The sequence below is a fragment of the Podarcis vaucheri genome (genome assembly GCF_965113315.1).
Source record: "Podarcis vaucheri genome assembly, chromosome: 11".
NCBI classification, from domain to species: domain Eukaryota; kingdom Metazoa; phylum Chordata; class Lepidosauria; order Squamata; family Lacertidae; genus Podarcis; species Podarcis vaucheri.
This window is the reverse complement of record NC_138749.1, coordinates 28,380,237-28,502,132: the sequence shown is the minus strand read 5'-3', so window position 1 is coordinate 28,502,132 and position 121,896 is coordinate 28,380,237. Positions and strand designations below refer to the sequence as shown.

General features: G+C 41.9%; 4 protein-coding genes across 6 annotated transcripts in view; 1 reads left to right on the top strand and 3 right to left on the bottom strand.

Annotated features, from left to right (window-relative positions):
* Positions 1–1,459: 1,459 nt before the first annotated feature.
* MTX3 (metaxin 3) lies at positions 1,460–17,445 on the bottom strand. The gene is made up of 9 exons (XM_082191766.1): positions 17,301–17,445; positions 15,234–15,303; positions 14,328–14,404; positions 12,770–12,862; positions 10,739–10,921; positions 9,564–9,640; positions 7,714–7,871; positions 7,277–7,365; positions 1,460–3,673 (listed from the first exon to the last, which is right to left on the bottom strand). The coding sequence occupies exons 1-9, from the start codon at positions 17,379–17,381 to the stop codon at positions 3,563–3,565; spliced, it is 939 nt and encodes a 312-aa protein (XP_082047892.1). The 5' UTR covers positions 17,382–17,445; the 3' UTR covers positions 1,460–3,562.
* Positions 17,446–24,010: 6,565 nt separating this feature from the next.
* On the top strand, positions 24,011–63,952 carry THBS4 (thrombospondin 4). Its single transcript, XM_082191739.1, has 22 exons — positions 24,011–24,310; positions 32,928–33,131; positions 40,340–40,587; positions 42,610–42,715; positions 45,200–45,294; positions 46,406–46,457; positions 47,927–48,099; positions 48,707–48,844; positions 49,454–49,531; positions 50,727–50,879; positions 51,218–51,322; positions 51,684–51,791; positions 52,990–53,149; positions 55,300–55,418; positions 56,316–56,368; positions 57,556–57,749; positions 59,454–59,632; positions 59,945–59,993; positions 60,306–60,502; positions 60,745–60,917; positions 62,410–62,549; positions 63,847–63,952. Exons 1-22 carry the CDS (start codon positions 24,217–24,219, stop codon positions 63,906–63,908), a joined length of 2,880 nt encoding a protein of 959 aa, XP_082047865.1. The 5' UTR covers positions 24,011–24,216; the 3' UTR covers positions 63,909–63,952.
* Positions 63,953–72,448: 8,496 nt separating this feature from the next.
* On the bottom strand, positions 72,449–115,279 carry SERINC5 (serine incorporator 5). Of its 2 annotated transcripts, none has more exons than XM_082191969.1 (12): positions 114,750–115,279; positions 98,033–98,200; positions 93,853–94,031; positions 91,937–92,019; positions 88,222–88,315; positions 87,049–87,260; positions 85,671–85,766; positions 84,665–84,791; positions 83,091–83,157; positions 80,203–80,242; positions 77,336–77,483; positions 72,449–76,510 (listed from the first exon to the last, which is right to left on the bottom strand). In XM_082191969.1, the coding sequence occupies exons 1-12, from the start codon at positions 114,774–114,776 to the stop codon at positions 76,363–76,365; spliced, it is 1,389 nt and encodes a 462-aa protein (XP_082048095.1). In that variant the 5' UTR covers positions 114,777–115,279; the 3' UTR covers positions 72,449–76,362. The 2 variants fall into 2 exon arrangements, with proteins under 2 accessions (XP_082048095.1, XP_082048096.1); XM_082191970.1 differs by having other exon boundaries at positions 77,336–77,480.
* Positions 115,280–116,534: 1,255 nt separating this feature from the next.
* CDK7 (cyclin dependent kinase 7) overlaps positions 116,535–121,896 on the bottom strand; it is a 23,020-nt gene continuing 17,658 nt past the window's right edge. For both annotated transcript variants that reach the window (XM_082192014.1, XM_082192013.1), the window contains 2 exons: positions 118,151–118,298; positions 116,535–116,762 (listed from right to left, as the gene is read on the bottom strand). In XM_082192014.1, coding sequence (XP_082048140.1) covers positions 116,737–116,762; positions 118,151–118,298 — 174 coding nt within the window. In that variant the 3' untranslated portion in view covers positions 116,535–116,736. The remainder of the gene's footprint in view (positions 116,763–118,150; positions 118,299–121,896) is intronic.

The following is a 121,896-nucleotide window of genomic DNA, read 5'->3' as shown; positions in this document are numbered from 1 at the left end:
TAAAATCTACATGTCTCTTCCTTGGTGATCATCCACAGATTTTGCTCTTTCAACCAGGACACCCCAAAAATAGAAACAATACTTCACAATGCATTTCCCTCATAACTGAACTTCCTGTCTTCTCCCACAAATGAGTTTACTTTTTCTAAAAAGAAATGCAGCACATATTTCTATAGTATTTGTCAGGGGTTCAGAGACAGAGGCAGAGATGAGGGGGGAGACGGAGAGCGATGGGGAAGAATCCCAGGACAGTGAGGAAGAGAATGACAATGACTTGAGGTCTTCCATGAGTCTGTCAAGTGAATCAGAGGATTCCCAAAAGGGGGCGCCCCTAGTCAGGCAAAGGGGGGTCACAGGGGGAACCTGCCAGGAGCAGGGAAGCAGCAGGGAAACCCCGAGTGGGAGTGGGAGATCGGGATCGGCTTCCCAGCAGGAACGAAGTGAAGAGAGAGGAGTTCCCAGTGTGACACACGGAGCGGAGCAGGATGGAGACGGGGGAAGGAGATCAGGGCAGGACGTCCTGCCGGAAGAGGAGGAGAGTAGTACAGGGAGTTGTGTAAGTGTCAAGAGGAAGGTCAGGGGTAGCGAACGCGCGCCAAGTTCAAATGTGGAGGCGCGCGGAAATGGAGAGAGCCCGGAGGAGGAGCCTGGCCCCAAAGCACGAAGGAGGGGGGAACAGGCATCTGAGGGATCCGCTTCAGGAGAGAGCAGGAGGGGAGCAACCCAGGGGGGCAGGAAGACCCTGCGGAAAAGAAAGGACAGGAAGAGGTGGTCTAGCACAAGCCCCTTACACTGGTGTAGGGGCGGGACCGATTTAGAGGGGACTTCGAATGTCTAGCCTAAGAGACGCGGGGCTGCGCGCTCCGGCTGTGGAACTGATAATGAACTGCAATAAACATCCTTGTATATAAGAAGAGCTCGGCGTTGGTCTTTTGTGAGCTGAGACCTGAGGCAGCCCTGACAGTATTAGACTAGAACAATACTTTGCAGTAAAATGTTATGTACTAGGGAATCTGAGCAATCATTTTACTTTTCTCTCCATCACAGTCTTTAAGGGCCAGCTCTCCTATGGGAAACACTGCTCCAAATATGAAACATATAAAATGGTGTGGTGACTTTTTCATTGGCACAAAAGAGTGCACCATTTATGCAGTCTGATCCTATGTGTGTTTAACTTGGAAGCAAATCACACTTTCAAGTCACTTGCCCTGCAGGTAAATATTCCTAGGACTGAAATACAAATACACAATTTTCTTGGTCAGTCACAAATGCTTACAAAGCAAACAAAACCATGTTTGTGTTATGAAAGTTTTGTATAAACCAAGTAATATTATCTCATTTGATGTCCCCTGCAAGATCAGACACAAATAGTTTTTGCTTTAACATATATCCTTATGATTATCATGATTTGGTGTGTGACATCTCCAGCTTTAAATAACCAAAGCAAACATTCAGGAAGTAACATGAAACTTAAATTTATTCTTGTTAGACATCCAAAATTATTGTTATAAACAACAAGATACATTAAGGATCTTTACATTCCTTAGGTTTATAAATAGTCTGCAAATACATGTATATACATTATTTACAGGTTTGTTTGTACAGCTATTTGTCTACATATACAGAATACTGGAGGTAATTTAGAGAAAAATATCAGATTTGTTTGACTTGGCAAAATAAAGTCAGATGAAAAGAAAACGATCTTACATCCATATGAAAACTGTTTCTTGGGAATCAGATACCATAAGATACATTGGTTAATGGCAGTTGCCGTTTTGGCCAAGTAGCTTTTCAAAAATATTGTTGATATATTGGAAATTTCGAGTCAGTCCTTAGAATAGGGGACGGCAACTGATGGCCCATGGTCCTTAACCCAGTTTTGCACAGCCTATATTTCATCTAGCGTGTTGAGACCTCAAACAGGCTTCTGCGGTGTGTTGCCACTTTGTGGCACCTGGAAGCAGTGCATAAAGGGCTGCTTCGAACCTGGCAGGTACCCCACACCACGGAGGCCTCTGCAATAGCACAGAGGTCAACGCTGTTTTCAGAATGCACACCTTGCTGTAAAATACTCCCAAAGCACCTGTTTTTTTAGGCACTCACCCCCAGTCCAATAGTTGCAAACCTTGATTTATTAATGGAACTTTTGGACCAGTTGATAGCAGCTAATAATTTGAAATTACAATTACCATCACCATAAAAAATTGCCAGCATGATCTACTAACAATTGGTGTAGTGGGGCACCATTGCTCACCTGGCTTCCCAGCATAGCAGGTCTCTGGTGCTTTCCAAGAGGGAGAGGGGAGGGGTGAATTGCAGGTAGCTTGGTCCAGTGCAGCATGTGATAGTGGAATCAATATGACATTCCCCCTCCCACGTACTGGGCCAGGCTCCCTGTGCCTCCCCCTCTCTTCTCAGCAAGCCAGTGGCCTGCTGTGTTGGGTAGCTAGAAAAGCAACATTGCCCCACAAGTGCCACCTCTGCTGCTACTAGCCTGATCTAGGGCTTCCCCACGCATGTAGAAATTCCAGTGTATGTACAGTGTATGTGCTTGCTTGCTTACTTACTACAGTGTCAGTATGCATCAGTAAGAAATGGTGGGGTGTCCTTGTTGTTTCAGTGCACTGGGCAGTTTAGTTTGAGCTTTATGCCAGGGCAATATCTCTTTATACCCAACAATGAAAGTTACTAATCTAGGGAAAAATCTAGATTATTTGAGGGTTTGATATTGGATAAATATATAAAAACAAGAAGCTAATGAATCTGCAGGGGCAGACAAAGTAAAGTGAGACAATGTTCATACTACATATTCAGTCTTGGCCTGCAACAGGTTTTCTAACTTGACCTCTTACATGCATTGATTGATACTGTCAATCCGTGTACTGACATTTTGAACGTAGGCATACTATCACAGAAGCTGGTCAAGCTTATCCTTTTCCTGATTAAGACCAAATCTGAAAAAAAATTCTAATTAATGTTCCCAAGTGATCAGTTTAGTTTTTAAACTCTATAGTCATTTAAAAATGGCCAACATACACTGATCATTACTGAAAAAACAAAACAAAATGGCAAATACCTTCTAACTGCTTGTCAGCTTACCTGTCACAAAAGACCGACATTTTAATTTTCTCTCTGTATTTGAACCACATTGGAAATCTATACAAATGCTTAAGTAGCTACTCCACATGCAACAACCAAGTTGAGCTATAACATGATTGCAGCCAAAATCAAAAGCATCTAGCAGAAAATGGTGATGCATTTGCATATTCCAAAGTGGAATCTTAGCTTTTGGTCAACTAACCCTAAAAGACAAGCATTATGCAGCACTTATGGTGACCTCATACGGCATTGTACAATTACTCAACAATTCTGTCTGTGCTTAACTTAGACTTTTACTGGTTCCTTATGTGACTATAGATAGCATTGGTTAAATTAATGTGCTTGTGCCTATTTGCCAATTCACATTTTTACCTCGCTTCATGTACCTACAGAATTAGTGCAAAGATTGTTCAGATTTGATGTCAGCTTCTAATCACACACATAGATATGACAACTAAAACTCTCAGGGTGATAAGCGGTTTGGTGAGCTATTTCCTTCCCCACCTGTAGAAAGTTTGAGAGTTGTCAGCTTACGCGGAGGGTGCTGAGGACTCTTACGAAGGTTATCATCCATCTGCAGAAACAACATAAATAGCAATTCATATATCTAAAGAAGATATCTATAACAAAATCTTCACAAAGATTCAGAAATGTGCTCTACAAAGCAGTTTTCTAGATATGCACTAGTGCAGTCTAACTGAGATCAAGGAGACCAGACCAATGTGAATGTTCAATAGAACTCCTCATGGATGTGATTCATCATTCCTTGATATTTAGCTTTCATACTGCACTTAGCAAGCCTAATTCTCACTTATCCATAAATGTATTTATCATATTGTGTACTACTTGACCTATCATACGTACATAAACAAGAGTCAGGACCCCTTAAATGTTACTGTGGATATGTAGGAGATGCTTTTTTGTAAAGGCGGAGACACAACTGGCATGATGTTTAACTGACTTAATCACATGGGAAGGGTCCAGTGCATGGGTCTTTCTCATAGGAACTGCCTTCCCCTCTTTCAACACAATGCCACTTCCATGGGTGAGACGCACAAAATTGGCCCCCACCTGTATGAGTGGAACATTTAAATGCTACTGAAGCTGCACAGAAGCCACTCATTGAAAAGAAGATCTCACATGACTCTAGGAGAACTCTTCAAAATAACTTCTTCAACACTCCCGGCAAAATCTAGCAAGGATGTTTGTTAAGGTTATCCAGCTTTAGAAAAGGAGTTTAATATGAACACAGATTAAAAGTAAAATTACAGCAATAATGAGTTGCCAGTATTTTCCAATATTATGTGAAGATGGCAACCATCTAAAAAGAGTCCATTAGGCAAGGACTGGTAAGACAGTAGTGGCTGGTGGAGCAGGATGGAAAAGCCCTCCTGACTCTGGTGTCACTGCATTTACTTGAACAGGGCTGGGGTAGCGCAGAGCAGAGGGAGAGTCGAGCCTGTGCAGACGCACAAGTGGAACCAATCCAGCACTCTTTCTGATGCGTCACTCAGAGGAGAAGATGGTGAAATGCAAACAGGGGACACAGAAAGGGCTGAACTACTCAATGCCTTCTTTGCCTCAGTCTTCTCCGATAAAGAAAACAATGCCCGACCTGAAGAATTTGGAGCAAATGATTCAGCAAAGGAAACACAGCCCAGAATAACTAAGGAGATAGTACAAGAATATTTGGCTAGTTTAGATGTATTCAAGTCTCCAGGGCCAGATGAACTGCATCCAAGAGTATTAAAAGAACTGGCAGATGTGATCTCAGAACCACTGGCAGTCATCTTTGAGAATTCCTGGAGAACAGGCGAAGTCCCGGCAGACTGGAGGAGGGCAAATGTTGTCCCTATTTTCAAAAAGGGGAAAAGAGAGGACCCAAATAATTACCGCCCAGTCAGTCTGACATCAATAGCAGGGAAGATTCTGGAGCAGATCATTAAGCAAACAGTCTGTGAGCACCTAGAAAGGAATGCTGTGATCACCAATAGTCAGCATGGATTTCTGAAAAATAAGTCATGTCAGACTAACCTGATCTCGTTTTTTGACAGAATTACAAGCCTGGTAGATGAAGGGAACGCAGTGGATGTAGCCTACCTTGATTTCAGCAAGGCATTTGACAAGGTGCCCCATGATATTCTTGTAAAGAAGCTGGTAAAATGCGGTCTTGACTATGCTACCACTCAGTGGATTTGTAACTGGCTGACTGACCGAACCCAAAGGGTGCTCATCAATGGTTCCTCTTCATCCTGGAGAAGAGTGACTAGTGGGGTGCCACAGGGTTCTGTCTTGGGCCCGGTCTTATTCAACATCTTTATCAACGACTTGGATGATGGACTCAAGGGCATCCTGATCAAATTTGCAGATGACACCAAACTGGGAGGGGTGGCTAACACCCCAGAGGACAGGATCACACTTCAAAACGACCTTGACAGATTAGAGAACTGGGCAAAAATAAACAAGATGAATTTTAACAGGGAGAAATGTAAAGTATTGCACTTGGGCAAAAAAAATGAGAGGCACAAATACAAGATGGGTGACACCTGGCTTGAGAGCAGTACATGTGAAAAGGATCTAGGAGTCTTGGTTGACCACAAACTTGACATGAGCCAACAGTGTGACGCGGCAGCTAAAAAAGCCAATGCAATTCTGGGCTGCATCAATAGGAGTATAGCATCTAGATCAAGGGAAGTAATAGTGCCACTGTATTCTGCTCTGGTCAGACCACACCTGGAGTACTGTGTCCAGTTCTGGGCACCACAATTCAAGAAGGACACTGACAAACTGGAACGTGTCCAGAGGAGGGCAACCAAAATGGTCAAAGGCCTGGAAACGATGCCTTATGAGGAACGGCTAAGGGAGCTGGGCATGTTTAGCCTGGAGAAGAGGAGGTTAAGGGGTGATATGATAGCCATGTTCAAATATATAAAAGGATGTCACATAGAGGAGGGAGAAAGGTTGTTTTCTGCTGCTCCGGAGAAGCGGACACGGAGCAATGGATCCAAACTACAAGAAAGAAGATTCCACCTAAACATTAGGAAGAACTTCCTGACAGTAAGAGCTGTTCGACAGTGGAATTTGCTGCCAAGGAGTGTGGTGGAGTCTCCTACTTTGGAGGTCTTTAAGCAGAGGCTTGACAACCATATGTCAGGAGTGCTCTGATGGTGTTTCCTGCTTGGCAGGGGGTTGGACTCGATGGCCCTTGTGGTCTCTTCCAACTCTATGATTCTATGATTCTATGATTCTATGATACACTTGCTCAGTCCTGACCTCACTGCCACAATGCCACACCCCAGCCCATCCAGGTAAGCTGCAGCAACACCATGCCCCACCACACTAGTTGTTATAGCTGAGAAAAATGCATTCAAGAAAACAAGGCACTTCAGATGCAATTGATGTAGGAATGCAAATGAATTAATTTCTGATGGAAGCAATAGAACTTGTATCAATCAAAACAAAATGCAGCCATATTATTTTAATTTGCAAGATTTTGTCAGATTATTGTAGGTGGTCATATTCAAAAAGCATGTTGTGAACTGATGTGATGAGTGCCAATGTCCTTAAGTATCTTTTGCGCCTGGTAATAGATTCCATGTTCCAACTCTGTACATGAGTGTTGAAATCCAGGGTTCATTCTTGATACTCCTACTGAAGTAAATATAAGTGACTTGTGTACTGCTGTCTAGCTCACTTTTGAAGAAAATGAATTTTCTAAGGTATGCAATATAATATGCATACCCTGAAACAAGTATTTCACAGCATGTAATTGCTAAAATTAATCTGAAGATTACATGACAGTGACTAGGAAGAGGGGCCCTGATTTTAAAGCAAATGGAACCTAATGGGGAGAAATGCAGAATTATCCTTCATCCAATGCTTACCCTGTCTGCAACCCTGCTCCTCAAATGCTTTCCTTCAAGCTAAGCCAAGGGCAACTTCAGCATCACAGCTTGGCAGAGGGAGAAAACACTTGGGTTGACAAGCTATCGGAAAGCTGGACAGGTTTTATTCTCTTCACTCATGTGTCCCTTTTCTGACTTCCATCCTCTCTTTCAATTTGATTAGACACAAATGGCCCAAACACATTGAACTGCCATGGTCATGCCTAATTTGGTCCCTAGTTATCAACAAGAAGAAGATCAGAAAAATACAAAAAGACAGAAACAAAAATGACCTTTTCAATTAAGTTGGATTCTTTGTTTACAAGCTGTGTGAGTTTCTGTAGATTTGCATCAACTGTGTCTTGACCTGCTGGAGTGGCACCTAAATAAGCAATGCACACAGAAACAGAGAGTTAGGAGGGACAGAAACTACATTTAGAAAGCATTTCCTTATTTTCATCAGGGAACAGAACATAAGAAGATGCTGGGTCAGGTCAATTTCCCATCTAGTCCAGCAACCTGTTCTTACACTGGCCAACCAAGTGCCTAGGGGTAAGCCTGAAAAATCAACTTCACCTCCCCACCACAAACCCAATCCTCTGCTACCTCCATTCCACAACAGAGAAAATTTAAAATGGTAAGACTTCCAGAGCCGTGCAGATTCAGTGCAAATGTAGGTATACCTCTTATGAAAATATAACACATGCTGAAAGAGAAGCATATGGCTTACCTGATAAGTTTGATCTGAAGTAACAAATCAGAATGTCATCACAGAAGTGACATAAATTGGGAAGCTGCTTCAAATGATCTTGTAGCTGGGTTTTGGGGAACGGTACTTTATAAAGAGGAGCAAGAAAACCAAACACAAAGGCATCAAGAGTTGTAGGCCTAGGGGTAACAAACATGGGATACGGATATCTCAAACCCTGTAAGTCACTTTCTAAACAGAGAAAAATATCAAGCAAAGTGTTGCTGTTTGAAGACACTCGTATTTATCAAAATAATGTGAGTGCTAATGTGGAATTAAACCCATGATGGAAGATTAAAAATATGTTTGACTCAACATATGGTATAGTCTCTTATTTTCACAGCAGTTTAATAAGATTGTGTTTTGTCATAAAATATCTCCATTAATGGGATAAAAGAGACAGATATTCATGGCATGCCATTTTACTAGACAATGAGCAAGATTCAACTGCCTGCAGGCTGCACATATAATTACAAAACAGCAGCTGCTGTCATGTCCCAAGTCTGTTTAGAGACATTAATGTTGAACACTGTCATAGTTTCAGCTGCTCCCTTGCTACAGATATACAAGAGCTGATAAATGGAATATTTGGTGATCACATGCCATCAACAAAACTCAGATTTGGTTCACAGATTACTCCAACATCTGCATTGGGATAGATTTTTATTTATTTTTTGCTTATTTGGAGCATTTGTACCCCATTCTTCTGCCAAATAGTTCCATGCTGTTCCAGCAACATTTTGATGCAAAAACTACACAGGCAGGTCAAATCACATAATTATTTCCTGTGCCAGCATTACTGACTGAGCCTCACTTGAAGTGGCTTCCATGACCACCACTGTGGTAATTTTTAAAAAAGTATATAAGACGAGTTCTTAGAAGGAAAACAGTGTTTGGCATGAAAGGTCAGAATCGCAACAACAACTGAGGTGATTGACTCCTCTCTTCTGTCTGAAGTGCAGGTGGTACACAGACTGACACAATTCGAAAATTGGCATCCTGTGGAACAGGAAGGTTTGCTGCAGTACAGTATATCCAATGAGGATAAGACTCCCCCCAAAACAATGTGCCAATGTGCTCTTAGAAATAAAAATCTGTAAATAGGGCAGCCATGGTCTGGTTTTCATTGTCCAAGTTTTTTATAAAAAAACCAACAGTCACCAACTGTGCAGGGAACAGATCAAATGGAACGAAGACATACCATGTATAGGGAAGTTAAGTTAGGTTGTTCAGCTGCAACCTATCTATTCCTCTGTAGGGTCAAGCTGCAAAAAGTCCTGATTCTTCAAGGCTGCAACAGTGGCAAGCTTTGCACAGGACTGATTGGCTGGCACCTGCGAATCTGCCACTATACCACCCGCAACATGGGGGGAGGGAATGCACTTCAAACGGATTTTTAAAAAAAAATAAATAAAGCAACAAATGATAAATAGACAAACAAACAGGGATGTGCTTTTAATTAAAAAGAAAAGAGAACAGAAATCACACTGCCTGCCTGAGGCACAAGGGAAGACTGATGGCTGATGGCTGAGCCAGCAATCAATTCCCTAGCATGCAAATGTGTCATTTCACTTGCAAAGCCAGAAGCAAGCCAAGTTCACTGCTGGTGAGCTCTTGCTCATATTTTTATTTGCCTCTAGTACATTTAATTGGTCACCCTGTGGTTTGACAAGCACTAGAAGAATGACATCTGATTTTAAAACTTGAATACATACCAAAAATCTATGTTTTGTTCACAAGGGAAAAGAAAACCGGAAAGCATACACAAGTATTTTGGCATTAATAGTACCACACCACATATGTTGCAAACACTGTAAACATTCTGTACTCACATGTTTCCAAAGAAAAATGGAGACGTCCCCAGTCTGTTTGATAGAAGATTCAGGCATTCCTTGGCATCTCTGTAGATCTAAAACAAACAAACGCCGCAAAGCCAAAAGTTATTGTTCCAGTTTGCGAACGTTTTTTTGAAACCCGAATGTCCGGTGGGGCTTCTGCAGCTTCTGATTGGCTGCAGGAGCTTCCTACAGCCAATCAGAGGCCACAATTTGGTTTCTGGACGTTTTGGAAGTCGAACGGATTCCATATGACTTCCAAGGTACAACTGTAATTTCAATGGGAGTACTCTGAGTAAAATGTAGTGGCTACAACCCAATATTTGAGAAATTGTTATGTGTCCTTGGCCACACATATACATAACCTGCCTGTGGCCACTCCTTTGTATGCTGGCTTATTTTTTTACTTGTTTGCAAGAGTGTCTCCCTCCAAACATCAGCATGTTCGCTATGTGACCATGTTATTCCTGTACCCTGCTGGAATATGAGGGTCTTATGCTTGCTATCCATGCCTTGATCATCTTGTGGATTAGTTACTGCAATCTGCAATATGTGAGCTTGTCTTTGAAAACTGTTCAAAAGCTTCAGCTAGTAACAAAATGTCTTCCTTCCTTCCTTCCTTCCTTCCTTCCTTCCTTTCCTTATTATGCCACCCTTCATCGGTTAAGATCCAGAGTAGTTTACAAAATACAATTAAAACAATGTATTCAATTTTTTTAAAAAAACTTCATTATAACATAAAACTAATATTCAATCCATCAGAGCACTACAGCTGAAGAGGGCAGAATCAGTCCACCTGGCATAAAACACACCAGTCCCTCCCCAAAACATGAGTGAAGAGATGCCAGGCAGAAAGAATGTAAAACACTAGTTCTTTCCATCTGCATGGGTTGACAAATTTGTTAACCAGAACAATAACATAAGGCATGGAAAATTTCAGGTGGCCACTAAAATGAAGTAGAATCAGGAAAGCCCTCTCCCGAACCTTCTTTTGAATCACTGGTTGATCAAGGAAGTTGTTGGACCAGTAAACTTCACTGATCCTTCCAACATTACCTTGAAGAAATCTATTGTCTCAATAAGTATTAAAACAAGCACCATCATATCTAGCGCCCAATTCTAGTACATCTGCATCGATTATAGGCCTAAATTACTCATAAAGCAAAATATACCTGTGCTTCCACTTCAGTGAGACTGTAGAGCGGAGGCCCTCCCTTTGTCAGCAAGATCCTATTAAGGGCTTCCCCAGACATCTTTCTAGGCAGATACCAACTCAATGGAAATGGGATCCTTGAAGCAAACCATGGTTTTGTCACATTGTAGTAGTTATCAGCTTCAACCCAGAAAGTGTGCAGCTATATCATGATAACAAAGAATGTTAACATTCGATAATGAACATCAGCCTCCCTGTTACTATAAAAACCAAACCTGTTTTTGTTTACCAATAGATTTTGGGGGATCTAACAAGCCTGTCTCAGTGTTCAAGAACCAAGTTATTTTCTCAGCAGAGTGGAAATAAAGTTAAGACTATTACAGATATGCAAACACATTTTTAATAATTAATTAATAATACGAATAGGACAGATCTCAATAAGAGTGCATGTCTCTACACTTTTACATGAAAATAAGTCCCAATGAACTCAATGGGGCCTTCTGAGTAGACATGAATAGGGCTGCACTATAGAGGTAATTAGAAAAGTCAAAGTATACCAAGCATATTATATTTAAAGAAGCAATTTATATTCAATTTAAATTATTCCTACCATGTCAGCAGTGTTTCAGAACAGTGAAAAGTAGCTAGTTTAAATAGCACACATACTTGCTATGAGTTGCAAGTCTCCTCTATCCATTACCTGAACTTCTGTGACATTACTGGCCTAGTCTTTACATATAGCAGACTGAAAACTTCGCATAAAAACCTAGCACATTATGGATAAGTCAAGGTCTAAGAAAGTCTGTGGCTGTTCTTCTCCTGCCATTTTGTATCTAGTGCAAGATCTACCCAGAAATGGTAATGAGCTATTGTATACTGCATCTGCTCGATTAGATTAACTTTGTTTTCAGGTTGTTGTGCTTTTTATATGAGCAACAGAAGCCTATCACATACAACTTTCATTAAAACCACACTAGAACTCATCTTATCTATTTCTAGTTTTCTTTGTGGAAAGAATTTCTGTATAGGAAAAATTTAGTTATGTAAGTCTTCATCTACAGAGTGAAGAAATAAAACCCAGACAGATGTTTACCACCGTGTCTACTGTTTGTGATAACAAAGCCACAGAGCAGGGGTGGGGAATCTGTGGCCTTCCTGATGATGTTGCACTCCAACTCCTCTCAGTCCCAGCCAGCATAGCCAATAGTCAGGGATGATGGGACCATAGGCGCCGACTCCATGGGGCCTGAGGGGGCTCGAGCCCCCTCAAAAAAATTTTTGGGGGGGCTCAGCCCCCCCAATAATCTCGGGCGCCCTTCCAGCAGAGCGCCGCCGCCGCCCCCCGCCTCCTCCCCACCTGCGCCCTCGCCAGCCAGCCAGCCAGCCGCGCGCCCTAGTCGGAGAGCCCCGGCCGTCCCCCGCAAGATTAGGGAATCCCCGGGGGCGGGGGCTCCTGCATCGTTGCTTCGCAGCACCACCGCCACGGCCAAGGCACTGCCGGGGGGAATTTCCTTCCTCCTGGCGGTTTCAGCGGTTTAGGGCCGGAGCGGAGGGGGCTCACCCTCTCTTCTCCGGCTAGCCCCACGTTTCCCGCATATCAGCTGTTCCGGAGCTGATTAATAGGCGCAGCACGCTCTCCCCTATTTGCTCACGAGGGGGCGGCGCCACTTTATTTGCATATTCATGAGCTTATTTGCATATTCATGAGCTTATTTACATTTCACGAGCTTTCCCGGGCCCCCCCAATATTTTTTATAAGTCCGCGTCCCTGGATGGGACTGGGAGTCCAACAATGTCTGGAAGGCCCACACAGCTGTCCAAACTCTTGCTTTCAGATTACTGAACTAACCCTATTGTCACTGAGCTCTTTAATATGAATGCTGATTTTAAAGATATCTGATTTTAATGGTGATTACTGACTCCTAAGACATCTCATGGGAACACACAAGAAGTTCAGGACACATTAATTTCAATGAGCTGAATAAGCATGTTATTGACTTTGGTGGGTGGCACTGCAAAACTTTGGTCACAAACAACAACTGTATCTTACCACAGCAGGAAGTAATTTTTCTTCGAGTAGTGCAATGTACGCCAGTGTGTCTGCTCCTTCTTTTGTAGACAACTCATAATCAGCATTATATTTCTGCCAGTGAAAAAGGCAATACATTAATGCAGCAAGCAGTCATATGAAACTTTCCAAAGAGAAAATGAAGCCAACAATTGAAGGTTCCTGTAAAAAGTGAATTATATATTGTTTCAAAAAACAGAAAAGCAATAAACAATAAAATTAAACTCTTAACTTTTCCTCCAAGTTAATGGTTTCAATGTTTAACAATAGTGTTGACTGCTGAAGTTACAGAGGCACTTAATTCTAAGATCAATCTGCATGAAGTCAAACTAATGGGGATATTTTAACAAAATCAACTTGCACTTTAGTTAAGGTGTGCATGACCTTTATATTTAAACTGCTTTTAGTCATGGTGAATCCTGAAAAATGGAATTTAAGAATGCATCTATATTCCCCTAAAATATAAAATTTACTTGTGCTCCTGTTTGGCTCTTTTATTGTACAAACAGAATCTGAAAGAGTTGGGAATTTATGAGCTACAATCCTGATCTCCTAGTGAACATATAGACAAGAGATCTTGTGGAATAGCACTCTGTAGGATCCAAGGAGAACCATTTCCTCCCTGTCCCTGATGTTGGAGCATCAGTCAAGATGCAGCAATGCCTGAAAGCTCTATCAGCCAAGCATTTCACCTTACATAGAAGCCTTTCTGTGCATTGCATAGGGCGCTCCATAGGACAATCCAGCAGTCAGTTTATCTCCTGATCTTGCCTATGCAGGGTGCTGCCAACAGAAGCTGAAATTTTGCCATATTCAGGGCGACAGGACAAGTAGCCTGTGGGATTGTTTTGTAAAAAGCATTAGCTCCCGCCTGGCTATGATAGAGGGTATGGGCACTGCTGTGGCTTGTGTGGCACAGCAAAGTTCTGCTTCGCTGAGGTGGGGATCCACTTTACAGGTTGATTTCCATGCACTCACATATGCTAGAAGAGAATGATTGCAGTGAGTTTTATTTATTATTTTATTTCACACTATTTATATACTGCTCGATTGTAAAAAAACAAACAAACCCTCAAAGAGTTCAAGTAGTATTGAGTCTGGCTGGCGGAGTCAATTGACTATAGATTTCTTGGGACACATTTTGTTTGTTCTCATACCTTAACAGGAGAGGGAGAGGTGGCAGTCAAACCCTAGCAAAGGTGTCCTCTCTCCAGAATGTTCCTTAGTCTTTGGAAACAGTTTTAAGAATTCTGCCTCAATATCCTGATTTTTCAGCTGTCATTTCCTTGATTTTCCAGTCTTCAATGAAACTTCCAGGCTAGCCAGCAACTGAATTTCTAATGTTAAAATTAAGGAAGGGAAAAAAATTCCTTAATCAAGTGAAAGACACATTTTATTCCCTTTTTGTAAATAAAGAAGCAAACAAAAGCACAAGTAATTTGCTTTCAAATCTCACAAAGCTTTTGAAATGAAAGTTAGAGATAGCTAATCTTTAAAGATTTAACTTACCAGATATGAGATACTATTTATGGAAACTCACCTGCTTTCTTAAGAAGTTTAGTATTTTTGCTGGCTGAGAAATAACGGTGTCATTCAATATCAGTACTGGTACGCTCCCTAAAAATAAATGATCAATCAAGATAATGCAATCAAAACAACCCTATTAGTGCTAACATAACAGGTGGTTAAATTTGCTCATGTAAGAATTCTGATCAGCTCAATACCAAGGATTGCTGCATATAGAATCATAGAATCATAGAGTTGGAAGAGACCACAAGGGCCATCGAGTCCAACCCCCTGCCAAGCTTTCACTTTTGCCACTCATTTTTTTTAATTGCCTTATTTTGTAGCTTCAACATAAGAAGGCTAGGGGTGATCCTTCATCCTGCTGACATAGATCAGATGACGCTAAGCAATGTTACTTCATCATCCAGAATCATTCTGCTACACCCACATTTGATTCATAAAAGGCCTTTCACAATGCAACTGCACCCCCTTAAGTTGTTCCCTGTTCAAACATCCTAGGTCTTTCACTGCACTAGTGCAACAAATAGCTTGGAATGTAATGCTCACTTTGAACTGACTTTCATCTGATATGATCCACTCTTGGCTTTGCACAACAGAAGGAAAGACTGGGTTCTAAGCCAGGGCTGAGGATCTTCCTATTTGTACATAGTTATGTATGTATGTAACCCAGAATTGCTATGCAGGGAGGTAGGGCTGCTGCATCCCCAGATGGTGTGACTGTGGGGCAGGGTTGGTTTGGGAACACTGGCAGGAGCACTGGACTGGAACAGTCACTGTGCCCACACCACCCTGGCCACTGTCCCTTTTCCATCCCAGTACATAGCAGTGAAGCCAGATCTGTGGCACCACCCATTCCCAGTAGCTGCTTCTGATGTAACCTAAAATGCAAATATATACACGTAAAATGTTAAAGCAATACCTCTTGGTGCTCTCCACAAATGATCTATAACATTCACTTTCAATGGTGCACCACAAAACCTGGCATAAGCCTGCAATGAAAGTTACAAAATAATTAAACTCAATGTTTTATTCTTCAGAATTTTGACAACCTAAATGTTTGGTAAAGAAGCTACTTATTTGATTTATAACCTGACTCATCTCAAAAGCTCAGGGTGCAGTCATATTATGCCACTACCATAATCAACATTAAATGTAACACTCAACTGTCAAAATTAATGGACAATTTACTACGGACTTCAATGGGATGTCAGTTGGCTATGGGGCCAAGAGGAGCGAAGACAGTGGAAAAAAATTGTGGCTCTCCTGGGCTTGTTGGATTTCAACTTATGTTATCTATGATGAATAGGCAATGTTGGCTGGGGCTGAAGGGAACTGGAATCCAACAACATCTTGAAGGTCACAGGTTTCTCAGCATGAATTATGGGAAAGCATTACTAGTTTTAAAATACACTGACCTAGTTCCACCCAAGGAAATCCTTTCCACCCCCCGCAGCTCATGGGTAAGGTTGTTGTTGTTTAGTCGTTTCCGACTCTTTGTGACCCCATGGACCAGAGCACGCCAGGCTCTGTACATGCAGCTATTTATCTGTAAAACTCTCTTTGTTTTAGCTGGATGTGACCACTAGCTGTTACATTCCACTACATGCACACAAATAGAGCTGGAATTGGGCTAAGATCAACCTATATTGTTAATATATGCCATAAGCCCAAGTTCACACTTCATACTCAGCAAAACTGATTTCACTCTAGGTAGTGTGACGGCAGAAGGACCCAGTGAGGTGCAAATACAGTGATACCTCAGGTTAAGTACTTAATTCGTTCCGGAGGTCTGTACTTAACCTGAAACTGTTCTTAACCTGAAGCACCACTTTAGCTAATGGGGCCACCTGCTGCTGCTGTGCCGCCGGAGCTTGATTTCTGTTCTCATACTGAAGCAAAGTTCTTAACCTGAAGCACTATTTCTGGGTTAGCGAAGTCTGTAACCTGAAGCGTATGTAACCTGAAGTGTATGTAACCTGAGGTACTGTACTACTGTACTTAGTACTACATGCAAACTGAGCCATTGCATATTTTTTTTAAGACGTACAGTTTAGAAAACTTTAAAGCAATCGGAGATATCCATGGACCATTCTCAAACTACCATTTTTAATACATATCAGCTTGCTTTCTCTTTTAAAAAGATGTGGATGAAGATTAAGTCTGTGACAATATGCACAAGTGACTAGTTAACATCTCAGTAGTCACAAATGCTGAACTTTACTTTTTAAAACACATATGCCTATCTTGAAGTGTTGCTGTAAGAGTGGACTCTGAAAGGAGACGCAGCCTATATTCATTTTCTATTCATCCTACTCTTGAAGATATGTGAAACCCAAGTGCTTAAAGAAAGATTTTAAGGATTTAAATGAAATTGTCCTTTTAGACAATAAAGGTTTTCTGATGGCACCTTTCTGCATTATGTTTTTGGTGCTTGATTGCACACTGTAGTGCGTCCTACTTTCAAATTCCAGAGACAGCTGCCTTCCAGCACAATCCTATGCATTTTCACTCAGAAGTTAAGCCTCACTCTGCCCAATGGGGTGACTCGCGGGTAAATGCGCAACACTGCTGCAGCCACAGTCCGCTACAGAAAGCCCATACACCTCCAGGATTAATTTTTTTTACTGTGACATTAACTTTCGTGTGCTAGCACCCACACCATATCGGATCCACCCCATGAAGTGGGCGCTCTGATCCACAACATTTCATACCACAGTTAAGTGCCGGATATTGCTTATTTCCAGAATGTATACAACACTTTTGAAGGGCTCTTTAAAAAGCAGGATGGAGACTCCTTTGGATATTAAAATAAAAATGCATATATATATAGTTTCCCCCTTCAACACTGGAAATGTCTGAGGCTTTCCTCCCTAGGTGCAATCCATTGTGGCGGCTCCTCACAAGCATCTCTCCGTCGTCCCCCGTCCCCTCACACCCGAATCTGGGCCTTCCCCCGCCCGCGCAAACCCGTCAAACCCGCCGTTACCATGACAACGAGGCACTCCGCGTGCACGGACGGCAACCCCCAATCACCGCCCCAGCAGCTCAGCTCCATGGCGGGCGCCATATTGGACGCGGCAAACCCTTTGCCCTCACGAAGCTCCGCCCACGGCCCCGCCCTTCCCCACCTCGCGGAGTGTCCGCCCTTCGGCATGGGCGGGGCGAAGAAGAGGCCCGAGCGGGATGCTCCGCCCTTTTTACGTTTTCTACGTGTTCCAGCGGCTACACCGAGCGCCTCTCGCTGACTGCGCGGCCTCGGGGCTAGAGCAGCTGCGCATATACCCAGCCCTACAACGGCTTTGATATACTTTCTTGTGGTGGTTGTGGGGCAAAGGTTCGAGAGTGCAGCTACAGTACTCATATTTATTTATAATTTATTAGGGCAAAGCATTGGCGTTGAAAAACGAAGGTTTGGTAGTGCAAAACCAAAACCCGAAAAAGCCTACCTTCATGAACTTCCTAGCTATTGTTTGACCAAAGGGTTAATTTCAGATTAAATAAATAAAAATAGCTGCCTTCTTACTTGCTCCATTAATGGATCCGCACCTTGCCTTACAAATCCGTTGCAAGCAGAAAAACGCAGCATAATCCCGACAAAGACAAATTTGGAATCCTAACCTTGTTTATTCAAAACTAAACCTTGATCTCAGCGGGGCTTATTCTCAAATAGTTATGCAAAATTGTTATGCTACCTACACCTGACGTTAAAAAAAAAAGCACATTACAACTATTAAGGAACTGTGGTCTCTTGTGTCTTGTCTACCCTAGTAGGAGTGTGGATAATAGCAGCCGGGGCCTATGCCTGTTTACTTTGGAGTAAGACCCACGGAGTTCAGTAGGGCTTCCAAATAAGGTACATAGGATTGTGGCTTTCACTGCAACTAAGGATGCAATCCTTGGTAAGGCTAGTACAAAGAGACGCTATGTTCTTAGCTCCCCCACCTCCAGTCCATAAATACATTTTTTTCTCTTGTATTTATGCTATGTGACACAGTTACTGAGAGCACCTGAGATGTGCCATGGTTTAGGGTTGCCACCTGTCCTGTATAATACAGGATTGCTCCGTATTTTAATGTAAAATGTTATGTCCTGTATTGATAGTTTTGTCCTGTATTTCAGGTCTCTCTCTGCCAAGTTAGGGACCCTCTCCAAATGCATGTTCATGTATTTAAGTTCTAGGTAGCCAAAAACAGACAGATTTTATTTATATTTATTTTTTATTTATTGAATTTATATACCACCCTATACCTGGAGGTCTCGGGGTAGTTCCCCCTGAGATTTACAAATTCATGTGTATGTGTGCGTGTGCATGTGACAAATTTAAGAGGGTCATCCTGATAGGCTGCAGTAGATTGTAATGGATTGTTCTGAAGTCACTTCAGCACCAGATGAAGAAAAAAAATCATCCACCCTACCCTGTCCTGTATTTTGCCAGAACAAAGGTGGCAACCCTTCATGGTTTCTATGTTAAAATACACACCTGCGCCATTCTAAAATTTGCCCAATTGCAGCTCCCTGTAGTTTGCTAACAAAAGAAGCATTTTAAGTGTTCATGCACCATTCCCACCTGCTGCCAGGCGTATGTATTTTGTCCCTGTATTTTGTGGTATTCATTTCTGCAAGTACAATACAACCTCATTTGTAAAGTACTTTCACACATCCCAGAATTAGCTCAATTGGGCTACTATAGAAACAGCAATGCACTCATCTCGAAAGCACTTTACTGGATAGGCATTCTGAGATAACAGGTGGTGTAAACTTTATTTACATGTTCTTAAAGCTGCGAAGCTTTTAATTTCATTCAAGTCTCATTATTTCATCTTTAAGAATCTAATATTCAAAAAGGTTTTGGAAACCTTTTTGAGGCACTTTGTAAGCAGATGCAAAGTTCTTTGCTGCACAACTAATTTTCAAGTCCTCTTTGTTTTCACAATGGATAGTTCACTCAGAATGAAAACTGCTATTTTTAAGAGAGAATATTTGGACAAATTAATGTTTATTGCACCTGGAGGCAGAAGGGAAAGTATTTCAGAAGCACAAATATTCCTTGTACCATATTGTATTGAGTCAGTGTTACCAACAGTTAAGGATTTTTATGGAGAGTTTATAGACTTTACAGAGAGACTTGAAATATTTTGTGGTTTCAGTAAAACCCCTTTTCCTGGAGTTGGAGATTTAGTAAGATTTATTTTTCACCTAAACCCTTGCCCACCATGGATATAGAAACTTCAGGGCTTCAGAAGTGAGACAACCAAAGAACACCCAAAAATATCCAGCTGTTTTTCACATTTCTGTTGAATTAAATAAACACATGCTTGACAATTACAAGCTAAACTTTGCATGTATCTTTGTGGATTGTTTCCAAACACAGAACTTCATATACATGTCAGGAAAAGTAACAGAAGCAACCTAAAAGACTATGGGGATTAAAAAGCAGGGGAGTCCTGTTGATCTAGTATGTCAAAACACAGGAAAGCTCAACAACAATTGATGTGATGCTACAGCAATAACAGGATAAAAAATAAGACAAATTGTTAGATGGCATTGGCCATGGTACGGGCTGAAAAATGACATATAAATACAAAATGACAACACAAAATACATAATAAAACAAGAACAAAAGCCAATAACCTCACTCCCACAAACATGTTTAATGTTCAATGTTCAATGAGCCAAAGGCCTGGTTTTAGAGATTATGTTCCCACAACATTGAAATCAAAGTACTTTCATTGAATTTTTGCAGCATTAATACTCATATAGGAAAAAGTGATGTAGAAGCAGTAAAGAATGCCTCTGCTAAAATCATCTTTTCCAAAACTCTGCCATGCCACTTCTCTTCCTAAGCCTCTCTGCACTGTCTCTTTGATATATTACACACCAAACTGGTACTCTGCATATGCGGACTTCTTAGCTTTTTATGCCTGCCTAAGGCTGAAGTCCTATACACAGTTACCTAGGAGTAAGTCTCACTGAACTCTGTGTAGATATGTATATGGTTGCTCTGTAAATTTCTGCTTTCATGTCTGCCACACTCTTGTCCTTTATATTCTGTCTCTCCAGTAAGGCTCGTCTGCTGCCTTTCTTCCAGTTCTTCCATTGTAACTATGCTCATTTGGTAACCAAGCCACCCTACTTTTTTCAAAAAATTGAATACAATAAGCCTTTGCCCTTGAAGATTTTAGTCACCCAACACTTTTCTGACACAAGTATTAATGTTTCCTAGTGTAGTCCAATTAGAAATTTTTAAATATATTTATGAACATATTACAAGTATTAATGCTTACATCAGAAAAATTACAATGTGAATTAAGCTGTAGTTAGGCCTGCCTAAGGAGGAACTCCATTGCTGCTAAATTCAGTGCAACAACATCTAGCACCTTGTTTGCACAGTTACAGAACCAAGAAACGGGTAAATAGCTTGTAAATATCTATCAAGAACAGTAAAGACATCCTATGTGAGTGCCTGGAGGCAGTTGGAGGGTGGATGGTTGTTAATGGATTGAGGTGGAATCCCAACAAGACAGAAGTACTGTTTCTGGGGGCCAGGCAGGTGTGGGGGACACCCTGGACCTGAATGGGGTAACTGTGCCACTAAAGGACTACGTGTTCAACCTTGGAGTCATTTAGGACTCACAGCTGTCCATGGAAGCACAGGTCAATTCTGCGTACAAGACAGCTGTACAAGCTGTACACCTTGTACAATAGCTAAGACCCTACCTACCTGAGCCTGTCTCGCCAAAGTAATACATGCTCTGGTTTTCTCCCACTTGGACTATTGCAATGTGTTCTACCTTTGAAAGTGACAACTAATCCAGAATGCACCAACTGGACTGGAGACTGGGAGTGGTTGCCAGAACCATACAACAGCAGTCCTAAAATATCTACATTGGCTCCCAGTACGTTTCCAAGCATAATTCAAAGTATTGGCACTGACCTAGAAAGCCCTAAACGGTCTTGGCCCTGTATACCTGAAGGAGTGTCTCAACCCCAGACACTGAGGTCCAGCTCCCAGGGCCTTCTGGCAGTTCCATCACTACAATAAATGAAGTAACAAGGAATCAGGCAGAGGGCTTTCTCAGAAGTTGCATCCACCCTGTTGAATGCCCTCTCATCAGATGTCAAACAGATAAACAACTATATGACATTTGAAGGCATCTGAAGGCAGCCCTGTACAGGGAAGTTTTTCATGTTTGAGGTTTTATTGTCTTTTTAATATTTTGTTGAGAGCTGCCTAAAGTGGCTGGGGCAACCTAGTCAGATGGGCAGCACACAAATAAAATAATAATTAATAATAATAATAACATGGTAGCAGTAGAAAAGCACTGGTAAGCATGTGAATGTCGGCTCACAGGCCATAGGTTTTGCAAACACTAAGAAATAAGCAACATTTGTAGTGCTTTGCAAAACTCTTTGAGCATGAAGTCAGAAGTGATTTTAGGGTAATGTGACTGGTTTGGCCACTGGGTGTGCCAAATTTTAGAGTTGCACAGGGCACCGCTCAAATTTGAGAGCCCAAAGTGTGCCATTGGCATGGTGGATGTATACAACAATCAGCTCACTAGAAGCTATCAGCCAATATGCAACAGTTACCACATAACCAAATAGTAATGTGATTAGGCTGTTAGTTGCTTATTTAAAATGGTGCAGGTCTCTTGCATTCAGAGTCGTAGATTCAATTCCTGGTATCTCTAGCTGAATGCTATATATGGTAATCAGTAGGGGGCTAAATGAACCAATGGCCTGACTCAATGCAAAGTAGTTTCTTGTGCTGTGACTTCCAACAGGATGATGTGAGTGTAAATGTTCAGGGATTGCTGCTGCATAGCTGTGATCTTCATCTCACTTGATTCACTGAAGTCATAGAGGGGGTTTGATCCAGAGTAAGTTATTTGAGAATGGCAGATTTGGTTCCTTCCTAAAAATACTGACTCAGAACTGTTTTTGAAATACAGTGGGTCTTCTGTGCTGTTTATGAACAAATGGTAAAACCTGACTGAATCAGTGAGTCAGTTTTTCGTAGCTTGGAATATGAATGAGCCACTGACATTTTCTTAAGTAAAAATCAACAGCAATGGACAATTTTTCTATAGGCTAAGCATGCAGAAGTCTGTTGATTAAATAAAAAGGAGGAAAAACTAATATTTTAAGAGTTGAGCTGAAACTCAAATACATATTTTTTTAACCTTACAGTTATATGTGGCTTAAAAACATTTTACAAAAGAAAATAGCTAAAGTCTCAGAAATTATCTATATGTACTTTAGACACAGGCAGACTACGACTTTGTGTTAATGGATGGTTATTAATAATAATAATTGAGAGAACTTCATAGTAAGAGAACTTCAGGGGTGCCAACTTGAATAAAATATTGGGGGGCAAGTAAGCCCCTCCCCGCATAATTGACCACAAGATGTGGCACACACATACCATGTGAGTGACAATGCTCATCAACTTTGGGGGGCAGCCCTCTCAAATATTTTATGGGGGATGAAGTCTCTTAGGAGTTGGCTCATATGTCAGCACCACATAATAATCAAGATGGCACCATTTTTAGCATGAAAACTTCTATGTTTCGAAAACAAACAATGAAATTCAAGGCACTAGAACAAAACATGAGAAAAGCAACCAGGGCACATCCAGAATGCTTGTTTATTAGGCATTAGTAGACTTCATACTTGCAAGTTTTTTACAGTATCCACGTGAGATCATTCCAGCAACAACATTTCCCCATTTAATCCTGATTTTGCATTTCTGAAGGGAAGGCCAATGTGTAAAGAAAAAGCCTGTTAACAACAACTTTGCAGATTAAGCTTCCATCTGTAAGCCTGCATAGTGACCACAACAAAAATCAAACTTGGTAACCAAATCAGAACAAAAATGTAGAAAATTTGATTTGAAAGAAAGTAGAGCCAATCCAGTGCAGTGGTGAGAGTGCTGGACTAGGACACCAGGGTTCAAATCCCCACTCAACTACCTTGGCCCCATTGCCATCTTGCTGCCTCAACTACCTCATAGGGCTGTGGCGATGCTAAAATATTATTATTATTAATAATAATAAATTTATACTCCGCCCATCTGGCTGGATACCCCCAGCCACTCTGGGCGGCTTCCAACAAAATATTAAAATACAATAGTCTGTCAACCATTAAAAGCTTCACTAAACAGGGCTGCTTTCAGATGTCTTCTAAAAGTCTGGTAGTTGTTTCTCTCTTTGACATCTGGTGGGAGGGCGTTCCACAAGGGAGAACCACCTGCGCCACCTGGAGCACCTCACAGGGAAGGTGGGAATGATGGACGTGTAATAAAAACAAATATAAATAAAGCAAAGCAATTTCATTTTATAACCGCAACCTTTTACGCACAACCCTGTTGGTGCCCTATTTTTTCCCCCATTTACAATGATCACAGCATCAAGATCGATAGATAGGTACGAGATCTGGAGAAGGACTTTGCGTCCAGGCTTCTCCCTTTTATTTGGCACAAACTTATTGGGACTGGATGGAAGTTGGGAGAGCTTGGAGGCTTCTTCGTGCGTTTTTTGCCCTTTGCAAGATTCCTAAGCGCCTCCTCCCGGTCCTGAGGCAGCGCGAGCCTCGCCCGTGGCAGCCAATGGCTCGCGGCCCCGGTCCCTTTCGCTCCGCCCCTCGCAGCCCGGGCTTAGGGTCTGCCTGCTCCCGCATTTAAACAGCTCCGGTCGGGGCTGCTGCAGTTCAGTGAGCCGGTGTCCGAGCAACAGGTAGGAGCCTCCAGAGTGCCGCGCGCCTCCATGCCTTTCTCCTAAAGAACAGATCCCGCGCGCATCCCTCTCTCTATCCGAGGCGAGCCTCGAGTCAACAGCAGCAGCAGCAGCTCCTCAGCCACAGGTTTTGGGCATCTCTCTCCCTTCGCTGGACTGCTGGGCAGGATGAACAAGCGCAAAGCCGCCTTCCTCCTCTTGCAGATTGCCCTGCAGCTTTGCCCCGGCGGGGCCACTCACGCTCAGCCGCCTTCTCCTCAAGGTAAGAAGCAACAGTCCCAACTTGGAGGCGTCCAAAAAGCGGGGGTGTGGGTGTGGGGTGGGGAGCCTCTCGTTTCCCTCGATGGAGCTGAACTTTACAGAAGGCTGGGACAGGGAATAGGTGGCCGACGGTGGAGTTCCCACCAGGATTAAGGGAGCGTTTCTTGTCCAGAAACGGGAGATTTGATGGGAAACATATGGCAGCAACTTGCAGCCTCTGATGGGGTGCCCCAAATCCATCTCTTGAGGCAAAAGAAAAGGAGCACCTGGAGTTTAAGCAGACTTGACAAAAGAGGTTAGTTTTTAAAGCCACCTTTGTAATGGGTGATGGTAACTGCGCTGTTATGAAACCGTAAGTTTAAGGAGTTCCTTTAGAACTGAATTTTTGATAAAGCAAAATCGGAATCATTGGATGCTTTTCTTTTGAAGGGATTTGTTTAGAATAAGGATAGTAAAGCCCTTTTTTTTTTTTAAAAAAAGGTTTGATTCTTGTATATGTGGAGACACATTCCACAGATTCTTGAGACTCTCAAACCTTCAAAAAGATCTGTAGGAGCACAAGGGGGTACTTTTATCTTGATTTACCTCTGCTCTTTTCCTACTCTCTTGCCTAGGAATGGAAACATCTGTTGCTTCAATATTTACAGTATGTTCTAGCCTGTTTGAGTAGCAATGATGTGAATACAGTATCAGATATTATTTTCATATATATATATATATATATATATATATATATATATATATATGCTTTCGTAGATTTTCACGGGTACAGGAATGCAGGTTTTGGTATCTTCGGGTGTCTTCCCGTGTAAGAGTAGGGGTGTCTGGGCGACGTTTCGACGAGGTCTCACTCGTCATCTTCAGGCTGGTGCTTTCGGCTTCTTGTTACTGGAACAGAGCAGAATCTGGTGTTTGAGTTCCTATAAATACTGTTGAGGGGTGTGGTGTATAGCCTCCAACGTTCTGGGCAGAGAGGAAGTTCCTAGATTAGTGTGCCTTTTCTTCTTTTGTTCCTTAATTACTTGAGGGATATCTTGAGTGATTTCATGAGTGATATTCTGAATACCCCCAATGGCATGGCCCTCCTTCCTTATATCAAGGGCACTACAGACAAAATTAGCAAAATCCTCCATAAACACAATATCAAAACAGCCTTCTGCACCAACCAAAAAATAGCCAATATCCTCAGAAACCCAAAAGACAAAATCCAGCTGGAAAACCAAGGGGTCTATGAAATACCCTGCAAAGTCTGCCCAGCCACGTACACTGGACAAACAAACAGACGAATAAATGCACGTATCGCAGAACACAAGAATGCCGTCAAAAAAGAAGAAAAAACTTCCTCTCTTTTCCAACACATGAAAGAAACAGGACACGAAATTAATTTTGCAGATTCCAAATTGCTCTTTAACATGGAACATCACCACAAGAGAATAATCATGGAAGCCATCGAGATAGAGAAACACCCTCACAACATGAACAAGCGTGACGACACGTCCCGCCTGCCAGACATCTGGAAATTAGCCCTCCCCACAAAAACCGACACCAGAACCAGAGGCACACAGAACGCCGTCACCAATCAACCACACCAGACCCAAACCCAGACCCTCTCCACAGACATATTACAGACTCCATCCAGTAGCCAAACTATAGTGGCACCTCCGGATGCTGCACCCCCCTGCAATCCCTACACAGATCTGGCGGGCACAAGGCACAAAATCACAGCTCGCCCCTATACACGAAGCCAAGCCAGAGCACAACTAAATGCAGCACAGCCATCTTCTCAGAAAAACTCTTCACAAGCTCAAGAGGTCAAGACACGAAAGCTTTAGCAACTAATCTACACTTAATGACCCACCCAGGGGTATTCAGAATATCACTCATGAAATCACTCAAGATATCCCTCAAGTAATTAAGGAACAAAAGAAGAAAAGGCACACTAATCTAGGAACTTCCTCTCTGCCCAGAACGTTGGAGGCTATACACCACACCCCTCAACAGTATTTATAGGAACTCAAACACCAGATTCTGCTCTGTTCCAGTAACAAGAAGCCGAAAGCACCAGCCTGAAGATGACGAGTGAGACCTCGTCGAAACGTCGCCCAGACACCCCTACTCTTACACGGGAAGACACCCGAAGATACCAAAACCTGCATATATATATATATATATATATATATATATATATATATATGCGACCACTTTACCTTGTAAAGACAAAACAACAAATCAAATCAAAAATTGAACAAACTAGCAATGAAAAACAGTGCAGCACAAGCAAAACAACAACAAAAGTTGCAATAATAACAACCGGGGTCAACGAAAACAAAAGCCTGACCAGGATCAAATAAATCAACTTCAATTTAGCTTAAATGCTACTTGAAAAAGCCAGGGTTATATGAAATTATATATTTGTTGCATCGACACATCATAATAAACTATGTTCTTTGTAAGAGAAAGAAGCCTAGTTGAGCCATGAACTCTCATTCTTCACCCCCTCCTTCTCCTCTCCTGATGCAACTGTAAGGAGATCAGAATCTTGTGCTTCTTATTTTGTTTCACCACAGTTAAGTCTTGTGCTGTAACCTTAAACTGTGGTTAATCTCAACTATTGTTTGTTGATACAAGGTAGTTTTATAACTTTTAAGGTTTGAAATTAATTTGTTTCAGACAAATCGGCTAAGTCAGTTTGTCATATTCAGATAGCAAGACAAACTGCAGATAATCAAAAATGGAAGTGAAAGCTTCTGAACTCCTTGTGAAGTGTGTGTGTGTGTGTGTGTGTGTGTGTGCAAGCCAAATGCTCACCTGAATTCAGCCAAATGTCTGAATTCAGCCAGAGCCTGATCCTAGTGGGCTTCATTGGGGTGGCAATTCCACATAAAGTCAGCACCACACCTGTAAAATCCTTGCTAGACATATTATGAACCTCATTCAGTAAGAATATCTGCAGCCTCTAAACTATAGCTATCAGGATTCTTTGGGGTGTGTGCACTAATTTAAATGTGCTTCACAAATTTGGTGTGTACACAGCCCTAAACATGCTAGTGATTAAATTCCATTAAACTTGGGATTTTATCTAGTGACAGAAGACAGCTTAATGCATCAGAGGCTTCTGCTAGCAGAAAAGGTAAGGAATGTGATTTTTACGTATTCACCCTCAACAGCTGCAGCCCTCATCTGTTCCCAATCTGCTCCCAGGGGTTGGGAGACTCACTGGAACAGTATAAGGAGCTACCAGGGAAGGGTGAATTAGTGAAAATAGTTTGCCTCCCCATTCCAGTGACAAAACCCCACTGTTGGGTCAAAGAGCCTTTAATAAGCAGAGGGACAGCCTTAGATACATCCAATGGAATTTACCTCTGATTAGGATGGTGTTCCTGAAGATATTTTAATATTGATTCCAGATGGGGATAATTAATCAGCTTTGAATTGGCATTCATGATTTAAACAGTAGTGTCTCATACGTTGCTGTGTTGTTAATATTACAAGGACAATAGCATAGTACTGTTGTTGAAAATGGGGGTGAACAGTTTTTGTAGCTGATACCTGTTTGCAGATCACATTTCTATGGTTTTGATTTTCCCATGTAGGCACAATGCACCGCTGGTGCTAATTAACTTTGCAGAAAGGGCATGTTTTTAAATTCAAGCTGTTTAGTGGGCTGTGTGATGATAGATTGTGAAGACACTAAAGAATCATTCGTTCGAGATTAATCAGTTAATCAGCTGAACCACCTTGACTCCTTTCATGCATTACCCAAAGGCTGTAGGTATGAGTAAGAATGAAATCTAAAGTAAATGGAATGCAATGGAAAAGAATCTCTTTCATGCTTCCCAAGCGGAATTATTTCAATGAGTAGAATGTTGAATATGTTGTGATGATGCATGTAGGTTAATTTTTTTGAGCTGTATTATCGTATCTATTAACCTAATGTATGCCTCCCTAGAACCATAGAACTGTAGAGTTGGAAGGGACCCCAAGGGTCATCTAGTCCAACCCCCTGCAATGCAAGAACCTTAGCTAAAGCATTCATGATGGGTGGCTATCTGAACTCTGTTTCAAAACATCCAAGGAAGGAGAGGCTCTCATGGGAGCCTGCAGAACAGCTCTTATTGTCAGAAAGTTTTTCTGAATGTTTAGTCGGAATCTCCTTTCTTATAACTCGAAGCCATTGGTACGAGTCCTACCCTCCAGAGCAGGAGAAAACAAGCATGCTCCTCCCCCCATGTGACAGTTCTTAAAATATTTAAAGATGGCTATCATATCTCCTCTCAGTCTCCTCTTTTCCAGGCTAAACATACCCAGCTCCTTCAAGTGCTCCTCATAAGGCTTAGTTTCCAGACCCTTTATCATCTTGGTTGCTCTTTGCACATTTTCGAGCTTGTCAGCATCCTTCTTAAATCATAGTGTCCAGAATTGGACACAGTAGTCCAAGTGTGGTCTGACTAAGGCAGAATAGGTAAAGAGACCCCTGACCGTTAGGTTCAGTCATGGACGACTCTGGGGTTGTGGTGCTCATCTCGCTTTACTGGCTGAGGGAGCCGGCGTACAGCTTCCGGGTCATGTGGCCAGTATGACTAAGCCACTTCTGGCAAGCCAGAGCAGCACATGGAAACACCGTTTACCTTCCTGCCGGAGCAGTACCCATTTATCTACTTGCACTTTGACATGCTTTCGAACTGCTAGGTTGGCAGGAGCAGGGACGGAGCAACGGGAGCCCACCCTGTCGCAGGGATTCGAACCACCAACCTTCTGATCAGAAAGCCCTAGGCTCTATGGTTTAGACTAAGGCAGAATAGAGTGGTACTATTACTTCCCTTGATGCAGCCTAGAAAAGCATTAGCTTTTTTTGCTGCTGCATCACACTGTTGACTCACGTTAAGCTTGTGGTCACCCACTCGCTGGATTAAGGATGATTCATAAATATTGCAGAGCAATTTTAAGCCCCTAATCCACTGGCTGGAGGGGGTTAGTATGGAGCAGAGATTTTGGGGGGGATATCAGAGGAAAACAATATGCCTATGACCAAAGAGAATAATGAATGAATTGAGGGAAACACTTCAAAAGTTTGGTTATAAAATTACATTGTTTTATTATAAAGTTAACTTTTGAAGCCTATTATGATACTATTTTTTTTCAAGAAATTTAGGGTAGCAAATATGTACAAGACTTGAAACAACAGTATTACACACCTTAACATCTATCTAAAAATGTGTGCAGTCAGGGTTTTCCCATTGATTTTCCTGAACTGTAGCTGCCTTCTCACCATTTTGGGGCTGCATTGCTTTAACTTCCCTTGAATTGGGGGGGGGGGAATATGGTGTTCTAACAGAACAGATATGGGAAAGAGCATTTTGTTTTGATTCAGGAGACTTAGACCTCCCCCCTCCCCAATAGGAATCTGAAAAAGCTATCATTGGCCATATTGTGAGTTTGCCCACAGTCCCCAAAGAAGTTAGCAACAGTAATATTGTCCACTGTGAAGGGTTTTTAGTTTTGTCTTAATTGCTTCATTATGGTTTCCTAAATTTAAGTACAGGCGGTTGCTAGTGAAACAGAAGATAATGAGACTGCAGTCCCTACATATCTGGGAGTAACCTCCCTTAATTAAACTCAATAGGATTTACTTCTAAGTAGACAGGTAGAGACCTGCACTGTTAATAGAGCAGAAACAGAAGGTGGAAATGGGACAGGAAAATATTTAAAGACAAAGTACAAAGTCTAAAAGGACTCGATTTTGAAGGCACTGGAATGACATAAACTGTCAGGAGCATTATTCCAAAGGAATCTGTACCTTTTATTTAACAAAAGCTCCTTAAAATCATAAAGAACCTTTGGAAAAATATACTTTGTTAGAGAATAGTGATCCAATGAAATGACATTATTTCATAAAGGGGTAATCCTACTATAGTGAAGCAGTGCAATCCTATACATGCCTACCCAGAAGTTAGTCCCATTGAGTCTGCTGGGGCTTACTCCCATGTAAGTGAGTAAAGAGTTGCAGTTTGAGGTCCTTTGTTATTTTCCTTTGAAATCAATGAGCATTAAAAGTTGTGTGGGTTGTGCTTTTAAGTTTCCAATGCATCATGGTCCCATCATAAACTACACTTGGAAAAGCTAGCCACCCCACACCCCTCCTATTTTGAGTTGGAGGCTCATCATTCTGGAAAAGTTTGAGAATCTGTTTCTAAAGCTACCAATCTGTGTCCAGGTGGCTGTTGGAGTGCATGAACAATTGGTTTAATTCACTCTGGGAAGTCATGCATTCTGTGTACACTTGCAGGCTAATAAGCTTTTGTAGATGTTCAGCCCTTCTGTGATAATTAACCTCTGTGAATGTCAGCAGTTAGTTCTTCAATTAAGCACTGCTAAGTGTGTGGCTTCAGAAGACCCTTTACCTAAAGGCAATTTAACATGGCGTCCATTTAAATCCACTTGGTTATCTGTAACAAGCTACCAACTGATGGAAATAATTTTACCACTTCTCAGATTTTCAGTCAGGTGTAGATATGTTAAATAATCCACACCACATGGCAGGATTATTACATTGTGATAATTTAGCACTCTGCTATTGGATAAATCTGGGCAACAATTTACCATCTTCATAGGCCTGAAACCAGAAGCCTGGTCTCACACATCCTGATGAAGATACAGCATAGTTAAGGAATAAGCACACTCTATCACACACATAAACATAGTGTGTGCAACAGGTGCTCTATTTCAGGTATGAGGAACACATGACCATCCAGATACCTTTGGATGACAACACCCATCATCCCTGACTGTTCTGGCTGAGGCTGATGGGAGCTGGAGTCCCATCTGAAAAGCATCTGAAAAGCTACAGGTTCTCCACCCTTGCCCTAAATGGAAGCCAATGAAAGCTCAATTTGTATCAATTTTCTCCTGCTTTTGGAGAAGGAATCCCAGAAATCTTTCAACAATGTGCAGACTTCCATGTGAAGCGCTTGTATTTCATTGTGTTATAATATGTGTGATGTAAGAGAGGGGAATGTGCAAGCCAGCAGCACAAAGACTTGCTTGCATAAATCTGCAAATAGTATCTAACCATTTGCTTGTATCCCAGGGCCCTTTGCCTCTTCTCAACTTTTCCTCTTCTTTCTCTCTAGTTGAATCAAAAAGCCAAGACCTAGTTTTTGCTTCTAAATGTGTGTGCTGTGCTGTTTTATCATTCTTGACAAATATCTGGCCTTTGTTCACTACTGTCTCTTTATATGGCACTTTTAATAAGCAAATAGTTTTATAACCTTGTATATTCAGTGATCACTCACTTCAGCAAAATACCATCCGGCAGAACTGTGCTCTTTAGCTAAATCCAGAGTGTCTCCACCCAGAGCCAGAAATAAGTCCTGTCTGCTGTGAAAAATGTACCACCTACAGGGTAAGCTTGCAGGCAACAGTATCCACACTGTGTCTTATATATGAGTACAGTTTGGTCAGGGAGCTAGCACCATGTTAATTCCTGAAAAAACAAAGTTTAATTTGATTCTTGGCATCTATGAAGTCACATGAGTTTAATTCAAAGAGCTGTATATCCAGAAGGAACGCATTTTAATTTGACTACAATTAGTAAGGTCATTAGACTTAAACTTTTTTTCAGATCAGACGTGAAGCAATCTAACAAATAAATTATTGCAATCAAATAAGCAACAAGCATAAAATAAGCATAGCCGCTTATGATGTATAAATGTTTCCCATCTTCCTGATGTACTTTCCACCAGGAGATTGGTGATATGTCTCTTAACACTCTTTATTCTTTCAACACAGTTGGGTTAGTGAAGGGCGATTTTAAGTAACACTAATAATCATTGGAAATTTATTGATTTATTTGTATCTGTAGCCACCTCCATCTCAAATACTCAGACCAAGAAAAAGAAAAAGCTTTCCTTTTAGCGAAACAGAATAAAATCTCACCTCTTTAAAAGCCAGCCCAAGGAGGAATTTCTTGTAAGTTCTTCCGAAAGAACAGATGACTCTGATTTGTGGTGAGTCAGACCATAAATCTTTCTTGTTTGGTACTACAGGTGAAACTGTCCACAGCTTCAAGGTGTTCCCAAACAGGCCACCTGAAAGATACTGTACTGTACTTGTAACAGAAGATGCCTGGGATTTAATCTGTGACCTTCCACAAGCAAACCATGTGGTTACCACTCACTGAGCTATGACTCACACCAACTAAGGTGGCTTGAGGCAGTTTGAATCTGCAGCTGCAGAGCTCCATTTCTCTCACTGAACTAAATCAGCCCTTAAATGCTCAGCTTGGCATTTGGGCAAGGGGAAATGCAAAGTTGGGGGTGATACTGGAGGTGAAATGGAATTTCCTGGAGGAGGACATAGCTGATTGGCCAGAAACTGAAACAGGAGCATTCCTGGTTTTGTTTGTTTTTATTTATTTTTCATGATACAGAAAATACATTTTGAGAAAACAATTGTTACAGCAGCAAACAACAAACAACTTATCCTGATAAAATTACAGGCTTCTGTCATGCTACAGGAGTGTTCCTGTTGCAAGGATGAACTGCACCATTTTACTGAAGTCCCACTTGTATATTATTTATAATAACCAACTTAGTGAAATCCTTCTTATCTCTTTATAGTTTTTGATCTTCTTTCTACACCCAACCAGAAGCTAGTAAAAACCTTCTTGCAACAGACACTGGCCGATCCTACACTGAATGAAATTTACGTGCTGTCGACATTCAGACTGCAACCCAAAAGCACAGCTGTTGTATTTGGGCTATATTCTTCCACTGAAAACAGAAAATATTTTGAATTCACAGTTATGGGACGGGTGAATAAAGGTAAGTCCTACAAAAGTCGGGTGGATGGGTGTGAAAGCAATGAATAGATGTGATTTTATTGGGCATATTCTAAAGAAGGTCTTTCACACAAATCTTCTACAATTAGCTTACATTTTTTGGTGAAGTTTTAATTCATTTAATTAATGTTTACTCCTGGAATTGTTTTTACCATCCTCTTAAACACCTCCTGAATACTTCTGTGCTGCTTAATATCCTTCTTAAATTCTGGTGCTCAGAGTTTATCGCAGTATTGGAGTCTTATCAGTACTGAGACTAGGAATGAAAGCTAATGTAAATACAATTCCAACACTTTGCTACTGCTTTTTATTGCCTGCTTGCATACTCATTGCATTCCACGCTTCAGAGAGGTACGAGAATTAGCTTATGGCAACATCCTGTCTCTGTGTTCTTGAACAGCCTTGATTCCCCATGTTGGGAGATGGGGGCTGGCATCTTTCTGCCAGCAAACTTCCCACTGGCAGTGATGAATGGTTCTCAAAGAACCAAGTCAAAGGTTTTTCTTTCTTCCTTTTTCCCCTTTGGGAAATCACTGTTTCAAATTACTGAGGAATTTGATAGATACACGCACATGCTGCATTCAGCATATGAAAGATGGGAACTTAATTTAGTTGATCCCAAAGTTTAGCTTTGACTGTGCAAGATAAACATTCCTGTTGCAAAGGCCTTATAAAATCAGCCACATGACAGAAAATGCTCTTGGCTGAGTGGAATGCGCTTGTTTAGAGCCATAGCACTGACTTGTGTGGAACTCTGCCATGCTATGGTAAATTCATGAATGTACAGCATGAAAAATGTGTGGTGTTATCTACAAAGGGAGAAATGGTTGTGCAATTAGAATAAACCTACTAACTAAAATTGCATGCTAACCAATTACAGAAACGTTTAGTTAAATTGCCTTTAAATTGGGGCTGCAACTCGTTAGTGATTGGTTAGACTAACAGATTTAAAAACTTTTGATTGACTAAAAGGTGAGCCTTTAAAAATGCATTTGGTTGGATCAAGTGCAGTTCTATACAAGTAAACCCCACTGAGTTAAATGGAACTTAATCCCAAGTAAGCATGCACAGGATTGCAGGCTAACATTGCAATCCTGTATATATCTGCTCAGAGTGAGCCCCACTGAAGCCAATGGGGCTTACTCCCAGCCAAGTTGGTGTAGGATTGCTGCCTAAAGGGATAGTCTGGGGTTGCTTCTAGAACCAATATTGTCATTTGAAGCCCAAGTGACCTCAGTAGCAAGAGTGCCTATTTCCAATTCATTCACTACCCACAACTGCATCTGGACTGCAGTACTCCAGCCACAGTACTACATGCTCTAGTAACCTCATAGGTAGCTCTACATGGGACTGCCCTTGAAGATGTTCCAGAAGTTGCAGCAGCTGCAGAATGTAGCTGCTAGATTAATAAATGCCACAACAAAATAGGATAATATTACACAGATCCTTAAAGAGCTGCACAGGATCCTGATTTGCTACAAGGACTACTTCCGAAGAATAAATCCCTATATTTGAAGCCCAAATATTTGAAGGAGTGTCTCCCATTATCTGCTGTCCCATGCAATAAGGTCTGTAGGAGAGGCCCTGCTAGTGTTTCTATTGGTGCGCATGGTCCCTTCTACAGTCAAGCAATTCATGGCTTTCTATCTGTTGTGGCATCCTATTTATGGAACTCAGTTCCACTGAAGATACATTTCCCCCACTCCACTGGCATCCTTACTATGTCAAGTGAAGACTCATTTGCTTCTTCAAGCTGTGGGGGATTGGAAAAGTATGTAAGGTAGTCTGACTTCTGTTGTAATTATATTCTACTGAAATTCCCTTTTCTCCTTTTAATTTTGATGTTTTGATATGTTTTGTTTTATTGGAATAGTTGTATATCACCCTGGTAACCTTCAGATTGAAGGGTGGTTTAGAAATGTGATGATGATGATGATGATAATAATAATAATTAATAAATTGTTATAAAGAAGTTTGTTATAAATCAGCAAATAAAGAACATGCGTTTTGCTTTAGAACAAAATGTTAGTCATATAAAAATTAATGCAAATATAATCTGAGAGCTAATGAACTGAGCTTGAACCCTGTGAATACGGAGGCACTGGGTTGGTGATTCCCATGTCCAGAAGATTGGCCAGTTGCCTATTCTCAACCGGGTTGCACCTACTCTGGAAAAACACATTCAGGGTTTGTGGGGGGCCCTGGATCCATCTTTGTTGCTGGAAGCTCAGGTAGCCTCAGTTGCTAGAAGTTGCCTTTTACCAGCTCTAGCTGTTACGTCAACTGTGGTGATTCTTGGACAGAGATAGTCTGGCCATGATAATGCCCCAAGCCAGGTGCAGGCCAGCAGTAATTTATAGAAATCTTCTAAATCTCTGAAAGTCAGATTATGCACTCTTGATGGGATTCTCTTGAAAACATAGAACCAAATAAACATAAGTCTTATAGGTCTCTGAAAGTCTTTGTGGGCTATGCAAGTCTCTGAAAGAAGCAATGGGTCAGAGTCTTATCTGGTGGAAACAAGCCGTAAAGCTTTGTTTTATGACGTCCAACGTTGCCAAAGTGGTCCATGAACAGACGTAGTGAACAGTGATTCCGGATATACCCACTGTTTCATGGAATTCTTCTTCAGCACAGCAGAAGGACATAGAAATGTTTCATAGACCCATCTATATGGTGAATGGAATTGTATAACAACAATTGCTATGGTTACTTACAGCAGTAATTTATGGCAGCTCAGCAGGGACATGACCATCTGAGTTGTGTGGTCTGACTGCCAATGCCTGTTGCCATTGCCAGGAGCAATATTTTAAAAATTCATGTTTGCTTGTTTTTAGTATGGCAGAACAGTTTTATACCAATATATCCACATATGCACTCAAGGAACCCTTTAAAAATACAAGAGTTTGGTACCTTTTTTCCTCTGTGTGATGTTTTGCTATTCCAGAACATTTCTCTCCCCGCCATCTCTCTCTTCACTTGTTTCCCTTAGGATTGTAACATATTAAAGCAGAATCCGCTTGCAATCTGGCCTTCTCGGTTTCATAACTGCATTGTCCTTCATGATGATTTCACTCTCGCTCTCCTAAAAGAGAAGAAGAATTCTCTTAGAACATGGGTTTCCAAACTGGTTGTGGACCACCAGTGGTCCATCAGTTTCTCTTTAATATTATTTATTTTCAATTGTATTTTATTGCGTCTTTTCTTTCTGTTGTATTTTACTGTATTATAAAAAATAAACTATAAAAATAAAGTTACAAATCATACAGCATATAACACAGTGCACTGTAATTGCTACAACAGGTGATCCACCAAAACCAGTAGCAATTTTCAAGTGGTCCTTCCTAGGGTAGGTGGGTGAGGAGCTTGGGAACCACTGGCTTAGAAGGCAGGCTAAAAGCTGCTTGTAATAAGGTTAATTTCATTGTCTCCATTGCCACATAACGTCTAAAGGAAGTACAGTGGTACCTCGGGTTACAAACACTTTGGGTTACAGACTCTGCTAGCCCGGAAGTAGTACCTTGGGTTAAGAACTTTACCTCAGGATAACAGAAATCTTATGCTGGCAGCACGGCAGCAGCGTGAGGCCCCATTAGCTAAAGTGGTACCTCAGGTTAAGAACGGACTTCTGGAATGAATTAAGTGCATAACCAGAGGTACCACAGTAGCTGCAATTTAGGGATTAGGAATTTAGGGATTATTCTGCAACCAGCCTTCACCACTACATTTGTACAAGTATAAACAATTGATGGTGGTTCAGGGCTAATGCTATAGTTCTGTTAATAAGGAACAAATAAATTCTTGGCTATTGCATTGAAGGCCTTCACTAAAATGCTGCTCTGCGATTCTGTGATTTATCAATTGACTACTGAATTTGTAATTTACTATTGAATTTAATGCATTAAAATACTAAAACTGCATCCTTTTCATTCTTCTCAAACCATAAGGACTTGTTTTTTTTAAAAAAGTGAAGAAATGAAAGTATTTTTTAACCAAGTCAGTAGTGTTCCAGAAGTGGACAGTGATCACAAAAACATATGCTAATCCATCAAAATATATGCTGCAGACTCCCCAGATACATCCATGTCTACTTTCCCCCCTCTCCTGACCTTCTCACCTGGATATACACTCAGAGAAAAGACTGCCCATCTTTTAAAAATAGCATTTTCTTTAAAAGTTGTGTGTGCTCACTTAACAACAGCTCTTTGAAGCCTAATCAAATATCCAACAGGATTTCTGGTATCCTAAATTGAAACCTTTTTTTACTGCCTTTCATAAGCAAAGCAGCAGGGACTCTGGTTTTCTCCACAGTGAAAACGACTGAAGTCTTCATTGTCCATTGGCACCATTAAATTCAAACTTTTGCTGCAGTGGAAGAGTGCAGCAACACAGATGGTTTAAATATAATAATGTCTTTGGTCCTTCCTAGCAAGCATTTCCCCCTCTGCTCTCTCCCAAAAAAGTATTCCACCCCCTCAAATGAACCTTGATCTTCCATCCAATCCAGCTGCCCTCCGGCAATCCTGTCTCGTGGCCATTGGCCAATTGTGAGCTCTTCCACCCCTTTCCTTTATCTATCTTTCTCTCATTCTGGATGAGATTTATCCAGTCTTGCTCCAGATGCAGGATCTTTCTTATAGGGCTTGCCAGATTCAAAGCTGGAGAATGCTCACATATCTTGAAATCTGCAGTAGAGATTCCTCTTGTCTGTTGCATCCCAGGTCCTGACAACACATGGCTGCACAGGAGATCACTGGTAGCTTTGTTCCTGGGGCAAATAATGCAAGGGGGAGGGTTTATTTTTACAAGGATTACAGTACACAGAGAAAGGGCTAAATCCCTCCACCACACCCCCTTATCATGGTCCTGTTTCTTCCCTCAGTTGCTTTTATTTTCGAAGGGGGGAAAAACCCAAGGCATGTTCAGTGTTCTAATGTGGTTGCCACTTACCGTATTTTTTGCACCATAACACTCACTTTTTTCCTCCTAGAAAGTAAGGGGAAATGTCTGTGCGTGTTATGGAGCGAATGCCTACGGGTGGTGGGTGGGATCTGCTGCAGTCATGAGCAGATGATCCATGGTTCCCCTTCCTTTCCTCCTTCGTGGTTACAAAGCATGGATCCACATGGATCCTCAGGATTTTTGCATTGGGCTACTCCAAACTCACTGCCAGATCACATGTCTGTGGCCACAGCATGAACCACAAAAATCATATATCCACTATTTCGTTTAGAATATTTTTTTTCTTGTTTTTCTCCTCTAAAAACTACGTGCGTGTTATGGTCTGGTGCGTGTTATAGAGCGAAAAATACGGTACATAGCAGCTTTTAGTAGATAAAATGCTCTGTGGTCTTAACTTTTGTACCTTTGCTTAACAAACCAGCAGGGCAGATCTAATCCATGAGATAGTGGGGCCAGTTCCTAAAAAGCAAACTGATATCTCACAAGTTACTTCTAGTTTGGTCCTTAGGGAGCAAATATGCAGCTACATTAAAGGGCAAGAAATTATAAGTTGTTCAGTTACTGCATATAATTTAGCATGGGGAGAGGTACTTTCTGGAGTTTTCTTTCCAGATGTCTTTAGCCAACCCTGCTGCAGTCCTTACTATTTCTGCTTTAATAATATGAAACGGAATCTGAGAACCAGAAACTAATTCAGGGCCAGATACAAAACAGAACTGAGCTCCTACACCTTCATGATTTATAGAAGATCATTTCTATATCACTTAATATATAGTGGTACCTCGGGTTAAGAACTTCGTTCTGGAGGTCCGTTCTTAACCTGAAACTGATCTTAACCTGAGGTACCACTTTTGCTAATGGGGCTTCCCGCTGTTGCCGTTCGATTTCTGTTCTCATCCTGAAGCAAAGTTCTTAACCTGAGGTACTATTTCTGGGTTAGCGGGGTCTGTAACCTGAATCGTCTGTAACCCAAGGAACCACTGTATAAGAATAGATCTAAATGGTTTTTTAACATACTAGGAAACACAAAATTGCTTCTTTTAATCATCATCACCATCATTAAAATTTCTATCTTGCCCTTCCTCTCAAAGGACCCCAGGGTTGCAAACACTAAAGTGGTAAAAGAGTACAATTAAAATGAAAACCCATTGATAAAATGTAAAAATACACAATGAAACAAAAAATTACCGTATTTTTCTCTCTATAACACTCACATTTTTTTCTCCTAAAAAGTAAGGGGAAATGTCTGTGCGTGTTATTGAGCGAATGTGTGGTCCTTGGAGCCGACTGGCCCGAGTGCAGAGGCAAAAATCAGATCGCGCACTGCAGAGGGGAGGCTACTGCTTTCCTGCATTCTGCCTCAGGGTCTTATTGCCCACCCTCTTCTGTTTTCGGTTGCTTTGTTTACAAAGTTGTAAAAGCTGTTTTCGGTTGCTGTGGTTACAAAGCACAGATCCACATGGATTCTCAGAATTTTTGCATTGGCCTACCCCAAACTCACCGTCAAATCACATGTCTGTGGCCACAGCATGAAGCACCAAAATGATACATCCACTGTTTCATTCAGAATTTTTTTTCTTGTTTTCCTCCTCTAAAAACTATGTGCGTGTTATGGTCAGGTGCGTGTTATAGAGCAAAAAATACGGTAAACAGTGACTAAAAGTACAGAAATGCCTGGAACTGTAGAGCTGGAAGGGACCATGAGGATAATCTAGTCCAACCCTCTGTTATGCAGAAATTTTTCGCCCAATGTTGTAGCATGCATAAAAGGACCAGTTTCATGGATCGGGCAAAGGCATGGGCAAAAGATGTCTTCAAAAGATGTCTCAAGCAGATGACTGATAGATAAAAGTTGTGTAGAAGAAGGAACCCTGTTGAAATTCCTTCTTCCACATAACTTCTAAAGCTGCAGGAGGCCCTTCCTCTTTTTGCGTTTGGCCACCACCCAACCTGTGCGTCTGTGATCCTGGAGAGAGCTGGAGCTGACGGGTGCCCCCCTCCCTTTGTTAGCTATTTTATTTTTATCTGCATCTAGGACAATACTCCACATGGTATATGCATTTGCAAGTGATTTGTTAACTAGAGCTGTCGCAACAGACACGATCAAACCAAGAAAAGCTGAGCTGGCTTTCCTTAACTTTCCGCAAACTTCCTGCTCCATTGGCAGAGGTTTCACTGTGTACCAAGTATACTGTGTTCTTGCCTTACAATAATGTTATTTTGTTCTAGTTTCCCTTCGATATTTGAGGAGCGATGGGAAGTTAAATGCTGTGATCTTCAGCAACGTGCCACTGGCAGATGGGAAGCGCCGCTCAGTCCTCCTCAGGCTAAGCGGCCTGCAACGTGGCTCCAGCAAAGCCGAATTGTACGTGGACTGTGTGCAGATGGATTCCGTTCAAGATCTGCCTAAAGCCTTTTCGGGACTGTCACAAAGTTCAGAGGCAGTGGAGTTACGAACACTGCAGAAAAAAGCACAGGTGATCAGCTGTAGAGGAGTGATGGAGTCTTCATGCAGAAGCTCCTCTCATGTCAGGGTGCTTGCTGATTGGGTGGAGACACATGCACTTCATTTGTCAGGCCCAGGGTGGAGAGGGAGCAGGGGAGATTCACGAGTTCATCAGTCAAGTTCTTCCCCTCAGTCCTCTTGATTCGTGAGTATAACCTTCCCTTGCAACTGAAGAGCTCTGTGGCTCTACCAGAGAACTTATTATATATATGAAAGGAGACCAATTAGGGTTGCTAATGCGGGTGGTGCTGTGGTCTAAACCACTGAGCCCCTTGGGCTTGCCAATCAGAAGGTCAGCGGTTCGAATCCCTGCAATGGAGTGAGCTCCTGTTGCTCTGTCCCAGCTCCTGCCAACCTAGCAGTTCGAAAGCACGCCAGTGCAAGTAGACAAATAGGTACTGCTGCGGTGGGAAGGTAAATGGCGTTTCCATGCACTCTGGTTTCTGTCAAGGTGTTTGGTAGCGCCAGAAGCGGTTTAGTCATGCTGGCCACATGATCTGAAAAGCTTTCTGTGGACAAATGCTGGCTCCCTCAGCCTGAAAGCGAGATGAGCGCCGCAACCCCATAGTCGCCTTTGACTGGACTTAACTGTCCAGGCGTCCTTTACTTTTACCTAACTTTTTTTTACCAGAGAACCTCTTACGTATATGAAAGGAGACCAATTAGGGTTGCTAACTTTTATTTTCAACAACTCTGGCATCTCAAACTGAGCCTGTCTCTCTGTGTACTTTTATGAGGAAAACCAACTTCTTTTTTAGTTAATTGACTTAAAGTTACGCTAACATCTAGGCATGCACAGTATTCCTTTTGCCTCTGGCACAAAGCAACTTTAATTTATTTTTGATAAAAATCAGTGACTCCCATGAAAGAAAGCGAACTCTCCTTCCTTTTTAAGCAGAGGTTGGATGGCCACCTGCCATGTATGATCTAGTTGAGATTCCTGCACTGCAGGGGGTTGGACTAGATGACCCTTGGGGTCCCTTCCAACTCTACAGTTCTATGATTCTATGTGCAAAGTACCCCATTCTGCTTTAAAAAAGATGCAATGGATAGAAAGGGGGGGGGGAGGATACCAGTGGCACATAGATTCCCCCCCCCCCCCGGTTTGACACTTACTATATCCTGCCTTTGATCAAGTGATCATCATTGTAATTGAAGAATGCATATAGAGACATGCCCCTAAACCTGCACAACCCAGCAGCCCTTCATTCTCTGGCTGATGGATGGGATCATAATGTTCATGTCTGCATTCTTTTAGCTCTGCAGTCCCAAGAGGAGCCAAGTGTTCCTTCTGGCAGGAAGTGAAGAATCAATTTCTTTGCAGTTGCTTATTTTATGGCTGATGGGTGGTGCAAGGTTGGTCACAACCTGAGATTCAGGAATAACCTTCTAGTGTCTCAAGGTCCTGATGGCAGAGGCCAAAGCTCTATAGCCCCATTCTATCCCGACAACAAGCCAGCCAGATGAAATTCCGTCTTGGACAATAATCTGGCTGGCCTGTGCCTTTTAAGGCAGCCTTCTTTAACCTTGGGCCTCCAGATATTGGATTACAAGTCCCCTGACCATTGGGCTAAGCTGGTTGATGGGAGTTCTAGTCCATCAATACCTGGAGACACAAGGTCAAAGAACTCTGCCCTACGGGCAGCTACCTAATCTCTGCTTGGTAAAGATACCAATATTTTAAGATACAGGGCACATGTAAGTTTTCTTAGCTGGTCATAACCAAAATGCATATCCTTCAGGTTCTTGGGAAGCAACTTTTCCTATGACTGTTACAGCAAGAACATTTTCATTCATACAACATATAGATGTACATATTACTGACTGCTGTGTTAGTAGCATTTGTACGTCATCCCCTTAAAAATGTTCTTGCAGCTGCCTGTTGTGTTTGTGAAGGTCATGAAAGGCATTTGAACTGTTGTGAGCTTTCGAAAGGAGAAGCTGGGATACCTCTTCCTAATGTTATGCCTCCAAATCTCTTTTGTCATTGCAGGACACTTTGGAGGAACTGAAGCTAGTAGTAAAAGGGTCATTGTCCCAAGTAGCTGGCCTCCAGGACTGTTTTCTTCCACAGATTGAGCCAGCAGTTCAATATCCAGGTAGTTTTTATATTACAAAATAAATGTGCTTGGCCATATGTAATATTGTATTCAGAACATAACCAGGTTTCCTAGTGACTATTTTTATCCTAGCTGTACTGCAAGAGGAAGCAAAGATATACCATCCTTCCAAGAAAGTCTCCTGTAACTAAGCAGTGGAGTTGCCACGTCTTGCCCTCAACACCAGATGTTGTACTTTAATTCTCCAATTGACGTATGAGAAAAAGGCAAGGAATTGCAACTACAGCACACATGGCAGGTAGCCATCCAACCTCTGCTTAAAAAGGAAGGAGAGTCCATCATCTTTCATGGAAGTCTGTTCCAGTGTTGAGCAGTTCTTACTGTCAGACAGTTCTTCTTGATGTTTAGTCGGGATCTCCTTTCTTGTAACTTGAATCCATTGGTTCGGATCCTAGCCTCCAGACCAGGCGAAAACAAGCTCACTCCATCTGCCTTGTGACAGCTCTTGAGAGATTTGAAGATGTCTATCGTATCTCCTCTGTACCAGGCAAAACATAAACAGTGCCTTCGACTTGTTGTTCCTTAGGCAACTGCCTTAGGAAATATATTAATTTTATAATGAATGATTTTAGAGAGTTGTGTTGTGTTGTACTTTTGTACTGTTTTATTGTTGTTAGCTGCCCTGAGCCCGGCTTCGGCTGGGGAGGGCGGGATATAAATAAAATTTATTATTATTATTATTATTATTATTATTATTATTATTATTATTATTATTATATTATTAAATCCAAACCAGAAACATTAAACAAACAGGAAAACACAAACCCGCATGGATAGTCAGTAGAGTTTCACCCAAGTTTCAGGAGGCGGAAATTTATCAGAAGAGAGTTATCTGAGGAAAACCTGTTATTGGAATTTCACTTAACTCCATTTTATGAATAGTTTTAGGAGGCTATTTTTGCTCAGTCCCATAACGCTGGCAAGGTGTTCATCTTTTTCAAAAGTTTTGAAGCTCAGCATGAACTCCCCACCTGCATTTAAGCATTTTTTGCTGCTTTTGTTTATTTTATTTTATTTTAAAGAGGGAAATTAATGCAAAAAGAGCTGGAAAACTGCACCAAGGATGTTGGGGGAGTTGGATTTGTGACATTGCATCCACCAGCCAATCAGGCCTGTGCAAAGATAGACCTTTGACAGCACTGCTTCCCCCTGAGTTTAATCTTGGACAGGTCTGCATAACGTGGCAAATGCCACTTCATAGCAGCTCGATCTCTGTGTCCTCCTTTTCTGAGGACAGACAGCATGGCAGCAGGGGCTTGTAATAATCACCACTGGATAAGGATGGGGAGTGACTTGAAGGAGGGGCACCAGAGTCTTTTGCCTCTATGCCAACAAGGTATGAAGTCATGCAAAGAAGCTCATCCTCCTTTCAGGGTAGATGCGTATGTTCTTAGAAAAGCATTGACTTGGCTCGCATTGTTCTATGGGCATGTTTTCTAGCCTTTTTCTAGTAAACCTGTTCAGCAGATATCAAAGTGGTGGCCAGAAACAATTTAAACTAGATTGCTTTAGCATATGTTGGGGAGAAAAGAATCATATCATCAGTGCATGGGCGTTTTTGTGTATTAGCTGAAATGAAGTCATCGGTGGTTGATCTTGGGAGAGCTGGTGTGTCTTGGATTTTAATGCACAGAATTCTGTAGCAGCTGCTTCTGTTTAGGAGAGCTCTGCACTTTAAGACTGCTGCATCAAACACCAATGCCACACAGGGGCCTCATGTGCATGTGCCCATGTGTGTACGATGCCCACTCTTTACATGCTTGCTGTGAGGAATGTCAGTACAACACTGGTGTTTCTTTCAACAACTTTAATTGTGTGCATGTGGAGGGGGGAGGATGACATGTCAGTGTTCCCACCATTGCCATGTGTTGAGAGTTCCCTCCATGCATGTATTCATTTGTTTATTTGGGTATTTCTACACCGCCTTTCAGGGCCACACAGTCCCCAAGGCGGGCCACATTTTATTATACAGAGTGTCATTGATGAGTGGCATTGTCATTGGTGGATGGTGACATCATTTCCAGTTTTGCTGCCATCTGCATGTGCAAGGATGGTGTTGGTAATGCTTGATCCATGAATGGCTTGCTAAGACATTTAAGTGATCACTTGATTCTGTAGAGGTTGAGCTGGCCCTTAAGCTGCAATGCAGTCCTTGAACTACTAGACCAATGCTGCTTGGGAGTAAGCCTCAGTCGAACAGTGGGACTTATTTCCAAATAAGCATGCATAAGATAGGGCTGCATGGCTGCAAAACTAATAATAAACTAGCTGGAAATAAGTCTTATTGAAACTAGTGGAATCTCAGAGTAAACATGCGTAGAGACAGATGGTAAGTTTGCTGAGGTCCAAATTCTAGGCAATTGTGAACTTTTATGAAGTACTTTGGAGGTTAGATAAGTGTCAGTACTGTTGAGTTTCTGAACTTCTGCATTACACTTTTTCATAACTTTCATTTTATTATAGGTGTCTCTACAAGTGACTTTAACAGGCAGTTATTAGGTCACATGATGCAAATGAACCAAATACTGGGTGATGTGAAAGATCTTCTCCGACAGCAGGTATAAGACACATGTTTATATAACACTTACTTTGCTGACCACTAGCTAAATGGGTATCTTATTATTTCTGCCGAAGTTTCACCCATAATTATTATTATTTTCCCCCCAATTTATATACCAGCCTTTATCCAAAGATCCCAGAGCGGTGTACAACATTAAAAACACACTACAAGTGAGACTTCTGGGCAAACTTCTTTCCTTTACATTAAGAAATAGGTAATGAAATAGTCCACTGCAATTTAAGAGAGAGACTTGGTTGTTTTTGGATGTGCATGGCATAGTTCATTCCTGAATCATACCACTGGCCTCCATGGATTAAATTCTAAGAAAGATCGTGGCTGAGAGCATGAAGGATATGCTTAACTTTATAAAGTTATTTATGAATGGTGATGGCCTGAGCTTGCACACTTCTCCAGACTTGGGGAAATCATGAAGACTCCTGGAGCTGATTTAGTGATATGTGAAGGCAATTACCGTATTTTTTGTTCTGTAAGACTCACTTTTTCCCTCCTAAAAAGTAAGGGGAAATGTGTGTGCATCTTATGGAACGAATGCAGGCTGCACAGCTATCCCAGAAGCCAGAACAGCAAGAGGGATTGCTGCTTTCACTGCGCAGTGATCCCTCTTGCTGTTCTGGCTTCTGAGATTCAGATATTTTTTTCTTGTTTTCCTCCTCCAAAAACTAGGTGCGTCTTGTGGTCTAGTGCGTCTTATAGAGTGAAAAATACGGCAAATGAGGCAAGGCTGAGCTCAGGCATGTGTCTACAGTTCACTCCAAAAACATTTAAAGCCCAATTAAAGTTTAAGCCTTGTATTATTATTTTTGTTTGAAGGCCGATGGGATTTTTGAGCTGCAGTGAGCACTATCTGCTCTAAGTAGTTCAGCTAAAGATAGCAGGAGGTTAAAATATGAAATCATAACTGTTTACATGGAGATGACTTGTCATAAGTTCCAGTATGGACAATTATGCCAAAAACAGTACCAAGTAACTGTTTTGAAAAATTAGGCAGTATTATTGGTTAGGTTGTATAATGTGCATTGTCTGGTTTTTCTGGTGGCAATTCAAGAAAAACAAGCCTGATGATTGTATTTATTTTATATAATTCAAAGGTTAAAGAAACAACATTTTTGAGGAACACAATAGCTGAATGTCAAGCATGTGGTAAGCACTTTTGTATTTCCTGATTTAAGATATGATGGTATAAACCAAATCATCAAACCGAAAAAGCAATATTTGATGTCCTTAGCCATACCAATTGCGAACACTTCCTTTGAAGTAAGGTCTACTGAATTTCGTAGGAGTTCCAAGTAGAGATAGGGGGAAATTCAACATGCTTAGGTGTTTGTTCCATCAGGGCTAGCATTTTGGCTCCCCCCCACTTTTCCAGGGGTCCTCCTTATTCCCCCCCTGAGCTAATATCATGGTATCATGGGGGGGAAAGCCTTGCTGAACAAGTGGAAGTCCTTGTGCAGAGCTTCTGCTGGTGGGACTCAATAGTTGAGTTTTTAACTGACTGATTGGCAGATTAAAACAATATACCATCCTGTTCTATGCATGCTTACTCAGAAATAGTTGCCACAGTAGCACTCCTCCATTGTCTCCCGAGACAGACATATTTGTCAACCAACCATTCAGTGAGGCTTACCCCCCAGGTAATTGTGCATAGAACTGGAGCTTAAATGATTGAGAGTATTCTTCATATTCATATTCATATTCTTCATATTCTTTTGAATATACTGATTGCCTGAACACCAAACAGAAAATAACCCAGTTCTAGGTAGTTTTGTTTTCTGCATGTCTCAACAGAGAACATACCTGTCAGCACAAACAACAAATAGTATTTCGGCACCTTTGAACATTAAAATTTATTACGGCATAAGATTTCATGGAATTTATTCCACAGGAATGGAATAATGCCATAGTAAATTTGTTAGCCTTTCATACTTTTTTTTTGGTTTTGGGGTGCTGCAAAACTACCAGCCCATTGCTCTTAAACAGAAAACAAGAGAAGTCATGAAGACAACCTTCAAATGATTTGTCCCATGCAGAATTCAGAGCCACACTTTTCAGATTCCTTACACAGTTATTACTTTCATGTAGAATGTGCCTTGATTTTTTGTGCATTGTTGTGAGAAAAACACACATGTATACCCCCACCCCTGGACAGGCAGTGGGAGGCAGGGCTGGCATCAAAAGTCAGTATTGTTGAGCGCCTGATGGGGCCAGCACCACAGATGGTGTGACCCCCCAGATCCCTATAGCCCTTTTCCTCATTCCCTTGCTATTGCAGCTTGCTTATCTGGCCTCTCTAAACTTTCACTTGGTTTGCAGGCTCCTTCCGGTCAGATTGCACTTGGAGGGAGTTGGGCACTGGTGACACACTCACTGCACACAGCCTGCACCAAGGTCTTCACCAAATCTGGAGCCAACAATGGTAGCTGGTCTTGGTGGTTACTGTAGTGTGTGCTAGAAGCAAAATAGATACACAATTATCTCAGAAGATATCCAACCCAACCGGAGGACTGATCCACTGCTATGCATGGTGCAAATGTTCAACATTTACCTCAGGATTTACTGATCAGCAGCTGATTACTAAAAAAATAAATAAATTGCTCTACCTCCAATCACAGGTTTGGGAGCTGGAAATTTCCCCACACCATCCCCACCGCCCCCTAAGCCCAAATGTGAAGCCAACACTTGTTTCCGAGGGGTGCGATGCATGGACACGGCAGATGGATTTCAGTGTGGGCCTTGTCCTGAAGGCTTCACTGGAAATGGAGTTATATGCACAGATGTTGATGAGGTAAAATGTTGTTTAAAAGCACCCATGTGAGAAAGGAGAGGTTCAGCCTATGGATTCTGGATCTAGAAAAATCCAAAATGTCTCATCAATTGATGATCAAGGGTAAATAAATTCCTGGTGCTCAGAGTGAGTCCCCTTTCTCCTGCTATTACATTAGAAAACGAATGGGCAACCTGTGGTGCAGGGACCACATGCAGCCCTCAGGCTGGTTTAACATGGCCTGGGGGGCTATTTGACTTATGTCCCTTTCCTTCCTCATTCTATCTCCATTGCAAGAGTAAGAGAGAGACAAGGGTGTGGGGGCAGGAGAAAAAGATGATAAAGAAGTAGGGAAAAAGGTAGAGGAAATACACCATGTTTACTAAAGCCATGACTGCTCTTACTATAAACTACTATTATTATAACTCCTACCCACTGCTAGTTCTGTCCCATGCCCATTTCTTGTGAGGTTACGTTAACCCTCTAGAGAAAAAAGCTTGCCTACTCCAGTGTAAGAAGTATTTGTTGGAACATAGGCTTCCAGCAAATGTCCAAATGGACTCTTAACTTTGCTGGCTGAAACCTATATAATTAATATATTGAATCACTTTGCTGTTTTGCCTTTTAGTGCCGGTATAATCCATGCTTCCCAGGGGTGAGATGTGTGAATACAGCTCCAGGTTTCAGATGTGAGGCCTGCCCATCAGGATACAGCGGGCAAATCATTCAAGGAGTGGGAATCAACTCTGCCAAAAATAACAAACAGGTGTGTGATCTCATTGCAATCCATCAAAAGCTAGTAAAAGTCTCGCTCTGTATCTGTCTATGGGTGCACTGCACAGCTGAATGTATTTCTCTTAAAGAGCTTAACAGATATGTCTGTAAAAAAATGTCTGCGCTGCTTCCGAATGTATGGCAAAATAATGCTGGCCTAACTAAAGGCAGTATTAATAGGTTTATTCGTGGACAGAGCTGTGGCTTTTCTGGAAAAAGATTCCCATGATTTGCACTGGAAATTTTTCAGTTTGCATTAGAAAACTTGCCATAGAGCAGGACCTACTTTAGCACACTTATTTTACTTGAAACTTTCAAACATGCCAAATATTGTCTTTGCAACTGGCATCCATTCATTGTTACTATTGAACTTATGAAATGGAATGTTTTCCATTACACCAGCTCAGCAGCTACAGCAGAGATTAGTTGACCTATCTACTACTCAAAGGACCTTTTGCTGTTCTTTTTAGACTATTTCACAATTGCATTAACACCATATTAAAAAAACAAACCAATAAATTTTAACAGATTTATGCTAGTTATTTTATACTTTAATAACTGACTCACTGTACCTAACTTGTTTTTGTTTTTATTGTGTTAGATCTGCTTGGACGTAGATGAATGTCAGAACAATGGAAACGGGGGCTGTGTTCCCAATTCCCAGTGTGTAAACACTGTGGTAAGCACATGGTTATGCCAGATTGTCATTCTGCATGTTTGAGGAGCTGTCCCAAAACAAGGGGACAGTTCACACAAACCACCGTCAAGTGATTATAAACTCAGTGGCACAACATTCACTTAAATGCCAACCACATAACGATTGTGTGAAGCCAGCAGATAGTTATGCAATCCCGTTCTGGTCCCCTTCCACTTAATGACATTATCCAGTGTGTTCCTCTTCTGCCATCTGTGAAAAAGGGAATTCCATCCATGTGGTTGCAACAAGAAAGATATATTATATGAACCAGATACATTAACAAGAAAAACAGTTTCCCTGTGCAAACCAAGGGAGACATAGGAAACTGCCTTATATGAGGTCAGATTCCTTGTCCATCCAGCCTGATATTGGTTATTCTGACAGCTAGTAGCTCCTCAGCATTTCCGGCACCTGATACTGGGTCTTTTTCCCTGGGAGATGCTAGGGATTGACCCCAGCACCTTCCGGCGGCAAACAATGTGCTCTGCCACATGTCTTTCAAGTGCCCAAGGATGTGCCTTGGTGGGTGTAATACTAGGTCTGAGTTTACCTTTTTTACATAAAGTTCTCAGTAAGAGATCTGTGCAGACTTTAATGAAGTGCCTTTTGGAACCACAAGAAACTCAAAGTGGGCCATGGGTATTACATAGTCCCTCCCCCCCTGCCCCATTGTAAATTTCTCCCTCTCTTCTTAACCACAGGTTTATTTATTTATTCATTAAGTTTTTATAACCCACACATTTATAAAAATATATCAAGGCAGTATACAGCATATTGGAATAGACTCCCTGTGCTTGGCTTCCAAAGTTAAATCAGTAACACTACTGTTGTGAGAAAGTTTTCTTATCTTGAAGCAGCAAACAGAAAGACACTTTAATCAATTAATTGTTTAGATCCACCAATTTACATTTTGCGGAAGGATTAAAAAGTTACCTTCAATTAATCAGGCGGCGAATCTTTTAAAATATGCATTATTTTTAATACTTTTTTTTTAAAGGGGGTCTACTAAAACTCTACATTTTTTTAAAAAAGGAAAATAAAGAAGTGTAGATGTGTTAAAACATTCTCTCTCTGAGGAAAGAATACCTCTTTTTAAATTGTTCCTCCTACAATACGTGCACGGACCATTCACAAACAGTGCCTGGCTGGCTTATATGCTTGTTTGCTTTCATCAAAGGGCTCATTCCGCTGTGGGACATGCAAACCAGGTTTTACTGGAGACCAGGTCAGGGGATGCAGGCCTGAAAGGAGCTGCAGGAATCAAGCTCTGAACCCTTGCAGTATCCATGCACAGTGTGCTGAAGTGCGGCAAGGAGACATCTCATGTATTGTAAGTTGATGATCTCACAGATTTGTTTTAACTTGATCCCTGTTTTGACATTCTTCAGTAAAATCTGTAATTCATTTTTTAAAAAAAATGTATTATGTTATCCTTTGGGGGTGAGTCATATTTCTCAAAATCAAAAAAATTGCAATTAATTTGACAATATGCTCTAAGCAGGACATCATAACTTCATACAAATTATTTACATTTTTAGTAGTACGTAATTACACTGCCCTGCTTAGAGCATATTGTGAGTCTTCTAATTCCATATCCGACAGCACTTGTGTATGTTTGTAGAATTACTTCCTCAGCCTGGCTTTATTTTGTAACACTTTTGCTAACAGTGTGGTATTGGCTGGGCTGGCGATGGCTTTGTGTGCGGAAAAGATATCGATATTGATGGTTATCCTGATGAAGAACTTCCATGCTCAGCTGAGAGTTGCAGAAAGGTAAGATCTAAGAGGGCAGACACCTTATCCCTCATGTCTTCTTCATTTTAAATCGCAGCACAGGGAAGTGCACAGGAGGGTGAGAAACGGAGCAAACATGAGTCAGCAACATATTGCCCATGGACCCACATGGTCTTCCCTGACACCAGCACTCCTTTGCTTATGAAATTAGACTTGGAGAAATTAATTCTTCCCTCCCCAGCTGCTCTCTCCAGGATGGTCACTTGTCAACTAGGTTTTTCAAAAAGCAAAAACACTTCTTCAAGCTTTAAATGCTGGTGGGGAGGGGTTAAATGAATGTGCATGCACATGTATGGCTTCATCATGGGTTCTAGATTACCACCTTGTTTCCCCCCCATAGGACAATTGCAAGGTGGTTCCAAACTCTGGACAAGAAGATGCTGATGGAGATGGAATAGGAGATGCCTGTGATGATGATGCTGATGGGGATGGTATTCCGAATGAGCAGGTACTGGTTACAGATATTATTTATCTGTGTAATTTACATCCCTCCCGTACTCAAGCAGCAGGATTGTAAGCATCAGCCTTTATATCAAGCACCTGCACAGCCTCTAGTGCATCAATGGCCTTTTGCCATTTACTTAGATCAACACAACAACAACAAACCTATGGTTACGTGTAACATACTCAATAAACACACAAGACGTAACTGGCTGTACTTTTGAATAAATAAGGTATACTATTCATTGTATCAAATTGTAGATTTCAATGGAAGTCTCATAACGTTCAACGAAAAAAGCAAAAGACCCAGTGGATCAGTTCATTCTCTAGTCAGTTCATGCATAACTGTACATGTACAGTGGTAGCTTGGGTTATATACGCTGCAGGTTACAGACTCCACTAACCCAGAAATAGTGCTTCAGGTTAAGAACTTTGCTTCAGGATGAGAACAGAAATCGTGCTTCGGCGGCACGGCAGCAGCAGGAGGCCCCATTAGCTAAAGTGGTGCTTCAGGTTAAGAACTGTTTCAGGTTAAGTACGGACCTCCAGAACGAATTAAGTACTTAACCTGAGGTACCACTGTAATAGTATCTATTCCACTGTTCTGTTCAAAGAGTCCAATAATCCACATGAAGGGTTGTTACAGTTCCACAGAATCCTTTCACAGAGTCTAAGACAAGGATTTCTGGAATATTAGCCTTGTTTCGCCATCCTAGGCTTCATCTGTAGAACAGGCTCATATGTAATATTACAGGATAGTGGATCTTATAGCATAGTAGTGGTCTTCTGCTTTTTTCGTTGAACTTTATGAGACTTCCGTTGAAATCTACAGTTTGATACAATGAATAGTATACCTTATTTATTCAAAAGTACAGCCGGTTACGTCTTGTGTGTTTATTGATTATTTACTTAGATCAAACAGGTCTATCTGTATGCAGGACTCGATTAGACATATAGAACGGTAACAGATATTAGTGGGGGAGCATTTCAGTCTCCCAGGACATGGTACAGCAGACCTTGTAAGAGTTGCCAGGCATCATCATCAACAACAGAGTTTCAAAAGGAGATTCCCTGTGTGAACCCACTGAGCTGAATTCATCTGCAAATTCATCACTTGCAAAAGCCAGCAGAGAGTGATGATGATGATGAGTGATCCTGCACCAGAGAGACTCTAGCCCAGAGCACTTTGCCTTTCTCTGTTCCAGGACAACTGTGTACTGGCTTCTAATGTTAACCAGAGAAACAGCGACCAAGATATCTTTGGTGATGCATGTGACAATTGCCGTATGGTCTTAAACAATGACCAGCGAGACACGGACGGAGATGGCAAAGGTGATGCCTGTGATGATGACATGGATGGAGATGGTGAGTACATCTTCGCCTGTTAGATACCCTCTCTGTTCTGCGCTTGAAACTGGCACAGGAGGCACTTAGCTTCAAAGCTTGCATTTTCAACATTGACTTTTTAAACAGCTGTAGCACATTTTCAGGCCCCATTTACTCAACACAGCTCTCAGAGCCCCAAAGAGCTGCTTCTGAAGACTAGGCGGCAGCAATGACATAATGAGGTCCCTTAGTCACAAATGACAATTAACAAAGCCCTCTTCGGCTCCTGGCCTATTTATTGTCATTGTGAAAATTGTGATCTTTGTGGTGAGTTCATCTTTTCTTTTTATATGTGGAGAGTGAGCTTTTATTTACCACAGCCGATTCACCTTTTAACCACTGCAACCAAATATCTGTACTATACTGTTTACTAGGTTTTGCTATAGCTCGTAACTATATAACCCAGTAGCTGTGGTATTTTAGATGTGGTACAAAAGCAGCCAGACACACTTGTATCATTAAATAAAAGTAGCAAGATATACCGTATTTTTCGCCCTATAGGACGCACTTTTTCCCCTCCAAAAATGAAGGGGAAATCTGTGTGCGTCCTATGGGGCGAATACAAGCTTTCGCCGAAGCTTGGAGAGCGAGAGGGGTCGGTGCGCACCGACCCCTCTCGCTCTCCAGGCTTCAGGAAGCTATCAGCAAGCCTGGGGAGGCCGCAGGAGTTCCCCGCAGGGCTCCCTGCGCTGCGGATAGCAGCCTGCCGTCCGGCACGTGGGGCGCCATGAAGCAGAGCGCCCTTGCGCCGGGCAAACATCGGCCAGCCCCACAAGCTCGGGGGACAGCGGGGAGGCGCAGCGCCGCCATCCCGCTGTTCCCTGACCTGGTTTTGGGGGGGAAATAAAGGAAAGAAATTTTTCCCTCCCCCCCCCAAAAAAAACTAGGTGCGTCCTAGGGGACAGAGTGTCCTGTGGGACAAAAAATACAGTAATTTGTATTTTTTTTAATTAAAAAACCCCCTATACATGTAAAGTTAGGTAAACAATAACAATAGCTGGTTACTGTTTAAGACTGGCTTACGTTTTCTGTTGTAAGGTTGCTGTATCTTTAACTGACAGTTACAGAGGTTTACATAAGGCTGGCTGGTAAAGAGAAGTTCCTAGCACTATTTAACCTATATGGTAATTACTCAGTTGATCCCACCGCCAGGTACTGTGGACTTCACCTGGTTTCCTTCAAGCCAGGCTAGCAGGCAGTTCTCATTCTGATCATTTTCAGAAGTGCCTTGCTGAATTCTCCTTACTGTTCAATGCCCTCATGGCCAATCTTTGGCTTAAGCCAATGATTCAGCTCTTTGGGGGCAAATTATACTACCAGGTTTTTCTTTCACCTCGATAACCTCGTTTCCATCTTGCTTCAGCTCCAGAGTCTAGACTTCAGCCTTCTCCCTCAGCTTATTCTTAGCTTGTCTCATCCTAAATCATCATCTTCATTCTTGTCTTCCTCTTCTTCATCTCTTTGCTCTTCTTTCTCTCTCTCAACAGTAGTAGAATAGGCCTATTTATCTTCCAGCCACCCTGTCTTTCAACACATCAGATTTGAGTGCCATATAAGTCTCCCCCTCATCAGGCCATTTTTGCCATTCAATGATTTACCAAGAATTTCTACCTAGCCACTCAGAACTGCAATTTTACAATCTTCTCCTTAAGAATCTAGTCTCATCGCCCCCAGTCTTATGTAAGTAAATAAAAGCCAACTGTCAGTCACCAACAGATATCTAGGACATCAAATTTAACCCTTTACACGACCCCATATACATAGACATTGTATCTAAACCCAACCCTGTTCTAGTAAACAATTTTTTACAAAAAACACTACTTCTCCACAATCCTCGTTACTACTGTTGTTTTGTATCCTTCCTCTTTTCCAAAGAGCTCAGAATTATATGTGGGACTATCCCTTTTCCTCCTCAGGCAAGACCTTTGAGGCAGATTAGGCACAGAGATCCTAACGAGCCCAAAATTTCCCAGTGAATCTAATGGCCAAGTAGCAATTTGCAACAAGGTCTTCCTTGGTCCACATCTCATCTGCTATCCATTATGCCATGCTGACTCTTTGTTTCTGGCCTTATGAGTTGCTAGAGCGATGCAAAGCCAACACTGATTTTGTGTCATCGTTTCATTCAGGTATTAAGAACGTTTTGGACAACTGTCAGAGGGTCCCCAACCGGGAACAGAAAGACAGAGATAATGATGGTGTGGGTGATGCTTGTGACAGCTGCCCAGATATTAGCAACCCAAATCAGGTGAGCAACAGCAGGAAAAAAAGCCATAGGCCAAGTGACCAGATAATTTTAGACTATAATTCCCATCATCCTTGGCTACTGGCCATGCTGACTGGGGCGAATGGGAGTTGGGGTCCAACAACCTCTGCATGGCACCAGGATGTGGAATCAAAGTCTTTGGTTCTTAGTGGAAGCAAAAATGGGACTGTCAATTTAAGATTATGAAAATTTCAAGTGTGGTGTTCCAGTTCCATTGTGGCAATAATTATTTAGAAAGAATGAAAAGTACAGCTCTGTTAAACTTTAGTATGAACTATGATAACTACAGTAACGCTGCAGTTATTGTTTTCCTGTATGACACAAGTCTTGATCTGACATTTAATCAATCCATGCATAAAGGTGTCCAGAAAACCCAAAAGGTTTGGTACCTCAGCCTGACTGGTAGCAGGTGTCTAAGAAGCTCTGGAAGTGGCTTTTCCCCAGTTCTGTTACCTGACAGCCATTATTTGAAGGTGTCAGATTGAACATGGGACTTCCTCCTTTCAAAACATGTTCTCTACTCCTGAGCCCTCATTTGTGCAAATCACTGAGATAAAGCCCAATGCCAATAAATGTTCTCACTGAATAAATAGCCATAGGGATTAAATGTCAATCTTCTTTAATTGCAAAAGCAAGCAAACAAAGAAACTGAAAAGGATTTTATGCAGGGGGAGATCTCTCTAAGGATAAATAATCTGTGCCTATAGAATACAGAATTGTATGCACAGCTGGGGTCCAATCCATCTTTCCACCTTTTCAGATATTAATCCCCTGCTAATACAGATTATTGTGTTGAATTTTAATGACTTCCAGCAATGTAATTTTATATTTTCCCCTCTTCAATTTAGTAATTTAATCTTGTTCTATTTCTGTTTACAGTCAGATATTGATAATGATCTGGTAGGAGATTCCTGTGACACCAATCAAGACAGGTAGGGTAAATCTTAATCAGAATCAAATTCATCCTTGTTATGATGCTGCTGGGAGGTATTTAACTAACCTGCCCCATCACTGCAAATATTTATGCTTCTGTAATGGGACATGCCTGCACCCTCCCTCAATCTGCTCCTGATGTAGGGGCCATGTGTCAGGGGGGAAACATTCCCCTGCACAAGCAGATATCCTTGAAATGATGAAACATTCACTTTGCTGGATTCCATCCACTAATTTCACTGAAATTGCACCTATGTCTCTACCGTGGTAAAAGGTTAGCTTAAATTATTTTCAATACACTGTACTCATTATTGGAACCAATGCAGATTTACAATCTATTTCCACAAATCGTCTCTCTTCATATATGTTAAAAGCACCCTCACAGGCTGAGGCAGATAGCGATTAAACTGTCTCATAACCAGTTCCCCTCCCCAAGTTACTATTTGCCCAGCTATGGACTAGAGAGGTGTGGGGATGACCTTTGAGAAAATAGCATAGGAGAAAGAGTTAACCACACCCCAGCACTGCCAGGCTCACCCCTAGCTATTCCTTTTTAAATTAATGTCGTTATTTAAAGCAGAAGAGCAATAAAGCTCATTTCAATAACAACTGCATGATGGTGTATAGAAAACAGGTTTTCGTGTGCCAAAAGTGCATGGAAACAAATACAGCAAAAGACCATTTGGGCTTTACTTCATACAAGTAAAATAAGCAAATATTGTCAGAAGGGTTGAAATCATTTGCTGGATCCCTCCATTCTCAGTAATACATCAAGGATGGTAGTCATTATAAACCTAACTTCCCTTATGGCTAAAGACCTCAATTCAGGCTGCAGAGTGTTTACCATTCTTAGGACAGGAATAAACATCAGTGTTTCCCTTCATGTCTAGTTCCAGCTTGTAGTAACCTCAGATATATTCTGGTTAGAGAAGATTGAAGAAGTTCCCTGAGCTCACGTGGATATCTCAAATTGTTTCCTCAAATAGGGTGGTTTTGTCTCCTAGTACTAACTGTCACAACATACCTTCATTAGAGGCCTTCCCGTGTAACAATGGATACAGGAAAACAAACAAGCATTCCTTGTCGGTAGTACAAGAAGTAGTAGCCAACATTCCTATTACTTAGAAAGACAGAAATAGGAACTAATACAGGGTGTTTTTGCTTTTACCTCCTTCTTTACTCCCAGCGATGGGGATGGACACCAAGACAGCACCGACAACTGTCCCACAGTCATTAACAGTTCCCAGCTAGACACCGATAAGGATGGGCTGGGAGATGAGTGTGATGATGACGACGACAATGATGGAATTCCAGACCTTGTTCCTCCAGGCCCAGATAACTGCCGGCTTGTTCCTAATCCAGGACAAGAAGATGACAACAGTATGGCAGACATTTCTTCTTCTTTCTCTTTTTACCTCAGTTTTCTTTTTAATGCACAACATATGGGGATGATATGGTGCCTTCTAATCCTCAAAGGAAGCTGATGATTTCCTTTGATCATAAGGAACCTATATTTTCCAGAACTGAGCTTTGCTTTGACCTTGAATAAGTGTCAACCAAGGGACTGGCTCTTCTGGATCGAATCCAGAAGGGACCTACAGCTAATTAGAAGCACCACATTTCCCCCTTGGTATCCACTCTTGAAAACAGAGCATTTCAGAGCTAGTTATGTGACCAGGCTCTTACCAGCTTCCTTAAGAAATGCCTTTATTGAGCTTTATTGACTGGAACAATAAATTTGTATTGAATAGAATTGAATATAATGGATGATTATAAGGCGCAAGGGCCATTTTATCCATAGTAGGAGCAGCAAGTTTTCCCCTTGTGCAGACTGTCCTGTGTATCTCAGCTTCTTTTGCAGAGCAGAGGTCTGTCTGTCAAACCAGACTCTACCACAAGTGTGAAAAATTTCATGCAGGTTACAAAAGGCCATGAGAGGGCAGTGGTGGTAAGGTTTGGTATGAAGCACATTAAGTCAAGGCTACATGCTCTTAATGAAGCCCAATAAAATTAAGATGTAAAGACCAAACAAAACTTGTAATTGTATAAAGGTAAAGGGACCCCTGACCATTAGGTCCAGTCATGACCAACTCTGGGGTTGCGGCACTCATCTCGCTTTATTGGCTGAGGGAGCCAGGGTACAGCTTCTGGGTCATGTGGCCAGCATGACTAAGCTGCTTCTGGCAAACCAGAGCAGCGCACAGAAACACTGTTTACCTTCCCGCCAGAGCGGTACCTATTTATCTACTTGCACTTTGATGTGCTTTCGAACTGCTAGGTGGGCAGCAGCAGGGACCGAGCAACGGGAGCTCACCCCATCGCAGGGATTTGAACCACCGACCTTCTAATCAGCAAGCCCTAGGCTCTGGTTTAACCCACAGCGCCACCCGCATCCCCTTGTAATTGTATAAATGGGTATAAATTGCACCCGTTTATTTTTGGGTGATTCATTCAGAATCATTCAGAATCATTCAGATTCATTCAGAATCATTCACACAGTTCCCCGATTTTATCCACAAACATGGTTAGAACCCACATTTTATACATCAGTATGCACTTCAAGTGTTACCCACTGGGAACATGGGCTCTTCCCATGCTTCTTGTCTGAAGTACCAGGGCAGTGATTCACCAGCTGCTACACCTTTGCTTTGTTCACTTCATAGCAAGGCAGCTGCTTCTTCTCACCTATTTTCACCAGGTGGTGTCCAAATGGCTGCCCTACCTGCTTTATAGTAGTTAATGAAACCTGAAATGGATTCAGTTCATAATCTGACTTCAACCAGAGTCTCCTAACGTGATGTACAACTCTGTTTAATTCAGTCCTCAGGATTGCTTACACATCACTCAAATGCTTCTCTTTGGTTTTATCTCTTGGTACCTGGCCATTACTAGGGTTGCTCCACCCCTCCTCCCTTTCACTGTTAAAGGCAATTAGAAATTGGGCCTGATGCAATTCCTGCATATCTATGAGCTTGGCAAATGAACATAAGTATTTGTTTCCCCCTGTTAACTGCTGCTGAAACAGCTGTTTTGTGAAAACAGCTATCAAATCACATCCTTTGGGTGTTGTGTTCATGTGTCCAGGTGATGGAGTTGGTGATATCTGTGAATCAGATTTTGATCAAGACACAGTGATAGATAGGATTGACGTTTGTCCCGAGAATGCAGAGATCACCCTGACAGATTTCAGGGCTTATCAGACTGTCGTCCTGGATCCAGAAGGGGATGCTCAGATTGACCCTAATTGGATGGTTCTGAACCAGGTAAAACATTTTTTAATATCTAAAAGCATCCAGGAATGATAGGCAGGAAAAAGCAACAAAGATTTCTCTCAAAACTTGGAAGAATAAGGGTGTTAATGTTGAAATGTGGTGGTGGTGGGGTTTGCGGGGGTGGTACTTATTGGAGGAAAACAATCTGGATATTTTTGGCAAAGAACATAAATGTGCTGGACTCACAAGGTGACACATGGATGAGCATTGATAATGAAAGTGGTCTTTATCCATCATCTTGGGCATGACTTAATAAAACATCCTTAGACTAGCTTCATGAATTATATTGCTTATGTTTCATAGGGCATGGAGATTGTGCAGACCATGAATAGTGATCCTGGACTTGCTGTAGGTATGTGAGTTATTTTTTTTGTAGACACTCACACAGCAGCTCACAAGCAGAAATTGATTAAAACTATTTGCTCAAAAGATGCCTATAGTGATCCCCAGTGTGCAGCCTTCATCCAGCTTCAGGATGCTTTGGTCTATAGCCTAGTGCTAGAAGCATTAAATCCCAGATAAAATCTCCAGCATTTCTGGCTAACTGTAGGCCTGGGGTCTGAAGCAGTGGATTGGACCTTTTGCATCTAAAGGAAGAACAAGTATTGAATTTTACACTTATAATTGGTTTGGACTTGATGTGTATACCTATACATTCGAACAGGTTACACAGCTTTCAACGGAGTTGATTTTGAAGGCACTTTCTTTGTCAACACGGCAACGGATGATGACTACGCCGGCTTCATTTTTGGTTATCAAGACAGCTCCAGCTTTTATGTGGTGATGTGGAAACAGACTGAGCAGACCTATTGGCAGGCAACTCCGTTTAGAGCTGTTGCAGAACCTGGGATTCAGCTGAAGGTACAGGCTTGAGCCAAAATGACCCAAATCTCATTAATGCTGTCATCTAGCGTTGCACCAAGATGGAACTGGCAGGGCGTTTGTATGATGTGGTTTCTAACATTCGTTTATTTGGATGTTCCATTACAGAATGGGAAAAGAATTAAAACTTCTGGTTTTTCTCATAATACTTGGAGAAATGTTATTGTTATTAAAGGAGATTTCTTATTTTTTACTTGTCTTTGTACTTGTGTTCTGTGTAGGCTGTTAAATCAAAAACTGGGCCGGGAGAACACCTCAGGAATTCACTTTGGCACACAGGGGACACTAATGATCAAGTCAGACTGCTTTGGAAAGACCCTCGAAATGTAGGCTGGAAGGATAAAGTTTCCTATCGCTGGTTCTTGCAGCACAGACCTCAGGTTGGGTATATTAGGTAAGGCGATGGGCAAAGCAGGATGCAATGCAATTCTTAGTGAACATCTATTGTTGTCTATGTGTATACTTAAAAATGCAATACTGTCGTACCTTGGTTTTCGAACAGCTTAGTTCTCGAACGCCACAAACCCAGAGGTTCTGTTCTGGTTTGTGTACTATTTTTGGCAGCCGAACGTCCAACTGGGCTTCTGATTGGCTGCAGGAGCTTCCCGCAGCCAATTAGAAGCAGTGCTTTGGTTTCCTAACGTTTTGGTAGTTGAACGGACTTCCGGAACGGATTCCGTTCGACTTCTAAGGTACGACTGTACAGTATGTGAAAGCAAAAAACAAACTTCTGTTTCACGATACACACTACCATACGTTTGTGTATACAGTGGTACCTCGGGTTAAGTACTTAATTCGTTCTGGAGGTCCGTTCTTAACCTGAAACTGTTCTTAACCTGAGGTTAAGCTAATGGGGCCTCCTGCTGCCGCTGCACTGCCAGAGCATGATTTCTGTTCTCATCCTGAAGCAAAGTTCTTAACCTGAAGCACTATTTCTGGGTTAGCGGAGTCTGTAACCTGAAGCGTATGTAACCTGAAGCGTATGTAACCCGAGGTACCACTGTAAATGTAGTTCTAATGATGGTAATGGGTTTGCTTTTTATTTTATTTTATTGGTTTCCAGTTTTTGCCCAGTACCTGAATAGTCTGTTGCAACTATTAAATATTGTATGTAGAACATGCTATCCACCCCAAGCCTTCATTCGGGATATACACTTAATTAAAGTTCTTCTTACTTTGCTTTAAGCAACAGTGCCCTTCTGCTGCCTGAAATATGTAAATGTGAATTATACTCACAGACAAGGAGACGAGTTGTAAAAGATCTGGCATGTTGTCTTCCTGCTGTCAGAAATTATTACCAGGCAAGACTCTCAGCAAGCTCATTCCCCCATCAAACTAAGGCTGAGTTCACACATATTGGTAACCACAACATACAGCTTTTCACCCCAATCACGGTGCTTTTCACTAGGAACTTATTAACACATCCAGCTGCAAGTCTTCCATGTTTGTTTCACGAGATCATAACATGAATCAGCTCCAGGTTCTTATCTTTTTAAAAAAGAAAGATGTTTCCATATTTTTGCAATTTATATGCTTAGTTATTTTCACCTCTAAGCGGTGTATAAGTAACTCTACAATAAAGATAAAAACCAGTAAAACTGCAAAATGAGAATTCATAGGGGGGTGTGTGCTTGTAACAATACTCAAAAATACAAAGTACCTTTTCTCTTTTTCTGCCCATGGCAGCCATTTTGTGCTGCCACTCACAACACTTTTATCTATATCATCTATATCTATATCATCTATATCTATATCTATATCTATACCTATATCGATATCGATATATGAGTACCAGCACCTCACTTTAAAAAAGAAATGAAAACAACCCACTGTGTGTAGAGAATCAGGATACTGTACATCTATCTTTATTTGTTCCACTTTCAAAGGGCAAGGTTTTATGAAGGTTCTGAACTGGTGGCGGATTCTGGAGTGACCATAGACACTACCATGCGTGGAGGAAGGCTTGGTGTTTTCTGCTTCTCTCAGGAAAACATTATTTGGTCCAATCTGAAGTATCGCTGCAATGGTAACATTTCCCCCACATCCTCCTCCTGCCTAATCAAATGAGCAACTGTAAAGAGGAAAGCTGTTTTAGGGAGGTTGCATGAATGACTTCCCAGATATGGCATTACGTATGCTTTCCAAATCTGCAATGTGACTTAGCAGGTCTCTGGGCTGCTCAGATGTGAGTACAGCTGATAACTCAACTGCTGTGTAAATGTCAGTTGCTTGCAGAAGACCCTTTGGAGATCTAAAAAGCGTGCAATTAATCATGTTAAAAACACCAGTAATCTTTGCACAATACTGAGCATTTTGGAAATATTGAAATAAGAATCTGGGGGGGGGGGGGAGGGAAACATCATCAAGAAGTAACAGGTGCATCCATTGACTGACATTTCCTTTAGGTAGTCATATTCCCACTGTTACTTGGGCCACAAAATAGGGAACAATTGATAAATGGAGAAGCCCTCAGTTGTAGGCTTTGCTGTTCAGATCTTAGTCATAGAAACTGTTCAGCTGATTACTAACAAAAGTGTACAGCCATGGACAGTTAAAGTTGCAATCTTAATATGCAGTCTTACTTGGCAGGAAGGCCATTGAATTCAGTGGGATGTAAATCCTTTCTTACTTCTGTGGCTTCTTGCATGAGACAAGTCCAGCTTTAAGCAGAGAGACATGTAGACTTGAGCAGTTCTGCTTGCCTTGGCGAGTGTGATGCCACATTCTGGCACCTATGATGAGTGACTTGCCTTCTTTCTAACTTCGAAATTGCAGAGGTCAGGTAAGATTTTTGTCCTGGCAGTTTGCATGCGAAGGTGCCTGGGATATGCTTGGCAGAGGCACAGCCAAGGTGCCTAGAAATCTTGGCCATGCAGAATCATACTGGCAAAAAGCTACAAGCTTGTCCTGTTGAGGGACAGGGAAGGTGGGTGAATGAGATAAGGATGAACACTGCTGCCTGAAGGCACCCAGGGCACTTTAGGAAAGGAATGGAGGATAGCCAAAGTTTGCACATTTTCCTGCTTAGGACTGGACTTGTGCCATGTAAGAAGCTGAACCATTTTGACCCCTGCAGATGCAACATGGGTAATAATAGCCGAGGAGTTCACGATGCTGGCCTTACGGTGTGCTTTCCCCCCCCCTGTAGAGACCATACTCATATTTAATTAATCCATCTGTAAAACAGAACTTCTAAAAAAAAAGTTACAGCTGTGTGTAATAAGCAGGCACCAGCTCCTAACCTGAACTTCGAAAATAAAATGCTCATGAGTTTCATACCAAGAGTAAAGACTAATCACGTGTCTTCTGTTTCTTGTTTTTAGATACTATCCCAGAGGACTTCCAAGAATTTCAGGCTCAGCAATATGGAGTTGGAGATATTTAAGAATACAAGCTGCTTTGGCAAACAATAAAGCAATGTATATTAAATTCTTATACGGCTTTTTTTTGGTGCAAGTCCACACTACGCTTGTCATTATTGGTGTAAAGATAGCACACCATAGACAGAATAGGGTGGGGGGTCATTTAGGGTTGAATTTCTTTTTTAAAGTTAAAACATTTAGGGTCCAGCTGATTGGTTTGTTCCTGTAAATCAGGGGTGGGGAATCTTCTTTATCAGACGGGGCCACATTCCCTCATGGGATGTCTTCTGGGGACCATATGCTGGACGCAAAAGTGGATGGAGCAACACATGTGCTTCTTTCTTCACAGTAGGGCAGCCTTCCAGCCACAGCAGTTTCAACAAGCAGCCACCTACTGTCATCTCATTCCATCCAGGTAAGCTGGAGGCATTGTAGCAGTTCAGGGACACAATCCAGCCAGGCAGAAGCACAGAGCGGGGCTGGTGTGAAGTGTGGCGTTGTGAGAGGTCATGTGGTCTTGTGAAAGTCTTGAGGAGCAAATAGGGAAGCTGGGGGGGCTGCATTTGGGTCTGAGGTTCCCCCCTCCTGCTGTAAATAAACAGAAATAAATAGGCTAATTACATGTCACACAAAAACATGTGCTGAAAGCTTTCTCATTGCCTTCTTTATAACAAACAAACAAGCTGCTTATAAAACAGAAGTATAGAACAGAGCACGTACTTAACCCATTTTCCCCACTCCAAATTTACTCTCATGGTTTCCTTCCTCCTCCTTCCCCTCAACAGCATCTTAGTCATGTGTTGCAAGCCCATAATTGAAGTTGAGCTGGGGGCAGGGAATTGTTGAAAGCAAGGGGGGAAAGGAGGCAGGAAAGGGTTAAGCGCCTCTTCCCTCCCCCAGTCCATTCTCCATTCCAAATTTCCCTCTGCCACAGTAGCTTCTCATTTAAAACAATAACATGGAGTGGAGGCTGTGTACGTAACAGGCAAGCCCTATTTCGGTGTTCTGTCCGAACAGGAAATGTAAGCACGTGCAGGGGGTGTTGGGGGCCTACAGGTCAGCCCTGCCCTCAACATTCCTGCATACACCAGCCCCCACTTACCAAGGCCAGCTTCTAAGTGCATTTCACTGAATGTGCTTAGAGGCCTCCATAGGACCAGAAACCCTTATAAGGCAAGGTCCCCAACTGCGTGGAGTATGTCGGGACTGATACACGTGGCAATGGTGCATAGCTGTCAACCGTCCCTTATTTGGCAGGAAAGTTCCGCATCCCAGCGCTGTGTCCCGCTGCTCTCCCTTATTGATGATGTCCCTTAAATTTCCCGGGTTTCAAAGGAAGCAGCTCCTCTCCCTCCCAGCCTGCCGGCCAGGGAGGAAGGAGGCTCCAACTGTGTTGCTTGGCTGCGTTGTTCACCCAATAATGAGCCTAAGAACAACTGGGGGGGTGGAGCTTGCATGCCTTGTGCCGATCAAATCGGCCACGTTGCCTGGGGACTCTCCTTTGCTCAGCGCTTCCCAGTGGAGAGGTGACGGTGGTTTTCCTTGCCCTTTGCCAGGTTGCTGTGCTGTGGTAACCACCGCTTGAGGCTTTGTTTGGCTGCTGGCTAGGCTTTCTGCCTTTGGCTTGGAGGGGCTCAGAAGTTGAACATACCTGTGCTGGAAAAATCCCTTATTTTGGCTGCTGATCCCTTATTTTCGAGGCTGCTGCTCCCTTATTTTCGAGGCTGCTGCTCCCTTATTTTCAAATCTGTAAGTTGACAGCTATGCAATGGGGGTGTGTGGAGCTTTCATGCACTCTTGAAGCATTCCCTGCTCATGTTTTACATTACATAATGCCTGAACAGGCCTGTGCTTTTCACCCCATGTCTTCCTCTGCGGAGACCTCAGTGCTGCCTTATTCACACAAGCAACTGGAAGCCAGGGTCCATATCGCATGCTTGCAGGGCTAACTACCAGTAGACAGGAATTAAATGGCTGCTTCAGGTATCTAATGATGGCTTTCATGAAAAGGGCAGTCAGTTGCTATTTTAGTTTATGGTTTTTGGATTCCTTTTTCCTGCTAGGGAGAGAGGGGGGTATTTGTGGTATTTTCAGCCTCAGGTTCCCAAATTATTGCACTGACCTCAGGTAGTGTGTTATCTTGGAGGTGGTGGGTGAGAAGCACCATGTGCTGCTCTGTCTCACAGCAAATTGTCTTAGGCTTGTCCCGGATACTGGATAAAGTACCGGTAGCTATACATACAAACTGCTGCTCTGATCACAATTCCCCAGCCAGATTCAACAGCTAGGGCTGCAGACCTTTAAAGAAACTAAATTCCCACCCGTCAGCTGTTTGGGAGGAGGAGCAAGCTGGAGCAAAATTGTTGGCTGATGCAATTCTGATGTACCACTTAAATGTACTTGAGGTTTTTGCACTATTGGGTGAGCAACATATCAGGCAAGCAATTCTGCTAATAATTGGGTTTGTCTTGTGGCTGCTGCCTAAACCCCATTACCTTTTACCTAAACCTTGCTTCCATGCCGAGAGCCATCTGGCCCCCATTGGCTTCAAAGGCATGAACTGTAGCCAACATTATTTTCACATGAAGTCAGCCAGCTTGCTGAGTGCTGAAACAGCTGCTAAGTGCAGACTTTTGATAGCCATGTACCGCAGGAGGAAAGGCCTAAGACCCACAAGGGTATCTGTGCAGGATGTTTTGCATATGCCCTGGACAGCTACAAGCTTTGCACCACAGCTTGAAAAGATATTTACTTGTTCAACTTCCACTTCACTATGCAGCATAGTGGAGTCTTTCACTGGTCATCATCTTCTCGTGGCTTGAATAGCCGTGGGCAGATGCTCCCATTTGGCTGTGGAAGAGTCTGATTACAGGGGGGAAATTGACTCGTGAAACTTAGTGCTATCCTATGCATGTCTACCCGGAAGTAAGCCCGGCAGCAATATGAGTAGATCCATTAAAAGAGTATATCACTTAAAATGAACAAACATGATTCAGGTAGTTGTACTAATTTCAATTTCTACTCTGGGTAGAACTTAGTTGAATATTACCCATTAGCTTAAAAACAAACCTGACTAAAATAACGAGAAACTAGTTTTTTTAAAAAAAATACATCGTTTAAGTATGTCCAATAAATAAAACAGAAGAGAGCACAAGAATATATAGAACAAATATCTATTATATTGTTATTTTGCTTGCTAGGTATAACAATTTACTTACAATGACCATGTAGCATAAGTAGCACATGTTTGTAAGTCTGATTCTCTAAAAACTTTTTTTAAAAACTCTCCAGGGTAGTATCACATTCAGTTGTTTGTAAAAGCAGCAGTGATTAGAAGTCAGTACTTTAAATGGAAAACATGATGCTTGTTTATTTTAGGTTGCTAACCACTGTGGGCAAATTCATACCTCATTTGTGGCTTGTAAAGACTTCCTGATGCATTTTTGCCATAACAAATGGTTAAAAACTAGTGTTTCCTGTGATGTGGTTTTAAGTTTTGCACATGGAGGCTACTGCACATGAGCGACTGCCCTAGTGAAAAAGGGCAGAAATCATCACGTTAATAGAATGTCTCCATTTTTATGTGGAATTCTGGAGGGTAGTCAGTGGCCATTGGCAGGGTTTTTTTCCAGCCAAAACTCAGTTCTGGCACTTCTCAGGTGGGCGCATTGCTATTATAAGAGTACAAGGGAAGCACGCATGATGAGTTCCGACACCTCTTTTTCTAGAAAAATGGCACTGGCCATAGGATATATTAAATGACCTCTCGCATCAGAGACAGAGCTCTGATGTCAAAGAGAACTACCTAATGCTGGAGCCAACCTCCACCACTGAAATATACTCAGATTCAGGAGAGTGGATTTCATGCTCTTTATTCAGTTCATAGTGGTGAGGAGGAATGAGAAGTTCCCCCAGAATGTCTGCCTTATATACATTATTTACACAATGGGCCCCACGTGATTGGCTAATTCCAGGATTCTGTAGACCAATCAGGTTGCGGATTCCCTTCCACCTGGAGCTGGATTGGGTGGCTCCTTTGGACCAATCAAACTGCTGCATTCTGAATCCTATTGTTCTAGGACCAATCAGACTGCTGCCTTTTGGATCCTATTCAACTCAGTACATAACAACCACAATAACAAGACCCGTTCCTCTGAATCACCAGCCAACCTACTTACGACGTCCAAATGGGGGTGTGCTGGGGAGTGTTCCAGGAAGCAGTCGGGATCCCAAGCCTACCTTACCCCCAGCACTCCCTCTGCCCCAAACTAGAATAAAACATACACATGCTTTTGAGTGCCACTGATCCTCTTCAATGAGTGAGGAAGTAGGTAGGTGGGTGGGAAATAGTGTTATTATTTTAGGCCGGAAACAGATGGAGGAAAGCAGAGCCCTCCATTTTTTCACCCTGCCTGTGAGAGGCCAGCAGGATGTTGGGATGAGGCAGCTAAAACTGCCTTTGTTAAGTCCTCCCCTGCCCTAAAGGCTTGTAGTTTTAAGGCAGTGTACACATCACTAGCTTAAACAATGCGGTTATTCTTTTTCCTCAGTTTTGAATGAAGCTGGCTGGGGGACGGGGAAGTGCATCAAAAAGCAGTATTTCTTAAGAAACAACTGAATAGGTATGGATTGTGACTAATGTGTGTACAGTGCTTCTCAAACTAGCAGTGAGAGTTCACTGAATGCAGAGCAAACAGAAGCGTGTACACAGCCTGTGTTTGTCAAATTAACAAATTAGTACAGTGGAATCTCGGGTTGCGAACATGATCCATGTGGGAGGCATGTTCGCAACCCGCAGCGTCGTGCCTGTGCATGCACGGGTTGCGATTCGGCACTTCTGTGCTTGCGCAAAGCACAATTTAGTGCGTCTGCACATGTGTGCACGCCGAAACCTGGAAATAACCTGTTCTGGCTTCTTCTGGGTTCGGTGTGGTGCGAAACCTGAAATCACGCAACCTGAAGCATTTGTAACCCGAGGTACCACTGTATGTAAAGCATTCCTATGGCTCTCACTGCGGCACAAATCACTTTAGAAGGCTGAGTCAGACATCAGGATGTATGTAGGTGCTGACCAAAGAAGAATGTGAAAACCTTAGCCAAATGATTTAATAAAATAAATCTGTAGGGTGAGCAGGGGGTCTATGAACAGATTATGGGTTGCTCTGAGGCAACTCTGGATGGCTTGGCTGAAGGAGAAATGGTCTTGAGTAGGCCTTGAGTAGACAGAGGTTCTATTGAGCTGAGGAAAGTCTGCAGACAAAAGCCCCTTCTGTAGGGCTACCAGCTGGACAGTTTTAAATTGACTCCCCCATCTAAAAGTTCAGTTGCAATTCTTCAGTTCAAATTGATGTTTAACTTTATTTGCCTATGCCAAAGAGAAGTGGTTCCCCTCACTTCTTCTTGACCTTCAGGACTTATCAAAACACCTTTTATTTTTCAGGTTCATTTTTGTCTTTTCTTATTTTAAAGTAATAACTGGATTAAAATTTCCATTCCGATACATTGATAACACCATAGTTTCAGCCAAATACTTGAGATTCAGACTCCAGCTACCATATTTTATACATTAAAGTGTAAAAGGTCCAAGCACCAAAGAAACAAATATCCTGTTCTTCCTAATGGCAGTTTAGGTGGTAAAACTGGATTGTTAATGTGGTCTCATGTGACAGCCTTCTAGGTGTTTGTACTGAGGAGCAAACCATGTGAAGGAGTTCTAGGCTACCCTAGCCATCTTTTCTGTGGCAGGCTAGATTTCTATGTACGAGAGACTTCCGTTCCTTTACTTGAGGAACATTCAAGCCTGTAAACTGCCCCCTGCCTCTGAAGAGGTACAGTCCAACACAGGACCATAGGAAGCTGTCTTTTACCAAAATACGACCATTTGTCTTATCAAGCTTAGTACTGCCTGCACTGACTGGAAGTGTCTCTGAGGGGCTTCAGTCAGCAATCTCTTCCTGTCCTGCTTGGGACAGGAATGCCAGGGACGTCACAGGGAACTTTCTTCATGCAAACCTATACTATTGAGCTATGGTTAATTAACCACCTCATCTGCTGCTAATGGAAATTAGTCCAAGATTTATTGTAATATCTCTTCGACTCTCCAACGATTTGAAGGGGATGGATTTCTGAGCATATGGGGTTTAGTTGTCCACTAGGTGGCAATCTCTGCTTTGAGATTCAGCATGTATAGCTGAATACATATTTTTTCCCCATAATTTAGTATACTTCTGAAGATTTTATCAATGCTTTATCAATTAAAATAAAAATAAAAATTCTGCTTTCCTTTTTACTACAGGACTTTAAATAATTATGTGAGGAAAGCACTTTTGCTCCCCCACCCTTTTCAGCCAAAAGACTCCTGTACTTAAAAGTAGAGTTGCGCTTGTTGAGGAAACCACTAAAATTGTTGAGGTTCTTTTTAGGAGAACCCAAAAGTTGTTGTGCCAAAATGATGTGATTTCTTGGTTTACTTGCTGAAGATCTAGGCCAAGCCACCGCCTTCTGGATGTCACTTCCGCCTTTGAAATCTTGGATGTGTGGAAGCTCCACCTTAAAGTTCCATCTCTGATAGCAACGAGGTGGGGTAGCAGCTGCATGGTTGGCAGCTGGGGGAATGACTGTGGCTGGGCTGTAGGAGGGCCAAAGGCAACAGACCCCTTGGGCAGAGCTCTCCATTTTCTCTCCCTCTGCTCTGCGGCCTGGTGGAATAGTTGTAGCCCTACTGAAATCCATGGAGCTAACTTAGCTATGTCCACTATTTTCAATGGGTCTGCTCTTAAAAGAATATTGCCTTTTGGCAGGTGGGTGTGCATTATTACATTTCCCTAAGGAGTGCAGGGTGGCAGTGTTTTCCCATCCATAGAATCCCCCACAACAGCTGAAACAGGGATGGGGAACCTGTAATTAACTATCTCTGAAGGACGACGACTTCATCTACCAGCCATGCTACATCTGGAAGGCCCTAAGATCTGCCCTCATCCTTGTGAGCAGAGGTGCAGGTATGTAGGTACAACATTTAATGCATCCTAAATTGTAGCTCGCTGACATTTACTCATTCATATAATTTTTTAAAAAAATATGCAAAAATTATAGGCCATCCATCGTTTACTACTATAAAGAGAGTCAGAAAGCTAAGTATCTAATTATCTAAAGCATCTTAAAAAGCAGAGAAATCAACTTGCCAACAAAGGTCCATATAGTTAAAGCTATGGTTTTCGGCTGATTGCCGAAGAATTGATGCTTTTGAATTATGGTGCTGGAGGAGACTCTTGAGAGTCCCATAGATTGCAAGAAGATCAAACCAATCCATTCTGAAGGAAATCAGCCCTGAGTGCTCACTGCAAGGACAGATCCTGAAGCTGAGGCTCCAATACTTTGGCCACCTCATGAGAAGAGAAGACTCCCTGGAAAAGACCCTGATGTTGGGAAAGATGGAGGGCACAAGGAGAAGGGGACGACAGAGGACGAGATGGTTGGACAGTGTTCTCGAAGCTACCGACCAGCATGAGTTTGATCAAACTGCGGGAGGCAGTGGAAGACAGAAGTGCCTGGCGTGCTCTGGTCCATGGGGTCACGAAGAGTCGGACACGACTAAACAACAACAACGATGCTATTCAAGGAACACAAGGAACATAGGAAAAAATAAATGTATTATATATGCTTTTGAAAAACCAGGCATCGAATCATGGGAATATTTTTTTTAAAAAAATTGGCACAGTATAGAATCAACATATTGTCTCAACCTGGGTTTCAGCATTATTATTTTTGCCAGTGTAAGGCTGACTGGTTGCTCTGGGAATGCATTGTTATGTATTTGGAATGGAATTGAACAGCACATGAATATAATCATTTAGGCAGCAAGTGTTTCTCCTCCCACCCACTCAATGCTGTTCTGAGGATCTTCCTGACCTTCCAGAGCCAACTGAGAAGGCAGATGGGGGAGGGGGGTAGCAGGGAACAGTCTTGTTGCACTAGCTTCTCCTGCTAGCACAACCATTGCTATTTAATTTTGAACGTACCCAAGAGCAGGCTTTGGAATCTTGTTCCCCATCCACTCACCCTGTAAGTCCCCTAAGACACAGCATCAATGCGGTGATACACACCTGGAAGAAATATTTGATGGAACACAGCACCTAGATATTGGACTGAACAAGGAACAATGGTTAATGAGTGAGGGACATTCTCAGTGAGTCAGGTCTTCTGGGCACCATCAGTACCATTTGGGGCAACTTATTGGTTTCGTTATTATGTTTTTCTGCACTTATGTTATAAACTGCTTTGTGAACTTCAGATGAAGGGCAGTATAGAAATGTAATAAATTAATTCATTGACCATTTAATGAAAGCTGAAATGGTATAGCAGCTTTAAACTAACTGATCAAAATGGATTTCTAGGTATCAGGACATTCCAACCTGCAAAAAGTCAGGTTTTGTGGGGGGTTTTAAAGCGGATTTGTTATGCCAGGGTAAGAGCATTCTCACCTACTTCATTTGCTCAAACCTAAATTTCCAGTATGAGTCCCATAAAATACAGTCTGGAGGAGACGTTAAAGGGAAAAAAACCATTGCAATTTTAAACAAAGGATACTTTATTGGCCAGTTAAACAATTACATCTATAATACTTTTTCAATATTCCTAGAAAACCCAACAAAATGCTTTAAAAACCATACACAATGCTTGTTTTACACTTAAGATTTCTCTCAAACAACTAAAAAACCAACAAATCCATATAGTCTTAAAACTGCTACAAGTTACATGACTCAGACGGTAACCTCTTTGAGCTACAATTCTGAACTCCCTCCTCCCCGAAACTGAAAAAAGAACAAGATTGTATAAAAAAAACTTTAAAAATTGAAAATCTTTAAAAAACCCATTATGAATTATGTTCTATTCTTAATTCATTCCTTAAAACTGACATGAAAAAACATTGCAGATAAAAATATATAAAAGGAACACTTAGAGAGTTAGAATATTAAAAGTTGGTGGTACATTTGGAGAGAGCATGGGCTGCTTGGTTACAACTCCACCAGGAAGTTTTGTGTGGAAGCCTTATTGAAATGAATGGGTACAGACTGGAATCTGAGCTCCTGCATAGCTGCCATTCATATCAACAGCTTGTACAAGAGATCTTCCCAACAGATTGTGCCCCACACTTTCTTTGCTTTCAAACACTGCCAAGAAACATTTAATAGTTTATTTCACACACAGTGAAATAAAGCATAAGGTTTATTGTGGACATTTAATGGATTTTCCTCTACCTTTTCACAATATTCTTAATTTCTGTAGGAGAATTCTTTGGCAAAAGCAGGTGGTCTGAGTGCTGCTGTAGCCCAAACTAAACAGTTCTTTAAAGTGGGCATTTCAATGCTAGAAAGATTTCAAATTTGACAATGTAGTTTTTGCAAATCTAGTTTAAATGACTTGTGAATTATGAGAATTATCACACACTGATTTTACAGGAAAAGTCAACTGAATAGGTTTTAAGAGAATCCAGGAGATATATATATATATATAACATTTTTTTCTCAGTTATAATTTCGTGATAAAGCACTTAGTAGCACAAATAGATGCTGGATAGTGTGAGCTGCATTGTTAGCCATGGTTATTAGTAAGGTCAGTGGATTTAAGGCCTTTAAAAGCCACGTGGAAAAACAAATAACCCAACATGCCAACTCTGTTATCGCACAATAAAAGGGTTGTAAACAATTGGACATAATTCTGTCCCCTCATCTTTATGCATGAAGCATTCTTATTTTGAGTGCTGTTCTTCAGATTATAAAGTACAAAGACACATTAAGTAAGGAAAGGAGTCAGTAGTGTAAGAAATTCAGTACATTTTTAAATGGTCCCTGGGGTTCCCTTTCGCAGGGTCATATTTGAGCACCAGCATTTTACATCTCTTTACCATTTGCAGTTTACATTTGCTATTGTTTCATTAAAGGGTTCATTTCTCTCTCTCTCCAAACATCAGAATACAGAGGCTAGTGAAGTCTCCAAGGAATTATTCTAGCAAGTCCTGGAGATGATAAAGGTCACTTTTAAACAGTAGCACCATTTCATCTTCCTGAGCTTATCCCAGCTGCCCTTTTAAGCACACTCAAAAGGCAAGACACTATGCTGTCTAATAAGCCTTAAAACTCTTCCATTGTGTGTACCACTCTCAAAGGTTTGAGAGAATGAAAGCCCCATAATTTTTTTCAAGAACATTTAATATAAAGAGACTGATGACATCTAGGGGTTCACAGTGGTCCAATAGCCAGAACTTAATTAAAGTAGCATCAATTAGAAAAGGCTTGCTTGAAAAAGCAAAGGCTGTTCTGTTTGATTAGAGAAAAACAAATTCTCAAGTAATCTGAGGAAACATGGAGACTGGTGTTCCAAAGCATGTTATCACTCTCTTTAAACCAAGGGTTGCTACCCTTTGGCCCTCCAGATCCTGCAAGACCACAACTCCAATCATCCCTGCCTGTGGGCCAGGCCAGCTGGTCCCCATGGGAGGTAGAGTCCAACAGGTTAGCCACCCTAGCTTTAAACACAGAAGCTGAATTCATTACAGTAAAAACAGGTGCCTCAAGGATCTGGCTGGTGAAAACTGAGCTTCCCCCGATTGGATCAATTTCTCCTATTAAGCTGCTTTAGGATTTTGCTGATGCTTTCTGCTTCAGAATGCTCAATCAACAAAGCCCTGGTAACGTGCAGCTCCTCTATATATGCATGCCAACCAGCCCTATAGAACTCACTAAGCCCTGCATAAACTAGTAGGGGAAAAATAAGTAACTAATTAAGCAAGATAAAACAGGAAAAGTGACCATATCTGTTGGTTCAAACCTTGGAACTGAAGTTTAAGGAGTCTTCATTACTCTGAAAAGCAACACTCCTCTGTCAATGACAGATGGCTGCCATCTCCAATTATCAGGAAATATTAAACAAAAGCAGCTGTTGCAGTTAATACAATAGCCAAAGCATTTCCTAGGTGGACCACACAACCACTACTCATGCACCTTTTGTTTTAACAATTGAACTACATTGATTTGCTTTTTTAAACAAAACAACTTACTGGAACGTGGCAGTTGAGATACCACAGCTAGCTTCACAGTTAGCACAATGTTACTACTTAAATTATTGCCATTAATTTTCATCGGAGACACTGGCATGCATTAACATTAAAATGAATCTAAAAAGCAATATGCTAATATGTGAAGCACACATGCCCTTTCATTATTGATTAAAATAGTACATAGCGCAATTTGAGGCATGGTTACTCAGAATCTAGACCTATTTTATTATATGGCTCTTACTTCCAGGTAAGTGTGTATAGGATTGCAGGCTTTGTGCACTAAATAGTTATGACCTCCTTGTAATCATTATCGTTTCTCTTGCAACATTACTCCACTCACATATAAGGGCTTGCAAAAAGTTAGTTCTGATCCTAGTAAAGAAAAACTCACTAAGCGGACTTTGGTAGGCATGGGAAATAGAAGATATTACAGTGAGTTAAATTTGCTTTGTCTCCTTGTAATCCTCTATCCATAATTGATATAAAATAATCACATCAAAACGTATTTAGGGATGAAATCTGGGATCAAAAAAGTGATGGATTGTTTTTTTAAAAAAGAAACTGCTGTAAACAAATTCTGAACATTCCCGATTATTTTTCAGGGTACGGATACTTTACAATATAAGTATTTACCTGATTTCTTAAACTCTATTAGATCACAATTTTAAATAAGTTTACACATTGTAGACTCTTAACAACCCCTGCAATAAAAGGGAAACTCTCCATACTTACTAGGCTAGCTATAGGCAGATTTGTATTTTGTTGCTCACTGCTTCTGTTCTGAATATTTTATTAGATGCATTCACTCCCAGAGTGACTCATAACAACTTTCAATTGCACCAACCTTTACAGTGTCTTGCATCCCAGTCAGGTTTTCAGATACTACATCATGTCACCCAGTGATCCATAAAGGTGCCTTTCATTAATAGCATAAATAAATATTTCTATACCCACAAATCCTTTTCACCCACAACCTACATTTCCAATAATTTACTAAGAGCATCTAATAGAGGGGGGAAAAAACCTCAAGCTGATGTCGTTCCCGCCCATGACAACATCTTCATCCCAGTGAAGTTTTAAGTTCCATTTTGTAATTTTATCTACGGGTTTGGTTTCTTTGTCAACAAAAAAAGTGGGGATCAATGTCTGCGAGGACTGTAACATGTCAGCATCAGTCTTATCACCAATTATCTTTAAGAGAATCCATAACTTTTGACTTCCAGACTGAGGTGCCACTTTTAACTAAACTTGTTCTCCAGGCTCTCTTAATTCACGTAATGTAAATAAGCTTTCAAAACCAGACTCTACATGTGTGATTTCATAAGAGTTAATGTAGTATCCTAAACATCAAGGTTAGGATAGCTAGTACACAGATTTATTTTGCCATTCCCTAAGCTGATGGACTTGTACTAGAAACAGCTTCACACTGAGAATCCTCTAGTTGGGCAGCAGAAAGGAGCCAGAAGAGTCCAAACGTAGAGGAGGACACACACCCAACAGGAAGCCATCTTAATCCAGAATATTGACCAGGTTCCAGCAAAGAATTTTTCAATTGCAGCACTTTCATAACTAGAAAGATAAAAATAAGAGATGGGTGTAAATGAGTTGGCTAATCCATTTGTTGATATTATAAAAGGCTGATAAGGCAGGACTTCGTTTTGCAGAAGCCATGCTGAGAAAAGTGAGGTGGAATTTCAATAAATAATTTCATCTTCTGCAAGGTTCATTTCATTATTCTTTGTTTAATCATTCTAGCTACAGTGCAACCCTATGCATATTTGCTCAGAAATGTTCTGAATTCAATGGGGCTTACTTCAGGAAAAGGTTCTTGGATCGCACTCTTACTCATGCTTAATCATTTAACCAATTTAGCAGGGCCAGAAATTAGACTGGTGGGTCATGCAATTTACTTATTTCCTGCCCCTTAATATATTTTTAATTTGTATCACATTGGCTAATCTTCAGTCTTCTGGAAATGAAACTGATGTTAATAAGTTGCATATTTTTGTTAGACGTTCTACAGTTTCATTCACGTGTTGCAGTGCTTTGACATGTTCAAATGTAAGCTAAGTTTATCACCATTCAAATCAAGACAAGCTAACTTCAGCAAGGACAGGATATTAAATACACATAACACAAAACAATGGTTATAATTTATATTGCACATTTCAAGTGCTGCATATATATTAATTACATATTAATCTTCACATCAGCCTTGCAAGACAGGCCAGTATTATTAGCCCCATACTGCAGGGAAGCAGAGGAGTGAGACTAAGACAAAGTAGGTTTGTGGGTAAACTGAGATTTAGCCAGGAATATCCTGTTGAGCACCAAGCCACTATGGTAGCATATCCACTCAGTGCTATAACCCTTTACTCCAAGAATGTGACTTACTGAAACCAGTGGGTGACCGTCATCATCACATAGAGAGAAGCCAGGAAGAACACAAAGTGGAAATAAGCATAGCTGTATACAGTCCCTTTCTTTTCATCATAAATTACTCTCTGGCCACTCTTTCTGCCAATAGGCTCTTCAACATCTGCTGTGAAACCAAACACATATAAGAAAAATGTTAAGATTTGGTTCAGGCCTAAATCTTCAACACCACTCATTTACTTTGAAAAACAAGCAGATTTTAGGAAGAGCACTCATCTTTCAGGTCATACAAAAGCACAAGCGAACACACTTATTATAGTCTTTGGGAAATTAATTATATTTAAAATGGACTTTCGTAAGGAAGACACTGGCCTTGTTATTCTGGGCCAAGAAAAATCAAGGTACTGAATGTAACCAAGGGAAAAAGTTGCATTTTAATTTAATGTTTTGACTGAGGATGTTTGTTTGGCTCCTTCTTGATATGAAAAGATATAAAACTAAAGCTCTTTCTATTATGGCAGGGCTTTGGGTTCAAATGAACTCAAAGGTGTGAGTTTATTACTGTTGACTCAGTTTTCCTGTCTGAGAGTAACTGGTTTATTTTGTCTGCTTTGTCTTCTGCAATATTCATTGTTGTACAATGTAATTGAAGATTACATTGGCTTGTATCCAACAGTGTCATTCAGCTAATGGTAAAACTCCTATTAGTGGATTTTCCAAAGCAACTTGCAGTTGTGTGACATGCACTTCTCATGGAGGTAAAAGCTCCCTACTGAAGGTGGAATGTAGGAACTTCAAACTTCTGGACAGGTGAAGTAAGCACAACCCAGGCTGAGGAGGAGACATAAGGTGTGGGGGAGCAAAAATAAAAGAGAACCAAGTCTATAGCTTGATGTGAAGGCTAGGCAGGCACACTGCTGTCAGGCTGGAGATCAAATGATTTTGAGGTAATGTCATATTCTGAGAATAATGGAAACCTGCAGTTGTAAGCAGAGGGATCTAGGATCCAAGGGAGGCTTCCACTAGAATGGGGAAGCCTTTGCCAGTCTGACTGGGGGGCTACAATAACTGAACCTGGGAACTTTTGCATGCAAATGCTATGCTCTATCACTGTGCTATTGCCTTTCTCTGCTTGAAGCATTTATTTGTCAATTTATGGTGACAAGAGCTCCTAGCCTGGTGCTCAGTTCATCTTCCCAGATTCAACACAGCATTGTAAGTTACTGTTTGTATTCGGGAATAGATTTCAGAGAAGAGAATGCATGCAAACAGCACAGTTAATGAATAGAATATGTATGAAATACAGTTTTTGCCAGAAAAAAATATTTCTGATCTGTGGCCCAATATGAGTAAGGGTCTGCCCTGCCAGCAAAACCTGCAACTGATTCAAGTGCAATCCCTTTGGAAAATGATGCTCTTCACACATTTTGTACTCTAGTATCTGGACTTCTGGAAACCATTGCCTGGAGCTGTAGGAAGAGGGGCTTGTTGCTACTTGAGTGTCTATCAGGGACTCTCAAAAGCTATGAGTCACAGCCTTTTCTTACAAACTTACATGCTCCTCAGAAAGGCAAGGTTGGGAATTTCCCAAACAATTAAATTACTGCAGCTGTCATGAAACTTTACGCAATCACATGCTATATATAGTTCCCCATTCAGGAGAGCTTGCGCACTATGAGTATTGCAGAACAAAAAAGTGACGCTTGCAACAAAACTGGATGGGGCAGCTGTAATGTGCTCATCCTCTTCCCACTCTCTGGCATGAATCACTGGGAGATAGAACTATTTGGGAGCAGAGCAAGCGATGTTAGAATGGGTATGGTTTGAACAGAACAAGTCAAAACAGGAGTTCAATCTCTTACTATATGCACCACACCAACACATAAGCAAGAAAAGAACTATGCCATTTTCCATCCACAGATGTTCTCTCTCTTTGAAAAGCAGTGCCTGTAATTAACATCCCTGTGGTTGCAACTGTTATTTTAAGTTGCACGACTCTCTTCCCTGTAGTTATACATATCTACTCTCCCCACACACCACAGTGAAATCTAAAAAGTAAAATAAAAATAGCCCACCCTTTGAGAAGATGGAATGCGTTTCGATAGAAAGTGTTCCATAATACCTATGTGTCTTTGGTTTTACATGCATTTAAGGTTTCTTACAGTGTTGCCCTACGCCAACATTTGGAGTATACAGCCTTTAGCTCTGAGCAGAATATGTCACACAGCTATTTGTATCGCCGGCATTCTTGGGTTTACTGGGCAAATCGCACACAACCACTCTCTTCCTAGTCCAAGGATCGTTTGGCTGTTGCCATTTACTAAGTGCAGAAAGTTCTCAGAATGCATCAGGGAAAACACTTTGACTACCTCTTACTGAACTGTCTCTATGCATCAAAGGGGGCGGAGAAATGGATGCCCTGCCCCCACAGCTTTCCTATCTATTCTTGCATCCCTCACCTCACAAGAGAAAGCAAGCACTAGTTAGGGAGAAATGTCCATTCCAATGCAAAAACAAAACAAAACAAAAACACTACACAAAAAGGTAAGAAGTTGTCTACAAACACAAGCAGCCCACTCCCTTTTTCAAGGTAGTACAGTGGTACCACAGGTTACATATGCTTCAGGTTGCATACGCTTCAGGTTACAGACTCCGCTAACCCAGAAATAGTACCTCGGGTTAAGAACTTTGCTTCAGGATGAGAACAAAAATTGTGCTCCTGTGGTGCGGCGGTAGCAGGAGGCCCCATTAGCTAAAGTGGTGCTTCAGATTAAGAACAGTTTCAGGTTAAGAACAGACCTCCAGAACAAATTAAGTACTTAACCCGAGGTACCACTGTATGTATCACTATGGAAGTAGAGTTGCATGAAAGAATGAATTCCTACCATCTTCAGCAGGAGTACAGCAGAAACAGCAGCGAGCCACCTATACCATAAATACAGAAAACAAGAGAAGGCTTCATTTACCAGGACAGAAACAATTAAACATGCAGAAACATGAGGGGCTTTCAATCAAAACAACAAAAAATAAATTTAGACTACTTGACTTCATTACATCATAGATTACTTGACTTCATTACTTCATAGATTACTTGACTTCATTACTTCATTAGCAAGTAATGAAGTCAAATAGCAAGACTTCAGTAATGGTGATGGCAGGAAACCAAGAATTCATATAGAAAAAACATCACACATACAAATGTTATGATAAATGCACAAATTTTTGAAAGCAACACAGTATAATGAAATAGTTTAAAAGTGAGAGAGTATTTTGGATTTCTCCTGAGATTGGGTAAAAGAGGTACACTGAGAAACACAATTCTTAAAAAATGCAAAAAGCACCACATTGTGATATTCTAAACAAATTATTATTTTTCCAGGCAGCACAGGAATGTTGCTTTATTTGCCATTAACCTACATAAAAAAAATATTTTCCTTTGACCACATGGTTGAATGCTTAAGTCTGACACAGGCACAGGCAAAATACTTTCAATGAATGCTATTGAGGTAGGAATTCAATTCTGTGCATTGCTTCCATAACTGTTTGAGTTTTAAATTTAAAACACTTTTGATAATTGCTCTAGTTTTTGCCTTCCAGTTGTCTAAGACGGCAACATAGATGGTTAGATTTATCAGACATTCAAGCCTTGCAAATTCTTGAGAGATCCAATTAGCAATGTTGCCATGCATGCCAAGAGCTCTCCATAATGTGGGTAACAGTCTATAGTTTAGATGCAAGAAAGGCTTCCTATTTAACAGATGCAGCTGAAGAATTATGTTTACATTTCTAATCAGGAGACAAAAGCCCTTCTGTCACGGGGAAGAATGAAGCTCACAATAAGCTGCCTGCTGCTACCCTTTTCTTTATGTTACTATGCAATGGTTCTTGTAGCATTCTTTAAGAGCAAATGATCTCAAAGTAATTCTATTATGCTCCACTTTAGTACAACGGTTCAGGGCTCTCTCACGCAGCTTGGACTCTCGTCCCAGACAGAATCCATCTGTGTTGTCTCTCACTCAGCAAAAGGAGAATCAACACACTTAAGAGCACTCCCTGACAGTGCTGCTTGCAAGTGACAGGCGTGCTAAATCACATGGCCAACATTTCAGGCTGCTGCTAGGCCAAATGAACTAGCTAGAACAAAACTGGCAGCATAGCGATGGCAAGAACTAAGCCAGCTTACATTTTTGCCAAAGCCCCACACAAGGAGCTGTCATTTCTTTGAAGCACTGTATTTTGGCTGCCATCTGAAACTATTCTAACTTTAAATGCTTTCAGAACTTCTATTAGCACAACAAACCTGAGATTTTTGCACTAAATGTTTAATAAGGATCAGAGGAAGTTGGTCACTCCAAACATATTTGATCTACACTGGGAACATCTGGCATGCTGAACTGGTTCACAAGTCACATTAAACCACAGTTTATGTTAAAGCGAACCTCAGCTTTCCAATCATAGCTTGTTTGAGGGAAACAAACCCTAAGTGCTAGTTCACATGTAACCAGCCTCCCCAGTGCAGGGAAGGGTTAGTAGGGGAGGAGTAACTCAGGAACATTTGAGCAATGTGCACCAGTACACTACTTGTGTTAAAAACTATGGTATAATGTGACGTTGTGGACCAGATACTGTATAGACTTGACATCGCCACAATGAACACTGGACCAGTTTTGTCACTTCAGATTATTCCATTTTAAAAAATACATTAATTGCTGCTCCACAGGTGGTTCCAGTGCAACATGCCACACATTAAAAATTCACTAGTGCATAAATTCTATGAACTATGTAATGCATCAAGTTTCTGTAGACAGATCCTGCTATAAAACAATTTTCACTCACTCCCCCTACCACACTACTGAGTGTGTGTATGGGGGAGCAAGGACTAGGCAGCTCCCATACTTTGAAGCACACAGTTTATACTTTCTGAAGGTATGTTTATTTGCTAGATGAGCCTCAGTTGTTTGAATTGCACAACAAACTTTTTAAAAAGAAGGTGCAATTACAACAATGCAAATATGCAATTTTGTGTGTAGATGACTCTCCTTAAGCCTGTGCATAACCACTTGAATTCAGGTTCCTGCCTCCAACTGGAGATCAGCACTGCCTGAACATATTTTCAGCTAAGTACCACAAACTCCTAGAAACTTACACCACTGGTTATACACTGGCATAAGAACTAAACACAAAATCCAGTCAAACCACATGACTGACATTTGCATACATGCGTTACCACTGTAATGTGGAAGTTTGGCTATGCAGAAGGTTTTTCTTTTGTGGGAGGGACATCACACCACCAAGGTAGCAGCTCTAAAGGTAAGAACAGTAAGTCTGAGCAAGTGAGACTTTTCCAGCGAGATCCAGGCAAAGAAACCTGGGAGCTTTTAGCCACATCAGAGAACTTGGGGAGCAGGTTGTAGCTGCTTTGTGGGGGCTACAGTTCTTAAAAGATAACAGGAGCTTGATATCAGTGACTTATGAGGAGAAAGCTCAAGTACCAAAGCTTAAAAACATCTTGCAAAACAAAGACAGGTATAGTTTGTAGTTATTTCAATGTGACCACCACAATGCCAACATTCGATCGTGTTCTACAATAATACTGAAACAGCCCTGAGTTTTTGTGCAGAACAAGTATGTGTTATGCTTGTACCTAGTATCTTTTAAATGCTAATGAGGAAACTGCAAATGTGTGTGTGGAGCATATCGAACTTTCCATGAAAGAGTGCATGGACTTGGCAGAAAGAGACATACTGCAGAACAAAGAAAAATGTTAACTCACTTCAGTTTCTGGTGTGGCATATATTCCTCTCAGGGCTTCAGAGCTTGCACGCGTTGTTGAGGTCAAGCTAGACACAAACAGGAAAGCAGAAATTAATCAGTGGGAATGCGTCATTCTTAGAAGCAGCCTTGCTGAAGAGACATCTTTTCTAACAATAGGTTGAATAATTTCTGGAAGGCACTAGTCCCAAATGAATTCAGTGGAACAGAGGAGGCCCGATAGCTCCAAAAGCATTGTTTAATAGAAGTTGACCCTTTGGGGAAGACAGACTCCTGCTGCAACCAGAAACCTCTGCAGAAATGGTGTTTCCTAATAGTTTGCCAGACATAAGAGAAAACAAGGAACACACTGGCAAAACAGCAAAACAGACCCCTTCAGTCTTTGTACCCAATGCTTCGCCTCCTGATAGCTCTGCATTGCTCCAGGTGGTCCAACCCAAAACCAGATACCCCAAAATTGGTCTAATTTGGTTTGGACCAGCTGAAACTGGTGCACAGCCCCAGTAAAAACCTGTATCTGTATATGAATGAGCATGGCAGACATACTCTTCCCACAGGAACTTGGGTTTAATCAATCTTCCACTAGAGGTTTCGAGATGAAGGGGGCAGATATTTAGCCAGTTTAGTGTTTCTTCAAAATCAACATACTACACACCAAAAAGACATACCATTCAGATTTTGTGAAGACCACTCTAGTGGGAGGAAACTTCAGTTTTACAGGTTTTGTACTACTTTAGAGCCATATTTCACTCATTCATGTTCTTTGAGAGAAACAGTATGTAAATGCCCTCTTACACCAAGGCAAGGAAAAATGTGCATGTTGTACTAGAGAAACACTATTAGGAAGATTACATAATACTGGTATGATGGATCTCTATGCACTGTGTAAACATTTTTACTCTAGTAATTTCTATTAGAATACCAGCAATAATATGGCCTCTTAATGGACTCTAATTAAACTACAAAGATTGTATCATCATCTCTTTAGGATGGTACCTCTGTACTGACCCAAGCATATAGATGGGGACTCCCTGCCTTACTGTTCACTTATATGGTGGCTTCATAATTTACACACTCCAATTTACATTTAGCATACATCAAACTGTATGTTGAAATGGTGCCAAATAATAACTACTACCTCCCTCAAAAGTATTTATTAGTTAAATTTCTGCCCCCTCAATCCTCCCATATAGGAAACGTGATAGGAAACAACAAAGCAAAACAAGACAATTAGATAAAAACAACTAAAACCATTAAGAACATTTAAAAGCATTTAAAAGCAGCTAAGATTGCCAGGAACAATCAACTATCAGATGCCTGGGTGAACAGGAATGTTTTAATGTTGACCACAATGGAAAGATGCATTTCACAGTGGGGAAGGGGAATATTCAACAAATGGGGATCCATCACCAGGAAGGCCCTGCTATGGGTCAGCACAAACTGGGCAGCACCCAGTGACAGCACCACCAGTAAGACTTTTCCTGCCAATTGTAGGGCCAAATACAGTAGACTGATGCAAGTTTTCTAATTCTATTTTACTTGAATACTTCATTACAACTGCAACTCAAGACATACCAAGAATATAAAATGCAGCAGAACAGGATGGCAGTACCCAGTCCAGTCACCAAGTTTTCATCCGTTTGTAGCCCCTGGCTAAATTCAGGTACACAGATCGTGATGTTCTTCTGATTCTCATCTAGGACTTAAAAAAAATATATTCACAATTAGCATGGCTCATTTTATGTTTCAGTTAGATGATTTGATACATCCTAATACTGTATTTTTAAATTAATAAAATCTATATGATCCATAATGAAACACAGTGTACTACTGAAAAGGCTAAACTTGCTGTTGTTCTTTTCTATTTTACAGTTTGCTTCATTCATTCATTCATTCATTCTTCACTTTTATTCATGCCATTATGACTAAATGGCAAGGTCTGAAAAGCATCACTTTCCCCCACTCACCCCAATAACCAGCTATTACACTTGCACCAAGGGTGGGAAACTGCAGCGTTCCAGATGTTGCTGGACTACAATTCCCATCATCCCTAACCAATGGCCATGCTGATTGGGGCTGATGGCAGTTGGAGTCCAACAACACCTAGAAGGTCATAGGTTTCCCATCCCTGCTCTACACCCCCCAAAACACACTTTCTCATTTTTTTCAGTTAGTGACACATCATATTCTAAAAATAAACCCCCCAATAGTAATCATATAACATTTTCCAAACAAAACATTAAAGTATTTCATATTTTTTTTGTAATTGCTAGAAATAAAACAGAAGAAAACTCTACATTCTATGTGTCAGCTGAAGCTAATATATATATATTAATCTTCCCCTGCTGGTGCCTTCCAGATAGTTAAGCCTACAGTTTCCTTCAGCCTCAACCAACAGGGCCAATTATCAGAGATGATGAGAGTTATAGGGGACCAGGCTAAGCAAGGCTGGCATAGCCTGAACTATATAGGATAGATTCATATCCTGATATGAATACTACAACGGTATACAGTACTAACAAGTGAAGTAGAGACCATTGGTGTAAATGCACATATAATTCCTGATCCAAACTAAACTTACTAGTTTCTGGTGGTTTGCTTGAAAGAGATGAAAAGGTGAGATACATGACATAGCAGCTGATAATGCCTGACTGCAGCAAGCCAGAATGTGGCTGACCTAAAGTTAAAAAAAGGAATATTATTAATAATCATTGTTTTAATACATTTTTGAAAAGCTTTGAGAGAATGAAAATGTATCTTCTCTTTTTTAACAAAAAAGATCTAACCCACTATTTCCTACTACGATTTTTATTTTATTTTTAGAATTAGATTTTTCCAAAAGTGACAAGTAAGAGACACGTTACAATTTGCTCTCATAGCTGGTCTATCAAAAGGGAAGGGGGATTTAGAGTTACCCTAACTCATTTACATCTCTGAATGTTTTCTGTCACCAAAGGCTTGATATTAAAGGCTCAAGTAGATAAACAAGTCTTAGAAGACATAAATGGCCAAGAGGAGCATTGAACTTAAAACCTCTGTGAAACTATCACTAACTTAAGTCTCACTGATTTCAATGAGTCTATTATAAGCATGACTAATAAAGTAATTCTAAGAACAGGAAGCTGGCAAAATTTATCCTGGCTTAAATTAAGATGGTGTAAGTTATCCCTATTCCAAATTTTGTTCAGAAGCAGAGCTACTATCAGCTGAGGCAGCCTAAGTCTGGTAAAAGGAAAACAAACCTTTAAAATTGAGTTTGATTTACACCAACCTTTTTGGTGCTCTAAGTTCTGCTGACAGAGGTTGGCTTAAGTCTCTCCTTGCTTCACCCCAAGAATGAATTTTTCTGCCAGCTGAGTCAGATTAGCTCCAGTTCAGCTGGGTTGAGTTACTCCCATCACTCCAAGATCTGCCTACTCTAAGCTTGCACATCCTGGTAGATCTTGGGTTTGGATTGTGTTGTTAGTCTGGCTCCAACCCGTAAGTTAGTAATAATAATGCAAAGATTCCTCTAGACGCTGCCTATTCATTCCTCTAGTCTAGCATGGCAGTGGTTCTCAGAAATATGCATTTAACAGCATCTGCTATCCGATCCCTTTTTAACTGGAGATGCCAGGAATTGATCTAGGGACCCTCTGCACACCAAGGATGTGCTCTGCAACTAAGCTACAGTCCTTCCTCTCAATACATATGACAAATTGATGCATGCAGGTAAGCCACAGCAGTGCTGTGACCTGATGGGGCTATGCAGCAGGCTTACACAGATGGGCTGTCAGAATTGACAGTGGGTGCTGGCAGATTATTTTACACAACAGAAATTCAGCTGTTGGGTCAGAGACAGTGACAAACAGACAAGTCCCAAAACGCAGGCATAATTCTACTATTGAGGTTCAGTTACGGCCAAGGAAATCAACAGTAGTTCCAGTTAAAGTAATACCAGACCAAAAGAGCTTGCTTACGGTTTTGGACACAGGGCGAGATGGCTATCATTGAAATAAGCAAGCACAAGCCGCCATTGACTCCAAGCAGGATCTTGTTAAAATTGCAGCCATCGGCACGTGTGTAAAAGACAGCCATCACAATCAGAGCTCCAACAGCGACGGAGTACAAAATGAGAGTCACGAGAGCTAAGGAGCCATACCAGAGCTTATTGTGCCTTGTGCCAGATGTCCTGTTGGGGAAAGGAAAGGGCAGCATGTATTTAGCTGAAGGGAAAGCAAATGAATTCTATGGATTCATTGTAAAGGTATCCTCATGAGGATAGTTCATTATGGGGCAAATTTGCTGTATTTATATTGTTTAATACAATGGATATTTCTAAAAAAGAACAAGCCATGTCTTAATTATTTGAAGTGAGCATGGCCTACTACATACAGGATTCACAAACTGATATGGTCTATGCATGTCTGGAGGGATTAAAATACAGTAAATTGTGACCAGCTATAGGATGAACCTTCAAGGCTAGAAAAGTCAGTGCTTGGTTCCATGAAAATGAATTTGGGTCCAGCAGAATGAAACAGAACAGGATCTATCAGGAAGCATAAAAACTACCATATCTCTCCGTGTATAAGATGCCCCCTCTTTTTGGGGGACTCCAAATTGAGAAAATGGGGGGGAAATTGCCCAGAGTTGTTGAGCTTTTTTTGTAGGGGAAGTGAAAATCACTCACCCGCAGGACCAACAAACCCAATCGCACATCAACGAAGCAACCAATCATCAGCACATACAAGGGCTGAGGGCTCCTCAGAGAGGCAAATACTGCCCCCCCCAGCATTTGAGTATCATGCAGAAATCTCAAGAGGTTTCTTTCTCTTCCGAAGTTCATGCACTTCTAACATTTGTGGAATGAAAAAGACTAATGAAGGCACTGTTGCACCATGCATGTGAAAGTTTTCTGCAGCGATAAAAACTGTGATAGTCACTCAAAGAAGCAGCTTGTAATAAATAGTAAGTGAAAGACCAAAAAAACCCAAACCCCAAAGTCAGGAATAAAGGAAGCAGCATGGATAAGAAAGAAGCACTCTAAAAGATATAATATGAGAATGCCTGATACAAACGCTAAATTTGATCACAGTTGCTATTCAAGGCAACATAAAAACTCAGACAAATGCATGCATGTGCAAGATACATACCAGTTCTTATTCCATTTGTGGGCAAATTCTACAAGCAGGATGAGTTGAATGAGGATAAAGAGGAACCCTCCTGCAGCACCTACATAACGCCATGCTGTAGGACAGTAAAGAGTTGCATTGTCAGTTTTGACTCAGATAAATGAATTATTTTATTCACTATACAGGTTCTTTTTTTTAAGCAATGAATTCATGGCAAAAGTCCGAAAGAAAGTGGTTCACAAAAAGTGCACTCCAAAATTGTATCTGGCAGATTTCTGATGGTCCAAGATTCTGTCAACTAGCCTAAGAATGGGAAAACTGTGGTCTGATGTTGCTGGACTCCAGCTCCTACCCGTTTCAGGCAGCCTGGCCAATTGCAAGAGATTATGGGAGTTGGAGTCCAGCAGTCCCAGGCTCCCCGATCCATGTTCCTTCCCATTTTACATTTTCAACACTGGAATATGACTGCAATCACTACTTCATGAAGAGGAGAATGTGCATCGTTTGGTTGGATAAAGCAGTATCAGATCTAAAATTCTGAGGATTTAAAAACATTTTGCAACTACCATAATTCTCAAAACTGAGATTACAAAGCGTGCATTTAAAAACAATGTAGCAAAGTAGGAAACAAGTACTGTTTTATTTTTATTTTTTTAATGTTACAACTGTTTTTATAATTTGTTTTTATGTTGGATTTTTGTATACCGTTTAGAGATTTTTTTACCATTAAGTCATTTGGAAATGCGTTTTAAATAAATATTTCATTTTAAAAGTTTTATTTAAAAGACATATAAGCACAAAGGAGGATATAAATATTACTCAAAATAAGGCAACTCAACAGCAAAATATTTCTCTTGCAGAGCTACCCAGAATTAAAACTATATTGGGTAGTACATACAAAACTGTATACTTAAGAATCTTTATTTAGACTTTCTATACTTAGAACCGAAAGAAAGTGGAGCATAAGAGTCCCAAAGGGCCTTTATAAGACAACCCCAAACAGTAGTTTGTGGTTGAAACCAGATGTTTACCCCCAGATTCAAATTTAGATGCGTTTACTGTATTCCCACCAAAAGGGCAGATTCATAATTGTATTCACACTGTTCCTTAGCACTCCAAAACCACGCACAGCATATTTTTAATGAAAGAAAAGTGCAAACCAACATTAACATTTTGTTCAATATATAAATTATATGTGGGGACAATCTAATCAGCAACTGTTTTCTGTACAAACCACGCACAAAATCTCAGCAATGCAGCTTAGGTCCTCACATTTTAAAAAGTATTCAAATCAAAGAGCCAATTAAATTATAGGCACATACAAAAGCATGCAAAAGTGGCTGCAAGACTTTTGGTGTTACTCCATTGAGAATGCTCAGTGCAGCTAAGCTTCATTACAAGGCCTGGTAACATGTGCTCTGCCAACATGATCAGTCTCTCTCCAGTTAGTGGACTGAAAAAGCAAGGAAGTGAATGGGAATGGAGCTGCAGACTTCAAAGTTGTCCTTCTTCATGTCTTGATTTTTCAAAAAAGTGTCTCATTCTTTGGACAATTAATTAGATATCCCGCAATTGCATGTGTGAGTGCTTACAGCCTAAACTAGTTAATAAAAGCACCTTCTTAACTCTAAAGCCTTGGGATATTCTACATCATGCATTTTTCTCCTCCTAGACTTAGAGGATTTGGAGATTGCCATCTGCCAGCATTTCTGACAAACAACAAATAATCTTAATTGATAAGAACTGCTGTTCAGAGACAGGATCTTACAATAATGAAATGAAAGCTCTGCAAGAAATCTAATTTTGCACTACTAGACATTGTCAATTTGGAAACTAATGAAATTGTGGGAGACTTTAACTGAAATTGCTGCTGACTTTTAGCAGCGCTAGATCAGATGCAGTTTGGTTTAATTGTTCCACATGAAGAACAGAACAAATCACTGACTACTGCAAGCAATGTAGTCCAGCTGTACTAATATGCTTAGACTGAGCTAATCATATCAGGCTTGACATACCAACAAGGTCTTTCACATTCCATAGTGAGTCATTGCTCCTGCATTCACTGGGAGTTTTGCTGCTTGAAAATAAGCACCTAACACATTGGGGGGGGGGGGGAATCAACCATATTTTCAAACAGCAATAAAGTGATGAAAGGTTTTCTGCCTCTTATAATAAACAACCACCCACACATTATGAATGAAGTGGATAAATGCTGTATTTGTGTAGCCCTCATGTATGGCACTTTAAGTTAATGAGAGAAGGAGCATCCTGCAGCTGCAAGTGCTCAACAGGGTATTTTTCTGAAGGGGGGAGGGATAAGCAAAACTTATTTGCTATGTTAAACATGCAGTTTGCACTTGCAGTTTCTAGAGAGCTATGGGAAGGATGGCTGGGGTTAGAGAGAGGTTAACCTTATTCCTCTTTGCTGCATTCACAATTCAAAGTTCCAACTCAACTGCCCTGAGAGGAAAGATGTTATCGGCATCAATTGCAGCTTCCCTACTGTGACAAACTGCAGCTTTATTTTGGTGTGGGAGAGTCTATTATTATTATTATTATTATTATTATTATTACCCCAGCCACTCTGGGTGACTTTCAACAAAATATTAAAAATACATTAAAATACATTAGTCAAATTCTCCTCCACTGGGTTCTAGCATGAATCAGGTGGTCTCCCCACTCCTGCTGCCATACATCATTTTAAAAAATGCAGATGTGTTTAATGAATTATTGTATAAACTTTAAAGTTTGGCTTTTTTCTGTTGCACAGTTGCTGGTAGGCTTGCAGGCCTGTTTCTCAGGCACAACCTTGAAAGGGATTCTGGTCACAGCCACATCATACATTTAATGGACTCTCGTACCACTTTAACAGTCATTGCTTTCCTCCAAAGAATTCTAGGACAGGGGGAGCCATGACTGTTAAAGTGGTATAATAGTGCATGAGCCTAACTTCATATGCTCCTGTCCAAACTCTTACATTTCACACAAACACTCTCCTTGTCTGTCTTGCATCTGCAGCGTGGACATCCAGTCCCTACTCCTGTCACTCTGCTCCTGCTTATCTCTTCCAAAAGTCAAGCAGATGAGAAAACACAGCTCCATGCTTTAGCTGTTTCTCCCTCTCCCTCAAAAGGGCTGTGACAGATGTCATCCATAACCAATTTAGCATCTCTGGTTAAAGGTAAAGGGACCCCTGACCATTAGGTCCAGTCGCGGACAACTCTGGGGTTGCGGCGCTCATCTCGCTTTATTGACCGAGGGAGCTGGTGTACAGCTTCCGGGTCATGAGGCCAGCATGACTAAACCGCTTCTGGCAAACCAGAGCAGCGCACGGAAACGCCGTTTACCTTCCCGCCAGAGCGGTACCTATTTATCTACTTGCACTTTGATGTGCTTTCAAACTGCTAGGTTGGCAGGAGCAGGGACCAAGCAACGGGAGCTCACCCGGTCGCGGGGATTTGAACCACTGACCTTCTGATTGGCAAGCCCTAGGCCCTGTGGTTTAACCCAGCATCTCTGGTTATCTGCTATCAGTTGATACTCAGCAGATCAGAGATAGAGGACCAGTACCTACTAGAAGAAGCTCCCTAGACTCCAACCATCACCATCCCGAAACACTGGCCATGCTTGCTGGTGGTCATGGAAGCTGGAGTCCAGTAACACCAAGAAGGCCAGAGGTTCACCATCCTTGTAATAGATGAAGAGAAAACACACACCATTCTTCTAAAGTTAGTACCTTTAAGAAAGGTATCCTGGTCGGGAATGAAAAAGGCTCCTGAGCACATGGCGGCCAAGACTAGAAGTTTAATGAACCAAAATCTGAAGAGGAAAAAACAAACACAGAGAATTTAATTTACTTAAGCTGTGAAAATCAGATAACCATTCTAGGTTCATTGTTTATTAACCTGTACGAAGAGGGGCGGAGGTAACTTAAGCAATATCACCTCTCCTTATAAATACAAGGAAATGAAAAAGATATCGGCTGGTTTCTCACTTATTCTTGTGTTTCTTCTGCTACGCTCCCCAGTTCAAAGGATTTAAGAAGAGCCCTACTGGATCAGGCCAATGGCTCACTGGTCCAGCATCCTGTTCTCACAGTGGCCAGCCAACTATGGGAAGCCCCACAGCAGGACTTGAGTGCAGGAACACTCTACCAACTTGTGCTTCCCAGCAACTGGTATTCAGGGACATATTAGTATGACAGTGGAAGATGGAACGTAGCCATTGTGGCTGTGTCTGAAGAGAGAACATATATGAGTTCCATCAAGATGGGGTTTAGAAAGAGACAGTGCAAACAGTGTATTCCCTATTAGCTGTGTGGCTGCTATTTTTTGCAATGTACCATAGGATCCGAAATAAGCACAAACAAACCAAAAGACACCACAGCTATTGCACTGTAAAAGGTGGCACACAATTGCACAGGAAAGCAAAATAAAATAAGGAAAGAGTCCTCATCACTATGAACACTGTCATTCAGACTTAAGTATCCATCCTGAATGAGACACACCTTGTGTGCACTTTAAATACGTTTAGGTTTGTTATTTTTATAAATGCTTTACGAATGGTGCGTGTGTGATCTAATGAAAATGACAGGAAGTCAGTAAAGAAATCCATGCAAACATAGGAGGAGGAGAGGTGGGTATATATAGCACTGGAAAAGGAACTTCTGCTAGTATTGTTTATTCAGTGCTATGAATATGCTCAGGGTTTCTTTAAGAAATGGCAAAGCTGCAAAGAGCTTTCAGCAGGAGAGGAGCGGTAGCTGGGTAAAGTGCAAAGCACATAAAACATTTCTAACCATCTTCCTGCTTTGCTCTGCTCCCCCTGAAGGAAGAGGAGACACTGGGCCATCCAGGGAGGATACTGGACCCACCCACCCCTAACTTGTAATAGCTGGCCTTGACACCAGACTTCTGGGTGGGGAGGTTAAATGGGGGGAAATGTTGGCTCGACGTGAATGATTTTTGGACTAGGGGGAGGTTGAGATTAGCCCATTCAGCCCAGACACTGAGGTCCAGCTCCGAGGGCCTTCTGGTGGTTCCCTCACTGTGAGAATTGAGGTTGAAGGGAAGCAGGCAGAGGGCCTTCTCAGTAGTGGCACCCACCTTGTGGAACACCCTCCCATCAGATGTCAAGGAAAGAAACAACTATCTGACTTTTAGTAGACATCTGAAGGCAGCCCTGTTTAGGGAAGTTTGATGTTTTATCATGTTTTTAATATTCTATTAGGAGTCACCCAGAGAGCCCAGATGGGTGGGGTATTAAATTATTATTATTAATAATAATAATCTAAATTAGTGGGTAAGATTATTTCTTTGCTTATTAACTGCACATCATTAAGCCATATATATAGTAGCATATCGCTGGTATATTTATTTCCCCATGGATGTTATGTTATATGAAATATTATAGTATTATATTATTCCCACCCCCTTCCTCCCTATGGTATTAATACACTGCATGTAAGTTGCTTAGAGACCTTTGAGTGACAAGCAGTTAATAAGTTTAATAAATAAAATAAAATAATAATAATAAACACAGATGGCAAAGAAGCACTAAGCACTACATATTTAGATTGTGAAGAAATCCAGCGGCTTAGAATAGTGAGTGTTTAAATTAGTGCAAAGCAAAAAAGACAGCCATTTGGCTTACCCATTGTGCATGTATGCACGGCAACTTTTGCTACTGTTGATTTTGATGGTGAGTAAGAAGAAGATGAAGAAGAAGCAAGCCATTCCAAAGCTCACTCGATAAACGGCAGAGTACCCCACCAGCTTCTCACATGAGTCACCTGCCTGGATATGTTGGCATAGTGTGCCATAAAAGGGAATCTGAAACAGGACAATAAAACAAATTTAGATATATGTGGTATGAAAACAACGACACCTAGTTCAAGAGACTTTCAGCTCATTAGGCGATGTGACCAGAGTTGCTAACCCAGAGTTCTGCTTAAATTTACCTTCAGACATTTGCCAGAGGATCAGAATTTCAAACAAAACTCCAATCTGTGCATTATAGCAGTGCTATAAGATGTTTTGGGAGAGAAATATTGAGATATGCCAATTCTTTATTTAGAAATTAAGTTACATGTTCTTTTGTGGAATAATTGTATTTTCCAAAAAAGGTATTCATTAACAACATGCCAGAAAGATTGACCATGACCACTTGTAACACTAAACCATATTTTAGTGCTACATGATCCTGAACAAATCCAGGTAGGAAACTTGTGACCTTTCAGATATTGCTAGATTCAGCTCCTGTCATCTCTCACCATTCTTCATGCTGGTTTAGGCTGATGGAATTCAGTGGCATTTGGAGGGTCACAGACAGCTCACTCGTAATTTAGTGTTGTTTAGTTTATTTGTTTGAAACATTTCTGTATCACCTTTAATTGATAATACCAAGCTAACAACAACACACAGTAGTAAGAATAAAATATTTTTAAAAATTATTTTACAACAGAAAAAGTATCCCCACCCCAAAAAATCCAACAACTCCCAACAGCGTGAAATGCTTATTAGTTACAAAACTGTTACAGAAATAAAATACCAGAAAGGTGGGGAAAATTCCAGCTCTCGTTTACTCAATATTTGCTTTTGTGGCCGTGCTTTCGCTCATGGAAAAAGAACAGCCAGCTACGCATTCTGGTCTCAAGCTCACCACACGAATGTGGAGTTGTGCTCAGAAAACACATCTTACAAAGCAAGCTTCTGATCTGAAGCTCTATACTTCAGCTGGTTCCCACCCCTTCACAACCAAGGCAGCCTGAAAATAGAAGCACTGATATACAAATACAAGCATTTATAATAAAATAAAGGCCTCTCTATATCCTCATGTGTGTGGACTAACTGAACTTTTTATCACAGCTGAACAGAACACCATTAACACTCCCTTTTTCCTCTGAACAGAGCCAACTCTCCAAGAACCTCTTCCAAGGCTAAACCCAGCTTGCAGAGTTGGAAGAAAACAACGTATAGAAAAATATTTTAAATTAAACGGTCTCTGGATAAGGGAAAATATGCAAGATGTAGACTATGCCTGGTAGGAACATAATATAATTATTCTGAGATATAGGAAATACTTCCATTTGCTTATGCCAATAGCTCCAAACCTTGTCCATGATCCAAAGAGCCATTAAATAAGCTCCGAATTCAGAATCACAGTGGTGTAATATGTAGGCTCATCCAGACTTGCTTTTGTGCCACATTTCTAGACACAGGTCCACACTTTGTCATTCCCTGTCGGAGTGCACTTTCTTTATGCCCAAACACTTTCCCCATGAAATACCACTCTTTACTGCTGAATCAGAGCAAATGGAAATGCACAGAAAACCCAAATTGCCATTTGTTCTGATTCAGAGTTAAAGAGCATGTTTTTTGGAGGAGAAATGGCGGCCGGAGCAGGGAAGGGCAGAGCTATTGGACACAGATCAGTAAAGCATGGACCTCTGCCTATAAAGCAAGGGGCAAAAGCTAAGTGCGGATGAGACCTTTGAGTGTCTAACCAGGGCTAGGGAGTGCCAGGTTCAAATCTCCACTCAGTTGTAGGGCTAGCAAAACCACAAAATTTGGACTCTGGGCTTTGTCTAGAAAACATAAAGGGCAGAAAACCTAGAAATCATGTATCACCATCAAATGACTGCTTTGACTGATGAAAGTCTAAGGCCACTTCCACTAAGGGGTGAATTAAAGCAATTACAAAACTAAGGATGGAAGTCTATAAAAAGAAGGCAGTTTGGCAACTAAAGAATGAAGTCTCTACAAACTTGGCCAACATTATCAGTCCTTTGCTAAACTGCTGAGGAAGCATGTTACTCCACACTGTTTTGTTAAGGTCTGGAAACATTTAATAAACATTTTCCAGAACATCAGTCTTGAAACAGCAAACACTTTCATTTATAAAAATCAGACCAGAATACTGTAGCTGCCCAAGCCTGGTGTTTTCCGTACCAATATGCAGTGATGAACACTACTACTAAAGATTTTCCAAAAGAAGAACTGCTTATGCCAGGGGTGGCCAACTTTTTTTGATCCAAGGACTGCACAAATCCTGGGTCAACCCTCCTGGGCCGAAATACCTCTCCTTCTCTTCCCACAGAAGAGTGGGAGGTGGGGGGGGGGAGAGAGAGAGACTCTCCTAATCTGTGAAGAACAGCTAAAGAGGGGTAATTATTGCCTTCTCTCTGATCATATGATCAATATGACTGGGGAGAGAGCAACTTATATCCCCATCAGGATGCTGAGCTCCACTGACTTCAGTGCTGTGTCTGCTTTTATTTTTCTTAATAACTTTTTGCCATAAATAGTGGGTTCTTTTGTGGGAAGGGGGCAGAAAAAAAATTGCTTATGGTGGCTAGATCAAGACCCCACACTAGAGGTTAGCCAAGTCTGGAGACTGCAGAAAACTAAGCAAACGAAATCAAGTCTGAAGGAGGCGTGAAGAGTCAAAAGGGAACTGTCACAACTACTCATAACTCCCTGCTGAAGGCCAGCCCCCCAATCCTGATCAAGTGGCAATGCCTCTGAAACTGAAAGGCAGATTCTGTGGTGTGCTTCTTGTTCTCACACCTGCAAATAGGGTTGCTTATGCAATCAGGTCACTTTTGTCCCTGCTCTGTACAGAACAATGGCAGCAGTACAGTATTTGTTTCTTCTACAGTGGTACCTTGGGTTAAGAACTTAATTTGTTCCAGAAGTCCGTTCTTAACCTGAAACGGTTCTTAACCTGAGATGCGCTTTTGCTAATGGGGCCTCCTGCTGCCGATGTGCTGCTGGCGCGCAATTTCCTGGGGCAAAGTTCTTAACCTGGAGCAACACTTCCTGGTTAGCAGAGTTTGTAGCCCGAAGCGTCTGTAACCCAAAGCGTCTGTAACCCAAGGTACCACTGTACAGGCAGCAAACATCAAAAGAAAATACCTCTGTAGAGTTTTCAGGCTTCTCTCTCCCCATCCCTACCTCACTGACATCTGCCATGCCTCTTACAATGATGCCTGAATTGTAATCAACTGTTTATCTGTGAGCCTTCCTTCCAGACAAGCATGAGGAAAACTGTAGCGATGGTATTTGTATGGACTGTATTGTCTGCAGACTAGAGATTCACCCCCATGGTTATGTCAATCCTTCATATGCAGGATTGTGTCAGAGCTGTCTGTAACTGGCAGGCAATCTAATAATGCAATCATTTTCCAACTGAATGAATGGGAAGAGCAGTTGCATTAAAATCAGGATGGAGATGGAAAAAGGAGTGAGAAAACCAGAATTCAGTATTCCTCTCTGCAGAAGAGCAATTATAGCTTCTGGATCTGTTCTACTACACAATAAACTTGAGAGGCCCTTGAGTTTTCTACACGTTGCCGCAGAACATTAGAGCACGAGAAAGAGGCTAAGAGTTCCAACAAAGGACCTGCTTGAGTCACTTGTGTGTTCTCTCTTTTAAATCTGCCAAACACTCAAGTTTCAGAGAGCCGTAATCTTTTGCCTTCATACAAACAATTACCCTTTGTACTGTCCCTTCCTACTCCTCCTGGCTCTTCCTACTTCTCAGTTTTCAAAGCAAAACACAGGATGAAATCAACAGACAGTGAGCCTTTAACATTCTTAGGACAGTAGCGGGATTTTTTAAAAACAACACCAACAACACTAAACGTTTTAATGCTAATCTGGAACATAGATCATGCAAATGATAGGGTCCAGCAATTTAATAATGATAGTTTCTCCACCCAAACCTCTGTCAAGAGCCAAATCTAACATGTGCTTTTTACTGGAAATGACACAGTCATCTTCATTCCATTTAGCACCTGCCCTCTCCTTCCTTAAAAAAACCAGTTACTTACATGTGCTTTCATTTCTTTTGCTACCGTCTCCGACATCATGATGCAACAGATGAGAGTCACCAAGATGAAGTACAGTGCATACATAAAGCGGGTGCTAGTGGATTGCTTTATCTTTGGGCAGCATTTGCAGCAGAGTGAACACGGAGCAGTGCCACAACAGCAGGCCAACTAGAGGAAATCAAGAATAATAATAAAAAAGGTTAACATTGTTATAATTTTTACATCAGCAAACACAGCTCATTGATCATTTACTATAATCCAGAGAGGTGCACCAAGAACTATGAAAGATTCCAATATTGCATATGGTGGAATGGGAGAGCAAACCTAATTGCTAGTGCAACTAGACTTTGAAACTCTCCCCCTTCACCCCACTTGATCAGAGATGGAAACAAGGTTTTCCTATCCTCTTTGTTTATCCACTCTTTTTTCCACAGGGAAAGGTGTAACTGGCATCTCCAAGTTCTAAACACATAGGCCAAACTATGCATTACGATGTCACCGGTTTGGTGCCAAAAGCACCAAGGGTGGCCTTGAGGTCCCACACACAACTTGGGTTCAAAGTATCTGAAGGACCATTTGATCCCTTATACTCCAACCTTGATCACGTAGAGCTTCTCTGGTGCTTTGGTTAGCCTTCATTTTCACTAGGGATGGAGCCTTTAGTGTGGCAGGTCCTGCCCTGTGGAACTCCCTATCTGTAGTTGGGCAGGAATCATCCCTGCCTTCTTTCAGATGTCTTCTGAAAACTGTACTGTTTAGATAAGCCTCCACAATCTGTTGCTTTTTAACCAACTAGTATCTACTGATGTTTTATGGGTGTTTATATACTATTGTTGTATTTTTAAAAAAATTATACCGAAAGCCGCCTTGATATATTTTATGAAAGTTTAGCCACATAAATGAATAAACCTTCCAATCATAGTACAGTGGTACCTCAGGTTACATACGCTTCAGGTTACAGACTCTGCTAACCCAGAAATAGTACCTCAGGTTAAGAACTTTGCTTCAGGATGAGAACAGAAATCGTGCTTTGGCGGCGCAGAAGCAGCAGGAGGCCCCATTAGCTAAAGTGGTGCTTCAGGTTAAGTACAGTTTCAGGTTAAGAACGGACCTCCGGAACGAATTAAGTACTTAACCCGAGGTACCACTGTATTATTATTGCCCTGCTTGGTCATGAGGTAGTGAAGGTGGTTAGCCCCCTTGGTCATGGGATGGCGATGGTGGTTAACTTTTCTCCTGAAAAGCAACTGAACTGAAAGAAGTTGAAAGAGTGACACTCCTTCTCACTTCCTCTTTCAGCTTTATGTGCTTTTCAGGGCTCTGTTTAGTTCTACTTGATCCAGCTTTGAACCACATACGTCAAAAAAGCAGTGTGTGTCCATGCGGGCACTTTCTCCTTCTGCCTCTATGTGTGTGAGAAACCCAAGAAAAGGGAGCAAGAAGTAGACAGCTCAGTCAGCAGAGCATGAGACTCTTAATCTCAGGATCGTGAGTTTGAGCCCCACCTTGAGCAAAAGATTTCTGCATTGCAGGGGGTTGGACTAGACGGCCATCTTGCTCCCTTCCAACTCTATGATTCCAAGTGACCAAATGGGATGTTATCCACGTCACCGGCTCAAAAATTCAAAATGTACCACTGGCCTTAAAAAGCTGACAATTCCTGCTACATTAATGTAATGATTACCAACCACATTGTGGATGTCTCAAAATAAGTGAGGTTTTCTTTTTGGGGTGTATGTGTGAGGAGAGACTCATTTGCACTGCAGTGCTCAAGAAAAAAAATGTTTAATTCTTTACAATCTGAGTAAAAATCAAATGTGTTTTCCCCAGTGTTAATGGCCACATTGTGGGGTAGGATTGCAAATGTGGAGGCAAGGCTTAAACCTCCCCTTCCCATTCATGACTATGCTGATGTCAAATGCTGCCTACGTATGCAAGGAATTTAATTTTGTAAAACCTACGACGAGATTGCTAATCATACCATTAATGTAACATGTAGGTTACATCTGCCCCTATCTTTTGTTAAAGCTTAAATCTCCTTGACAGCCAAGATCTCACACATGCATCTTCTCAACCTCTCCATACCAAACTAAAGTTGCTCAGAGCCACAATTATTTGTATAAGAAAAATGGATTATGTTGTAGAAAGGCATCACACAAGCAAAACACAATACCAATTACTTCTGACAAAGTTGAAAGCCAAGCCTTACAACTCAGACCCTTCCAGGCTTAAGAGTAAAGCTTTTTCCTATTTTTTTTACTCAGACAAAAACTCCCACCAATTCTATTTGTTTCCACTGAGTAAACAGGAACCTAGAGGCTTGGCCTTACTTCATGCCATCCAAAAACACGCAAGAATCGACTGAATAGCCTTACTGAACCATTATTAATTTACTACACACTGTGAAGCTTTTGTGACAGACTGAATGGTGAAGAGTTAGATCATCTTAACAAAAGAGCTCTGTTTCACTTAATATGGGAAAAAACACACCAAATCAAACAAGCATGGGACATAAGAAAATTCAGTGCTAGCTGGCATACTGTATAAATTCTGACATTGAATAAGGTATGATAGGGAATACAAAATATGAGGGATGTCGCTCGGTGATCATTCTAGACAAACACATCTGAACATTAAAAGCTAATATAAGAATATATTATCCCTTGCACTTTCTACATATAATTATCTCTTTAGCATATTTCACTGCAGAGCTGTGTCCTGGGGGTATGTCCCCTTTGTCATATGTTCATTGGCTCTCTCCATGTGGGTGGCAAATGGGTGTCATCAAAAAAGGTAGGAGACAATGTAAACTGGGCACTCACACAGAGGACTTATGTCACATGTGGCACTATCTATATCCTCAAAGGAAGAAGAGTGTGCCTTCGCCATTGCCACACAAAAACTTTGTTGGCCTGGTAAATGAACTATGCCAGAAGAAGACTGGTTTAAATATCACGACTGTCACTTTAAAATGTTCTGCATCAGGGGTAGGAAACCCATGGTCCACCGGATTTTGTTGATCTTTGGCCATGCTGCTTGAGGCTGATAAAAATTCTGAGTTTGGCAAGATCTTGAGAGCCACAGCCTTCCCATCCATGTTCAACTTGGTGGCTCTCATATAAAGATGCCCCACCACATTGGTTTGGCAAAGCTTTACTACACCATCCCAGACCTTACTTTAGCATATCATGCTCCTGTTGAGTTCAACATGCAAGAACAGCTTATCAGTCTGTGCAAAGCCAGGCGGTGAAATGGTCCCAGAAGGCCTGTAAACAGCATTTGGTCGTCAAGATAACCTGGTGCTAATTGGTCCATGCTGCAAGATCTGCTTGCTTTGAGAGCTTGGCCTAGGGAGTTGCGAGCTACCTGTGCAACATGGATGTCTGCTGCCTATTCCCTCATCTGAGGGAGGGATGGGAGGGTGTTGGGAAGAGACCACAAAGGCAGGTGTGATTAACTACTAGACTATAGCTGGCAGACTACTGTACATATGATGTTTCTGTGTAAGTAAAGCATGTAATGCTTGCCCGGGTATGGACAGTCATGATGCACTTGGTCATGGGGGGCCTGAGGTGCTTTGGCACCTGCAGTGAAACAGCCCTCTGCTACCCCCCTCCCCATGATGAGAGTGCAAACTCCACAAGGAGTCTCCCCAATCAGGCAGGTAAATCCTTTCTGAATCCCCAACCCCTCTCACTCGACAGCAGGGCTTTTCACTGGCTACTCCCTTCAAGAGAAGCCAGTGCAAAACCATGCCACACTGCCAGGAGTGGAGAATCATCTCCTTGTCTGATGGCAAAGCTGGATGGTGGAATGCTTCCCCCTCTCACCAACTTGGCAGGAGGGGAGAAGCTCCACAGAGCTTTGCTGCTGGTCGCTCTCTGCCCCTAGAGGCTAGGGAGACCAGCAGCAAAGCTGGTTCGCAGAACTGGGGTGATGCTCCTTGGAGACTGCTGCCTGAAGCAGCCACCTCATCCAGCCTCATGGGAAGGGGTTGGCTCTGCGCTTGCTGTTTTTGGAGTCTGTCCCAAGTCATAACAAAGAGGATCTCTGCATTGCATTATAAGTGAAGCTTTAGAACTGATCACTGGCACTTCGTTCATCCTCCCTGCAGCTAGGTCCTTTGGGCCTCTGTAAACCATCTGCCCAGATCCACATCTGGGCCTGTGGGGCAGATTACAGTCAAACCATAATCCTGCACTATGGAGGTTCTTCAAACTGCTATTGGTGGTCTGACATCCCCTGCTTTGTATACCATCTGTCCTGTTGAAGAATTTTGGAGAACTGAGCAGTTTGCCACATTGCTGTGACTTTTTGGTTGATCCTAATAAAAGTATTACCCAGCAGTGGACTTGGAAAGCCCCCCCCCTTCCCTCTTATAGACCAATAGAACCAATTAACATTCTCAGAAGGACAGTATCAAAGGGAACGTATATACTGTATTCTTATTTGGCTTAGGTACTTTTTTTTAAAGCAAGAAACAGCTTTATTCTATTTGGCTTTTTGTGTTGAGCTCTCTTCTGAGGAGTATAAAGAAATACATTATGGAAAAAAAGAAACTTTGCAGTAGAAGAAGTCACACCCAGTCGTTACTTTTTTTTTCTCAGTGAACACAGCAACTGGAATTTTGCCTTAAGCCTTCTTATCAACAATTTCAACAGGTGGGTATTTCTGTGTTTGCTGAAGTTGAATTCATCTCTCACCTACTTAAGAACTGACCGTCATCTCAGAATAACCATACAGTGGTACCTCGGGTTAAGTACTTAATTCATTTCGGAGGTCCATTCTTAACCTGAAACTGTTCTTAACCTGAAGCACCACTTTGGCAGCCTCCTGCTGCCGCTGCGTCGCTGGAGCACAATTTCTGTTCTCATCCTGAAGCAAAGTTCTTAACCCGAGGTACTATTTCTGGGTTAGAGGAGTCTGTAACCTGAAGCATATGTAACCCAAGGTACCACTGTATATGCTAATAGAAAAAAGGGGCTTTCTAGTAAATGGCACTGCAATTCCCTTCATTCCTTGGTTTATTAAATTGTAATCTTGCAGGCAGGTGCATTAACCCAACCTGCTTTTTTCAAATAATAAAAATAAAAGTTGATTAAAGCTGCAGCACATTTCACACTATTGTCCTTACAAAAAAAATAATAATTTGGTTACATGTTATAAATACATGAAAAGATAAAAAAGAAATATTTCCACCAATCAAATACCAAAAGAATATACAAATGTGGCAGCAAGCTATTAACTAAGTCTATGAGCCCTTTTCAGGAGGTGATATCGGGTCCATAAGGTTGCAAAAATAAGAATAAAAATAATGATCTGCATACAAGCAGGGAAAACTATAAAGTAAACAACATTTCTCACATCTGGCAATCTAGAGTGAGAGAAGGCTGTCCCCTCCTTAAGATGTAAAGGAAGTTGCCCTACTACTTCCAAGCATTTAATAACTAGTTGAACCAGTTACATTCGCCCAGATACTTTCAAGTTATATTTATGTACTGAATCCATTATTTTTCTGATGAGAACCAACTTCCCTAAGTTTATTAGAATAATGCTAAGGTAAGGGCAAAATATAAGATGCTCTGCTAGTATCTTCCAATAAGCTTTTTTTAACCCTGTTCCACCCACAGTGAACCTTCTGGCTCACTTCTCATCATATGAAGACTGCAGGAGTAAGAGGGAAACTGTAAGGAAAGAGAATACTACGGTATATAGAATATTTATGCAAAGACGAAAGGAGTTGCAAGGTAACTACCGTATTTTTCGCCCTATAGGACGCACTTTTTCCCCTCCAAAAATGAATGGGAAATGTGTGTGCGTCCTATGGGACGAATGCAGGTTTTCACTGAAGCCTGGAGAGTGAGAGGGGTCGGTGTGCACCGACCCTTCTCGCTCTCCAGGCTTCAGGAAGCTACCAGCAAGCCTTGCAAGCCCGGCGGGATGTCCCGCGGGCTCGCAAGGCTTGTGGGCAGCAGCCTGCAGCCCCACAAGCTCGGGGGATAGGGGGGTGGAGCGCCCGCCACCCCGCTATTCCCCAACCTGATCTGGAGGCTGGCTTGCTTCTCCCCCCCGCCAGCCCCACAAACTCGGGGGACAGTGGGGCAAGCTGTCCCTGAAGGCAGAAGAGGGAGACGGAGCGCTCCGTCTCCCTCTTCTAGCTTGGGGATGGCTGCGCAAACCTGGGGGGGAAATAAATTTTTTCCCCTTGATTTCCCCCCCCCAAAAAACTAGGTACGTCCTATGGCCGGTGCGTCCTATAGGGCGAAAAATACGGTATTTGATTACAACTGGAAGCCATTTAAGGAGAAAGCAATGCATTTTAGCTTTAAAGTCAGGCCTACTAACCGAGGAATTCCAGGAGGGAAAAAAAAGATAGCTGTTGCATTTATATCCCACCTTTTCCTCCAAGATGCTCAAGGTGGCTTACATCGGTTTCCATATTATTCTTACAGTAACCCTGTGAGGTAGGTTAGGTTGAGAGTTGGCGACTGGCCCATAGTCACCTAGTGAGCTGCATGGCTGAGTGGGGATTTGAACTCTAGTCTCCCAGGTCCTATTCTGACACTCTACCACTATATTACTGGCTTTCTGCTCACATCTGAAGAAATCTATCTGAACTCCATGGAGAAAGGGTGGATACAAATGCAATAGCAGCAACAAATTCTCTAAGAAATGTACAGTAAGTCTACAACATACATAGGGGTTATGTTTCTGGGGATAGTGTATAGTCAAAACACATTGGGTGCTACAGTGAGTGGGATTGCTAAAGCCTCCCCCCCCCCAGATGCCTTCCCCCCTTTTATTTTTGCCAAGCACATAAAGTGGAATGCGCACAAATTTAATGTGTGTAAATTGCAGGCTTACTGTATTAAATACAGAAACATGAAAGGACTTCAAGTAAGTTACTGGCGTGCACTTTTTAAGCATACAGTTAAAATAGCTGGTTTATGTTCACATAAGGATTTAAATGTAAAAACATCTCAATTGAAGGATTAAGATTCCCCCCCCCTTTGCTCTCTCGGTTTCTTTTTAGTATTTGTTTCATAAAAGTTGAAGAAAAGCAGACAGCTAAACAGTAACAGTAAAAACTGGCACACTGATCCTAAACAGATTTGCTTGCAAGTCCCACTGACTTGCTTGCATTTGCTGCCTTAGTACAATTCTGTAAGCAAAGGCTAACACTCCACAGTATCAGACAATGCTTTTTACTGGAGCACTTGCTGGGGTAATATTGATTGGCTGGTCCAGTCTCAGCTGTGAAGTGTTCCCAGGGGAACAACAGCAGAGCATTTATCTCCTTTATGCCAGATTTTAAAATAAGATTTAAGGGGATTTTTGTGGCCTTTGGGTCAATAGTTTTAGGAGATCATAGGAATTCTAGTTATAACTGTAGCTGGCTAAATCCTGTCCCTACAGCGTACGGAGTATTTTTTTTAATACTAAGACTACATTTGCATACAATTCAAACATTTATCCGTGCAATACCTCCCCTTAGTAACTGCTGTATTTCAGAGATGTAGCTTAATCTCTGAAGGGGTTTATCTTACGAAATAATATCCTTAACACAAGTAGTTGGAATGTATCAATTGCCAGCTAGATTTAGTAATGTAACTTTAGACTAAAGATAATCTTATTTGTCCATATTTGAATGGACTGACCTGCTCTCAGTTTGAAGTGATTAAGTCTTTTGTAGTTCTCACTCATTGGTTTTTGTTCCACCCCAGGCACTGAATATGCAATACCTAGGACAAGCCCAGACCATTCCCTGTCTTATATCACAACTCAGAAAACCATTCCTAAAATAGATTATGTACCAGAATCAATTTTACAGCCAAGTTCCTATAAAAGCACAGTCAACATTTAATGTGGAATTGGTTGAAACCCTGTTCCTTCAACTTTTAATGGCGATGATGGACACTAGAGAGACGCATGTACTGTAAATTCAATTAATTGTGTTTATTAAGTTCTGTTCCTGTTGCTTGTGCTCGATATTCTAATTTATCTGATACTATTTTGCCTGGGTGAAGTTTACCCTTTCCTAAGGTTTATTGAGTGTAAAGATAAGCAAAGGTATTTCAAATACAAACCTTTTATGACAGACATAAAAGCTGCACCACTTAAGAACCCATTTTGCTCTTCAGAGCAGCAAGCCCTAAACTTTTTAACTATAATGCACAGAGATAAGATAACTACATCTTCTAGATTATTTTTATTAATAGTTTAGGTTATACTGCAGGCTTTTCTGTACAGTAAAAAGGTAAAGGGACCCTGACCATTAGGTCCAGTTGTAGCCGACTCTGGGGTTGCGGCGCTCATCTCGCTTTATTGGCTGAGGGAGCCAGCGTACAGCTTCTGGGTCATGTGGCCAGCATGACTAAGCCGCTTCTGGCGAACCAGAGCAGCGCACAGAAACGCCGTTTATCTTCCCACCAGAGCGGTACCTATTTATCTACTTGCACTTTGACGTGCTTTCGAACTGCTAGGTTGGCAGGAGAAGGGACCGAGCAATAGGAGCTCACCCCGTCACAGGGATTCGAACCACCGACCTTCTGATTGGCAAGTCCTAGGCTCTGTGGTTTAACCCACAGCGCCACCTGTGTCCCTTTTTCTGTACAGTACTAATCTTTTAAAACAGAAGTGGGGAACCTTCAAGCTGCAGTCAGTCTTGCCCCACCAAGGCATCCAAATTGGCCTGCAAAACCATTTCCCCTAAAGCATGGCCACTAATGACATCAGCTATGTGTAGGAAGGTGGGGGTTAAAGTCTGCACTCAATGCACATGACTGGTGAATCAATCCCGCTCAGTTTGGCAAGATTCTATGCAAACCTCTTCCTGATTCAGGAAGGGATTTACATGCCTGTTAAAATGAAGGGGGGAAGGAAACCCTGTTTTAGCAACACTTTGAAACTGACATAACGGTGATGCAGGGCGACTAACAATGGGAGGCTCTGCCCACCTCTCACATCTGGCCCACAGGGCAGATCCAGCTAAGGATCTTGCCTGTGGAGTCCAAAAGGTTCCCTTATCCACACTTTAAAGTGCTCATCCTCTGGCCTCAGACCAATATGCAGTAATTTTAGGGAGTATAAACAATTAGAAGAATTACCAGATTCAGGAAACCCCTGAAAAACTGCTTGCAAAGAAAAGGGGAACTTTCCTTGCTGCTGATAGCACAGATGGCCTTTAAAACTATAGGACATCTATGACACACTAATGCACGGGTGTCAAACACAAGGCCCGCGGGCCGAATCCGGCCCGCCAGACCTCGTCATGTGGCCCGTGTAGCTGCCGCCGGCCGCCAGCCTTCACCTTTTATTCTCAGTTTTGTTTGTTTTTTTGACACAAGGAAGTTTACATGGTGCGGCTCCCTACTCGCCTCCCCCCGTCGCTCTTAAGGACGTGGCTGCTGCTTCAAATGTCCCCGCGTCTCTCAACTTGCGCCTTCGTTGTCGGGGGCCGAAGCGAGGCGGGCAGCTGGCTTCTCTCTCCTGCTCACTGCTCAAAAAGAGCAAGCGGAAGGTCAGGTCTCTCCGTGCCGCGGAGGGGGAGTCTTTCTCCTCGGAGAAACTTTTTTATTCCAGCCTTGGATCTTCTCCGGGGTGCAAACTCGCCCTGCGGGAGGCGTCCTCTTCTCCTCCGCGCTGGATATCACCAGCCCGGGGCTTCCCTTCCTCTTCATTTCGCCTCCCTCTCCATCTTTGCACAGTGAGCCTTTCCAGGACGCCCGTGATCAAGTTGTTCTTTGGGAATATGGGGTGGCTGGGGGGTGAGTGGGAGAGAGAGAGAGGCACGCGCACACACTCCAAACACCCCTAAAATAAATGTAGAGTGGGGGCGGCGATGATGATGGCCGTGATGGGAGGGGGCTGTGTTCCCTGGCACCCCCTCCGCTCCCACCCCCACCGCCGCCTTCCTCCTCCTCCTCTTGCAATTTCGCGGCAAGCGAGGAAGGCAATCTGGCGCCCGGCTCTCTATCTCAGCTCCACAAGTCGGACTCCGCGCCCGCGCAGCGGCGCTGGGCGGTTCTCCCCACCTTCCGGCACATGTCAGTCCCGCTGGCACATTCCTGGGAGGAGATCGGACGCGGCTACTTGCAGCCCTTCCATCACTCGGTCACACAATTGGGTGGCTCGCTCTCCGCCCTGCCAGCAGCTCCACCTTGATCTCTCCCTCCCGCCTCGGGGAAGGAAAGGAAGAAGCCGGAGATCCAGTTGCAGGCAGCGCGCTCGCGCTCTTTCGCCTTTTGCGCTATGCAATGGCACCCCGAGATGGGGGGGGGGCAGGGGAATTAGCCAAGGAAAAGAAGAGTGCACAAGGCATGTTGATGCTTTCCTGTCAGAGCTCTCTCTCTCTCCCCCCCCCCATTTTATTTACAGCCCCATGCCGTGTATGTTTACTCAAAAGCCAGCCTCACTTTCTTCGACAGGAGTTTCAAGTAAATGCACATAGGATTGCAGCAATTGTCTCATTAGGGCTCATTCTTTGTAACAACTTTGTTTCCTAGTTCTGCTGGATCTCTCAGCGGCCTTTGATACAATCGACCATAACATCCTCCTGGACTGACTACATTATTACAAAAAACAGTAATAATTGAATGCAGTGACAATAATTTATGATAATAAAGAGTGGACACATAGTCCTACAGATACAACCGGCCCTTTGAAGGTGACCAAACTGCAGATGCGGCCCCCGATGAATTTGAGTTTGACACCCCTGCACTAATGCGTCTTCAAAATTTAAGTACTAGTAGACTGTGTGTCTTTGTGTAGTATAAACACAGAACCAACGTTGTTGGTTTTTTAAAGAACCTTGAAGACTAGTTCTACAGTTTTGTTGTTTGCTGAAGACACACCTTTTTATCCTGCTCTTTGACACTTGTGATATATATATATATATATGTTTAGGACTTCCTTTAGGCGTGACTGTAATTTGTTTTGATATGTTTTTAATGCTGTATTTTATATTGTTATGGCCCACTGTGGGCCATAACAACAGCAACACATTTATTATCACATAGCTTTCAGGCTTCCTCAAACTTGGCCCTTCAGATGTTTTGAGACCACAGTTCCCATCATCCCTGACCACTGGTTCTGTTAGGCCAAAAAAATATCTGGAGGGCCGAATTTGAGGAAGCCTGGACTAGAATTTACTTAATCAAATGCTTGTGCCATATGTGTTGGTCTTTAAGATGCCACAAGACGGTCGGGTTTGCTGCAAGAGACTAATATGTCTACCCTTGTCTATTTTCCTTGTTACATTTTATCATAAAGCATTATTTCTACAAACAGAGTAGCTATGACAGAAGAAGAGGATCCAAGAAATCTGACAGGCTTTTTAAAGTTTACTCTTTAAAGCTATATAAATCAGAATGAAATGTAAACATTGCTAAATGTAATATTAGGAGATCTGACAAGATCTCCAACACAGCACAGTCTCACCAACAACCTTGTCTTAGCATCACAGTGAAAGGCTGTCAGCATTTCATTTATATACAATGTGTTCTGAAAAGAAACAATTATAACTAACGTTTTCCACTGCAGCAGCTTTATTTAAAACAGAGGTCAACTTTTCAGTCTCAAGAGAATGCTACAGAAAAACCACATGTAAAATTCTGTTTCCTGTGAAATGGGGCAGATGTTTTTATGTAAGCAAAAGCAAATCATAACTGCGCAGGATTAGCAAAGGGCCAGGATATAACCTATATGATGGCTGAGTACCCACAAAAAGAGAAGTTAGAAATCATTGAAATTAGGTCTGAGTTGCTTTGTGTCTTCAGAAGACAGCTGGGGAGGCATGTGCTTTGAAGCAGCTGCAGAGTCTAAAACTAGACAGGCAACTATTTTGAGGTTAGGTACCAATGGTCAAAGATATAGCCAAGTTCATTAATATTAGATAACTGGCAGTAACTAATTTTGCCTTGTGCAAGGAAAGTTCCAGTTTGTATTGCTGTGCATATCAAAACTACAGGGTTCTGGCTGCCTAGCAAGGAATCAATATATTGTACAGGAGAAGTAGTTTACCTAGGGTCCTCCAGACATTGGTGGACTCAAACTCCTGTCAGCTCACGAAGCACAGCCAAGGGTCAGGGATGATGGGATTTGTAGTACAGCAACATCTGGACATCACAATTTAGCCACAACTGCTGTACAGCAAACTTAGATATGTAGTGGCTGTAAACAATGTCTAGAGTCATAGAATCATATAGAATTGTAGAGTTGGAAGGGACCGTGAGGGCCATTCAGTTCAACCCCCTGCAAGAGTCTTTCACCCAATGTGGGGCTTGACTGAACACACGACTCTGAGATTAAAAGTATTATGCTCTACCAACTGAATTATCATGAAAACAAATAGTAAACTGTGTTGTTTTTTTTTGAGGGGGGGTTATATTCAAGTAGTGTATAAATGTTATGGAATAAAATATTTTTTGATGAAATAAATAGTGCAAAGATGTTTATTTAATCCACATGATGAGTTATGGAACATGTATAGCATGCTGCATAGAGACAGCTACTCAATGTAATTCAAGCAGCTGTTTCCTATGCACCACCCCCAAAGTAACATTTCCATGACTAATATAAAAAACACTCCAGGATTAACCACAGTACTCCTATGAAATTTAAGGATGAACGGTTTCTAAAACTCAGAGCCGACCCTGTTCATGCTATTAAGATTCGCTGTCAGAGCTCGCAGCATAGCGAAGGCAAATATTTGTTATTTGAGGAACAAAAGATGTGCATGACAATGACTCATCCCAGAAAAAAAATTCTTGGGAAATTATACACTCTTAGGGATAGGAAGAACTGGAATGACCTAAAACTAATTAAGTCATAATGGAACACCTAAAATCCTGTTTCGGCCAAACATTTCCAAAACACACTGTCCAAACTTTAATTCTTTTTTGGCGTTTTTAAGAATGTGTAGGAACTAGAATGCTTCTGCGGAATTTTTTTTAAAAATTGTTCGCGTTCTATCCATCTCCAGCAGTTTTCCTTGAATAAAATGTCAATATTCTAGGTTATATACCTTGTAGCTCTTGTACCAGTGTGGATAAACTGAGGAGAGGTCCACCATGTTTGGTTAATAAAAACTTGACAGCCATGTTTTTCCCCTCTTTCTAGTAGCAAGTGAAGCAGAGATTTCTCACTCCCCCTTCCAAAGCAGCCAAATACATGCATGCATCACTTCTGTAGGGCCATTTGGTTACAGATGAGTGAGGAGGACATTTAAGTGCCCTTGACGAAGGCATTTATGAAGTGGGCTGGCCTGCTAAACCTTTGCTGCATGGATAAGCCAACACGAAGCCCCCAGTATGTTGTTAGACTCCAGCTTCTATCAACCCAAGCTAGCATTGGAAAATGAGAGATGTAATCCAACAGTACCTGCAGGGGAACATGCTTATCCAGTTTCATTATTTTGCTCCTCAGATACTCAGTCTCTTATTTTCTGCTTATTATCAGCACCTTCCACCATTTTCCTGCCCATCCATGCCATACTCACAGGTTAGGAAAGGTATTGTTTTTTACACAAAATGAAGGAGAAACCCTTCTGCTTCAGAAAACATGCCACAACTACTGCATCCTGGCACAAGATATAGTTTACCTACATTCTGAAGTAGTCATCTCTGCATCCATCTGCCTACCCATGGCTTTACATTTGTGGTGGAATGTAATCAGAAACTTTGCCTGGAATTGCCCTAGTGACCAAGCTACTGAATTTGTGGATTGCTGAAACACATAATGATATTCACCTTCTACTGCAAATGACTTTACAGATGTGCAACATATGCTTATTCAGAATATAAGAAATATGTTGGTGATGTTGCTGTTGATTCAGTTTATGTTTTGCCCTTCCTCCCAAAGTAGCCCAGTGTGCAAAGAGATTGTTTTTAGAATGTTTTAAAAGGTATCAATCACATTCTCTCACCCAATGGTTTCAGGCTTCCTAGGAGCAGCATCTTTCAGCCTGGGTAAAAAGTAATGTTTTGAAATTCCTCCTGAAAGCCAATAATGAGAGAAATAGACACCTCACCTAGGATAGCATTCCACAAATGGGGAACTGGAACTGCCACATGTGGCATGTGATAAGATTTTAACTGGTGCTTGCAATCTCACAGTGACACAATAGGCAACTATGAACTACCGTATTTTTCGCCCTATAGGACGCACTTTTTCCCCTCCAAAAATGAAGGGGAAATGTGTGTGTGTCCTATGGGGCGAATGCAGGCTTTCGCTGAAGCCTGGAGAGCGAGAGGGGTCGGTGCGCACTGACCCCTCTCGCTCTCCAGGCTTCAGGAAGCTCTCCGCAAGCCTTGGGAGCCCGCGGGAGTTCCCGTCGGGCTCCCTAGGCTTGTGGATAGCAGCCTGCATCTCGAAGCCTGGGGTGCGCTGCACAGCGCCGCCCGGGCTTCGGTTCCCCGACCTGGTTTGCAGGCTGGCGGTGGGGAGAAGCACGCTTCTCCCCGCAGCCAGCCCCACAAGCTGGGGGACAGCGGGGAGGCGGAATGCCGCCATCCCGCTGTCCCCCGACCTGGTTTGGGCTTCAGGCAGATATCCGCAAGGGGTGGGAGCCCGGTGGGAAGTCGTACCGGTCTCCCAAGGCTTGCGGAGAGCTGCCTGTCCTATGGGCCGGTGCGCCCTATGGGGCGAAAAATACGGTAATACGTTTAATTTCATTCATTCATTCATTCCTTTCAGAGAGTTATGCCTTCACATACAAACATAAAAGGTGTAACTTTGAAAAGAACATTATGGCCTGCAGACTGAACTGCCTATTAGTACTGTATGTTTATAAATTGCAAATTATGATTTTAAGTATGCCACAATTTCCCTTTGTCTTTAGGAGAATTTTCAACTATCTTGTTCAAGTTCTGTACATCTAGGGAGAATTTCAAATTATTAACAGCACAAAGAGGCAATTTTAAAGCAGCACATTTGTAAGCAATGTTTTACTGGATCTAAGCAGAGTTTACTCCCATTAAATAAAGCTATGTTTTCTTATGTGCTTTACATATGGCAATATGCTTTTTGCATTTGCATTCTGTCATCTGCTGTAACCTCTACAGTAGCTAGAGAAGACACATTCAGTGTGTTTCTGTCCTGCATTAGCGACATTCACACACAAAAAGCAAAAGGGAGGATTCAAAGGCCCTTTTGGAGTTATGCTTTGGAGTTATGTTAGACTTATTTGGCATGGCAAGTTCAGGGAACAAAAACATTGCCACTCTGGAATGAAACAATGTTTTCTCCTCTCTAATTAGCAGCTGTAGGTCTTTTGTCAATATTTTACAACCACAGCCCAACATTTGAAAAGTTGTTGCATAATAAAACAAAATATTGGGAAATGTATTGGGAATGGCTATCATAATCTAATTAGGAAGAGGATTCCTTTGAACTTAACAGGAATTGCTCCCAAACAAATACATTTAGGGTAGGGCTATACTGTATGGCATTAGTAATGAGTGATAACACAACTGACAAATGCTTTCTGTTGCCAAAGCATACAATTCATTAGCAGTATCGCTTTCCTCAGAGAAATTCTGATTTGTTCTTCCACTCTAGGATACAGTGGCAATTGAATGCTAGCCTCCCTTTTCCAAATGTCCCTGTAGCAGCAACCCACAAACTAAATGAACTATCCAGATTTCAGGAACTAAAATTTCTCAGCTGTAGTCAGAAACAATGTTGGATTAAACCCTGTGGAGGCCCCTAGGCAGTCGAAATCTTGGGGGGGGGGGGCTCCTCACAAATCATTTCCTAATACATCTTTTATTTTACCAACAACAATTTTAATAAATCAATTGTGATCTGTTGTTGCAGGGCCCCCAAAAGGTGTGGGACCCCATAACCCAGTACCTACTCTGCCTATTTTGTAAACTGGCACTGCTCAAAAAGAATGAGGGGGTGTCTTGATCTGCTATACAGTACTTCTTAGACTTTAAAAGTGCTACATAACACTTTGTGCATAAAATCTAATGCAGTAATAAAAACATATCCTCTCGAGAAATCCCAAGCTTTCAATGGTGGGTATACCTTTGAACCAAACATATATTGTAAGCCATTGTAAGCGAAAAAGGACAGCGATCTGCACACCATCTAAGGAGTGGATTTGCGTTTATTGGTAAGCTCCTTTTAATCGTTTCTGATCTTAAATCGAAGCGGCACATGAACTAACCAATCCATCAGAAACTAAACGCTGCATATACCCCTGCCAAGATTTCACTCTAGACATCTGACCAACTGGGCTCGAGAGCAGGGAAGCTTCTGTCATTATGCATTTGTCCATCTTCAATGTGCCACAAGATTGACTGTTGATGCAGCGTCTGAATGCAGGCCAACGGGTCTGCCACCACCATCCGTTTGGCCCCGAGTTGGCACCCATGAGCAGCACCGCAAACCCTACGCGTTGCCTGTTCGGATCGACAAGGGAAAGCCCTTTCTGCAGACCCAGTTCCCCAGCAGCTAAACTCAGAAGCCGAGCACTTGGCACGGGCAGATCCGCCCTGGGCACAGGCAGGCTGAGGAGTCTTAGGAATCGCAATCCAGCGAAGACGAAAGCGAGCGCGGCCGCCAAGCAGGCGCTGGCGCAGTTCCGTATCCGCCTGGGAAGAGGAGAAGGGTGGCCTCCAAATGGAGGGGCTTCCTCGTCTCGCTCCTTCTCCTCACAGAAGGGAATGGCTTTTCCCCGCCCCCCCCCGCCTCAAAAACAAAACCTCCTTACCTGACCCGCACAACAGCGCGCGGACATGGTCGCCCCTCAGACGGCGAGCCCCGGGCTGGCCGCGCGCAAATCCCCTCTCCGTCCGCACCTGCCCGCTCGCTCAGGGAAGCGGCCTCGCGCCCGGGCAGCAGCCGAGGCGCAGCTGAAGGCTTCCTCAGCCGCCCAGCCCTCGGTTGCCGAGGCGCGCAGAGAGCGCACACGCGCCCCCTAGAGCAGCTGGCCGGGCCTGAGGCGCGCGGCGCGCTCGCCCCGACGCATGACACAAACACGGGAGCCTGGCGAGCTCGGCTGCTGCGCTGCAGGGTAAGTTGCCCGAGCCCAGCTCGGAGCGCGCTGGAAGCTTCCGCTGTCGTCAGTTTTTTGCTTGGAAGGAGATAAATGGCTTTCCGGTGCGGGAGGTTAGGAACGGCCCGCCCAGCTTAGGAGACGGGAGAAAAGAGGAAGCAGCCTGGATGGAATGAAGCAGGCGCGCGGCGGAGACCACCTGTCCTCGTTCTCACGCTCCGAAATGAAACGCAGCGCGAGGGCACCTGGGATTGAGGTTCCCCAAGGAGAGGGCGGAGCTACCGGCCTGCGGGCGCCGGTTGGCGAGGCGCCTCCTCCGAGGCTGGTGCCGTCTCGGAAGGAGGGACGCCTCTCGCGGGGAGAGCTGCTGCGGCTTCTGCAGGTGTTGCGTTACCTGCATCCATCCTTCGCTTCCGATCTGCTTCTCACGCGATCTGCTTCACACGATACGTTTGCTTCTAAGACAAGCCATCAGGGCAGTTCTCTGCTGGACCAGAAGTCTCTTATTCTAGTCTATTGTCCTCTTTCCCACAGGGATCGACCAGATTCCCCTGGAAAGCCCACAAGCAGGGCATGGAAGGAATAGTCTCCCACCGCCTTTGGTCAGAGGCAGATTGCTCTGGAGATGAGGTGGAAGAGCTACCGCCCTTACACACGAATTTGTCCCATCCCCACAGCTTGTCGCAATTATTCCTATACTGTGAACCAGAGGGACACTGATGTTGGAAGCAGCAACTTTGGTCACTGCTGCAGCAATTAAGGGAATTGCTCCTGCACTGGGATCTCTAGATATAAACTAGTCACGCCCATGCTAAATCTTTATGGCAGTAGAAAAGATAACAGGGTTAAAGAGGCCTTGGTCTGCTTGGCTGGGGGGGTTCAGTGAAAAAATCATTCAGGTATCCCATATTATCACAAAATAATGTGATAGGATTTAGGATTTACTCGCACAAGAGCAGCTTTGTTTCAATTCATCTAGTCCAGCATCCTGTCTCACAGTGGCTGACCAGATGTATCAAGAAAGCTAACAAGCAGGAATTCAGGGCTTATTTTCACTCATGGCTTACCAGGGCGCTTGGTAGCAATATCCTGTTAGGTAAATGTGGAATTAGGACCTTGCCCTAAATCCACCATACTAGTCTAGGCTGAAGCAAGGTACAGATAAACCTAACTTTCTCCACTGTAGGATATGAATTTATTCACAGCCATCTCTGGTAATACTGTAGCTCATACTGACACTCAATGAAGCCCTTCTACTAAATCGCCTTATTTTCTACAACTGCACTGGCATATGTAACTGGAATGAGATTACTACACATTTTGGTGGTTGTTTTTTCTTTGTCTAGAGCAGATACTGGGGAAACAAAGATTCATCCCTACCAAGACTTCCAATCTCTGCATCTGGGATTCCAGCCCCCAGGGCATTTCTAGCACAAGGTCTCATTCATCAGTACCATATGCCAAGTTCCCATATCCCACCTATTATATATTATTAACCAGTGAGTCTTTAACTTTTTTATTTTTTAAAAAAGCAAAGCAATAAAAATACATGGTTTTTAGAGTTTAACACTACACACATTTTACATGTTTACATTTACAAATTATGCTTTAATCCATATTGTGACTTTTGAGTTTTCACATTATTTGATCTTTTCAGACTTCATAGCAGCAGAAATATTCAATATCCCTGTTTCCACAGTAGTCAAAACACCAATTTTTTGGGTAACCCTGGGAAGAGAGAGGTAAGTTTAATGCACATCAGTTTGTCTTTCTTTTTCTTATGTCTTACAGCAATAGTAAGATTGCTTGTGCCTAACCTATTTCAAACTTTTATCACAATTACATTGTTTTAGTTAGTGTCAAAATGTGGGCTAGCATATGGAGAACAAACTTTACTGTCCATTTCCATTTCAACTGTGGGTGGGTAGAGAAAGACTACTGCTTCAGCAAGTACAAAATCAAGCTAGCGGTGTCTCCAGTGTCCCTACTGTGTCTCCAGTACAGTCTGCTTCCTGTCCATGATACTTCTCTGCTCTTCTCAGTTCTGTAACCATCTGCCAGCAAAGGTTATAGGTTTTGGGACTGGAACAGATAAGGAAGAATCTCTGGGCTTTTGCCAGGTTCTTGAAGCATCATTCATCTAAAAGTCTCATTTGAAAATAGCATAGCTGACGTCTTCCACTTAGACACATGCCCATGTTAGGTGCACTGCACAAGGATTTGTCAAGCCTAGACTTCCCTGCTTACAACGGCAGAACAATTGTTGCATCTCAAGCAGATGTAAGAACACCTGATCTTCTAAATCATGCTTGGCATATCATAAACACATTCTCTCCCTTTGGGGAACCAACAGTTGTTAGTGTTACATGCGTACTAACATTAAACCATGTTGTTGTTGTTTAGTCGTGTCCGACTCTTTGTGACCCCATGGACTAGAGCACGCCAGGCACTCCTGTCTTCCACTGCCATTAAACCATAGTTTAAACCACTGCCATTAAACCTTCCACTTCCATTAAACCATAGTTAGTTTCAAAGGGGAAAAAATAAAATAGTTTCAAAGGGAAAAAATAAAAAATCAAGAAGATCTGTATCAAAATGAAGTGAAAGAATGCAAGACTGAGAATCTTTCCTGATCTCATAATGATTAGCTAGCCACACTCCCATCCCCCGAAATATTATTGCAATATTAAGTGCAAAAGTTGGTGTGAGCAACCCTACAACGTTGCAACCCTTTGGTTAGAATGGCTTAAGTCAGCTAGGGTATGTACACTGATGTTCTAGGCCAGTGTTTCTAGGCCCAGGCTAGCAAATTAGATGTTATATTGTGAAATAAATAAATATAAATTTTATACATCGCTTGACTGTAAAAAACCTCAAAGTAGTATACAAAAGATAGAATCATAAAATCGGGTGGGGGGACCAATACTTTACAACATACAAGAAATTAAAATACTTAAAAAATATTAAAATTCACACCAGCTTTTCTGGGTAGGCATGACTAAAAATGTTTTTAGCAGGCAAAGGAAAGGATATAGTGAGAAATCATATCTGGACATATGATAAGTGTTTAAATTCTACACTTAACATTTGAAGAGACTATTTAAAAATGTTGCTACCTTGATCTATTCCATCCAGTCTTTTCCTTTTCAAATTTGGAGCTGGGTTTTGTTGCTCTTTCAAGACTTCTGCAGGGCAATTGGGTCTTGGCAACTGGCTTCCAGGTGTTGGTGCTGGCCGATTGCTAAAATACTTCTGTTTTAGTGCCTTCAAGAGAACAGAATGAGATAACAATAAAAAATGACACTACTGTATTTAGAAATGGCACTATTTCTATAAAGAGCGTGAGGGGTGGCAGTGGTGGTGGTGATGGATAGCGTCTATGGTCACTGAGGCTGTCTATGGTTCCTCACAATATCAGTTCTGTGGAGGTTTCCCCCTGCAAGATTCTGTGTGCATGTGTGTGTTGTGTTCTTACAAAGGACACTTTTTCTTAAATGTGGGCACAGCCAGGGCTGTGCATATACTATCATTCTGATTATTTTTGAAAGCAATATATGCTGAAAGTCAGAGGAATGCTGAATAAGATATACAGTGGTTGAAAGCAGAAATTCACTGACCCCTCTTCTCAAACTAGAATTATGCAAAATAGCAAATGCGAAATGGCTCAAGTTGTATAATTTAGTTTTTTGGCACATAATTTAGATTGCATATGCAATTTCTCAATTTCCCTACCCCAGAGTGGAGTACACATAGCCCTGGGCTTAATGTTTTTTAGTTGTGAACTTTCTCCTATAATATAATCAATATTTGCCTGGTTTGTATCTGACTGGAACAAGTTTTCTGGTCACCTATATTTGTCCTCAAATAATTCTGTGTATTGCATCCAGGCAAACACACATTTTTATAGTGTTGTTAATGCTTAAATAAACTCCTTTTGGATGAAACAAATTGTATAGCACTAGAACATATGGATTGCATGTACATTCTGAATAAAAATTCTGCAGTCCTGACATCTCATCCAGCTACTTCCCTCTCTTCCCATGGTTTCCCAATTAATATTTGTGTTAGCAAATAGCTTTTGAACTGCAGCAAAAAATATTCAAGGATTAACTTTATGGGATATGCAGTAGACTGTAACATAAATGTAATAGGATCACCATCTTTAGCTTTGCTGTGCTTTGCCTTCAAATTATAGCCAAGTTATGGTAATTATGCACAACTAAAAAGTCTTACTTTGCTTTTTGATGTGGCTTGTAGTACTGAACAAGTTTCCACATCACTGGTCTGTACCAAGAAACACTTGCAATTAAGTAACCAGGGAAATTAAGACCAGAAGGAACATCCACAATGAATAATTACAGGTTCAAATAATAAAAAGGTACAAGCAATTAGAAACACATTTCTCATATGCAGCTCTCAATTCGTGGCTCAGGAAAGAGGGCTGCTTCAGCCCTTTGTTTCAGTAAGAGTTTTTAAAAAGCAACAAAGAGCTCAAAATACATGCCTCCCCAAGTTGCAAAAACTATGTACTTGGATTTAAGTCCCGCTTAATTTACTATGAAGTAAACTTGAATAGGTTCAGACAACTAGAATGATAAGACTGCTGTGGAAGATGTGCATTCTGCCACAGACACTCTGGGCCAATTGACATATTGGTTCTCATTGTGGGCCTCAGGTTCACAAGTGGTGAAGTTGCTGGCTTGGCACCCTGTTCCTCCTTTTTTGCTTGCTGTCTGAGCCATAGGGAACAACTTTCCTCCACCTCTCTTCTCCTCCAACTTTATACTATTACATTAGTGTCTCACATTGAATAGAAATGACCTGTAGAAAGAACTTTATGAACTGAAAGCAGAAACGCTGTATATACTCTGTATATACGCTGTATATATCTCAGAACCACTGGCAGTCATCTTTGAGAATTCCTGGAGAACAGGCGAAGTCCCGGCAGACTGGAGGAGGGCAAATGTTGTCCCTATTTTCAAAAAGGGGAAAAGAGAGGACCCAAATAATTACCGCCCAGTCAGTCTGACATCAATACCAGGGAAGATTCTGGAGCAGATCATTAAGCAAACAGTCTGTGAGCACCTAGAAAGGAATGCTGTGATCACCAATAGTCAGCATGGATTTCTGAAAAATAAGTCATGTCAGACTAACCTGATCTCGTTTTTTGACAGAATTACAAGACTGGTAGATGAAGGGAACGCAGTGGATGTAGCCTACCTTGATTTCAGCAAGGCATTTGACAAGGTGCCCCATGATATTCTTGTAAAGAAGCTGGTAAAATGCGGTCTTGACTATGCTACCACTCAGTGGATTTGTAACTGGCTGACTGACCGAACCCAAAGGGTGCTCATCAATGGTTCCTCTTCATCCTGGAGAAGAGTGACTAGTGGGGTGCCACAGGGTTCTGTCTTGGGCCCGGTCTTATTCAACATCTTTATCAACGACTTGGATGATGGACTCAAGGGCATCCTGATCAAATTTGCAGATGACACCAAACTGGGAGGGGTGGCTAACACCCCAGAGGACAGGATCACACTTCAAAACGACCTTGACAGATTAGAGAACTGGGCCAAAACAAACAAGATGAATTTTAACAGGGAGAAATGTAAAGTATTGCACTTGGGCAAAAAAAATGAGAGGCACAAATACAAGATGGGTGACACCTGGCTTGAGAGCAGTATATGTGAAAAGGATCTAGGAGTCTTGGTTGACCACAAACTTGACATGAGCCAACAGTGTGACGCGGCAGCTAAAAAAGTCAATGCAATTCTGGGCCTCATCAATAGGAGTATAGCATCTAGATCAAGGGAAGTAATAGTGCCACTGTATTCTGCTCTGGTCAGACCACACCTGGAGTACTGTGTCCAGTTCTGGGCACCACAGTTCAAGAAGGACACTGACAAACTGGAACGTGTCCAGAGGAGAGCAACCAAAATGGTCAAAGGCCTGGAAACGATGCCTTATGAGGAACGGCTAAGGGAGCTGGGCATGTTTAGCCTGGAGAAGAGGAGGTTAAGGGGTGATATGATAGCCATGTTCAAATATATAAAAGGATGCCACATAGAGGAGGGAGAAAGGTTATTTTCTGCTGCTCCAGAGAAGCGGACACGGAGCAATGGATCCAAACTACAAGAAAGAAGATTCCACCTAAACATTAGGAAGAACTTCCTGACAGTAAGAGCTGTTCGACAGTGGAATTTGCTGCCAAGGAGTGTGGTGGAGTCTCCTACTTTGGAGGTCTTTAAGCAGAGGCTTGACAACCATATGTCAGGAGTGCTCTGATGGTGTTTCCTGCTTGGCAGGGGGTTGGACTCGATGGCCCGTGTGGTCTCTTCCAACTCTATGATTCTATGATTCTACTTTTGTAACCCAAGAAAATCTTTAATAAAAAGAAGTTTTTTTAAAAAAAGATTAAAGATCTTGGCCACTAAATATTGACAGGTCAAACAGGCTGCTGCTTCTTGCCCCCAACCAAAATATTCAGGCCCAGCTCACTCTCTCTTCCCCTTCTTACTGCTCAGTTGCTTTGGTTAGTCTTTTCCAGGAGCAATGGGATTGGTGGCACTGGTCAAATGCCAAGGGTGGCTCTTCTCTTCCCCCCTGAAACTGGGTAAAGCTATTTGGTGAGCATCCCAGTCTGAATTCAGACTTTCAGAGCAGTCCTCTGACAGGTGTATTTTTCATCTCAAATGATGTAATCCATTTTTCTACTTCATGAAGCAAGTATCAGAACACAAATTGAAAGATCAGTTGACATCAGAAACAGAGCTGAAATGGTTGTCTAGATACAAACCTGTTTAGGAACTCACTGCTAAAATATCACAATAAAAATCTGTGGAGGTGCCCCTGGAAGAACTAT

Bases quoted from the DNA above. Each gene is read 5' to 3' on its own strand.
- MTX3 (XM_082191766.1), bottom strand. From the start codon at position 17,381: ATGGCGCCCGCCATGGAGCTGAGCTGCTGGGGCGGTGATTGGGGGTTG. The intron at 14,405-15,233 runs GTATTGCTTTAA...ATTTATTTTTAG, and splicing joins TTTGTGGAGAGCACCAAGAG to GGAGCGTACCAGTACTGATA. The intron at 3,674-7,276 runs GTCATTTTTGTT...TTGTTTCTGCAG, and splicing joins AATCCAACTTAATTGAAAAG to ATGGATGATAACCTTCGTAA.
- THBS4 (XM_082191739.1), top strand. From the start codon at position 24,217: ATGAACAAGCGCAAAGCCGCCTTCCTCCTCTTGCAGATTGCCCTGCAG. The intron at 48,845-49,453 runs GTGTGTGATCTC...TTATTGTGTTAG, and splicing joins CTGCCAAAAATAACAAACAG to ATCTGCTTGGACGTAGATGA. The intron at 51,323-51,683 runs GTAAGATCTAAG...TCCCCCCCATAG, and splicing joins CAGCTGAGAGTTGCAGAAAG to GACAATTGCAAGGTGGTTCC.
- SERINC5 (XM_082191969.1), bottom strand. From the start codon at position 114,776: ATGTCCGCGCGCTGTTGTGCGGGTCAG. The intron at 94,032-98,032 runs GTAAGTAACTGG...GTCCTGTTTCAG, and splicing joins CAAAAGAAATGAAAGCACAT to ATTCCCTTTTATGGCACACT. The intron at 92,020-93,852 runs GTAAGCCAAATG...TTTCCTCTTCAG, and splicing joins CGTGCATACATGCACAATGG to ATTTTGGTTCATTAAACTTC.